The sequence below is a fragment of the Rissa tridactyla genome, chromosome 15 (genome assembly GCF_028500815.1).
Source record: "Rissa tridactyla isolate bRisTri1 chromosome 15, bRisTri1.patW.cur.20221130, whole genome shotgun sequence".
Taxonomy (NCBI): Eukaryota; Metazoa; Chordata; class Aves; order Charadriiformes; family Laridae; genus Rissa; species Rissa tridactyla.
Window position 1 is genome coordinate 11265876 of NC_071480.1, and position 134733 is coordinate 11400608.

The window sequence follows — 134733 nt, forward strand, 5'->3', positions numbered from 1 at the left end:
GGCAGAGGGAGAGAGAGAGCACTGTTGCAATTCAGCAGCAGCGCAAACGCAGTCCAGGGATTTTCTGTTAGAACGTTCCCTCAAATTGCACTTTCTTCACAGTTCATCCAAGCTACATCTCCAACCAGATCAGAAAGCAAAACACAACGGCCTACAGAACATCCTCCAGCTTCGCAAAAAAATCAACAACTTGGGAGCAAAATACCTAAAACACAACTTTAACACAAAACTCCAAATACTCACAAGCTTTTTAATCCTGCTGTTTAATACACTAGATATAACGACTTATTAAAAAAAAAAAAAGGAAAAAAAAAAAAAGCATTAACACATTAACAGTAACATCTGTAGTCAGTTGCCAGACCAGTCGGCGCTGGATCAAAATTCTTAGCTTGCCTTATGGATCAGATGAATGCAAGGCTGCAGTGACTTCAGAAAATTCAGTGCATATCTCCTTTGATTAACACAGAACACACACACCCCCCCTGGGCTGCCACCTTTAATCCCTTTATAAAAGGAAAAGCAGAATAAATGCACCTGGAGAGCGGGCACCTAGATTGGATGCCTTCAGCTCTTCCACAGGACTTGAGTGGTGTTTTATGGCATTTATCCATGCTACCAGAAGCAACTGTTGCACGTGTTGGGAAACCATCACACGCTATGGCGGTAAGACTGGACAAGCAGCAATATTTGCACGAAGTAGAGATTTACTGCTAGGGTAACACTGGACCCCAAAGCCAGGTCATGCACAAGTGGGAAACACATCAGGAAACAGGTCTTCGAAAACAGACACCAGAGAGAAAGAACCTGGATCCAGGTAATCATAACACCCTAAAATAAAGGCCTGTGACTGAATGCATGGAAGCGGTGCCATGTTTTCTGGTGTAAGTGAAAAATCATGAAGAGTTTCTCAAACGAAATGTCTCCCATCAGAACTCTAGCTCCGTAATTGAGAGCAACACTTGTAAGTTTATCTGGAATAAACAGAAAGCTCAGCATCACTCAGAATCAAGGCAATACTTTCAGGCCAGAGAAATTCATCTTAGTTCACGCCTGTCCATTCAACTTAACACTAACTATTTTTGCAGCTTCTAAACAAGAAAACTAACAGCAGCTGAAAAACCTCTCAAATCGGCATCTGTATGAATAACCTGACAGCTCTTTATGGAGTGGTGGAAGAAGGAGAATGAAGGAAGGTGTTCTACCAAAACTGAAATGATGACCCATTGCAGGGATGGCGATTTTAGAAAGAATTTCTTTTCAAGGAGAGTTGAAGTTATTGGACTATTCATATTATCCACCATCGGCCCTGACCCTCTCAATCCAAGTAAGAAGTGAGGGAGACAGGGACAGTTTGTGAAGCTCAGCAGTTAGTGGGTGAGACACTGGGTACAGTCCTGGAGGGACCATTTCTTTTGGTAGTGCACGAAGTTTTTCACATGTTGGTGCTCATCCTGGACTGGCTGTTAGCTGGAGTAAGCTCCCCTTGGCTACCTTCTCTCGGAGGAGACTGCAACAAGACCAAAACACATCCTAGTTAGTGATGTGTAAATATCCTGCAGAGTGCTTCCCGAGAGACCAAACGAAGCACAGGTGAGGTACAGCAGGGTAACAGCAAGGGGAGAGCATTCCCCCAACTCATAAATAATGACGATGGCTTTGCAAAAGCTTTGCGTTTACAACTTCTATTGTTACAGCTCACAAGAACTGTTCCTAAAAAAGTCAAACCAGAACTTTCACGCCACTCTTAGTTACTACGTACAAGGTGCTGTTGGCCCCCTGGAATCCTGTCTGGCATTTAGTTATCACAGAGATTAATATACTACAGAATTTAATATGTTCTGTGGCAGATGGCCTATCCTCCCCTCAGGGCATTCCTTTGGAATTACAGCCTGGAAGGAATACTCCAAGCAATTCATGCATTTTTTATTTCCTCTACTAAAAAAAAAAAATTACTTCAAACAATCTTTGTTTTGGTAAGATAAAAGACATATGTCTCAAGAATTAGTCGGAATTAATTAGTTAGAATCAACCCAATCATATAAACTTCACAGGACATTCTGTGTTGTACAGGCCGGTCGATATATGGGCTAGAAGCACTTGCTCCTTATATATTTAGCATTTACTATTGTAAGAATTCGCCCAATCGTGAGCACAATAAATCCATTCCCCCCCAGAATCTTCAATTCACCAACTTCTATGGTCTCAGTTAAAAATCTTAACCCTGTCTCAAAGTCCACATTTAACACGCCCATACCTTGACATGTATCTGGTTGCGCAGGACTGCAGCTCGCAGGATCATGGCTTTGGCACGTCGCTGAAATTCTTTGCCCATTAGTAAAGATTTCTCGAAAGTTGTGCTGCGCTGATCTACATCTCGAGCATAAAGAATCTGTAACCAACACAGAGAACTGTACGCAGGAGCTATGCCAGGGCTCCACAGCATGAAGCTCTTCCTGCGCAAGGGAACAAAGCTAAGGTATCCCAGAGTCTGAGTTTACGCACAGATCGGCCCTACTGAAAGATGAATCCAATTTCAAAGTGTCCCAGGGATGGAGAGTTTCTAATCTTAATACAGCTGTTCGGTCTATAATCCGTGGCTCAGATGCACTCACCTTACTGTGTGAGTCTATTCTGGCGTTGATCAGTCCCTCCAGGATCAGCTGAGTAAGTTCATCTTCCAGAGCAGCCACTGTGGTATTAAAGGCAGTGGCCATCTTGCGCATATCTGCCGACACATAGGGGCTGAAGTACTAGGAAGAAGGAAATATTCAGTTGCCAAGTGTACTCCCCGCCCTCTGAAAAACCATGTGAAAAACAATTACGAAGAGATGACCCATCTCACTGTTCATCCATCTCTGAGGATTACAGGAACAATTACCTGGATAAGGGCACGATTTCGAATCTGGGTATAAAGTGTCCTGACATGAGGTGCGAGGTACATATCCAGCAGCAGGTTATCCTGTGCAAAAAAAACCCGAAACATGTAAGAAGCTGAGAAGCAGCCAGGAAAAACATATTATTCCTATGTTGTGAAACATGTACGTACGTACTCAAACCTTAAGGATGTTACATTACAGCAAGACAATACCATAAAACAAGAACAAATAAAAGAACTGGCAATATATTTTAAAAATTTATCATTTCTCCTCCCTCTCTACTGCTAAACTACTCCCAATTGCCATTCACCGTGTCAGGGGACAGAAGACACAGAAGAGGTGAACGCTCTTAGTAGCTTCTCTTTTAACAGTCACTGCTTCTCAGAAAAGGCTAGGCGAAGGCAACTTCTACTGTCGACACTGTTCGACACTGCTCCCCTGCAACTCACCTTCATCTCATCCAGCATCTTCAGGCATGAAGCATATTTAGATTCATAAAACTTGAAGATGATGTCACGAACTTGTGGCTCCAGCTCCAAAAACAATTTGAAGGAGCTACAGATAAAGACGGCAGCAATCAGACATTGGAACTCACCGGTTAAATACCCTACAACCCCAGCACTCCAAGTCGCAAGGTTACAGACTCTCACTACAAGTTAAAGGTTCCAAGAATTTACTCTCTAACAGACCAGATAGCCCATTTTCAGCAGGGCTGGGAGCCTGGAACATGGCGAGATGCAGCACAGCGTCACAGCTGTGGTGAAGAAAGGCAAGAGGCTTTTGACAAACCAAGCAGTGGAAGTGTTTGTCCACGCAAAACAAAAAAATTAAATGGGAACAGGTCAAAACGAGGATTATACCACCAGAAAACATAGTCCACATGTGTGCATGCCTTGTGTCTGTGCTGGCCAGCTTTGTGTTCCCTTTCAAAGGACAGCCTTCACTACGTACAGCGTGCCAGAAGTAGGTTAAGCATGCAACTGTCTCAGGAAAATAACCTATCCAAAGTGTGAGAGATCTTTGGGATGAACACAGTTTCTCAGCACTCTCCCAATTCCCCATCACAGATTTCCAAACCTTGGGATCTCACCCTATGAACCAGACAATAAAAAAGTCACGCTAACAATCCTTTTTCCACATCGATTTAAAATTAGTGCTTCCATAAACTTAGCTGACAGGAATTCAGTATCGTTGTAATTCAATCTATGACACACAAATATCCATTTTCTTCCAAAGACTGTAATTCTTTTAACCTTGTTTATGTCATAGTTAGATTACACTGCAAGTTGCATTAACAATTATTAAACTGTATTAATACAGTAAAGCATACACCAGAACAAGTGGTAACATGAAGGCAAATTATCTTACAGCTGCCTTCTGCAGGGCTCTGTCCCTCTGAGTCAGTATCGGATACGGACTGATGACTGCGATAGGAAAGTGGGCTACGTAGGTGTTGGATTTGAGCTGGCTTGGAAACTTCTGTTTTACTGCGAAAATTTCAGCTGTGGTTAACCACTGTGTTTTAGACAATAAAACATCACTTAATGCTAAAGCCAAACTAAGGCTCAGTGATTCTTTCTCTTCTGTGTGAGACAGCCACTACTCCTGCCAGAATCCACTCTCGACCGAAGTCCCATGTCCCAAAAGATGTCCAGTACACACAAACTCCTATTAAGGCATCACTTACCTGCTGGAGATAACGTTTCGTTGCAGTTCCTGACGGTCAAAGGTAGCAAGGGCACAGAGACCACCATACACAGCCACATTGCTAGGAGATAACAGCTGGAGAGAGAGAGAGGGGTCACCAACTGATAAAATGGCAGAAGGTTGGAATTAAGTATTCCACCCCAGGCCTTTCCTTCACTCAGTGACAAGATTAGTCCTTGTCACATGCAGTGGAACCACTCGGGATGCTCTCAGGCATCCACCCAGAGCCCAAGGATTGATTGTCCGCTGCTAAGAGAGCAGAAACCACTTCCAACAGCCAGTCTTTTGACTGAGCTACACCAAACCATGGTTCACAGCACTACCAAACTATACAAGAGGGCTGTGAGAATAACTACAGCGTCTGAATTTTACAACCTAGTACTTAGAATTACATCCCCTCCAAGACCTGCACAAAGCTCCCTCTTGGTCCTCACCTCAGGGAAATCACAGTGATCAAATGATGCCAACAAGAAGCACTTTGCTGCCTGTTTGTACTTCCGAGCAGCTAGTTCAGCCAAGCCTAGGAACCAGAAAAAGTTAGTCCTTTGTTTATGACAGCATACAAATTAGGAGAAATTGCGAAATCTGGGGTAGGACAGGCCCCCCCAGCGTTGCTAGTGCCTTCACTATTGAAGTGAAACGAAACTCTCAGACAGTATCTAGCATCCTTGGAACTACGTTGACTCACACTGGCATCCTCTCTGAAGAAATTTAGGGAGAAAAAGAAATGGCAAAAACAAGTCAGCAATTCCCTCTCATCGGCTTTATCAAATCTTGCATTTCTAGTGAGAAAATACAAAGTCTGTCAAATCTGAGAGGAAAAAACAAACAAACGAAGCTAACGGGCAGAAAGGCGGGCAGACAATACAGGAAGCTGAAGGATTCGCTTACCTGCTGCACATTTCAGTTTGGTGAGAATCGCTTGTGTCTGGCTGTCTCTTTCTCCTCTTTGCTAAACGATAAGAAAAAGCAGTAGTGAGCAAGCAGTATGAAAACCATTTTGATTACAAATGTCCTTGGGATGTTTCATCCTAATAATTAACTTGCAAATCTCAACAGCAAGATAATTTTGTCTTATTTGTCTTGGGAGACATGGCAAGAACTGAAGATGGAAGGTCTCTCTGTCTTTACTATGAGACAGATTTCCTACACACCTACGATGGAAGAAAAGCAACAACGAATCTCAAAAGAAATAGTACAGCAGCCAAGGAGGCTGGATTAAAGGAAGAACAGACTGTAAGATGAAGGGAGGCTTATAGGGAGCAAGTCGTAAAGGGGGAAAGTAAGAAATTGTTTTACAAATTCTGGAGACGGAAAACAAAGGGAAAATTCTTGCAAGTTAAAAAGCAGGACCTTACTTCTGCAATTTCTGGTGTAGACTCAGCCTTGCTTACGTAGCTCAGAACGTGAGACCAATTCTGGAGGTAGACACTGACCTGCAGAAACAGTGCAGAAAAGATGGTGTTACTTGGATAAGCAGCATCACTGCAGACGCATGAGAGGTAACCAGAGCAGAAGCACAGGCAGATGTTGGGGCAGATATCAGAAAGACATCAAGTACCATTTCCCGCAAACTTTCCTACCTTGATGACATTGAGACACATGTTGATAACATGTTTAGCACTGGTGCAGTAATCACGGGCTCGTGAGTAGCACTTGAGAGCGTTGCTGAGGTCCCCACAGTCAAGGTAATGATCACCTAAGTCATCATGGCCTCTCCTGGAGCACAGGAATTAAAATACCAATGAACTGTGTGCTCAAAAAGGGACACAGTCAGTTTGTACCAAACAAGTAATTCAACGCACTGACCTAAGGCACTGAATGCAGTTGACATTCTGCGTTAGGTGTCTGGAGGAGCAAAAAATGCTCTTCCTTGTTCCAGCAGAGCCTTCTGCATCTCACCTGATACTCTCCTTGATGGAGTTCCCTTTGTAATTTTTCAGATCTGTGTCGAGTTTCTCCAGTTTAAGAAGAGCTTTTTTGCGTGTAGCTTCAACCCAAGCTGTGTCAAGAGGAGGGGGTTCGATTCCACTATCAGGGACAGCATCAGGTGTATTCTGCAGTTCTCTGAAAGGAAAGAGTTTGAATGGGGCAATTATGCTGCAAACTTCTCAGAACAGAGGTCTGCCAAGAACCTGGCACTGTTGCCCTAACAACCAGTACCTCATACACAAAAGAGACCAAAGAGAAAAGAAGGGTGGTGGGGAAAAAAGAAAAAGACTTATAAGATTTCCAGTGAAAACAGTAACATAAGTATCACAGACATTTACAAAGTCTTTTCAAAGTTATCCTAATATCTTTTGCAGATCTTTGCACAAGTCCAGGCCGATGACAACAGTTGCTCTTCCCTTATCAATGCTGTAACACCATCATAGAAGGCCACCAAATTTGCCAGGCGCTATTTGCCCTTGGTGAAGCCATGTTGGCTGTCACCAATCACCTCCTCATTTTTCATGTGCCTTAGTGTAGTTTCCAGGAGGATCTGCTCCGTGATCTTGCCAGGCACAGAGATGAGAGTGACCAGCCTGTAGTTCCCCGGGTCTTCCTTTTTCCCCTTTTAAAAAATGGGGGTTATGTTTCCCCTTTTCCAGTCAGTGGGAACTTCACCAGACTGCCACGAATTCTCAAATATGATGGATAGTGGGTTAGCAACTTCATCCACCATTTCCCTCAGGACTCATGGATGAATCTCATCAGGTCCCACAGACCTGTGCACCTCCAGGTTCCCTAGATGGTCTCGGACCTGTTCTTCTCTTACAGTGGGCGGTTCCTCATTCTCCCAGTCCCTGCCTTTGCCTTCTGTGACTTGGACAGTGTGGGTAGAGCACTTGCTGGTGAAGACCGAGGCAAAAAAGTCATTGAGTACCTCAGCCTTCTCCAGGTAGCCAGGTGTCCTGTTTCCTTCCAGAGAGGGCCCACATTTTCCCTGGAGTTCCTTTTGTCATTGACATACCTATAGAAGCTTTTCCTGTTGCCCTTGACATCCCTGGCCAGATTTAACTCTATCTATCTGTCCTTTAGTTTTCCTGGTCTCTGGCTGCTTGGACAATTTCTCTATATTCCTCCCAGGCTACCCGTCCTTGCTTCCACCCTCCGTAGGCCTCCTTTTTCTGTTTGAGATTGTCCAGGAGCTCCTTGTTCACCCATGCAGGCCTTCTGGCATTTTTGCCTGACTTCCTCTTTGTCGGGATGCATCACTCCTGAGGTTGGAGGAGGTGATCCTTGAGTATTAACCAGCTTTCTTGGGCCCCTCTTCCCTCCAGGGCCTTATTCCACGGTACTCTACCAAGCAGATGCCTGAAGAAGCCAAAGTCTGCTCTCCTGACGTCCAGGGCAGTGAGCTTACTGTGTGTCTCCTCGCTGCCCTAAAGATCTTGAACTCCACAATCTCATGGCCACTGCAGCCAAGGCTGCCCTTGAGCTTCATATTCCCCACCACCCCTCCCTATTGGTGAGAACAAGGTCCAGCACAGCACCTCTCCTCGTTGGCTATTTTATTAACAAGCAATTCATTGCTAATATTAAAGAAACAACCTGCTCTACAAAGCAATTGAAAGCAAGTTAGTAACAGCGCTGCAATGAATTATTACATTCTATGAAAGCATTTAGTGACTCTTTAGGGTCACTGAATCCAACCAAACACCTCTGTATGGGGCACAGGGTGCACATGTTTACAAGTTCTCTCCCCAGCTATATTGCAATGGCTTGACAGCAAAGCTACACTGTACAGATACTATCCAACTTTTTCCATCCAGCTCAGATCAACACATCTACTTGCACCGAACTCAATTTCCAATCTTTTAAACAGAAAAAAGACAATTTGCACAAGAACATGCTCGTATTACATGCCAAGTCCCCCACTGTGGCACACTGGTCTTAACTCAGTCAAAAAAGCTCCCCAGGTTCCCACGATCTCTTAGTACCTGGTGGCCTCAGACAACTTTCTGTGGATTTCTTCGTACACATCAACATTGAAAGTTCTCTGGACAAATGACAGTGCCATCTTGAGAGCTTCCACCCGCAGCTGTGGACAGTGATCAGCAATAAATTGCAGCCGCTCAATTCGCATCAGACCACTGTAGCTGGACGCATACTGCTCCAAATCCTGCAAACAAAACCTGGTCTTAGAAGGCGAAGACAGCAACGCTACATCAGGCTCCTACACTGTCACCTGCACAGGTTTTCCTGCAGGCCTGACCCATTCACGAAGGGCAACGTGACTCAGGCAAATGACAAATCAGGTAAGATTATTCCATTTCTGCTTTCTTCAAACGCTAGTAGTTTCCTCAGAAACGTGCAGTACATTACAATTTACCTTTTTTCATTTGAGTCGTGATGCTGTCCATTAAGGCTAATCAGCTCATCCACTTTAAGCATTGGTTATACCACCCGTTAATAATTTTGTCAAGATTCCATCATTTGCGCTGAGGTTTCCTAAACCAGACAACCATCCCAGATGTAGTTTTTCCTTGAAAAATAGTTTCCATAGGACAATTTGCATTCTTTTGCACATACTAATTTCCTAAAACATCTCCTTTGAGAAGAAACAGGGTCTCTTACTCTTGAGGAAAGGTCTGAGGTTTCAATTCTGAACACTTAACAGATTTTAAGCCTTGGGGTGGGGGGTAGAAAAGGAGCACAAAATGTCTAGTAAAGATATGATATGGCATTGCAGGGAGACTTCCTAAAGACAGAAGCACACACGCAAACAACCACAGCAGACTGTTCAGGGCTAAGTCAAGCATCCAGGCAGTAGGAAACACTCGAGTCAGGTTGGCTGTTCACATTTAATATGCATCCTGTGTCACGTCTGACTCCCTCGCCCCGTATGTCTGAATTAAGATACCGCTGTAGATGGCACGGTAACATTTTCTAACATGATTCTTGCCTGATTCAGTGCAAGAATGATTTTGCTCTGAGACTGAAACAGGACTGTATGCGCTGAAGATTTGTATTTAGGATTCCTGCTTTATTTGCTACAGAACTTGAAAAACACAAAGGCAGGAGCATTCCTTCTGCCACAGTTTTATGCCTGATGTTGCACAATACTCCTGAAATCACTGAGTAATTTCACTTTACTCCTCAACTCTTTGAATGACAAAGGGGAATTATGGTCCTTCGCATCAGTTACAGTGAAAAGAATATCACTGATTTTTTTGGAACACTTAGATGCTATAGCAATAACAAAGGCATAAAGGTCGCAACATAATTGCTTCATCACTCTAGCTTCAGAACAGAACTGAAATGCAATGAAATCAAGTAAGGTGTCGGGTCACATGCTGAAAAAAACCCACAATCAACCCAAAACCAAATAAAAACCCCCAACAACAACAAAGAGAGAGGTCTGTGCAGTAAAAAGCGAATAACTATGTGATAACCATTATAAGGCACGGGGACAAGAGGAACAAATTAAAGCTTCAGAGGTACCGAGGTGAGATCCAAAGCTTCCTAACTGAATGCTTTATTTTGCAAATTTAATGTTGCTTTAACTTTTTCCAGTTAACATTTTTGTTCTCTTCTGCAACACCCATCTCTCGCTGTTACAGAGCTGATGCATAAAAATTGGCCAAAATCTCAAACCATTACCTAAAAACTGAAAAAAACAATATAAGCAAATACAGGCTTTTATAACTCTACAGCTCTGGGGGGTTTAGCCAGTCTCCCTCCAGAGGATCAAACAGTGAAAGAATTATATCCTAACTATATACTTAAAGCTCCTCAAAGAACAAGCCTCAAAATAAGTGAATGATGTCTCAGAAATGTACTAAACTATTTCAGAATGAAAACTGCGTCAAACGGGCAGCACGCAGCAAGTCACAAAACAGCAATTCCTCCTTCATCTCAGAAGGTGCAGCAGAGGTCAGTACGTGACAAGGAGCTACGGAAGAGGTCACTGCTATTCCTACCCCACCTTGCTTTGAAGATAATGTCATTTAATGTCTAAATGACAACCTGACAAGGAGTAAAAGGAGGGATTTTTTCAAAAACCTTAAAGGAAGAGGCCCTGACCATGAAATGTAACCTGCTAGCCCTCAACCAGCACCTACCAGAGTGGGGTTCTCCACCACATAGTTGATATCAGGTGCATTTTGCTGATCTTCTTGTGGATCTACGTCAATCTGCATGGGCTCTACTGCACCCTAGAATAGCAAAAATGAGGTCAAAGGTAGCATATTACATTTGAGCAGAAAACAACTAGGTCATTCAATCTATTAAGGACTTGCTTAAATACACATTAAATTTTAAAAATTAAACAATACCGCTCCGTCTTTAGACATGTTTAAGATTTTCCTCTAGCAACAACACTACTCAGCATGATGCTTTGTCTAAAACAAGCAGTACTAAGTCTCAGCATTCACACAGCGTGTTTTATTTTGTTTGGTAGATTATCAAGCAAAAAAGTGAAGGCGTCAATAAATCTGATTCTACAAAGTATGTCAGGTATTCATGCTAAATTCCAAATGACATTCCGTCTCTCTTCCTTGAGCAAGAGCAGACATTAACACTCAGCTCAAGAAGTTCCAAAAGTACCCAAAAAACCTCACCAGAACCTTTCAAAGCTGCTTTAATGCTTAAAAGTAGTAATTTTTTTTTTTTTTGGGGGGGGAGAAGGGAAACAAAACCACCAAACCAAAAATGACAACTCTTACACTTTTTTAAAGTATTAAAAAAATGTAAAGAACAGAATGCAGAATGGCAATTCCACAGTTTCTAACAAATACCGGGGAAAAATTTATCTGCACTGCAAAAATTTACCATCAGTTGAACTGTCCTGCTATAGTTATCCGAGTCCAATTGTTTAGGTAGATTCTCTTTTGCAGGAACAACAGAATTTTTATTCTCCCGGTATACCTTGCTTTGAACCACATGAGGAATCATAACCTGTACAGCGACCTCAGTACGACTGCATCAATAAAACACCTGCATGTGTTCCCACTTAAAACTAATTTACTGTGCAGTCCCACAATCAAAATCGGCATGCTATCATGAAATTCTTTTCCTCCTCCTAGTCAAGACCGTGCCGAACATTCCCCCTAGGTATTACCGATTTAAACTCGGGAAAACCAAGATGAACGTCATCTTATAAAATGCTGACTATGTGCGGATATTACCATAAGCAACACCTGATTTCGGGCACATCGCATGAGTGGACCTTAGAAAGGACAAAAATGCCAACTACCTCATCCCCACCAACACCAAGTTATTTCCATGTTTTTATTGATTTTGCTGTCTGTTAAGAAATCAAAGATAGAGCGCGCTTGGGGTTGGGTTGGTGATTTGCCTGTTTTTTCCTTTTTGTGAGTAGGAATAGGGCAGATCCAGATTTCCTAACTCTAAAAAAATTGATGCATCTTGTGTTTACCCACAGCCTGCTTATTCCTTCAATATCAAATATGCACATATCTCAACAGTGAAGTGAAATCTCGCAAGATCTGAAGCAAAAGCAAGTAAAGCATATAAAAGCTTGTTTCCTAGTTATTCTCTATGCAAAGGGAAAGGGAGGGAGGGTGCAAAGCAGAGTTTGATTGTCTAGATGACCCCTCAGGAAAAGCGGGCATAAAACCACTTAAGTCACCACATATTGAGACGATTACTTTTTTCCATATTTATCTACTTTATCTCTTTTCTTATATCATAAACACTGTCAGGGTCGCTTCTTTTATGCTGTGTTTACCTACCATAGTAAAAACCTGAAATGGTCTCCTTCGAAATCAGCGTTACAGAAACTACCCGTGACTCCGGTTGGCGGAGCAGAACGTCCTGCTCCACTGGTGGGCTGCACTCTGCACTTCTCAACTCCCAGACAACAAAGAACACAAGTGGGCTGGAAGTCCCACTGGGACAGGTGAACTCAGACGTTTTCAAGCTAACGCTTTATTTTGGAAGGAAGATGCAAGGTTTACTTAAGAACTACTCGCAAAGCGAATGAAACAATGCTCGCTCCCCGAGATTTTGTGAGCCCAGAAGGGCACGCTGTGGGAAGGTACCTCACACAGCTGGTAAGCTGCCGCTCAAGCTGAAGCATCCCGCGGTACTCAGGGCGGGGGGGGAAGAGCCCTGCTGCCGGCGGGGGCACCGTACAGACCGGTCACTGAGGAGGAAGCTGAGCTGCAGCCTGTCCCCGTCCTGACCTCCCGCGCCCCGACAGCGAACTCGCCGGCCGCGGCAGGGCGGGCGGTTGACCCGTAAAGGGATGGCGGGCGCGGCCACTGAAGGCCCGGGCTCAGCACACCGACCTCCCCGGGCTCCTGCGGCTTTCCCCCTGTCCTGCAGACCCTCAATTCCTCTTCATCCGCCACCTCGCTGCCCCACCTCCGCCGCCGGGCCCTACCCACGGCACGTACAACGCGAAAGCCAAGCACGGAGCCCGCTGCAGCGGCGGGGGACGCCGCGGGCGCCGGAAGACGCTCGGCCGGGCGCTGCTCTCCGCGGACAGCGGGGAACCACACAAAGGGACCCGACAGACGGGCGAGCGAGGGCCCGGGGCCGACCGAGTGCGGCTCCCGTCCCGGCGAGGCGGCCCCGGGCCGAAGGGGAAGGCCGCGCCGCCCGCAGGCCGCGGCAGGGCCGTGCCGAGCGCCGTGCGGGAGAGAGGCCGAGCGAGGCGCGGCGGCAGGCGGCGGGGCGGGGCGGCGCGGCCGGGGGCGGCGGGAGGCGGCTGCCCCGTACCTGCAAGTTAAAGACCTGGACGGGCAGCGGCATCCTTCCCCCGGCGGCCGCGCTTCCGGCTGACCCCCCGCCCCTCCCTCCGGAGCGGCTTCCACTTCCGGGCCGCGCCGTGCCGCCGGGCCGCATCCGACAGGTGAAGCCTTTAAAGGGGCCGCGGCCCGTCTCGCCTCTCCCGCCGGGGCACCGGGCGGCGGGGCGGGGCGGGGCTGCGCAGGGCTAGGGCGCGCTCGCTGGGCCGCGCTGCCCCGGGCGGGCCTCGGTCAGCGCGGCCTGGGGTGTCCGGGCGCTGCCTGCCGCCGGCCGCGGGGGCTGCCGCCGCCTCCTGGAGCCGCCGCCCGGCCGCGGGGCCATGAGGCGGCCGCGCAGCGCGGCGGGGGCCCGCGGGGCTGCAGCATGAGCGGCTCCTGCCTGGGGCTCCGCAAGGCCTGCTTCCTGCTGTCCGTCAGCGCCGCCGCCCTCCTCCTGCTCCTGCTGCCGCGGGGGCAGCCCCCCGCCGCGCCCCGCCGCCGCCCCCCGCCCGCCGCCGGGCCTAGCGGGCCCCCGGAGCCCGGGGGGAGCGGCTTGCCCGGCACACAGGCGGAGGCGGGCGGCGGGACGGGTGCCGGGGCGGGCAGCCCGCAGCCTGCGCGGAAGGGCCGCCTGGGCCCGGCCGGGGAGAGCCTGGAGCTGAAGGATATCTTCATCGCCGTGAAGACCACGAGGAAGTACCACAGGAGTCGGCTGGACTTGCTCCTCCAGACCTGGATCTCCCAGGCCAGGGGACAGGTGAGGCTTCACCGGTGGCCGCGTCCCCCCTGTCCCGGGCAGCTGCTGCACCTTCTCACCGAGCTTTTCCTGCCGTGTGTTAAAAGCATCTTTTCTGGTAAGACTGAGGAAGGTTGTCTTATCTAAATAGTTCATCTGAACCGACCTCCAGAAGAGTTCCTGGTTGATGAAGCTAGTGACTTGCAATCCGGGATCGTGGTCCAAGCAGAAATGGTTTGCTGGCTCCTGTATGACCGTGAGAAATACTACATGGTAGTGAAAGATCCCTAGCATTGATGCATCTAAGCCAATATTTTGGACTAGCTGATCTTTCAGTGACTTAGGTTTTCCCATAGAACAGCGCAGAGTTTGTTCCCTTGTTTGGGAATTTCAGTCCATCCAAGCTTATTAACCCAATTTTGTCCAGCAACTGGGACAAGACAGTGTTACTGCCTGGCACTTTGCACCCTGGCTTTCATTTTTCCTTTTATCTTGGATAACTCCTAGCCAGAGAGAGGAGGTGAAGTTGCAGAGGGAGGTACTGCCAAAAAAGACAGTCATTCATGTCTAGAAATTGGTTGTCTGTACCCTGAGATGAGGAGAGTAGAATTTTGGATGCTTTACTTAAATGAGACTCTTCTGGTTTGCAATGCAAAAGTTTATGAAATAAGGCAAGGGCAGAAGCTGCTCATGTTCTCCCACTCCCAATGGCTGCTGTGAAATAAACTAACAAGACAAAACATTCAGAATTCTGACTGCAACCGAACAAAGCTGAAATTTGTTTCTGAACTTCTCAAATGCGGACACGCCATTTTTGTCTCCCACAGACGTTTATATTCACGGACTGGGAGGATCGGGAGCTACGCCTGAAAGCAGGTAAGCTGTGTAGCATAGGTACATGCTGTCTGTTATAACTGAGTTTTGTTTCTGTCATGCTTTCCCTAGAAGTCCTTATTTCGTGCTGTACAAGCAATTAGGGAAGTTTAGATGGAGAAAACTTCTCCTTTCGCTGGAGAGTATGCTGTTCCTACTTACCACCTGGACAAGATGCCTGGAACTTCCTGAATGGTGGCTTCACCTTTGCACCCTCTTCCTTCCTCTTAGAAAGCTTAAGTTTATCTGGTCCAAAGTTATATTAGGTATTTCCTTTGCATACAGTCTCATGGCACTATTTATATACCCTGCACTCACACGTTTTTGTGTACTCTACAGCTTGCATGCCATATGCATAACCCGTGAGCCCTGCCGGTCCTGCAGTGTGCTCTCCATGTGTGCACCAAATGCACTTCAGATGTACAGTATTAGTGCCAAATGTACGCTTCTTTTGTAGTCTTTTTTTGGACTACACATGCTTCTGAAACCTGAAAGGGCTGATCTTTGTTCTTCTAGGGGATCATATGATCAACACCAACTGTTCTGCTGTCCATACCCGGCAAGCTCTCTGCTGCAAGATGTCTGTGGAATATGATAAATTCCTGGAATCTGGGCAAAAGTAGGTGAAACACGTTGTTCTGATTGATTTTGTTTCTTCCAGTTCTTTGTTCACAGGAAACTTGAGTAACCCTCTCTGCTCCAGTAAGGAATGCAGCATTAGCTAAAACGTGGTGGTAGGCAGAGGGCAGGGAGCGCAGCATGAAGGAGTGTTTATAAACAAGCATCATCTGAAGGGTGGAAAGGATGATAATCTTAAGGAGGTTATTAATTTCATCCTCTTTCCAGAATTAGGATCTGTGGCTGCTTTCAGCTTCCAAATTTTGTAATTCAGGACAATGGGAAATGCTTTCTGTTCCAAGGCTGGAAGACTAAGGCTCAACTCTAAACCTGTAACTCATTTCTCTGTCACTGCTCTGCAGTAACTGTCTTATTTTGTTTTGTTTGAAGGTGGTTTTGCCATGTGGACGATGACAACTATGTGAACCCTCGGACTCTCCTGCATCTCTTATCTGCTTTTTCACACAGCCAGGATGTCTATGTGGGGCGGCCGAGTCTGGACCATCCCATTGAAGCAGCTGACCACGTCCAAAGTGATGGATCAGTAAGCACACTCTGCAGTTAGTCTGAAAGACATCCTGACCTTCTAAGCTTTTAAAACCTTGCGAGTTCGTAGGATACCCCCATAAAGCCCGAGTGATTTAATCTGCAAGCTTGGGTTGCAGAACGTGGCACTGCTCATTTTCAGAGGCAGGGGGCTGGGTTAAATGAACCTTCCATCTGACCTCATATGCGTATGTACAAGAGAGTTTGTCTCCTGGGTGGATGTCTGTTTCTCTTCCTTGACTCGTGTATGTTGGTGATCTCCCCCACACTGAGGTGAGGGGGGCCCCCCACCTTGACTCTTCCTTGAGTTGTTTTGGGTGCAGTGTTCCTTGTGTTAGGGTGTTGGGATTTGGGTTGGGGTTTGCGTTGGTTGGTTTGTTTTGAGAGCAGTATCACGTTGTCGTCATCTTGAAACAACCTCAGATGGGTGACAAAGGCTCTCTGGGTGTATAAGACATTTCCAGCACTGAGTGGTTACTAGGTTTCCAGGAAGGGGAAGCAAACACATCTCAGTCACAAGATACACGTGCTACAGGACAAGTCCTCACCAGGTCACCTATACTGACAGGCCTAAAGATAAATCAATCCATTGTCCAGAAAGTCAGTTACAAAGCAGCTTGTTAGGGAAGACTCTGCACAACGAAATAGCCTCCTTGGACATGGAGCCAAGCGACTAATGGGCAGCTTTGATTTTCTCAGGAACGCTGAGCTGGCTGTGGCGCTTGGCTAGAATGGCCAGGGTACAGGTGGAATTGGGTAGGAGCGGGACTACGGTTTGTTTTGTTTCATGTGTGCTACCTCAGTTGTGCTAACTTGGTGGTTCACCTGCTGTCAGTTCCAGGATAGAGTTTCGTTTGAGAGAACAGCTACCTGTGCTTTCAGCAGCCTAAAAAAATAGGAATTAATCTGTAGTCTTGTTCTGACTCAAGCGCAATACGTGATATCCAATAGAGCCTCAAGTTCCCTTCCCTGCCCAGCCAAATGGAAAAAGCAGATTATCAGTAACTACTGTGTGTTTTTCTTGTTGCTCTTCAGAAGACAACCGTGAAATTCTGGTTTGCCACAGGTGGAGCAGGATTCTGTATCAGCAGAGGTCTTGCCCTGAAGATGAGTCCTTGGGCCAGGTAAATGCTGTTCCTAGCTGAGCTCCATCAGTATGCGTTTGGTAGGCTTTAAAGCATATTCCATCTTGTCTCCTGTGCTTTGTCTCACAGCCTGGGTAATTTCATCAGTACCGCAGAAAGAGTGCGTCTCCCTGATGACTGCACTATTGGCTACATCATTGAAGGGCTGCTGGAGGTAAAGCTGCTGCACAGCCCGTTGTTCCATTCCCATCTGGAAAATCTGCAGAGACTACAAGGCGAGTCTGTACTGCAGCAGGTGGGTCTAAGCCTCGTGTAATTACACCTCAGTCTGATCAGAAAGAATACTCTCCATGGATTTAGCACTCTTCAGCAAAAAAGGATGTCTGCAGACTCACTCGGAGCTGTGTCCTGCCTAATTCCTTCATTTAGGTAAAAAGCACACTTTCACCCTAGCCAATGAGGTGATATAGCTGACACGTTCTGCTACGTTAAGCCTAAATATGGTGCTGCCCATCTTCTAAACTCTGACTTCCCATAAGTCACAGTAGCAGCAAGTGTAGAAGGGGGCAATATTTAGTTTGCCTGCCACGTAAGAAAGTATTTCTGTCTTTGCCTGACAGTCCCAGTCTTAATTCGTGCTGTTCAAAAAGACGAGCGTCGCAGCTATAGCAAGTACCTCTTCAATAACTAAGACAGTCAAATGTTTGATCATTTTTAAGAATAACATGTCTGAATCTCAAGAAACTTAATCAGTGTTTCTTAGGAAAAAAATCAGTTTTCGGAAAAATTAGTTTTTTAATTGCTGGGATACCTTTTTACTTGTGGGCAGTAGGTGGAGCTGTAAGGCAATCCAGAAGCTTTGTCTGCCCCTTCGTGGTGCCAAACAGTAAAAAACGAGAGAGCAGTTTTGCCCCTCCAAACTACTTGGTTATATTTTCCTGCTAATTGTATTAGGCAGCAGAAATGTACAGTTGGGGACAAATTCTGGCATGACGTAATCTCCTTCGTGTTAGTGTATTTAACTGTAGGCTGAATACAGCCTTTCGTTGGTGTTCATTGTTTCCTCGAGACTGTAACAGCTAACCCAAAATCCAGGAAATCTACAATTAGAAAGAAAATAAAAGTAGTCTGGCACCTGGCACCTGAAAATTTCTCAATAGGGTGCTTGTGTGGATGAATAGCACTGAATTGGGAGTTCCAGAGATCGAAATTTTGTTGCCAGGTTTGTCATGTGGCAGTCCTTTGCTCAACATTTAACATCCAAATGTTTTTAATTTTCCTCTGCTAGGACAGTACTATTGCAGACTTCAGGCAGTGACTGGCGAGGAGGAATGTATGTTATTTAGTGAAGGTACAGACATTAGCAGGATTGATGCCCCTACAAAGCTTACAATTGTAATTCATCTTGTCCTTCAGGGCAAGGCGGCTTTCAGCTCCTCTGTTTATTCTCCCACACTGCAGTGGTCCGTTTGATAGACACCATTCAGTGCCAGTATTGCTTGTGGCAAAAATAACCACTTTTTTTCAGATGTAATCCACTGTTCGGATCATAGGATTCTTGGAGTCTTTCTTCATACCTCGTCAATAATCCTGCTATCCCCGCTCTTTTTTTCTGCATTAGTGTTACAATTTCTGAATATTTATTTGCTTGTACAGGTAACCCTAAGTTACGGGGACCCTGAGAACAAACACAATGTTGTGAGTGTGGGAGGAGTGTTTGGCCTTCAGCAAGATCCAACACGGTGAGTGTCCACCTCCAAAACAAGATCTCCCTGCCTTGTTCATGTTTATCAACTGTAAGATGATCAAACTCACCAATGGGGTTATTTTCTCATGCCAGCTCTTGTCGCTGTGCCTAAGGCAGGTAGACCCACCCTCTATTCAATGATAGTGTGTTCCTTGTATGGGGAATTCCAATCTTATATTTTCCTTTTTTTTTTTTTCCTTCACAGATTTAAATCTGTCCATTGTCTGCTCTATCCTGACACTATTTGGTGCCCTGCTAAGAAGATGTCATAATTCTTGACCAGTCGTTGACAACTGTATCTTACCTAGCTTGTATAAGACAGGAGTTGTGGTGGACTTTGCGGGGTTTGGGTTGGGTTTGTTTTTTTTCTTCTTCTGGGAGACAACCAGAGGTATCTACAAAGGAGGTAAACAGACTGTTTACAAAAGCCAGGTGGTGTGGTTTGTTCAGCTGCAGCCTGGGACATTCCAAGAATAATCCTTGTTCTTTTGTCCAGTGGCTCTTTGTAGAATGACTACAGTCCTATGTGTACGAGTCACTTCACACTTAGGTCTGATGTCCTGTGAATCTGTGCTGGGACACGTCCCGGGCAAACGCAGTACTTGGTCTGATAGCATTCTTACAACTGTTAGGGGCTTTTAGAGGCGGTTGTCTTGAAGCTGGAATGCTATAGCAGACTGTAGTCCCCATGGTGACAAGAGAGGGGAAGTTTTCACTCATCTTTCTTGGGAACAGAATTAACACAATTATTTAAGAGCTTCTGTGGCCTGCCATATTAAAACTCCACCTGTGGGCCGGAACAGGGTCTGCTCGTTAACAGCAGAAATCCTAGACTCACGAGGGTAAACAAGGCGGAAAGCCTTTGTCGTGGGAAAACCCCGTGTAAGGGCGAGCGTACCCAGGAGTGGGTAAGAGTTGCTTACAGTGCACATTCTCCCCTGTAGCCCGTGTGTACCTCCCATGGAGGTGATTGTCAGACTTGGCTCTCTTAGCAGCTGAATTGCAGTAGTTGTTGATTATGATGGTGGTCTGCCAGGTCCGAGACTATTCCCTTGATATTTGATACTGAAGAAATACTTGCCAGAGTAGATGGTAATCGTTTCTCCTGCTTTGCCCACAGCAGGCTGTATGAGCTGGAGCACGATCGCTGGCTGATGAAACACGCCCTGTTTCTGAAGCTGTGTGTAATCGTTTGCCGTCTGTGAGGGAGGAATGCTAGATAGCTGTAATGCCCTGAGGAAGCTTTGATGGTATCATTTGAGGACCTTTAATTGTATGACTGTGGTTACTCCACTTCGGCTTCTTCAGATAATCTTTTGATTACCTTTAGCTCAAGATCAGTGTTTATTTTCACTCTACTTCTTAATGTTTCAGTAAATAGTTCATGCAGTCACTAAGAGGAGACTGCACACTCGCACAAAGGCAGAAGTTCAATGCTGTAGCAGTTATTGACTGCTGCTGCTTTATAAATAAAGTAAGCTTAGTTTTGAAAATGGAAGAAATAGGGTTCCCTATACTTTTACTTTTCTATTAGCCCAGACTTTGGCCATGTGCAATCCTTACCTGACATGAAGAATGGCATTAAAAAATTACTTTGCAAAACCACTGTTTACTCTCACAAACTCTTCAGAAAACACTTGCTGGTTTAGTGCTAGAGTCTGAGGCTGAATTAAGGGAAGAATAATAGAATGACATTGTATAACCTGGAACTATGATTAACAGCTAGAATGTGGACCTAGCAAAAGTTTCAGGTTTCTAAACAGCTGTGCTGAGCTGTACTGTGGACTTCAGCTAGTTGCTTAACTTCCTACCATTTGAAAAGTGGTGTAATGTGGGCAAACGCCTGCAGCGTATTCAAGTATGAAACTTTGCAGAGGTGTCAGCCTCCTGAAGTACACTGTTCCTTGCACTCTATTTTTAACACAAACCTTCCAGCATTTACCTGGGTACGTTGTCCTCTCTGCGTGATTTTAGTTAATTCCACTGAGGAGCAAACAAGCCGACTGCTACTTGCCTCAGTCCTGCAACTCATTCTTAAATCCCTCCTTTCCTTCAGGTCTACTAAGGTGACCGTGAGGTACAGGAGTAAGAATGCTGCGGGGCATCGGATCAGATTCCAGCCAGCACAGTGGCTGTTCCGTAACGGGTACACAGCAGGTACCGGTGTTCCGTACACCGGTAACACTGACGGCCCGTTACAGAAAACAGGGAAGGTCTTGTGGAATGGTAGGTTGTGGTATGTTCTACCTCTTCGTTAGGTCTTCTGCTCACTAAACTGAGGCATCCTATGGTTTAATGATTTGTCATTAATAGCTCTGGAGATTCCTGGTATCTATATAAATACTCTTTTTTTAAACACTTACTGGGTTCTTGGTTTCAGCCTTCTGTAGCAGAAAGCTGTGAATCTTCATGAGCTCTTGATGAGATTTTTGTCTTCAAACGCTGATTCTGAACTCCTCTGTGAGAGCTTTTTTTCCCCTTACACTGGTAGCAGCCTCTTGTAAGGTATCACAGATGGCATGGACTGGGTAGGGATTGTGTGGCAAACTGCAGTTCAAAACCGGCGACGCTTCATGTGGGTGGCAGCAAAGCTGAGTAGTAGAAGTTCCACACTGCGGTCACTGGTCGCCCTAAGCCAGCTGTGCCAGGGAGGCAGGTACTCTAAGCTGGTGGGGTGTTTATTAAATGGAAGAAGGACCACATTCTCCTGTGTGGCAATACAGAGCTGTTCAATGTGTTCAAGCTTCTTTTAAGGTTTCTAGTGTTGACAATACAGTAGGCTGGGTGGATATATCAGGATGGAGCTTTTTAATCAAACTACTGTCTCATACATAAAGCAATTCTACAAAATAAATATTTAAATATGTAAAAGGCTGTGTTTTGTCACATTTCTTGACACGTTTTCTACACCCAAAATGGACTATAAACTCTGTGATCCAGGGAACTACAGTCTCCCGTCAGGCTGTTGTGAGGCGAAACGGCCAAAAAGCATGAGACAGATGACTTGGATGTGCAGAGGAATGAATGTGGATAAGAAGCGTATTTGCAGATGATTAACAGAGTAAAGTAATTGGAATAAGTTAATTGTTGTAAACTTGTCTCAGCACTTCCCTACGCTGTTGCTGCACTTACGAAATATGCAAATTATTAGCATAATTTAAAAGAGTCCTCAGAAGGCAACCTCTGAGCTGGGTGGTCTTACAGCGAGCCCTGTTCAGGGGGCGGCTGATGGTCAGTGCCGCTCTGTCACCGCGCCAGCTCTGCGGGCCGGGCGGGGGCACGGCCGCGGTGCGGTCCTTCACCAGCCGCGGGGGCGGGCAGCGAGGGCAGGTCTCGTCTGGCCAAACGCCCGCTCTCCCGCGGCCTCTCGCTTCGGGACCTCGCGGAGAACCGGAGCCCGGAGAGCCCATCCCCGCCCGCCCCTCGCCGGCCGAGCCCAGGAACGGCCCCTCGGGGGACGGCCCCGCCTCCGCCCCCTCCCACGTCCCCTGGGTGAGACCCGGCCCCCTACAACCCCCCCTCGCCCCGGAACCGAGTCCGCCCGCAGCATGGACCCGCATCCCAGCTTCCGCGGCCGCCGGGCCCTGGTGACCGGGGCCGGCAAAGGTGGCCGTGCGGCGGGCGGGGGCCGGAGCCGGGGCGCCGGGGGGTGCCGGGGCCGGGTCTGACGCGTCTCCCCGCAGGGATCGGGCGCGCCGTGGCCGTGGCGCTGAGCAAGGCCGGAGCCCGCGTGACCGCGCTGAGCCGCACCGCGGCGGACCTGGAGAGCCTCGCGAGAGAGGTACCGGCCGGGCCCGGCCCCCCGGGACCCCCCGCCCCTCCCCGGGACGCACCCCACCAGCCCCCGCCTCGGGACCCCCGAGATCCCCTCCCCCGGCCTCGGGACACCCCCCCCCCCCCCCCCCCCGTTCACGCCTCCCCCTGCCTGGGGACAGCCCCCCGTCCCCGCCACGGTGACCCCAGCCGAGCCCCCGCCCGCAGTGCCCCGGCATCGAGCCGCTGTGCCTGGACCTGGCCGACTGGGACGCCACGGAGGCGGCGGTGGGGGCGGCCGGGCCCTTCGAGCTGCTGGTGAACAACGCGGCCGTGGCCGTGCTGCAGCCCTTCCTGGAGGTGACGCGGGCGGCCCTGCAGCGGTGAGTGCCCGGCGGGACAGCGGGATGCCGGCGAGAGGAGCAGCCGGTGCTCAGGCGCCGGGCAGGTGACGTGCACACCGTTAGCAGTGCCCCACCGGTCACCTTCTCGATGGGCTGTTGATCGCTACTGCTCATGTCCACTTCCTTTCCTTGACTGTGTTTTAATACTTTATGTAATCGCCTTTCACCCTGTAAACACCGCAGGGAAGCCAAGTACAGCACCGACACTGCTCCACGCTGTTAGTGAGTACCCAGAACCTGCGATTTCACCTCTTAGTGGCCTGCACAGGCCATCCAGCCTACACGGGGGAGAAGAGGCTCTTTGCTGTTAATCCAGCTCAGAGCGTCCAGTCCAGCTCCCGCTCAGCCTCTGTTACATTGAAAGTCAGCTGTCGGTGAGACAGTTCAGATAGATAGAGAGAAGACAAATCCAGGTTAAGGGAGTATGAAACTGCCAGAGTGGGAAATTAAATCTGCTTACTGCAATAACACACCATCTTTTTTTTCCTGAAAAGATCCATAGTTCCAGCTGGGGGTAAGCTTTAGGACACACGACACAGAGAGTTGATGGGTCACGCGTCGTCCCTGCATTAAGAATGGCTATTGTGGGTCTATTTGTGACCAGCATATAAAATGTATGGATTCTACTAAGACCATTCTGCAGAACTAGCAGGTAAAACCTGACCAAGGAAGGACTATGTGGCAAATAGAAGAAAAGCTGCTTCTACCCATTTCACAGCAGGTTTGCTATTTTAAAGCCTTGTGAAGGGTTTGATTGACCTAAGAAGAGTCACTGGCTGAGGCCCAGGGCTCCCTGTTTACACTTTAACAGGGGAACTACGTTAGTTTGCTAAAGATCAGAGTCCTGCTAAAGATCAGAGTCCCACCGGTGTTTCCAGGATACCAGCTGCAACCTCTCTGTAACTTTTCAATTTGATTTATTTGTAGGTCTCTCGATGTGAATTTTGGGGCTGTGCTTCATGTTTCCCAGGTGAGGAAGAACTGTCACTGCAGTTGTCTCCATGAAGAGCGGTGACTAAGTTGCTCTACACAGCAGAGATAAGTGTCCGCTGTGGGGGCTAAAGGGACTGTGACCCAAAGTTAACCTGACAACAGCCCCTTCACTCGCTCGCTGGCTTTGACTTGATCTCTTCTGAGTGGGAGACAGTGAGGACTTACTTCCTCCGGATGTTTTTGCTCTTTTGGCTACCATAACAGCCCAGCAAGATTCCTACTGAATGAAATAATGGTTTCTTCTGTTACAATTCTGGCATCCCTGTGTTTTTTTTTTCTTCCCTCCCCCAGATTGTTGCTCGGCAGATGATTGCCCAGGGGGTGCCAGGTGCTATAGTAAATGTCTCTAGCCAGGCATCTCAGCGTGCTCTGCGGGATCATGCTGTTTACTGTAAGTACGTCTGGCTTTAGCAGTGCCCCTCTCATTTCTGATTAGCTGGAGACCCACAGCCACCAGGCTGCTGGCTGCCAGTTCTGGGCAGTGAAGTACTTCTGTGCGTTCCAGACCAAGCGCTATGCACTTAAATGCCTCCTGTTTTTCCCTTCTCTTGAAGGTTCCACAAAAAGTGCTTTGGATATGCTGAGCAAGGTAATGGCAATGGAACTGGGACCCCACAAGGTAGGATTCTTTCCGAGAGAAAGGAAAGCATGAAAGCTGAACCTGAGCATTTCCCCTCGGAGCAGTCTGGTTAGATTGTTTGTTGCTCTTGGTCCCAGATTAGGGTGAATACTGTGAACCCCACCGTGGTTATGACCGACATGGGAAGAATTAACTGGAGTGACCCTCAGAAATCTGCTGCCATGATTAATCGGATTCCGCTGGGAAAGTTTGCAGGTCAGTGGCGTGCATTTGTTGCCAGGCTGGGCTTTTCTGTTGTATCCGAGCCTTCCCTCTAATCGACATCACAGCCACGGGTACCTTGCTTCTTTTGTGGGCAAAGTCACAACCCTGCTGAATGGCTGTGGTTGAATTCCTAAAGGATACGATGAAGACAGGGTGAGCATCAGCCTTATCTCCCCTCTTCTACAGCCTTCTCGTCTTAGGATAAGTGAAACACTATATTGTTCATAAATATGATTGGGAGAGGAGCATAGGTGCTTGCTGTGAACTAAGTGTCATTTGATCACAAGAAGGACTTTTTGATGCCCAGCTCTCAGCTACACTGTCCTGTATGTTGCATCAAGCACGGTCTGGGGGCAGAGATATTTCCCTGCTCCAATTACCTGTAGAGGTCAAAGACATACCTTTTGGGATGCTTATTTTTCTAGTACAATTTGAGGGGTGCATCGGATGTTCTCTGTGTTTGATTCCAGAGGTGGACGATGTGGTGAACAGCATTCTCTTCCTGCTGAGTGATAAGAGTGCTATGACAACTGGCAGCTCACTGATGGTTGATGGGGGATTTCTTGTCTCCTAAGATGACACCTGCATTTCACACCTGGCCTTAATTTTCATACTAGTACTGCATAGATGTAAACTGGATAGAAAACAATGACACAGACCCAGTCTTGCTGGAGAAGAGGGGCAGCAGGGCTGGAACCTGTATGAGAAGTGAGGCAGAAAATTACCTTTAGAAGGCTGCTGTAGATAATAAAGCTCACATACGCCGTCATGGAGAATGTTTATTGCACCAAATAAGGTTTTATCTTGTCACTCTACATGATGATTAGAAATTGGACCTGTCTTTCTTCCAACCCTATTCCCCCCCCACAACCCTTCAGAAGCTCTCCCTGTTCCATCCAAAGCCTGCACTTTTTGTGGGAAGGGGAAGAAGTTAACAGACTCCTCATTGCTTCCTTTGCCGTCTTTAGTAGAAAAAAACAAAACAGAGGCAACAACCACAGCCCTGCTCTGCAGAGACTGGGTTTGGGGGGGGGGAGGCCCTGCTGAAGACTGATGGGGGGAGCAGCACCACGCTGTCCTAGGGTGTGCACACACAAAAAGGCAAATACATGGATTGCACAGGGCTGTTTCACTCACTGAGTTTGGCTAGTACCCAATAAAGCACCTAATGATTAGTTCTTCAGCTTCATATGTAATTTACTTCGCCCCTTTCCGGGGCTGGTTATAATTTCTTTAACAGTCTCAGGCACGTATCTGCTAGAGCACCAGTTTGTTAACTATTAGCCACAGTAGGCTGGGCAAGGAGACCCTACCACTCTCCCAGCTGCTCTTGTCATTCAGCACCGTTCATATCCGCTCCCTCCCCACTCCCACAAGGATCTTCACCACCTGTTTCACCTGTGGGTTGAAACCAGGGGTTTCCAGGACAGGATGGATGTCTCAGCCCTTTCAGCGTGGAGTTCAGGAGAGTCAAAACAGCCTGTTGCCCCGAGGAGCTACCTTGCCTTCCCCATTGTACCTCCCCTGAGGGCTGTACAGCCCCCAGCTAGTCTCCTGCCCCCGCTGCCCCTTCACATCAACACTGACGTTAAATCAAAGAGACATTTAAAAAACACTGACTTCATACATGATGAAGGGCCCTACACATCCCAGCCCCCTCCAGAAACACCCAGCTAATATGCAATCTGTCAGAGGACGACAACATGCTGAGCCAGCACCTGGGCCACAGCCCTCAAAACACGGTGCACTTTTTGCCGGGCTTCTTCACGGGCGGTGGGCAGAGCACAGCCCGGATGGCTTCATCAAACACCGTCTTCAAGCCCCGCTGCGTCAGGGCAGAGCACTCGAGGTACTTTACCGACCCTAGGGGAAAGAGAGCTCCAGCTCAACCACTCCAGTGCTACCAGGACATACTGTCCCTCACCCACTCCAAAACAAAAAGCTCAATGCCAGAGATCTGCCAGTACGTGAGACTCACCAATCTCCCGAGCCATGGCCAAACCTTGGGGGTAGGTGATGGGGGCCAGTTTCTTATCACGTAACCTTTCAATAGTGTCCTTATCATCCCTCAAGTCCAGCTTGGTGCCCACCAGGATGATAGGTGTATTTGGGCAATGGTGTCGGACCTCAGGGTACCACTGAAACAGAGAGGCACGATAAGAAAAGTAGCTATAGCAGGAGATTCAACCATGAGGTTGAATCTCTATTTCCCAATAGCAGAATAGTATCTACTATTGGGAACAAGATTTTTACTATGATCTGACATGGTGGCAACACCTGAACAGGATACTCCTGCCTGTAGTTCTGAATATGCTCTGCAGAAAGGGACAGGTGCAGATGTAGTAACGAAGGCACTGAGACACAGAATCATGACAGACAGTGCCAGCCAACTCTGCACACAGTGCTTCCCTTAAGTGCATTTTAGCTTCTAGGATGTCCCTTATCTTAGTCAAGATGCAGATTCAAAAAGGCAAAAAACTTTGCCAAAGAAGTAATGAATAAAAAGTAGGCCCCTCTTAAAACCTGCAGACTATGACCTTCCCTTATAAAAACATGACTTCTAGAAATTTTGGGCTTCTTGGTGTGATGCTGGGTGGGGCAGGGGATTTCACTAGTTCCTCCCTTCCACTGTTTCACCCAGAAGGAGAATACTTTACCTTGGCTCTGACATTCTCAAAGGAGGCTGGACTCACAAGGGAGAAGCAGATCAAGAAAACATCCTGTGCAGAAACAAGAGGGTCAGCTGCGTAGAAAGAAACAGCCAGAGAGAGTGGAGGGAGGGTGGAGAGGGAGACTTACAGCGGGCAACCTCCTGCCACAAACAAGGACTGTGGCTGTAAGAAATTTGTCCCCATTAAGGATGCTAAACTAATTCAGAGAGGGAAGGAATGCACTTTGAGCATATGACTTCATCTTCTTTTACAGTACTGGGCTCTACATGTTAAGAGCCTGTGACCACAAATACCTTAACAGTGCTTTGGGCTTCATCCCTGGTGGGGGGCCATGTGGGAATTGCTACAGACAGGGAAACTACTACTGCAGCCCAACGGTGACCTGTCCCACCGAGAGAGAATGGGAATAAGGAACGTGGCTCGGCTGCACAGCAGCCCCACACCATTCCTTTCACTTGAGCCTCCCTATGGCATGCATAACTGTCCAAACACCATTACAAAGCAGGGACTAGAATAGAACGATCTCTTAGGAGAAATTCAGCTGTGATACTTCTTACCAGAATTATGGCTACAGCTGCAGGAACTTAGATTTTCCTCAAAGGAAAGCCTGGCTGTACTTGGTAGCCTCCCTGTCCCAGAGAGGGAGCAGTTACAAGCCAGTCCCAGCCCAGACTCACCGTCTGTGGATAGGAAAGAGGCCGCAGTCGGTCATAATCCTCTTGCCCTGCTGTATCCCAGAGGCCTAGGTTCACTGGCTTTCCATCTACCATCACATTGGCAGAATAGTTATCAAACCTGCCAAGGAAGAGGCCCCATCAGTGACAATCTTGTTGTGACCTACTCATCTCTTTATACAAAGTCCAAGGGGGCAGTGAATCAGGAGAAGACACTGCAACCCAGTTCCAGTGGGGACAGCCTGCCCTCCTTACACACACAGCCATGCCACCAGCATCCTCCTCGGGTGTGAAGGTTGTAGTCTGATTTGGGACAGCCTACAACTGCCTTCTCCACACCTACAAAACCAACTTTTACAGGACACATGCAAACAGAGCAAAAAGCAGCTGAAGTCCAAGGCCAGTACTCACACAGTGGGGATGTATTCTCCCGGAAAGGCATTTGTGGTGTAACTGATCAGCAAGCAGGTCTTCCCTACAGCTCTGCAGAGGGAAAGAGTGACAAGCATAAAGAAGGGTACAGCAGGAAGCACTGTAAAACTCACCCTTGCCCCCCACAAAAAAAAGGTTAGATAAAAAGTTAGCATGTGAGAAAACAAACCTGTAGTAGGCTGGATTTCTCTAGCTGTCGGGGACCAGGCCTGAACTCACAATGTGCGCCTTGCCTGAGCACTTACCTGACCCTGCCCTCTCCCACTCCCTTTCCCCACCCATTCAGCCTCAGCAGAACACCAGGCAAAATATATTTGTTCCAGGATCCAAAAGAGAAGAAATAAATTAGGGTTCTCTATTGGGCTCAACACATCCCTAATAATCTAGCAAAACGGGTAATCAGTGAGATGAAAAAATGTGCAACACAGAATTATTCAGGCTCCTCAGATATGGGAATTCAATGCCAAAAACTACAAAAGTGAAAAAATAAGCATCCATAAACAAAAATGATCTTTAAGATCTACCACTGCCAGTTTGGAAACAGATTTTGGCATCAGTGTAGATCACTGAAAATTATCAGCTCAGGGCTTTGCTGAAGGTGGGTGGGATTGGTCAGCCCAGTGGTGGCAGCTGTTGGGCCCCACTGGCAATAGCTGAAGTGTATGAGCTTTAGCTCGCCCTGTAGGAGAAGGGGAAAGCTTAGTTATAAGAACAGAGGAGTACTAGGGGCCTAAACCACCTATTTATCACTGTGAAAAAGTTGTGAACTGCAGAGAACCTCCCAGAGAAACAGATCGCGGGTCACAGCAATGGGAACAGCTGTCTGTTAGGTGTCCAAGTTGAAGCTGAAGAGCCAATGGAGATGGGCATCCTCTACCCAATTCTATAACCAGAAGAACGTGAGGAAAGACTTCAGGAGTAAGCGAGAGACCCCAGGGGACCCGCACTCCTGACCAGGATGACACAGCAACAACCACTACAGTAACCCACCCAGCTTTTCCCCGGGGATCCCCTCTCCTGGAGAACAGGGAGGTGTGTGAGGAACCGCTACGCTGACCAGCCTGACCTTCCTCCTGTGTCACAGCCTCTCCCCCACCAAACAGGGAAGTCATGTAATTCACAGAAAGCACACACATCTACAATTAAAGTGTTTTGATATCTGAGTTCATTTAGTCTCTACACTATCACTTTGGTCTTAAAGCAGAACACCGGACTTGCAAGCCTTCAGCTGAAGTCCCCCTCCAACACGCCGTGCTCCCCCCCACAACAAGGCTGTGCAGTTTTGGCGGGTGGCTCTTTCCCCCACTCCCCTTTGGCCCCCACAGTCTGGACCCCGGGAGGCCTCGCTCCAAATATGTATTTGAGGGGGTGGGATGCGTGGGAAGGTGGGAAAACCAGTCCCTGCCTAAGACTGGTTCCTGTTTAGTTGTCCGTATCTCAGCTCTGTGCTTGCTGCAGCGAACAGAAAAGCAAAGAGGAATTATGAGGTAAAATATGCAGGCCACGCTAGGAAAAGTAAGTTATGAAGCACCATAAATCTACAGCATGCCTGCATCTTGCATACAGATGTGTTCACAGAAAAAGGCATATAGGAAAAGCCTAAAGAAAAGAGCAAAAAGGACGACAAGAGGCACATGGTGAAATCAGGACCAGCAACGTATTCCCCCTTGGAACACAAACAACAAAAGGAGATACGAGAGAAACCTGTGAACGTCAAGATTTTTAGGGTGGACTTTGTGATAAATCACGCTTGTATGACGAAAATTACCAAAATACAGGCACCCTCTAACATAACGAGGAGAAGATGTAAAGCCTGGGAAGAGAAGGCGTTTGTGTTCCGGGCAGCACGACCCTGGATGCGGAGCCGAACGGCGTGAAGAGACGGAGACCCAAGTTGATGCGCGGGAGCGCTGGGCCGGATCGCGGCGCCCGCGGGGCCCCGATCTCCGGCCGGGCACGGGCTGGGCCTGGCCCCGCCGCCGGGCAGGGCCCAACGCCCAGCTCCTCGCCCGCCGCCTCTCCCCCGCCGAGGGGACTCGGCCGTCTCGACCAGGCGGGCCCAGCGCCGCCGAGCGCCGCCCCACCCCGGCCGGGCCCCACGGCGCTCCGGGCCGGGCCGGGCCTCGCCGCCGCGCCGCCCGCTGGCGGAGCCGGCGCCCCCGGGCCGCGGGGCGGGGCCGCGCCGGGCCCTCCCCTCCCCCGGCTCCGCCGCGCCCGGGCCCGCGTTGTGCGGGACGGCGGTGGCCGCGGCCGCCGCGCACTCACCCGTCGCCCACCACCACACACTTGATCGCCTGCATCTGCCCGCGATGGCGGCGCCGCCGCGACTCCGCCGCAGTGACAGCCCGCGCGCGCCGGGCGGGGCGGGGCGAGGCGGGGCCGCCCGAGCCCAGCCGAGAACAGCCGAGCCCAGCCGAGCCCGCGCCGGCGGCGGGGCAAGCGCCCCTCCGGCCCCGCCCCCCGCCGGCCCCGCCCCTCCGGTGCCGCCGCGGCCCCGCCGGCGGCTCCCGGTGCCGCGGGCGCTGGCAGAAGACGGCCGAGCGCACGTACCGCGCCCCCCCCTGCCCAGAATTCCCGTCCTCCGAGCCGCCGCCCCCCTGCCGTACCGTCCCCGAGGGGCAAATTACCGGCGCGGAGCGCACGGCCGGTGCTGCTCAGAACCTGGCGGAGGCCGGTTCTCTGCTCAGGGAAGAAGCTCTAGGCCTGGGCCACGTTGCAGCCGCAGATTTCACCCTCACCCGCCCAGAGCTGCTGAGGAACAAAGACACAGCATCAAAAATCCTGCAGCATAAAGATGAATTTTGGTTTCCTCCACCTCTCCCGGTACTCTGCCGGTACTCGCTTTTCTCCTACCCGCTGCCCAGCACCTGCAGACTATGGAGCCTCAACACGGGTGCTGTGCCCTCCCCTCCCTCTGACCGGGGCAGAGGTTCTCAGCTGCTTCGCTTTTACCTTGGTTTAGAACCAAATTCTGTAGTCCTACGTGGCTGTTAACACCTGTAACAGCCTTTTCGCTCCAGGACAGATGCGCAGGATCGGCCCCTCCCTCCACATCAGCCAAGCACCCAGCTTGTCACCGGCCGTGTTATGGCAAAATGAAAAAACTCTTTATTAAAAAAGAAGAGCAAAACCCAATATGAAAAATCACAAACCACCCAAGTCCACGCAGAAAGTTTCACTTTCCAGTTGCCTCATAAAATACGTACCGCAAGTTCATTTCTCCCACCACAGACACACTGGAGAAACTCACAGGAGGCTCTGTCCTGACAAAGGTCTCCATTTTCTCTGAGTCAGACCCTCACTCACACCCCTTCCCCTTCCCCGTGACACAGGAGGACTTGCGCTGCCAGGAAAAGGAAGCACCTTCTCCCCTTTGTGCTCTGAGAAGCAGCTCCGAAGCATCGCTCCTCTCCAGGGTAAGGCCCAGAAAACAGCACTCAGCTCCAGGACCCTGAGAAGCCAGCAGGACAGCCTTGCCATTTGTCATCGTGGAATGAAATCCTGTTGCATTTTGGCCACCAGAACTCCACCCACAGGCTGCAGTTACAGTGAGGAAGCACCGACGCTGCCCCCGACACCCTACCCCACGCCTTTCCGTGCCCATCGGTGCTGTAGGGGCTTGAACCACGGCCAAAGCCCAGCTGCCCGACAAGAGTATGGACGGCCACTGCACAGCAGCCCCCCTCTGCACAGCTCTTTCTACGTATAACAAATGCATATCTACTGCCCATCACCTCAGCCAGACCACGGAGGGGCAGGGGAAAGAGCACACGTGATCCCTGCCCGCCCCCACTTCCATCAGTAAGCACTGGGTACAAAAGCACAGGGGTAAGATCTGGTGCTTCCAGCAGCTTCGGGACCCCATGAGCAAAGTACATGGCTCACACCTACAGGGAACTGTAAACACTGCTGCCCGTCATTCATCGCGTTTCACTGTGGACAGCCCAGGCATCCAAACGAATGCTTCAGAGTGACCGCTGCCCAGGGAATGTACAACCCCCCCTGAAACAACAGGGTGTGCTGACAGACTGGCGCTGTATAAAAGGACACAGAAACTACTTAAAATGCCGCAGCAGTGCAGGGTCAGGGCTCCACATCGTGAACTCAGACCCACGAGTCTCTATCCCAGCCCTGGATGGTTGTTTCCTCCTCTCCTTTATGCAGTCGGGAGCAAGATTTCAGAAGAGCAAGAGCGATCGCCTGTGTTTGCAAGCCTTCATGTCACCCCACTGTGACAAAACTGTCCCACTTAGAAAGAACGGGTTGTACCTGAGTTGCTCACTCTCTTCCTGACAGCAGGTATCTGGATTCTTTAAGCCACTTTCTCATTTCCTAGAACCGTGGGTTCCCAAGGGGGAGCCCTGCACATATGCCATGATGGCATTCTGCAAGAAACTTGCTCGCTGGGCCTCTTCTTCCCTCATCCTGGAGATGTCAGCCTCTTTCATTCTCAGCTTCTCCAGCAGCATAGAGATTTCACTTTCTTTGTCCAGCAGTGCCTCGCGGTGATTACTTGATAGGGCTGGGAAAGAAAAGCAGTATTAGTAAAGAAAATCAGCGCGTCCCTAGAATAAACAGGAACACCGCATTATAGGCACAGCCAAAGGCAATAGAGGCAGGATGATCAACAGGCAAATGAGAGAAGCTGCATCAGACAATATGAGAGGTTTTGCACAGACAAGATTTTACACTTCACTGTGCAGGAAACCCCAAACATTTTGCTTGCTGTGCAGCTTTGGGTAGTTATCTGAGCCTTGGTCTCTACAAAAAGAGGACAAGAATCCCTGCAAATACATCAGGGTGGGTGGAGGGTGCAGTTCACGGTCCTACGCGCCGGCAGGAAGCGCCGTTGTCGCTGCCTGTAAGTGCAGCTCAGTTCCAGGCCCACTGCAGGGTACCCCAGCATTACCATTTGAGAAGCATGAAGGGATCCATCACCTTTCAGCTGTCTCTCCAGGGCTGCAATCTTCTCTCTCAGCCCTTCCTGTGCTGTGCGTTCAGCCTGCAGGTGTCCAATCTGCTCCTGTAATTCCACCTTCACTTTATTCACCTCTGTCACTTTCTCCTCTTCTTTACTGTTCAGGTCCTGACACACAAAGACAAATCCATGAATAACCAAACAACTTCAGCAACCTGTTCTGCCCCTGTGGTGACCACGTCTCTACTGCAGTCCAGATTACCTGCTGGAGTTCCTCCAGCCGCCTTCTGAGCCCGTCAGCATGCAGGCTCAACTGATTGGCTTTGGCTTGGGCCTCAGCAACCATTTGTTTCTGCTTAAGGCAGCAGTTCTGAGCTTCATCCCGTGACTCAGTCATCAGCCGCAGCTTCTCTTCTAGGTGTTCTAGTCGTTGCTGCTGCAAGACACAAAGGAAAATGAAAATACATCAGTCCCGTTCTATTCCTGCAAAGGGATTCTTCCCTTTTTGTTCCCAACACAGTGAACCCTTGGTTGAATCAACTGGCACCGAAGAACAAGAACAGGACTTAGCCGTAACAGATACAGCACTTCCCCCTTGCATTCAGCAGTGAATCTAAGCTGCTTTCTGCTGCCAGGGAGAACATTCTGATGGAGACACTGCAAAGCCCAGCCCACTCGCTGAGAAACAGAGGCATGGCCTTGGCAGCAGCACCAATGCCACCACTGATGTTTACAACTAATGCTCTGTCTTCACGTCCTCATACCCCAAATGGCTCTGAAACACCACTGTATGCAGCCAAGTGACTGCTGCGTCCCACCACTGACACACATGGCAGCCTTCATATGTTTGTAACTCGGTAAAGCAAAATCTGTGATGTTACAGGTAAGTAAATGTTCTAACAGTTTTGGTGTATTTTCCTCATCCTTTATTCTCTTTCACAGGGTGTTGACTTCATTGTCATTTTCACAAGGTTCAATTCTACAGTCACTTTTTTCATCCAGCAGCAGTAGCCACCTGTGGGAATTCCTCTCAGTCCAGAGAAACAGGAGCAGCCCAGGAAAGCTGCTGTTGAACAGAAGGATCAACAGCTGGCTGCTAGCTTCAAAAGTTGGCAACTTAAATGGAATCTGCTATGACAATATCCACATCAACTCCGTTACTGCTTGAAAAGCAGAGGGCAGGGGGGATAGCGGTTACATTCTGGAGACAATTAAAAGCAGACTTTTCAGCACTCCTTCCTCAGAAATCACACTATTTGCAGGCCAGTGAAGCCCAGGATGAGGAGGAGTGATGCAGCAGTTCCCTGAGACAAAAGCATTGGCAGCCAAATCCACTCCTTCCCGCAGAGACAGGGCCCAGGGCCAGGTCTCGTCCTTACCTCCTCCAACCGTGCCTGATTCCGGACTTTTATTAACTCCTCCTCTGCCTGCCCTCGCTCAGTGAGTGCAGCTGCTTTGACTCGGCTCAGCTCCTGCCACAGAAACACGAAAGATCGTTCCAGATAAAGCTGCATCACTGCAACACTCACTAGAAAACATCATAAGCTTCCAGCAGCAACGTGACACAGCGGTCTCCCTCACTCAGTGGCAGGGAAACAAACCCAGAATACATACCTTTTCTCACCCTGAGACTTCCGTCTAAATTCAATGAGAATTTCAGTTACATGAGGGCAAGGAATGGGTGACACTTTCCAAAGACAGGGGAATAGGAGAGGGCAGTGCTGGATCTAGCTCGGGGAACAGACAAGGAGAAATAGGCTACACTGCTTGGGACCACATGGGAAACCTGTGAAGTCAAATCCCGGTAAGAATTTAACCACATTCAATGGAACCTTTATTTTTGTACAACCAGAATCTACAAGTTTCTCCTTGGAACCTTCTCGTTCCTTAGTCAAAAAGCAGTAAAAATTATTTTAGCTGGTAAACTGCTGCTTTCTGTTCTTCCCTACAGCACATGACAATCTTTACATAGGTCATCAATGGAAGACTCCACAAAGCTCCCCAGCACCTTGTCCTGCCATCGCTACCTGAGCATTCCAATGCACCCGGAGCATCCTTCCTCACCTCCTCCAGAGCTATCCTGATGGCCTCCAATCTCTGGATCCTGTCCTGCATGGAACGTTCACTGGCCTCAATGTGCTGTGCCATATGATCCACCTGCAAAGTAGTAGAAATCACGTCAGCAAATGCCAGAAAACCACTCCTACCTCCAGGCACAGCAGCATGGCCACTCGGCACGAGAAAGAACATTCATTGACACACCTACGACCAAAGCAAAGCTCTTACCTTCCCTCCTTCCACTAGGAAACTGTAATATAGATAGAATCTGCCCTCTAGAAACCGTGAGCTTTAGACAGAGATCCCTTTCAGGCCAAGATGAAAGATACAGAGTCCAAGCTCTCATCTTCAAGTGATACGAAACACCAGAGATTAATATTCTAGTTGTTATGTAGCTAAAAATCTTCCTGGCTTACGTCTTTTCTTACAAGATTTCAAAGTCTTCAGAGAAACCTACTGGTAGGATTTTGAAAGATTTCACACCTCAATAAACACTCCAAAGAGAGCTGACCACAGCCTCTTGTCCTGTCCACACTCAGACAGAATCCCCCTGAAACACAAGGAAGTAGCAAGCTGAGCACCGCTAAAGGATGGGTTGTATATAGCACATATGTCTCGATTTCCTCCATTAATGCAAGACTGACACAAAGGCCAGCCTACAGGCTTCTTCTGTGGAATCACACACCTCTCTGGTCCACACTCTTGCAAGCCACAAAATCTTACCAGCTGGTAGAACGTCTTGTGATCTCTTCAGCTAGGCTTTGCTTGTAGAAATGGCCTATTATTCCCACAGTAAGTCCACTAATTAAAAGGCAGCTGACAGCAAACAATAGCCTCCAGTGGCACCTGTATGTCAGGACCAAAGGGATGCTGCAGAAAACCCACTCTTACCTCTTTTAACCGAAGGGATTCCATGTCTTCAAGGCTTTGTTTAAATCTTTTCTTCTCCATTTCCAGGCGTTCTGCAGATTAAAAGCAGGCATATCCGAAATATGACATTCCTGCTACAGAGGGTATATTTATTTATAGTCTATCACAAGCTCTTCCACCTTTCCCCTTGGCTGCCTTGCACTGTTGACTCATGGACAGTAATCCCAACCCACAGGGTCCAGGAGCTGTTTCTGCTCCTCTGCTCACCCTCCGCCTGCACAGCCCGCAGCTTCAGCTCCGCTGTTGTGTTGGTCAAGTCTTGTTTCACCTGGAATAGCTGGTCCTGCTGAACTTTGCACTTCTTCTGCAACTCATCCACCTACAAGGAAATTACCACCACAAAGGATTTTTTTTCCTATTAGCAGAGAAAGGTGGCTGTACAGAACGATCAGCAGAGACACAAACAGGGATCAAAGCAGAGGACATATATACAGAGCAGAAGCGAACAATGCCCAAGTCCCACTTCTCAGCCTTGGACTTACTTTCCTACCTGGTTTCTTAGAAGCAGATTTTTATCGCTGGCAGCAGACAAGTCACGCAAAAGCTTGCCTTCTCGATCAGCACCTTCCTACGAACAGAATCAAAATTAAGAACCTGTACTCACCTTAGTTCTTGCACTGCCAACCTACTCCAGCCAACACCACACACAAGGAAATCCAAGCACCCCACAAGCACCATGGCTCCTCTCCGCACCTAGCACTCACCGATCTAATTTACACAAGAATTTTCATCAAGGCAGCTGTGGTTAAACCACTAAAAATCATGCTTGCCTATCCCACCCAGCATCCCCCAAATCTACACAAACAGGTATGACCCGGAACCCTGCTCTCAAACCTAACTAGGACTTGTCCACCTCACCTGCTTTTGCTGCTGGAGCTCTGTAAAGTGGCGCTCAGCCATGCTGGTTTGTTCCTGTTTCGTGGCATTTAGCAGCTCTCCCAAATTGTGCACCTTCTGCTCAGAGAGAGCCAGGGCAGCTTCAGTCATCTGCAGCCTACACAGAGAAACACTTTCCAGAGTCCTTTCTGAAGGAGACACTGCCATGAGTTCTCCACCCCACATGGTACAGGATGTTAACACGCGTTTGGCAGTGGATGAAATCAGCTAAATGAGGCATTTTTTGCCCCTAGGAAAAGGACACCGCTTATCGTTACCAGCACCGCTTATCGTTACCAGAGGTGCAGCAGCCTCCACAAACAGCAAATGACGTGGGACTTCTCAGAGCCTGGTGTTCCGGCGCCCCACTGCGCTTTCCCCGTGTTGTCTTCCATGAGCTGCTTTCCCCACCTGGACTGGTCCAGGATTTGCCCGCTCTCACAGGAGAACAAAGCTGGCTATTTTATACCACTGCAAGGTTGTTTAAAACGAGGGCCAGAATTTTAAACACAGGTACCAGAAGCAACTTCCCTGCTCTGCACAGGAGGGGCACGTCCACCCTGAGGCATGGCGTAACAAAACCACCTTTACCTGCCAGAACCGAACGAGGCTCGTCAGTGTTTGCTCTAACCACTGTCACGCACGTATGGCTCTGCTCCACCTCACCGCTCCCGAGCAAACAACCTCACTGCTCAGGTTCCTCCATTCCGGCAGTGGTTCTCAGAGGATACGGCCAACTGCCAGGGGAAGCAGGTACAGACTCTTGCCAGGCCGTACACGTGCAAGGAATATTCCCCCATTTTTGCCTTTTCACCCTCTGCGATTCACTTGCTCTTACACCAATGCACTGTAATTGCACTTGGAAGCAGGCTAAATATCTAGCGTGGCAAACCAAAAGGCCTGATCTGACCGTAATTTCTGGATATTGCTGCAGAACTAAGAGAAGTAGTAAGTTAGCCACTCTACAAGATTATCCCTTCTTAACAGCTCTGCTCAGCACTGCCTATACAGCACGGAACAGTGGGAAGGCGAAGGTTTGCCTCCTCCGTACTTGGCTCTCAGTGAATTCATAATAGAGTGCTGCTCATCCAATGCTTCCTGCAGCTGGCTGGCTCGTGCTGCAGACATCCTGCATTTGGGGGGAAAAAAAAGAAAGGAAAAAAAAAAAAGGTGGGTAATGTCTGCCAGGAAATGGAGAGGGACCAATTCTGCTATCAAAGAGAAGAAAGCACTCAGAAATTCAACTCACCTGCCACTCCTGGCTATTTCTTCTCTCTGCTTGTCTATAGTGTCCATCAAATCCAAGAACTGTGAAGAAGGCAAAGATCTATAAGAAAATTTTCCATCATATTTGAGAAGTCTTGGCAGTCCGGTGAAGTTCCCACTAGCTGGAAATGGGGAAACACAACCCTCATTGTTAAAAAGGGGAAAAGGAAGATCGGGGGAACTACAGGCTGGTCAGTCTCACCTCCGTGCCTGGTAAGATCACGGAGCAGATCCTCCTGGAAACTACACTAAGGCACATAAAAAAAATGAGGTGATTGGCGACAGCCAACATGGCTTCACCAAGGGCAAATAGTGCCTGATAAGTTTGGCGGCCTTCTACAACCAGGTTACAGCGATGGTGGATAAGGGAAGAGCAACTGACATCATCTACCTGGATTTGTGCAAAGCATCTGACCCTGTCCTGTATGACATCCTTGTCTCTCCATTAGAGACATGGATTTGACAGATGGACCACTCGGTGGGTTAGGAACTGGCTGGATGGCCACACTCAAAGGCTTGCAGTCAATGGCTTAATGTCCAAGTGGTGACCAGTGACGAGTGGTGTTCCTCTGGGGTCGGTACTGGGGCTGTTCAACATCTTTGTTGGTGACATGGACAGTAGCATTGAGGGCACACTCAGCAAGTTTGCCAACACCACCAAGCTGTGTGACGCAGTCAACACGCTAGAGGGAAGGGATGCCATCCAGAGGGACCTGGACAGGCTTGAGAGGCGGGCCCGTGTGAACCTCATGAAGTTCAACCAGGCCAAGTGCAAGGTCCTACACATGGGTCATGGCAATCCCAAGCACAAATCCAGGCTGGGTGGAGAATGGATTGAGAGCAGGCCTGAAGGGGGGCTTGGGGGTGTTGGTGGATGAGAAACTGGTGAGGGGTCTGGAGACCAGGTCATATGAGGAGAGGCTGAGGGAGCTGGGCATGTTTAGCTTGGAGAAGAGAAGCCTGAGGGGAGACCTCACTGCCCTCTACAGCTACCTGAAAGGAGGGTGTAGAGAGGTGGGGGTTGGCCTCTTCTCCCAGGTGAATAATGACAGGACCAGAGGAAATGGGCTGAAGCTGCAGCAGGGGAGGTTTAGATTAGATATTAGGAAGAATTACTTTACTGCAAGAGTGGTCAGGCACTGGAACAGCTGCCCAGGGAGGGGGTTGAGTCACCATCCCCAGAGGTGTTTAAGAAACGTCTAGGTGTGGCACTTCAGGGCATGCTCTAGTGGCAGAGATTGTAGCGGGTTTTTTTTTTGTGTGTGTATGGTTGGACTCGATGATCTCGAAGGTCCCTTCCAACCATGAAGATTCTATGATTCTATGCTCAACATGAGCCTGCAATGTGCGCTGGCAGCCCAGAACCCCCCTGCAGCCTGGGCTGCATCCCCAGCAGCGTGGCCAGCAGGGCAAGGGTGGGCATTCTGCCCCTCTGGGGAGACCCCCCTGCAGTGCTGCCTCCAGCTCTGGGGCCACCAACAGCAGCAGGACACGGAGCTGTTGGAGCGGGGCCAGAGGAGGCCCCGGAGATGCTGTGAGGGCTGGAGCCCCTCTGCTGTGAGGACAGGCTGAGAGAGCTGGGGGGGTTCAGCCTGGAGAAGAGAAGGCTCCGGGGAGACCTTCCAGCCCCTTCCAGTCCCTAAAGGGGCTCCAAGAGAGATGGAGAAGGACTCTTGATCAGGGAGAGGAGTGATGAGGGGGACCAGTTTTGAACTGAAAGAGGGGAGATTTAGATTAGATATTAGGAAGAAATTCTTGGCTGTGAGGGCGGTGAGCCCCTGGCCCAGGCTGCCCAGAGAAGCTGTGGCTGCCCCATCCCTGGAGGGGTTCAAGGCCAGGTTGGACGGGGCTTGGAGCAACCTGGTCTGGTGGGAGGTGTCCCTGCCCAGGACAGGGGGTGGCACTGGATGGTCTTTAAGATCCCTTCCGAATCTAACCATTCTATGATTCTAAAATGAACTGCATCAGCTTAAAGCACTTACATTTTTTTCCTAGTGACAGCTGAAGGCAGGTCAAGCCACTCTACTGAAAGAAGCAAATTGGAGGTTTGACAGGTTCATGATCACATCTGACTGAGGTCATCAACTACAGGGACTCTGCACCATTAGGTGTCAGAAGGAAAACAGACACGTATATCTAGGTTTTCACCACTTGGAAAATATCAAGCCAGTTGCAAAAGAACAGAAAGCACAAACATAGGTGAAAAAAATCACCAAAACTGCTCCAGAATCCAGAGTGAACATGTTCAGCAGGGCATGTGTCCATACCCATACTGTGATGGATTTGATTCCTGAGCAACATAGCTCAGAGGAAGGACCCGATGTACTAAAACCATGCTGTGTGCCCTCACATAAAGATGCACATGCAACTTCAAGTGCACAATAATCCTGTCACTGAGTGTTTCATGGGGACACCAAGGGAAAGCATAGGATTCCAGCTGTCCCACTTGAACTGCCAACAGTAAGATTGCTGACCTGCTTGGTCTTCTCATCCTTCAGACTCAAAACCTCCTTGGTGAGTATGTACGTTCGGTTCTGGGTCTCATCCAGGATAGTCTGACGGTCTTGGTTGTGATTCATGGCTTGTTCTGATGCAGAGAGAGCAGCAGAGCATGCACGTGTTTCTAAATCAACAGAATAGCAAGTACTGCTGGAAGAGATAGCACTCAGGATGATATCTGGCTACCAGAAGCATCAGGACAGTGGCCCACGCAGAGACCATTCTCACCTTACAGACACAACGTGGGGCGGAATTGATGGGGGAATGAATACCCCAGCCAGAGGAGAGCCATTCGACTCCACTGCGGGTAGGACAACGACAAAAGGACACGCTGCGTGAGCCATATCCAAACTTGTCTACTCAGAGGGAAACTAGAGCCCCACGCTCTCCCACATTTACATGGCACAGTAATCTCTAATTCAATCCAAATAATTTTTTTCCTCTTGCTGGTAAAAGTGACACCTTCAACCTGACCAGCCCTCATTAAAGGACAAGAGGAAGCAATGCAGAGCTCTGTGTAAATGCTGTTGAGAAAGGGAGAGGAGGAGGGACAGCTGTCTTCTGGAGCAGCAAGTGCCCTATATGCCTCCAGTGCTGCAATGGGAAAGGAGTCACTGATGCTTTCCTACACAACAAGTCATACTTACCCACGGCTTTCAGGATGTCACTAGGAACATTGTTCCCAGCCAGCTCCAGCCTCTTCAGCGTCTTATTGCTGTGCAGGCAGTTCAGCAAAGCTCGGCCACCCAGAAGCCCAATATTGTTCCAACGCAAATCTACACAGAAAGCAAACTTTCACCCCAGTAGTCACACATCTGCTGAACGATGTATGTGTACATGCATGCATACATACATATAGGTGGGCAAAAAAACTAGACACACTTACCCAGCTCCTGAAGACTGGCGTTTTGTTTCAGTGCCATGGCCAGCTCTCCAGCCCCTTGGTGGTTGATCTGGTTATTGCGCAGGTCTAGCCGCTGGAGAACAGTGTTTGCTCCCAGTCCTTGGCAGAAAAAGGAGAAACCCTCCTCCCACACGCCAAGGCTGTTCCATTCCAAGATTAAGCTAGGAAAAATCAGACAGGATTGGAGTTCGTGGACTAAACAGACAGTTACAAGAGCCTGAATGACACCTGGATCATGGTACCCATTTGAACACCCAGGTCCCCTAATAGGGACTCATTTTCAGAGAGCAGGATGCTGTTAGGGCCATGCATCCTCAGAACGGGCACCTCCAGTTCTCACTCCCTCACCTGTCCCATCCCTCACAAGAAACTGCACTTGACACTCCTCCTACCCCAACAAAAAACACCCTCAACCCTTTTCTAATGTTGTGCTCCATCTGTCAGGAAACAGCAGAAAGAGAGGCAGATACAGTTTTTTACCTTCTGATGGATTTGTTCTGCCTAAGAAGTTTTCCCAAAGCCTCAGCTCCCATGGTTCGCAGGTTATTTCCCTGAAACAAAAGTCCCAGGTGATCAGTAGGCTACAACCCAGCCATCCCATCAAATGCCACCAGGTGCACCCCAGTGTAACGATGACTTCAGTCTGTCAAAGATGGTCTGAATAACATTTGTCAGCTTTCCAGAAAATGAAAGAACTCTGGGAGGAACGGCAGACACATTCACTGCTAGTCTTGTGAGGCATCATGACTGAGAGCTCACAAATCACAGGATAAGCATAGCCCACGATGGGACGGAAAATGCCGATTCTAGATAAACAGAACCATTTCAACACAGTTCATTAAAAAGGGCTGGGCTAGCACCAGCAAAAATGGGAACGAAAGGTGTGATGCGGTTTAGGGCTGTAGATTCAAGGCAGTAGCTATGTGCTAGAGGAACACAGACAGCAGTCACTCTCACAGTAGCGCAATCATCACATCTGAAAGTGGACGCTTGGTTCCAAGCCCCAGGAGAGCTGAAGGACACTGGCAAGCCAGATAAACTCCACAGAAGTGCAAGTCAAACAACTAGTAACTCACTGATTAATACAGAAACTCAAAGAAAAGCCTACATATGCTTCACCTGACCAAGCAGCAACTAGCAAAAAATATACAGCAATAACTTCCTATCAAAACAGAGTAACTGAATAAAAATGGACAAAGATGAGCTGCAAAGCAACTTCGCAAAGTCGTGACAGAGTGTCAGGGAGGCAAGGACCGAGTCACTTGAGAACAGGAACTTTGCAAAAGTACAACTCTTGTGGAACAATGATTAAGCTTATGCTCCTATTTCCTTCTCTACCTCTTTGCCTTAATTTCATTTGAACAGACTCACCTTCAAATCTAAAGTCTTGACTGTGGTGTTGGAGCAAAGACCATGCAACAGAAGTTTTGCACCTGGGTAGAAAAAAAAAGAGACAGTTGTTTATTTCATATGTGTAACCTCTGCCCGAGCTGGAAGATAAAGCATCCTTTCAAGTGGCCAGCTCGGAGAACGTGGCTGTGATAAACATATGACTTAGTAAGCGGCCACTTACTAGGAAGTGTGAGTCTGAACTTTGAGGGCAGGAGATTTGTTGTATGCTCAGGGCAAGAGGCGCCTGGGCAGAGAACTGCGTGTCCCCCTGCGTGTCCCCCTCCTGCCGCAGCTCTGACCGCAGCCCGTGCCCAGACGGGCCGCGCAGGCGAGACGCTTGCTGGTTTAATGAGCCCCTCTGAGCTTAATGAGTCCCCGCTGCCTTAATGAGCTCAGGCAGCAGGGACCGAGCAGAGACTCATCCCGCCTCCGACAGAATCCCCAGCCGGTGCTCGCTGGGTTTAACGATCCGGTCATTACATCCAGCGGATCATCGGCCGACCCCCCCCCGCCCCGGTACCAGCAGCCGCTGCCCGTCCCGGCTGCTCCAGGCCCACACCCGCAGAAGCCCGAGCCCCGCGGCACCTCCCCGCCGCTCGCCACCGGGCGCCTCGGCCGTGTCCTCTCCGCCCTCCCCGCCCCGCTGCCGGCGGCTCCGACGCGGTCCCCGGCCCCGCCGCTTCGCCCCCGGCCCCGCACCTTCCTCGCTGAGGCCGCAGTCGCCGAGAGCCACCTCGGCGAAGGGCGCGGCGCCGGGCAGCAGCCGCCCGAGCGCGCCGCAGGTATCCAGCGAGAGCCCCAGCGCCGCCAGGTCCAGGCGGGCGCGGGAGGCGGGCGCGGGGGGCTCCCGCAGCCGGCGCAGCACGTCCCCCTGCGGCGCGGCGCAGAGCCGCGCGTAGCCCCGCCGGAACTCCTCCATGGCCGCGCCGCGCCCGGCCCGCGCGCTTCCGGTGGGCGGGAACGGCGGCGGCGGCGGGATGGAGCAGCGGGACGGCGGCGGGTTCCGGAAGGTGCGGCGGCACCGGGCGGGGGGCTGGGCTCGGCCCTGCGCCGACCCGCTCACCCGTTCCCCTCTCCCCGCAGGAGACGGTGGACCGGCTGCTCCGCCTCCACTTCCGCGACGGGAGGACCCGAGGTACCGGGGCGGCGGCGGTGCCGGGCCGGGCCGGGCCGGGCCCCCGCCTCCCGTCAGCGCTTTGTCGTTGCAGTTAACGGGGACGCGCAGCTGCTGATGGCGGAAATGCTGAAAGTGTTCGTCCGAGGTGAGTGCGCAGCCCCAGTCACGGGCCGGCCGGGCCCCGGGCCAGCCCGACCCGCCGTGGGGCCCGGTACCGGCTGGAGTGAACCCCCCACGCCGCCCGCCCCTCGAGCGCCCGGCGGCCGCCTGCAGCGAGCCGGTGCCGGGGGACGGCGTACCTCCCCCGGCCGCCCCTCAGCGCTCTCCCCACGCAGAGGCGGCGGCGAGGGCGGCGCGGCAGGCGCAGGCCGAGGACCTGGAGAAGGTGGACGTGGAGCATGTGGAGAAGGTGCTGCCCCAGCTGGTAGGGAGCAGAGGCACCGAGCCGCGGCGGGATGGGTGAGCATGGGGCTGGAGCAGCTTCATCGTCTTCCTCCCGGGAGCCAGGGAGGCAGGCGCTGTGCCCACGGGCTTCTGCTCTCCTCACAGCTCCTCGACTTCTAGAGGCCTCATGGAGCTCAGGCGGCTGCCAGCAGAAGATCCTGAACTGTGGGCAAACGTCTGGCTCATCCTCAGTCCGGCTCTAGGAAGAACAGTCTCGACTTTTTATTTCTCTGCCCTTTTGCTTCTGTTTCCCCTCTCCTTTACCACGCCAACAAAGCCCCAGATAATGTGCTGTTAGAGGCTGCCACGCGCTGGGTGCGTAACTGGTTTCCATCCTGCTGCTTCGCCCCTTCAGCAGCCGCCCCCAGCACGGAGAGGTGCCGCTGCTTTCATCCGATGTGAGAAACAGGTGCCGCTTCAGAGACGCGTGGAAAGACTCAATGGCTAGAAACGTCGTCCAAACTTCAGGCTCTCATCGCCTCAGCAGGCAGCTGTGGCAGAAACATCAGGTCCAGCTCCAAGCCCGTCTAATGAATAGGTTGTTAACAGGAGCTCAGTCACAGGCTCTTGCCAAAAGCAGGTAACTGATCTTTATTTTATAAATAAACAGTGCCTGTCCCTCACTACCTTCCAGTATTTCTCCAGGGCTGCGACATCAAAGAACGCTTGGAACCTTTTAACCATTTGATATTCGCCTCAGAAGCTGCTTCCCCTCTGCTATAAATTTGTTCTCACAAAGAAACATCAATAAATTAAAACCGAGTCACCCTCCCTTGTGTAGGCTCTTTGCTGCAATTAATCATTGAAAGTCAACTTGCTTCAAAGACTTGCTAAGTTTCCCCCTCACCCACCCTCTTCTCTAAATCTTTGTAAGCCGAAAGGAAAAAGGACAGAATAACAAACAGCATGTGTGAGAATCCCACATCACGGGACAGCCTGGCCCTGCCGCCAGCAGGGGGGCCGGGGGCTGTGAAATGAGAAACCTTACACATGTAGGCAGGACCCACCCAACCGAAGCGGCTTTGTGGGGAAATATATAGCTGGCTGCTCGGGAAGCAGCTGACACCAGCGCGTCTGAAGGACGGCACGCTGTTGCTGGCTGGCTGGCTGTACTCTTCATGACTAGTAATAGCCAGCCATTTTTTCCCCACTGGCAGCTGTAGCAGGCGGAGGCTCAGTGGGTCACCCTAGTCCTTCAGCCAAGAGCCATCAAGGTCATCGCTCAGGACACCAGCCACTTGGAAACTTCAACTAAAACCACAATTTAATACACATTCTTTCTGATGACAGTACCAGCTTGAGCAGTGCCCCATCCCTCTGCTCTGCAGCCTCTTTGCCAAGACAACTGTTTGTGCAGCTGTACGAAACCAGTGAAGGAACTGACCTAGTTCAGCCTTCAGCCCCGCAACCCTATGGTAAAAAAAGGCAATAGCAAAAAAATGCAAGTAATACTACCTTTGAATGCCCCAAGCCCCCAGGGGTGAGTTGAGCTACTATAGCAGGAGCGATATTGAAACAAATGGGGTATCTGCATGTATTGTTCGGTGGCAGGGTAAGAATCCTTGTAGCAACTACCTTAGTGAAGAGCCTGCAGTTTTAAATATCGGGGTGTCTTGTCCCTCTTAAAAGCATGGACACGCTCAGGCACAGCCGGCTGAGGTAATGCACACAGTCAGCAATATGAAGTCTAATCCTCACCCCGTCACCCATGAAACTGCCCCGGTAATAATGATGTTGCTGCTTGTGTCCCTGAACTTTTCCTTCCGTTTTCCCCTATCGGGTACTTGCAGGTGATAGTTATGGCGCTTGCTCTTTGTCAAAACTGGTGTAATCAATCCGCAAAGCAAATCAGTACTATTTGACACTGCCCGTGCTCTTCAAAAAGCAAGACCAGCGTATCTAAAAGCACACTACAACTTCCTACCTACCAGGCTGCTTCTGTTTATTCTAACCCTGTCAATCAAACACACCAGCACAATTATAACATCACCCATCATTAGCTATGGCTATCCGTTGGCCCCTGATATATCCTGCATAAATTCAGCAAAGCAGCTCTAGCTACAGTCTACCTCTGACTTCTGTGACACGCATAAGCCTGAAACAGCACCTGAACCAAGATACAGGCAGTCCTATGGAGTGTAGGCTCAGCCCACACTTAATCCACTAAAGTAATACGCTTTCAACATTATTTTAATTATTTTTTTTCCTGTACTATGTCTTTCATAGCCTGTCAAGTGCAAGAAGGGCTTGCTTTCCACAGGAAGGATTTAGAGCAGCAGCTGTACGTAGTGCATTCCCCGCTGCCAGCGGCCGCACGCATTCCCTGTTTATGTTTGGGTGTCATATAAGAAATCAATCAACATTTTTGCTAAAGCATTCTGCTCCCTCCACTTTGAGTCTCCTTTTTCCTCTTCCACCTTCCTTTCATGCCTCCCCCTCCCTCTGAGTTTCTTCAAAGCATCTGGGAGCATTTGGAAGTAATTAGACCTGAAGGGAAATGTTGGCCAGGCTGGGAGACAATGACAAGTGCCAGGAACCCTGGGTGCCCTTTCTAGCCACTTTGAAGTTCATTCAGATGGTACAAAGCTCCGTTTTGCTTTGTTGAAAAAAAATGGGAGGAAGGGAATGAGGCACGACAGGCCCATTGAAAAGGGAGCAGGTTCCTGTGAACTGAGAAACTGAGCACTGGGGGAAGAAACGTATTATCAAAGAGACCGACAAAAAGGCCTCCTATGGCCACTCTGCTTTATTACATCTACAAATTGTGCAGATGCACACGTAGTTCAGGGAACAATTGTCTATACAGGGAAAATGGAAAACATGTTATTACCGTAACAGGGAACCCCAGCTGTCCAATACGAATCACTGATCCATAGAGAAGACTTCAAATAAAATACAGCACCATGGCTACTGTGGCACTACAGAGTTCATCTCCCTCGTGTGCGCAACTCTAACCAACAATATCCATCCCAGTACAGCATCGCAGGAGGCAAAGACCCGGACTAGTGCCTCCCTCTGCGCACTAACTGCTCTGCGGAGCGCAGCTACTCTGCTGCGGAGACACTCGCACCCCAAGTCCATAGATTGAAGGTCACGTGAAGAGACCCTTTTACTGGATGTTTTTTTTTTCCTCACTGTTAACTGTAATTACTGATGTTAATTATATGTAGTGAAAATAAAACACAGAGCTTGGGGCAGAAACAAACTCCACATGTATTCCATTAACAGATACCTGTCTTGTTTGTTAACAAGATTCTGGCAATGGAAAACCAGACGAGTTCAGCAGATCCAGAGGCTCACGGGAAAAGCCTGTTTGAAGTGACCTAAGTGGTTCCTCTTCACCCACTTTCCAGCCATCTATGCCCAGACTTAGCAGCAGCACTAACCCCAGCCAGCAAGAAGCAGAGAGAAGTCTTGTTCTAGGCAGCACTTAAGTGTAGGTGAAACTGAATTGGATTGTATTTTGATGCTAGAATTCAAGCAGCTAGACTCAAGTTATCTCTGAAGGTAGAACTGGGAAGATGTGAATTTAAAAATATGGATAGAAATAAAGTCCTTCACAGAAAGTACACAGGAATTATTTGCCCATTAATTCTCTATTCGTATTATTTGCATGCAAGAAACCTTAAATTTAACCTCTAACCTTGCTTCTGTAGTCACGAAAACCACAAACAGGCCTTCCACTCCTCCAAAAGGTGAAGCTAGCATCTGAAATACCAATTTTCTATTTATAACTAATGTTCGTACTGATTAGATCTCTCCAGGGCCACCAACAATTTCTTACACATTCTGAGTAAGTTCATCAGGAAAGAGGCACAGCTGACGGCTCACTGATCCGGCAGCCCAGAACGTTTCATCTCTTCCCACCTACAAAATAAACACAAGAGCATTAAAATGCTTAATCACATAATTGGCACTGGTGGTCTTCTTGCTGAGGGTTCTATACGCTGCTGCGCTCAGGTGACGGCTGGGTAACACGTAGGGGCACTTCTTAGGGAGATGGAACAGGGAATACATCATAACTTTCGGAGTGGGGAAACTTAATCCTACTTGTTATTAACATGCATGTTAGAGCATGTTATTAACGTCTCATACCAGCTGTTAATGGGTAACCTGCACAGGTGGACGAGATGTTATTTCGTACTTCATCCATATCATCTTTACTTTGGAAAGAAAGTCCTACTCTAAAGTGTAATGCTTCAAGCATAAAGATACTGTTCCCTCCATGACCTGCAGCAGCGTCCCAGTTCCAGTCTGGCCGAGACCAGCCACAGCAGGGAATGACACCAACCCCTGTCCGCAGCCTTCCAGCAATCATTTCACACCTTACGCTGTGCTTGCGGATTATCTTCCATAATCAAACACTACAATTCTCATTCAGGAAGTTAACATTTGGCATTATTAGCCAGAGAATTCCATATAATTCCTCCTAGTTTTACTGTCGTTCATCGAATGTCTGTCTCCCCCTCCCCCCCTGCCCCTTTCTCTTTGCCACCGCATCAAAAGTGAATATTGCCAATTGTTTAATTCAGGAATTATTCCTCTAGTTCCTTCATATTTTGTATAAATTCTCATATAAAACCACACATAAGCTATTGGTTCTCAGACTAAAAATAAGGTTGCCTTTTCTGATCAGGATAAACCAAGAAAAAATTCATAATGGAAACTTGGTTGTAATCTTAACTATGGAAAACCACTACTGTTTTCAGTGAAGATTAAAAACAGAAAGACCAACTCCAAAAAATGAAGAGAAAGTACTAAAACAGACTGTACCAGCAAAGGAAAAATAACGATAAGAGCTTTAACAGATGACAAGGCCCTTGGTATGTAGAATATCATTCCTATTAGTATTTGAACTACACTAGCATAGTTAAGAACTCAACACAGCCTGCCTTTCCGGGCAGTTCCGAATGAGAAGAGCCCTCCTCGGATTTCATGATACCTGGCAGCTTCAGCCACTTGGGGATTTTCCCAGGGGCCCTTCTCAACACCTGTGGAGCTTCATCCACACTTGCTGGTTTTGGCTGCTCATTGGTCTTTTTGTCACTTCCCACTTCTTTTTCAGACAGAGATGGAACTATTGATTCTAAAGATGATGAAGCAGAAGGTACTAATGATTTGGACAAACATCTGAGGAAGAAAATAAGCAAACAGAATTAATATTATTTTTTTTTATAATAGCCCCTTGTACCACCTTTAAAATCAGATTGAAAAGGCTCTTCTTTTTCATGATAAAAGCCCTAAGATTTACTTGATTTAGTCACTGAAGTCCTACTTTGCAAAGAAGGACTCACAAAGCTATGAAGTCAAGTACGACAGTATGACTCTCTCCCAGGAGAAAATGAAGTATCTTCAGAGCACATTTCTTCGCAGTAAGATGGGCTCATTTCACGCTTCCTATCCCTGAAATATTCACCCATTTGCCACTCTATTCAGTCCTACGTACCTGGCTACTAATAAATCAGCTGCAGAAGGGGAAACCGCAGAGCTCAGCAGGTCCGATTTCAGGTAACAATCTGTTTAAAAATGAGATCCAAGCAGAGACATCAATCACCACAGAATTGCAAAGCTCTTGGCTCAGCAAATACCTCCTGTATTCTACAGTAAGTCTCCATCACCTTCCCCTAGCTGACACAGGACACTTTTAAACTATGATAAGTTTCTTTCACAACTCAAGGTGCCCTGTTTCATCATTCAAACCTCAAGATCTCAACATTTTCTTTCAGTGCTTGCTGCATCTCAAGATACTTTTCTGTGAAGCCAGAGCATGCTCTAATCTCTGGGAGAAATGGAGATTCTAAGCATAAACCAGAGGTGTCAAAGAATCAAAGCTTCAGATCTGTTCTCCCATCTCCAGACAGACCACTGCACCAGGAGGTCTGTAAAAGTGTTTCGTAGTCATTTGTCCAGTTAACATTTTGAACAATGGACTTCCTTCTACACGGTGGTTGTTCTATCATTCTTGTCCCTGCAGCAGACAATGCCTGCTCCAGAGCCTAACAAATCTCCTAAGAAAGGTACCACGTTTACATTTGTGCTGAAGCTAACTGACCAAGCTACCTCTGAAGAGCTTCAGCCATTTGGAATGGGAACACTGACCAGCATTCCTGGGGACTGCAGTATCTTTTGTTGGAAGAACTCTGAACGTAAGGATGTAACTCTTCTGGGTCTACTACAGGAGCTATACAGTCAGCTGGAGAATAGAGGAAATTCACTCACCCCTGCACTCCTCAGATCCAAAATGAATGACAGCAGTTGGAAAGAGTTTAGCCTGCAGTAAAAGGGGAAAAGATCACCGACTGTAGGTGCTTTCAGAGTTCACTGTGAGCATTAGGAACAGGTTAGACAGCTGCGGACAAATTCACAGAGTTTAAGCTGAGGTCACCGAACCATCTATAATTCAGAGAAGGCGAAACTTGTGTAGAGCCTAAGGCACTCAGGGTAAGGCATGGCGCAGAATTCTAAGAGCTGTTCTACTACACAGGTGATGAGACCTGCGCAGCAAACGCTCGTTGTGCTGATGATCTGCCATTTGTTTTCCTCTGCCCCCGTATCTCAGGCCATTATTTTTCACCCACATTCTCCGCTGCTGACCGGATAACGTAGGATTAAGAATCTTCCAAGACCTGGGTGGCTGATAGTAAGAGAAGGAAAATCCAGCTATGCCCTCAGAAATCTCTTCTAGATTATTCTATTACATTTATACCCTGTCTCTAGTTGCAATTTGTTTCAACAGCTTTCCAGGATGCAGTCTACCCTTTCACAAATCCAGCCCCAGTTCCTGGTTCCTACCTGTCAGAATAATTGCCATATTCAAAGATTTTTTTTCCATCCATTTAGCTCACTATGTGACCTAGATAAACACAGACATGAAAAAGGCAGTCCTACAGTTATCTGTCTGATGATCTTTACTTCACCTGGAAATGTTATTAATGATTATTTTGTATTTATATATCTACCTCCAAACCAGATAAAAATAACGAACAGAGCGTGGCCAGAACTAATTCCAGCAAAACACCAGCATAAGTGATTTATGTTTTCCAACAATTCCTCTCTGACTATTATTTGAGATGTCAGGCAGCCAAATCATAGTTCATTTAGTGGGTGCTTTAATTACTCTGTGTGGCACATCTTAAAAAAAAAAAAAACAACAAACCACATATAGCTCATGAAGCACTGAATCAAGTAAAAGTAAGTTTAAGTACAGAAATTTGTTGAGTCTGTGATCTCGTAAGGTCTGTCTCCACACAGGAAGACCTATGGTAAAGATAGTGCCACGGTGCCGCGTCTGACCAACACCCGTGGAAGGCGGGAGACCCCGCCTGTCTTACCCGGAATGGCCCCAGAAAGTTATGCATCATGCTACCTTCCGTCTTAGCTTTTCGCCTACCCCTTCAGTGCTCCACAAGAACAAGCCATTTCTGGTCAAACACGTACACAAGAAACACATTAAACTGAGTTCCCATTAGCTCATAATCCAAGAGAACAAACTTTTCCTTCTGCAACACAGAAGCGCAGTAAAGCTGGAGTCATTTTTGCCACTCTACCATTAACCCCCACTCCACGGAGACACTCTCTGCAGGAAGGAAAGAGAGGGGGGAAAAAAAAAAAGTGGAAATGTCCACAATTCTAGTCAGCAGACCCGGTTCCTAATTTAGCCTGTTTGTAAAATTACCACACTGCTTTATACTTCATTTTCCCCCATTTTAAGGTGTAGACCCATCGCACAGAAGAATGAGATGGCAACTGGTACCTCTCAAGTTACTCAAACGTAATGCACCAGACAGTATCCGGCTTGTTGCAGTTCACTAAGTTTTTCTCTAATTTTAGATACCAACAAACCGAAGTGATGACGCTTCTGACAACTTGTGCTGACAACGGCCATTCTCAGCATCTTCTCCCCCTTTCAGTGCTTTACACTCAGTCTCTTATGTCATGGCTAAGTAACTCTATTCATCCACCTCTGCATAAATAAGTACTGAATAAAATTCAATACAAAATATGAATTATGTTTAACATATGAACACACTAAATGACATCATAAATGACATAAATGACATACTGCTGAGAAGTAATTTGTCAGTAGCTCAAATGATGACCTACTGAACAAATCATTGTAAACATAAAAGAATTCTTTTCAACTAGCCCTAAGTAATACAAAGAATCAGATTCAAGCCAATAAGAAACACTGATTACAATGTAATAAAACTGAACACCATAAGAAATGAAAATGTATGAACAATTAACACAAACACCGTATTTTAGAAAGAGAGGGTTAAAATTAAGCATGCTGATTAGAGACCTGGAAGTCAGAGGAAATGGAAGTAAAATCCTTAGCTATTGAGTAAACATTACTTGGAAAAATGGAGTCTTAGAAGCGCTGTGCAGCCCTGACTGGAAAAAAAGCAAGCAGGGGAGGAAGCATTAAAGCAAACTAGCAAATGTTGTCATCTACCCATAACTAAAAAAAATGACAAAAGATCTTTCAACTTTGGTAGCTAATACTTCTGAGGTGAGTAATAAGGAATGAAGCAGCAGTATGGGTGTAGGGAAGGAAATTCAGAAAGCTAAAATACAATTAAAGGATTAAAACAACAAAAAGTTACAATAAGAAGTTCAGATAAAGGAAGTCCCTAAAATAATTGCTTGGGCCACCAATTATTAAGATTAAGGAATCCAATTAAAGAAGAGAATTTCAATGACTTCTTTGTATCAGTTTAATCATCAGGGAGACTTGGAGAAGAGTTAACTGTTCTTCACCTGTAACAAATGACAACCTGGGTACGACTGTGCAGCTACAGGGGCAGGAACGTCCTGTCCTGCAGCACCGTGGCCACCACAGCATCACTGGGAGGTTGAGGCTGTAAGAGCACCTGGGGACTGCCTAGTCCGAACGCCCCCGCTTCGAGCAGGTTTCTCAGGACCACGACGTCGAGTCGGGTTCTGAATATTAACAAGGATGGAGACTCCAGAACTTGCCCAGGCAACCTGTTCCAGTGCTGGACCCCCCTTTTCAGTGGGCTTGGGTGGGTTTTTTTTTCTCCTTTTATTTCAATGGAAATTCCCATAATTTGTGTCCATTTCCTCATGTCTTTTCTCAGTGGTGCCCAATAAAAGGTCTGGCCCATCTTCCTTGCTGTTTCCCATCACGTTTATTACATGCATTGACAGGACCCTCCCAGAGCCTTCTCTTTTCCAGGCTTTACCACCCCAACTCCCTCTGCCTCTCAGATGCATCAGTCCCTCAAATTAACCTTTGTTCCTTCGCTGGGCACCAGAGAAACTGCAGAACTGGACTCGCAGTCCCACTGGTTCAACCGAGGAATCACGAAAGCAACTGCAGGTCAGTGCAGAGGGCACCCACTTACGAGCCACTTACAGCAAGTACAGTACGGCACCGCGGCCTCACAGGAACTGAAGCGGTAGAAAAACTGGGGCTGGAACTAAGTCATGCATTAAAAAGCACAACATCACCCTGTCCAGATGGTACATCCAAATGTTCTCAAGGGACTGCAGAGTAAGAGATTTAAAATCATTAAGCTTTGTGCTAAAAACAGACACTGCTGCAAGCACAGGCTTGTATTTTTAAAAGGTGATATGCAGAAGATTAATACGATATGGTGTAACCAGCTGTACCAGTAAGGATTCTGAAAGAAAAATATCGTACTTGCTACCAGAATTAACACATCAATATAATACTACCTAAAGAAAAACTAGGCGAAACAACTATTCTAAGCTTTCAGAAAGCCTTATACTAAGAGACAGGTAAAGAAACCAAATCATCATAGTGTAAAAGAGGTAAGTACTGTCATAGCCAGAAACTGTACAGAAAGTGTCGGTTAATGGTCTACATCTACCCTGGCAAAACAGTAACACTAGATTTCTCACCTTAATCCAATAAATAAACAAATAGATAAACACAAACAACTGCCCCTCTCGGTACCCTTAATGCATGCTCAGGAATTGTGCAGGGCAGGCTGCCTGCTCTTGAGTTTTCTTGAACCTCTGTTGCCACCATCAGCACAGTCTGGATACTGGAATGACGGTCCTTGGACCCGACCCAGCACAGCGATTACCAGAGCTCAAAGGAACCCTGATCTTCACGGGGCAGTCTGTGGATTGCTACCTAGTACAGAGACTAATAGAACTGCATTAACTGGAGGCAAAATGAAACAGCTTCACCTATCTTCCTGACTACAGACTTCAAATGAGTATGTGGTACTACCATTTTTTTTTACATTAATCCAAAGGCTGCAGGAGAGTTTCACATACAGTATAGCCTACATCATGCCAGACTGAAGCAGGAGACATTCATCACTCTATTCCAACTCTCAGCTCCTGCTAAAGTGGCCAGGCATCTTCACATCCTTGAACTGACATTTTAGCAGAAATCATTATTTATTAGGTCTTTTAACATTTAATTCCTCAATCAAGAGGGCCTAAGGTTGCCTGTTCCACTCACAAAGACGGCTCTCCATAAACTTTTTTAATTAAAAAGTACCAGACACGGTTTAGAAACCCCAGAGAAAACTCTTGCAAGAGCTTTGATGTTTCCGCTGCATTCGTCTGAAGGACGAATTTTTTTCTGAAGGACGTCCCTCTATTTAGGAAATGGGTGCCTTAAAAAGGCCCCCCCCAACACACATACACTCAAGCCCTTTTACACACAACATCCTTTTCATGCCAGCTGCAAGTTGGAAAATGAGGTTTTTGTAGCGTGTTAGTGTTGGAATTTTTTAATAACCTCCCCTCTCTTTTTTTCCCCTCCCGACCAATTATCTTGGTAAATAATTAACATTCTGAAGGAGATAAGTAAGCACAGCATCTCAGAGCTCAAAGCCCTTTAGTTCAAAGCCCTGCCCTTTTCTCTTCGTTTCCCTGCTGCCGCCACCGAAACTTCCTTGTCAATCAAGGTCTGGGCACACACATCAAAGCTTCATGTGGGAATGGCCCCAAGGGGTCAGAGAAAATTCATAGCAGGGCCTGCATGAGGCACAAAGAGAAAAAGAGAGTGAGAAACACAGACCAAGAGCTAGACAGACACACTCAACCACACAAACACACAGACAGAACGTGCCCCAAGATAAACCTCTACCCTATTTACTCACAGGTTGACAAATAACCATAGTTCTAAGTTTCAGGATCCACCTCCACAACCATTTCCCACTGCTGGCAAAACATCAGTCCAAACGTTTCAGTTCAAAATCTTTTAATTGAAAGAAACTTAAAGGAACTAGACAGCAGCTCACAAGTACACAGAACGCAACCTCCTTCCCATGGCTCATTTCCCTGCATCCCAATCCTCTCCTCGGGGTCAGCCAACACAGAGTCCCCTCTTGCCAAATTTACATCCAATAAGTTCTTTTTCTTCAGTTCAGATAGACTCCTGTCTCCTTCGTACAACCCTTTGTCTAGCGTCCTTTGTGCAGAACTCTCAGGTACCGTCCCAACTCAGCACTTAGGGACGGTTCAGTGCAGAAGGCACCTAGCTACATCTCACCGACCACCCCAGGAATTCTCCAGCCAGTCACTGGCAGGACATGACACTGTCTGAGATTTTTTTGTAACACAAAAGTATTTACATCAGCACCAATTTCACATTAAAAAAAAAAAAAAAAAAAAAAAAAAAGCCAGTGGAATGATCCCACTGGCCAAGGAATGTCTTGGCATAAAGATGAGAAGGCTTTAGTAGCTGCAGTCCAGGAACACATACAAAGATGGAGCCTTTATTATTCTCTAACATTGCTAAGAATGCAAGGATCAAACACCGGGCAGACCATTACCTGAAAACTCTGTTCTCAAGTGAGAAGTATTTCCTCATTTGCAGTTGTTCTAATGCAAATTATCAATGTCTCTAGAAGAACTCTGCAGATCTTAACCTCACTGCACAGGATTCTTACAAGAATATCTGTGAATCAGAACAGATTTAGAAACCTCTTAAAGAGTCACCCTGAGCCCACCAAATTGACCAAAGAATCATAAGCTGTTTGAAACAAATATTCGAAAAACTCCATTCAGTTATATGTGAAGAATTACTACAATATGAATGAGTCAACAGCTAGTTACTATCCTCAAATATCCAGCATTTCTCTTTCTTGCTGCTTTGATTTCCAGCCAGAGTGCCATTCCGTCTGGGAAAGTGAACGCTATTAATCTATCGAATTACAATGTTCAAATCACACTGTGCAAGGCACATTTACAAGAAACAGTTAGATTATTATTTTTATTGCAACAGCACCTAGAAATCCAATTGAAAATGCTGTCCCATTGTGCAATTACAGATCTGTAAGGAGCAGCAACATGCAGTATAAATAAAAATGTAAGAAAGTGTGATGTTTTAGGGTTTTTTGGGTTTGGTTGTTGGTTTGGGCTTTTTTTGGTACAGATGAAAAACTGAGATCTAGAGATTAAATAACTTATTCAAGGTCACACAGGATGGTAGCAGCACAAATGAGAACTAAGTGATTAAGTCTCCAGAGTCCCATCCAAGGCCTTAATCGCAGGACAGCTTTCTTGTGAAGGCATCAGGAAGTCACTGATGAGGCAAGAAGTGGAAGAAGCCAATATCCTGCTTACCGTCCTCCCACGTAAGGAGTGTCATTCTAAATGACCAAATCCTCGGATTTTAAAAAGATCTAAATAACACAGCTTCGTCAATTTACTTAGTTACAGTTGCAGAAATTTAAATGAACGCTTTCCATTTCTGAAATCTGAAGACCAGCCTGTTACTCATAAAGCCACATTTATCTGAAACTGCGTTGCTAAGTAACTCCAAGTTTTATTTCAGACGGGCAGAGTGCACTTACTCAGACACCACAGTGGTGAGCGTGGTTTGTGACAGCAGGGCATCCTGGCTGGAGAGTGGCACACTGGGGCTGCTGCATCTTGCATTCCATGATAAAAATATCGACACTACAACAACATTTCCCTGTGAATCCAGCTGTGATACACACGAGAAACATTTCTGCTTTGTTCTACTGCATGTTTTAGTAGCTTTTTCTCTAGAGCACAGAAAAGACTTCAGGCAGAAGCCTCCTCAAATAACGTCTCCGTATTTCCTCCTTCACTAGGTATCTCCAGACACACATATTCAAAAAATCCTACAACAGAATATTGCAAAATAAGTCCATTATCACCACGCAGTTATTCTGTTCACAGACAGAGTGATGCTTTCAGACCAGGCAGACACTGCTGTCTACGGGGAACTCGCAGCTGCCAGGGTGAGCAGCATTCTTTCCGTTACACGATCTGAAAAGATTAGAGTGCCACAGGTCTGCTGTTAGTTTGATGTTCAAAGATGAATAAGAAAACAAGCACTTCAAAGGAACACGCGCATGGAAGGAGAAACCCAAGCTACCAACGTGAAATACTGCATAGTACACACAGCCCAAACACATAAACTAGCTCTTGGAAAATTCAACCGGAAAGCCGGTGGATCAAAAGCTTCTCCAGCAAGACTGCAAAGCATCGCTGAAACAGAAATAAACACTACAGTCATGGTGAAAGGGGCAAACTGACTAAGTGGTTCGTGTTTATAACCTGAGAACAAAGCTGCTCAATGTGGACTGCAACTGCCAAAAAAGATGGATATTCTGCAGCCAATTCAGAGGAGGTCTAACCCAGCTAGAGCGGAGGACCTTTAAAATTCATAAGGCAAAGATAAGATTTGAAAGCACTATTTTCAAAAGGCTACTTAAAAAGGAATTCAGGTATAAAGGCGTTCATTGAGCCCTTGAGCTGAGATAAGAAAGATCTGGCCTCCAAAACTGACAGAAGAAGAGAGAACATTTTTGGCAGGATTTCCACTCTAAACTCAAATGTACAAGGACGTCCCTCATCTGGACTGAGGGGATGAGTCTTACTCGAGGACAGCTTAGGCAGCAAGTACGGACAGCCTTTGCGAGCACGGGTAACAGACCTCGCAAGGCAAACAGGAGGCGAGATGGCTACCCAAACCTAGTCGGATGAGAAAACCCTGAATGGACAAATAAAGGGCTAAGAATTCATACGGGAAGGTGAATGCCATCCTCCAGGCTGGATGAATTTCACTATTAATTGCAATTTTCTTTGCTAGTGAGTGGAATAACCGCAGGGCCTGCCACTGGAAATAGCTCCGACGGACTGACTCTGATGAAGTAATTTTTTCTGAAATTGCATCCAGACTCTTGCCAAAAGCAGAGAAGGCTTCACACTGCTCAATTCGTAGTCGGCTTCACTGAACAAGCATGCCAGACGTACTGCCCGAACTAGCATTAACAAATAGGATATGGAAACAGAACCAAAGGCAAAGGAAGGAACAAACAGCTCCTCTGGATTTCTGCCCCACAGTACACGCCAGAGGAAACACTCGGTGCACTCTAAGATCTGATTAGAAAATCTAAATATTTATGTGGAAGCCTGTGGATTCCTTTAGCTCCTCTGAAGATGGATGATGGCCTCCTGCCCTCTTCGCTGCCTTGACTTTTCCAGTGGCTGGTATTCTTACCTTCTGCTAACTCTTTCCTAGTATTAAATCAGCAATCAATGATTTTTTTTTCCACTAACACACCCCAGATATGCACTACACAAGCGTCTGTTTCTGGGAGGAGAAAGAAGGGAAGAAGCAACTCTGAAAAGCTCAGCTAGCCTAGAGAAAACAAACAAGCAACTAGAGCTATAAGGAACCCAAAGCCAAGTGCTACAACAAGGAAGCCTGCAGTTGATCAGTTCTGGAGAGCAGAACATTATAAAACACTTCAAGGGACATGAGGATAAGGCAGCCAGCAAAAACAGCAATAACAAAAAATCAAAGCAATGCCTTGAAGTCTTTATGGGTTCCAAAAACTCCACGTTGCTGCCAATCTGTGTGCTCACTATACTGTAAATACACACATATTTTGGGAGAATTCACTTCAGACAGTTCTTTCAGCCCAAGTATCTTGGCAAATAAGTTGACAATATTTGTCTTTTTCCCCAGTTTTGCTTGCAGCCTAAAGGTTCTCCCTTCATTGTAAGCGATCAGATTTAATGACTGTGGTTCCAATCTTATCAGCTTGAATGGAGTGAGAGGGTGGAGAGAGAGCAGAAGTGTTGATAATATGGTACTCCACCATCTGCAGTGACTCCTGTCATTGGCTTCAGCACAAATTTCAGTCATTCATAAATGTCTGAATGCTCAAATGTGCTCACATTACTGCCTCAGACACCATCCGCTCTTACACACAGCACCAAGGCAGCCTACAGAGTGAGGATAACCTACTGCTAACGTCAGACCTGGGAAAGCTAGGTGCAACTCCATGACTCATGTCTGACATTGGACAAGCAATCCCAAAGAACCAGCTCCCAGCCGTGTCACAGAAGCAGCAGCTCTGTCCTAGCGGAGGGTGGGGTTGTGATACCACCAGAAACCATGCAGGGTCCACAACAGGTTCCTGAAGCGTTCAGGCTGGCAATGGTCAATGTCCAGAACAGCCTGTGCTTGGGCTCAAGCAGGCTCTGCCTCTGCCAGCCCCAGCAAAGACCCTGAGTTTCTAGAAAATCCTTTTGAAGTTCATCAAGAGAATTCCCATATCCTTGGAGGGTGTTGCTAGCATTCTCTATGTACCAAGACATTTCTCAAAGTAAAGGAGAAAACAGAAGGCAATTAAGTAGCCTATGACTAAACTGGAGGGAATAAGTAATTGGATGCTTCTCTGCCACAGTCCTGCTTAAAAGTAATAACAGTCCACCACATTTAGACATGAGTGTGTCATGTATTTTAAGAAGGCACGAGACAACGTAGAAAACCAAGAATGGACTGTGCAGAAGCTGTAAATCAACCTCTATTCCTTTACTCTGTTTTTCTTAACTATTTCTCATTTTCTGTTTCTCGAGAGTTTAAGCACCGTATTTGGGGAACAAGAATCTAAGTCGTCCCTGAGAGCAAAAGGAGAATAAAATGCATTTAAAAAATGGAAAAGCATTTGTGGAACGGAGCAATTAGACAAAATCTCATGTTTGAAAGTTAGGAATTCTAAGGCTCATATAATTTCAATCATAGGTCACAGTTATTGCTGAGATAAGGAAGACTGCACTGAAATCTAATTATGATTGCTTTTGCCTCCCCTGAAAGTCACTTTATTCCTGAAATGAATATACACTCCAGAGGTGTTCTACGAAGCACCTACGTTCTACCTCTATTTTCATATGTTGTCTTCTGCTCAAGTGAGATGTGTATGAAAGAGTGAACAGCCTGATAATAAAAAAGTTAAACATTGAAAAAATCCAGAATGACCAGATACAACATGGTAGTACCTGTTTTGGAAGACCTGTTTTGAACAGAAACATAGGTTTTCTAGTCATCTAAGAAATATCCCATTAAAATCAAGTGTCAGGTTATGTGCAGGCATCTTTGCAAGGGAACAACATCAGGCAGAAAGCATTCCAGCAGGCTATTGCTAACACTACTGACACCGAGCACCGGGAGTGAAAGCTTGAAAGCTGTGAATTCTGGCAGTTACACGATATGACCTGACAGTGTTAAGAGATGTACTACTGATAAGGCAACATCCCTCCTCAACCTTTCACAGATTCTCAAAAAAAAAAAAAAAAAGATACCACAAAAAAGCTTAAGAAATTAGCTGTTACGTTACTTTACTCATGCTCCCTTTTCCCTATGATGTTGGGAAGAACCACATGCTCCATAGCACTTCATTCAAGTTTGCATCCTACCAAAACACAGCGTTATTCCAAAACAAGCTCTCCCACTATGGAGATGCTGAGTACTGCAAGGGCACCTCAGCATAAAAGGCTCCTCTTCCCCCAGCCCGAAAGCCACACATTTTACAAAATACCTTAACCTGATGCCTTCTATCTTTACAGAGCAGCTCTGTCTTTTCATCTCTTTCCCTCTAGAGGATGGGAACAGACAGGGAGCTCTGACTAAAGTATAAAAAGTTTCCCTTTGACAGACCACGTGATGCCTGAAAGGGGCAAAGTCTTCTCCTGACCCACCCACGCGGATCCCACGCCGTCCAGTGCAGGACCAGCACCGCAGCCGGCTTTGCGGCGAGTGTGGACACTGACCCGCACCAACTTCTTCCCAGAATGAAGACTTCGTAGTTTGGAAGGTAATACTGGAGAGCAAGTCCTGTCACCAGCGCTGCCCCACTGGCCCAGCACCAGAGTTACCACCTCTCCTGCTCCTGCTCTGGGCCGGCATCATTTTTACTGAGCACCGAGGCTCGGGCAGAGTAGCCCGATCAGTAACAGCCGCCTATAAAAAGGGCATCCAACAATAACACAGTTGCCAGGGACACGAAAGCCAGAGCGACTTCCGTGCCCGTTTCTTCCTGGAGAAGAAAGCCCCCTTCAGCCCCTGCCAAGTGCTCAGATCTGCAGCAGAAGGGAAAGCCTGCCCAAGCAGAAGACATTATGGCACGGGGCCTTCGCTGACTCAAGGCAAAAGTCAAAGATGAAAACGGATTTATATTGGTAATGGGGAGCAAAGCTTCACCCAGAATCAGCCGACTGGAACTGGAATAAGGCACCATCCCGGTGAGTTCTGTGGTCTCTGACATGCAGTACGGGTAACCAGAATGGTATGACAAGCTCTCGGCAGGAATTGTTTTTTCCTGTTTGATGCTTCATCCAAATAAAATGTTTATAAACACACAGAATCATTCCTGCCATAACAGACTGTGTCCTGAAAGGGCTGAAGGGCCCCAGGCAAGGGACAGAGGCTACATGGCCACTGGCACTAATCGCAGCTCTTCCCATCCCCAGACACGTTTTACGTAACAGCCATTTTACGCCCAGCTGCACCAAGCAACTTCAAGGCTTTAATGTCCAGGCTTTGTCTGCCCTTCCCCAGCACACGCTCCGGGCCGCGCAGAAGCCACTGCTCCAAAACCCACAACTCCAAACAGTGGAGCCCAGCCCCGTCCAGAGACGCATTTCTTTCTGCTCCCTCTCTTCACCCCGTTCTGTCCTTCCAAGTTGCCTCAGCCCCTTGCAGCCTTCACCCTTCTCACCCCGAACTTACGAGAATTTCTTGGCTCCTCAAACAAATCAATTCTGTTGCTGTTTCTTGACAATCCAGTGACACGTGTCTTCCCTTATTGCCGAGCCTCTACTCGCTCACCTCATTAGTGTTGCCAGCCTCAAGCATTTGGGTCAAGTCACTCATTTCCAACGCCCTAGGGCCCTGTAGTCAAGGCTAAAGCCTCCCTGAATATAATTTGAATTTAAAAAAATTATCTTTTTTTTTTTAAAGAAAAAACACTTGATTACAGAAATGCTCTGGCCTGCTCCTTTCACCATCAACTCATTTTTCCAAGTCAACTGTGATGAACTGGATGGGCTTTCCTAATTCTGCAGATAAACTTCTGAAAACGATAGCATTGTGAAATGTCACATTGAATGTGCATGGTAAAAAAATCTAGAAAGTTAAATACCTATAGCTGCATACACACGTCCAACTGTCTGAGGTTTCTGCACCAGATGGGCTATGGGGACAAGATACACTGCAAGTACAAATTTTGCAAAGTTGATATACTCAACAGCAGAAGGAGAAAAAATACAAAACTCGAAAGTGAGTTCTTTAAACTGACCGTGAACTTTAGCAAGGTCTCCTGCAGAAAAAGTTTGCTTGGGTTCATTGGCATAACTGCATCAGCAAACTCTTGTAGAGCATGAGCAGCGTATGTGAGCAAAACCTTTGCTGTCACCACGCTGCAGACACACATCCCCTTTCCAGCTAAAACCACACCCCTGAGCAGGGCACCTCCTTCAGCCCATCGCTACCACCCATACCAACAACCACTTGGATTTGCACGTTATGAGACTCTAAATCCACTTCAGTCAAGAGCCTGCAAATGTCCATTATTTAAATTATTTATATTTATCCAACTCATGTAGAACGGAATACACAGCAGCCCAGGGAACAGACATGACAGTAACTGCGGCAGCAGTCTCTTCATCTGACTCAGCAGCTATGCAACCACTGTCTAAATTACTCAGTGAAAGTTACATCCACCTTAGGGTTTTCAGCAGAAGTGTCTTAAGAAATAGTAAAAATTAGTATGCAAAAAAAAAAAAACTTCTACAGGCCACCTAGTTAGTGCCCTTACTGTTCCACATACTCATTTTCCATTACTTTTATGTGTCACATCATCACTTGTCCTGTATGGAACACATCATCTCATAAACAAGTTGCATATAGTCTGCATCTTTTTTTCACAGACGTGAAGTGCCACACAGGATGTCACATAGCAAAAGAAAATCTAACAAATTCCACTGAAATTATCAGCTGTTTGCTCCAGGGCTCTAAGGCTCATACAGTCTGTATTTTTTTTTCCTTAAAATTGGAAGAATTATATACAAAATAGTTCCATTAATGAAATCATAAAGCTAAAAAAAAAAAAAAAAACCAAAAAAAACCAACTTAATGTAACAGGCAGTAAAGTTACAAAGGCTTAATTATTCCAGGATATTCAAAGAAATAAGTCAAATATACCAGTTTAAATCCTGTGCTATATATGAATTTTTGTGTACTGTTTCATGTGTATTAGTCCATTATCATGCCATCTATAGGGCAGTTGTACCAATACAGGAATTTCTGTTAGGTCAGGTAAGGTCGCCTGGTCATAGAATCATAGAATTGTCAGGTTTGGAAGGGACCTTAAAGATCATCTAGTTCTGACCTCCCTGCCACGGGCAGGGACACCTCCCACTAGATCAGGTTGCTCAGAGCCCCGTCCAGCCTGGCCTTGAACCCCTCCAGGGATGGGGCTTCCACCACCTCTCTGGGCAACCAGTTCCAGTGTCTCACCACCCTCACGGCGAAGAACTTCTTCCTAACGTCCAGTCTGAATCGACCCATCTCTAGTTTTAATCCATTCCCTCTAGTCCTACCATTACCCAACATCCTTAAAAGTCCCTCCCCAGCTTTCTTGGAGGCCCCGTTAAGATACTGGTAGGCCACTAGAAGGTCTCCTCGGAGCCTTCTTTTCTCCAGACTGAACAACCCCAACTCTCTCAGTCTGTCCTCACAGGAGAGGTGCTCCAGCCCTCTGATCATCCTCGGGGCCCTTCTCTGGACACGTTCCACCAGGGTCAGTCCACCCCCAGCAATACACAAGGATAGAAGAACAACTGGATGCAGACCAAAAGTCCATTCAGTCCAGCCAGTACCCTGTCCCTAACAGTGAATAAAAAAAACTGATGCACAGAGAAGAACATCCTTGCTCTTTGCTTCTTTGTGATACTTTCCCCTGACACTACTAGCTAGCAATGATTTTCAGTTCAGAAGCTTCCCGAGATGGTTTCTACATATTAAGAGAGACTCTCAGCAGGTCGGAGCAGAGGCCGTGGCCCGGTGCGGAGCAGGAGGCTGGCAGAGACAGAGCGGCCGCGGGCTCCGAAGCCGGGTGGAGACCAAGAGCTGCCACACACAATTCCTGAAGCACAGAACCAAACAGGCCACCATCCCCAAGAGGCTCAGAGCTCCCAAGGAAGCTAAACCTGTCACAGGTGTGGTGACAATACTAGGAACTCCAACATCAACAAAACCACTCCCAAAACTTCAAATTTCAGCAAAAAAATTCTTAACAGGGCATTAGGAAGGGGAGAGACTTCCCGCTGTGAACACCGAGATCCACTCTTTGCTTCCCTGAACGTTCAATAGTCCAAAAGCAGCTGCACGTGTACCTTTTCCACATGGCCTGCTCAGGAAGCTGTGGAATTTGGAAAGCTCCATTACAAACAACTTCAGAGGCATGCTAATCCCTACCTAATTCACCACGCTGCCTGAAAGGTGCCTTTCTCTATCCCTCTCCCTGAATGACAGCACATTTTAAACATGGTGAGTTTGGGGCAAAGTCACTCGATCAGTCTCTTAATACGTGAGTGATTTACACAGCCAAAAGTCTCAGGCCCAGATACTTCAAGACCACCTTAACTGATGCTTGCAAAAAATCTCCAGGAATCTGTATTTGAAAAAAAAAAAATAAATTTCAGCCTTTGAGCAAAGTTACACATAGAGATTACATATTCTTCAATGTATAAATTGGCTGAAAATAAATTCTCACATAGTGATTATCAGAAAGGTCAGATTTTTGTCCACTATGGCCTCTAGCTCCTGCTGTAGAAATTGAAAACAGTTACCTATCCAAATCCAGTGTCACATCTCCTACTATACTACCCCAGCTACAGATACAGCTCACTCGCGTTAGCTCAGCTCTCGCAATAATGTTTTGAGGTTAAATACAGCTCAGATTCTGTAAGGCACTGAGCGTACAGATGCAACAATGCGACACCCCCCCCATCCCTGCGACAATACACCAGTGCATATTGTTGCACAAGGTGGACCTCTTCTGGTGAAGAGCTTGTGCTCCAAAACACCTGGTTCCATTAGTCTTGGCTAAGCAGAAGTCTACAGGGATCACAGCATCATACCGCTTCTTTTAAAAGCAACTAACACACATGGCAGGGTGAAGGGGAGCAGCAAGTCAGAGAGAATCACAGAGCACACATGTGAGTCCTTACCTCAAAGAGTGTCAAACTTTCATCGTTCAAGATGATTCTGGGAGGTGCAATAACTGAAGTTAAAAAACAAGTTACAAAACAGGACCACCCAGCAACCAAAACAATAAATACAGCAGATATGGGAGGGATTACTGATCTTTAAAGGAGTGACACATTCACACTGCCCACACAGGCTTCTTATGAGGCAGAAGCATGATGTGGCTAAGTGAGCAGGTCACACCTCCTTTGCGCTCTGAGGCATATTTAGGGAAGGAATTCCTCCCCAGGTCATACCTCAGGGCATCACAAGATCCCATATGCACCACAGCTAGGAACAGGCTTTGTAAAGTAAGGCCAAATATTACCAACAGCACACTCACACAAGTAAAAGGGCAAGTCTGCATCTGCAAGGTGGCTTCTCACAAAGTCTCTCAAAACGCCAACTGTGAAAAAAGAAGAGAAAGGGATGCTGAATTACAGTTGTTTCTTCAGATGCTGGGCAAAAAGGCTAACTTGTACCAGCAGAACTGCCCTCCTACAGTGTCTGTAGAATGCCTTTTCCTCAAAAGAGCACTGTTACTATTACTGATATCTTAGAGAAAAAAGGAAAACCAAACCAAAACAAAACACAAAAAAAACCCACAAACCAAAACACACTTAGACATGCTGGTCCCTTAGCAAAATCTAAGGATGCCAGTGAAGTTCTTCCTAGAAAATCCAACAGCAGCTGCAAGATGTCCAAAGACCAGCCAGGTGAGACTCTGGTAACTAGTTATTAGTTCTTATTCCATACGAAAGTATCTAAAAAATTGCACGGGTAACCATCACTGCCAGCTGAGAATAAGAGGATCTCAATTAATAACAGTAAGAGCTACTTGGTGCATGGCCTGACTGCCTTTTGTGAACTGACGGAGGCAGAAAGGTTCATCCCCTTTTATTCTTATTACAGCTTCTTTTTTTTCTTCCTGGTTTTTTTTTGTTTTGTTTTGGATTGGGGGATGGGGGGGTGTTGGTTTTCCCCAAAACTTTTTCAGCTTTAACATAGAGGAATTGTCCAAACTCATCTCAGTAACATACCATTTGGACACAAACAATGCGATATCAAGTGGGACAGTTTCCTGAGCAGAAATATTTTGCCATCGAGCAGCCTGACAATCTCCATTCAGTAATTCTGGAAATAAATTCCCCCAGACCCTTTTCTCATCCACTTCAGCAGCCCTATAAGGACAGTGTAACTCGCTACTGCTGCTTTTTTTACTGTTACTTCCCTGGACAGCAGAATGATCTGTCCAGAGCCATTCTGCCACTCTCTTTTGTCACGCAACTAATCAATGATGACAGAGGTTAGCTGCAGCTACACAGAGTGAAGTGGAGATTGCTCTTACCAGTTTCACTAGGATGGAAGAACCCCTGTAGAACATAACGGTCTGGAAAACGAACTCTCAACACCACCTAAGTCAGAGGTAAAGCACGTTAGGTCAATTCTTTATGGCTGTTCTGTAACACCTGTCCTTGGCTTAGAATTTGTGAGCAAGTTGGTATTTTTAAATGGGGATATTTGAGGTATTTACTCTACAGGGGTAGAAAAGCATACTGGCTAACAATTACTGTGCAGCTCCTCAGAGAACACGGGCTGTCTGGCTTTCAAATGCTGTAAGAGAGCTGACCTATAAAAACAGTATGGTGTGCAGTGCACAGCCCTTACTCAGAGAGTAGAAGCTCCCTGTGCTTAGTGAGGCACACAGAAAGTAGAAGTCATAGCAGCAGGAATCACCCCGCCATAGGTCTGAAGTAACCATTCTATTTCCAGCATTGGTCAGAAAGCACTTAACTTGGGAACTTAATCTCTTATTTTTTCCGCAATAAATCACCACAGACAAAAACTGCATTAGGATCATATTTACCGAGTAAGATATCTCCAACCTGTAACATCTTATCATTTAACTTGTAATGAGATACTATGAAAATGTAAGAGTCTACAAAGGCGAGGCAGATAGGAAAGCTCAGGTCATACAGACTGACGTGTGCACTACACAGAGAGCCTGAAACATCTGGAATAAAATAAAAGGAGCTATACTGCCCACTACTCAACCATATCGTTACAGGCCAGCTGATTTTACATAGTACAACTGTTATGCAAGTCCCACAAACAATTAACAGCGACAGGAATTTGCCAAGTCTTCCTGTAAGTAGCTCAAGATCCTGTTGATCACAATTGATTCCCGAAGTTACTCAACCCCCAAGTCTGGACTAGCCAGAGGGACTGGAAAAAGAACAAAGGCTACCTTTGGGTAACGCTCCAACTTTTCCTTCAGCTGAGCTTCCCTCAAAGATTTTGTCATCAGTGGAGCTTCTTCCAGGCGTTTCCTAGACACATAGGAAGACGACAAGCTGTCACTTCTGTAATTTTAAGATGTATTTTTATTTTATTAAGAAAGCAAAATGTCCAAGCAGGGCTGCTGAGAATTGTTCAACTGTTCCGTGTATCCCTCACAGCATTTTGCCCCCCTCCTGTGGTTCCTAGCCCAAAATCTTATTTATGGAACAACTGAGCACCAGCAACAATACTGTATAAAATTACTTTTCTTGTATAAGTTTAAAAATAAGTTCACTACAGCAGATGCCAGAAAAGATACTAAGAACAGGGGAATGCTTCCTTAGACTACTCAAGAAGAGGTGGACTTATTTATTCAATAAATCAAGAGACTAAAGTTGGACATGATTACTCCAGGGAGGAAGAAGAGCTACTGAAGCTGGCACAAGAAATGAACGTACCAATTGCCAATTCATACCAATTCTCAGCTCTTCATGAAGTCAGAATTAAATTCTAATTGCATTTAAAATATTGCATCGTATGCAGCTAGGTTTTGTTAAGATTCGCCAGCTGAGATCAGAAACCAAATGGTATCAGTTTCATGTGTAACTTGCCTTTATTTTTATCCCTGGCTGTGAGGGGAAAAGGGATTACAAGCATCAGCAAATTTGGAAATTAGGTCTTTTTTTGAGGGGGCTGTATTCCAGTAACCCCCAACCAAACGATCCTACATTTGTACCACTAAATACTCCAGGCCCACAAGCAGCAGAGCAATTTTCAGGCCAATCTGTGTACTCATGTGGATTTTTCCCCACAGTGGCCTGTGGGGAAAAAAAATCAGCTCTAAGTAAAAAGTCCGACTCAGACTTGGTTCCCGTGTAAAGTAGGCTGTCCCACGGCCTCAGAGAATGCTTGTAGTGTGTAAAGGAACGTTATGATCCACTTGAAACTGAATACATTCATGAGATTAATTTCTTTAAGGAATATATAGACAACACAATGCTGGTGCAATGAAGAGGCCAGTTTATCTTAATCTGAGTTCTTAGTTCAGAACTAGAATAAAAGTACAGCAAAATCATGAATATTTGACAGCAAGCTACTTGAACAAGGAGATGCATAGTTAGTCCAGCTTCCTATCCTTCTTCCTCCTCTTTGTGCGTGTTCCAAATATTCTCATGTCTTGATTTGTGGCTAAGTTTGAGTTTGCTTTATTTCCATCTGGGAAATTTCCATCTGTCTCATAGCCAGTCTCTTCTGATGATGTCTAATAAAAGGTTAATTCTGTTACTTAAAATACAAGGCGTTTCTCACTGGTTGAAAATACTACTATCTACTACTGAAGTCAGGGGGAGTTATTCTTATGAAGCTGGATCATTGTGTCCATCACAAGTTACAAATTCCATCCATTTAATTCCTAATAGTTAAAGTGAAGTCAGACCAAAACAGACAGCAGAAGCTCACCACTGCTTTGGGCCTCTAGGAAGTAAGAGCACATCTACTTACAAAGGCAGTGCCTTCTCTTTCAGAAGAAGGGAGAAGGAAAAAAAGAAAAAGAGGTGGGGTGTTAAGTGGCTTTGAATGACTCCCTGAAATGCAGAATATGGCAAGGAATCTTTCTCTTAATCCTTTCTCAGCGAGGGCCCATCCCTGATTAGCTTAAGGTTCTCAGATAAACCTATCCCCACACAGGCATCACAGACACTTCACGATGAAATTTTCAACATCCCCGTGAAACCACGACCCCATGCACAAATGCTCAAATGATTCACATAAAAACACAGGTTCTGTCAGAGAGACATGACACAGCCCTTGAACTCAAATGGCATAAAGGGTAGAGACTTTCAGTGCTGATCGTTAATTCCACACGCAGTCACTTATCTACAACCCTCTACCCAGAGATCACAGCCAGCTATAGGTGCATAGTGCCACTTTGCTCAACAAAAGGATATGGAGCAACTTCAGTCGCCAGCAGAAAGGGAACTTGCCTCTCGCTCTGTAGCTGAGCCAAACGTTTCCGTACATCATCCACCGTGACTTCAAAAAACTCATCAGGAAGCTCTTCGGGGCCAGCAGGAAGAGGTTCTAGTAGGTCTAGGTGACATACAAGTGTCTCTCGTTCTACAAGCTACAGAATAAAAATGAGCTTCGATTAGTCTTAACTGCATTGCTTTGCTTATGCTGTAAGGTTCCTGAAAAAAGTAAGAGGACAGTATTTGCAAACTGAAATACAATCACTAGTGTGGAATTCGTGTCACTAAGACCAGACTAACAATACAGAGGTGGTCAGTGTTGTCATTTTTTATAGCTGATAGAGCTCAGGGCACAATTTCTCCCAAGGTGCAGTAGGAATCTGGACTGTCAGATGAGTCACACCCCAGCAGCGAGCTGCTCTCCGCTCTCCGCGTAGGAAGCCCAGGGTAATAACCTCAGCAGTCATCTAACGTAAGGAGAGATGACTCCTTTCCAGGGAGTGCCTGTGGAATCTCTTCACTTACAACACAATGATATTTTGCAGCTGAACCATACTTCCAGCCAGTTACAATCTTGTTACAAGTACTCAGAAATTATTCCTATCCCAAAACCATAACCTACCTCTCTCTGCTCTACCCCAGACCTCTCTCCGTGCATAATCACTTCCTGACCATTCTACAGCAGCATACAACTTACACAGGCGCTATTCTTCATACGACAGACTATAAACTGCCCTTTTAAGTTTTTCATCTTCCATGCACTCCTGGCTCGCATCGTATCTTCTGTTCACTTCACATTCTCTTGCCACAGAACCAACAGCACTAGCTCCCAGACAGAGCTCACTCCATCTCTTCTTACTCTAGAGAGGAATCCTTTGTTTTGGGGTATTTTTTGACCTGTTGAGTTCACTGAACTGAGCCACGGCAGGGTTTCATTGTACATGTCTCAAATTTTTAACCTGGCTTCTGGTGTGCAGAAACTTCTCTTAGACAGTGAAAATCCTTTTGGTTTGCACTTACAAAGAACTTAGCACTGAAATCGGCCTTTGCTGCAGGCAAGCAGACAGAGCCGAGGGGAGCGATTCACTGTATGCACTGGCTGCAATAAAGGTACTTAATACATATACTGGCACCTTTCCCTACACCCAGCTGCTGAGGACAGGCCAGTCAAGCAGCCAAGAGACCCCTCTCGCATGCACAGGTAGCCCCGCCACTCAGCCCCCTTGCCTCCAGAGCCCACAGCCAGCTATCACGATGGCAAACCTTTCACCACAACTGTGTCCTGGTCTTTAACTATGGTTACAGTTATTAAAAAATGTCCATCCCGCCCCCCCCCCCCCCCCAAAAAAAACCAACAGAAAACAAAAAACATCACCAAAACCCCAACCCCACCATCTTATTAGACAAACAGCATTCACCGTCTCTGAAGGGAGAATAGCGTTATGTACCCTTCCCAATTTACAAAAGGTAGACACCGGCTACTATCCCTCGCATCAAAAGTAGCAGCTGTGTCAGCATGTGAATATAAACCACAAGAGGCATCACACCTATTGGCTCTTGAACAATTCAGACTTTTTAAATCACAGAAATGTTTAAACACAACGCTTGAAAGCAAACGTACTGCAGGCCTCAGGAGATGCAGGGGGGGAAGCAGTCCATGAGAACAAAAGCTTTGACGGTTAATACAGCCTTTCTTTAGAGCAAGCTTCCAGCCAAACACAGCTCTGTGAACAAACCTGATGCCCGTTTCTTCTCCCCTTAGTCCCCCATATACTCTTTCCAATCCTCATTAATACCCGAATGTCCTCCCTCCATCTGTTCCATCCATGCTCCCTTCCCCCAGGCGCAGGCCCCTTGGGAGCAGGAGTCTCCCTCAATTGTCAGAAGCGACAACACAAATTACAAGGCAATGTTCACTCTGCTTGTGGGCACTAAAGGGTAATTTGAGAAATGAGAAGAGATAGGTTGTGTGGGTGGGACCCTCGGCTACTTTTAGAAAGTTGAGCAGGGTCAGCTCTAACGAGCGGGTGAAGGAGCTGATGGCAGCTTTCCCGGGGCACGGGGGGGGATGCCCAGCACTGGGGGAGCGATCCCAAGCGTGCAGAGACACCCTCCGGGAACCGGGCTGCTGTACAAGGGCACAAACCGCTGCCAGCATCTGGTCTGGTACCCTCAGATGGTGTCAGAGGCCAGAGGAGAATTAATCAGGCCTCCCCAGTCACCAGGTGTGCCTCAATCTCCTCAAGCAGGCTTAAGTTTCATTTCATTCCAAACACACACGTGCTGAAAAAAGAATTCTTCCAAAAAGAACCGAATACTAAAGACTGAGCAGGAGTATGTTACGGCATGTTGCGAAGGGTGCTGGGATACAATGGACAGAATTCCAATCTCTGCATTAGCAAGTCCTAAACTTACCATTTAGTATTGGCTCTGGCAAGGACTTTAACTAATCCTAACAGCAGCAGGATTCCACAGGGGAAGCGTCAGTCAGTGCCCGAACCATGGTACTAGCTAAAGACTTCAGCCAAGACATCAGAAACCACGAGACAGCAGAAGGCTGACATATATCCCAGTCCTAAGTGTTCACCCCTCCTCCTCGCTGCGTGTTCCCTGCTCCCGACTGGATATCCGAACTGCCATTCAAGCATGGATTTCCAGACATCTTCGTTCAAAGGAACGGCTCTCCGCTGCCAACAAGGTTCTGCAGACAGGCAGCCAGGAGCCACTCCCCAGCCCACCAGAACCACCTACCTGCTGCGATTCAAAATCCACCACTGCCCAGACATAAGGCACGTTATTCTTGACCCCCAACTTGCATCCAGGCAAGATATCCCCCTTCAGTTCTCTGCAGGATACCTGTACTGGCCTTCCACAGACACACAGCTGCCTTTTAGCTCTTCAGTCTGCAATGTTACCTGTTTCCCCAGCCAACACCAAATGCTGAATACCTTAACGTTCAAACCAAGACACATTACTTAGCTAATACCTTAACACGAAGAAACATACTTTCCTGTACAGAAGAAGGAGCAGATCTGTCCATGTCTAACAAGACTGCAAAAATAGACAATTAGAGTAAGAATCCCCCAACATTAAATTTTCATCTAACCCCCAATAACAGAGTGGAGCCCTCTGGAGAGAGCTGTAGTGAGTGAGTTTTTGTGAAACGTAATTCAGGTGGTTTGATTCAGAGTTTCTGCGACTCAATTCCAGAACTGCAATGGGATCTGATCAGAGAGGGGCAGCACAAGGTGTCTACTAAGCACTGCTTAGCAACCAAAAGACATCATCACTTTGCCACTGAGCAGGCAAACACTGCCGCATCATAACAATATCATAGTATCTCTTCTGCCATGTATTTAACAGCCCCTGGAATCAACGATACATCTCGCCCCCTTCCAGACATAAGAAACACTCTTCAGAAAGAGGTATCCAGTCCTGTTGGTCTACCAATTCTCTCCTTCCCCAGAGTCCAGCCATCATCCTGTTCCTCTCTTCATCCAGTACCGTTTGCTCACTTAGGTATCTCTCAATCCGAGTACTCTCAATACAGCCTTATTTTAATCATAGAATCATAGAATGGTTTGGGTTGGAAGGGACCTTAAAGATCATCCAGTCCTACCATTGCCCTGGGCAGGGACACCTCCCACTAGATCAGGTTGCTCCAAGCCCCGTCCAACCTGGCCTTGAACCCCTCCAGGGACGGGGCAGCCACAGCTTCTCTGGGCAACCTGGGCCAGGGGCTCACCACCCTCACAGCAAAGAATCTCTTCCTCAGATCTCATCTAAATTCCCCCTCTTCCAGTTTAAAATGGTTACCCCTTGTCCTATCGCTACACTCCCTCATAAAGAGTCCCTCATAATGTGTCACCAACAATCCTAAAGTGCAGACAGAATCCGAAAACCACCTTCCCACAGTGATTTACAAAGAGGAGGCTCTCAGGTACACCAACTTGCTTTCCAGTCCACCACAAACCTAGTGTTTTTCTACAACTGTGACAAAAAGTAACCATGTCCACTCACAATAAATGGAAATTTCTGCCTTCCATTACGTAACCCTGGAGGAAAGCAAGCTGTGCATTTTGCTGTCACATTTCCATCAGTGATACCTTTCAGAAGCCAAAGATGCTGTGTCACGGTTTGTCACCTTTGTTCTTCAAAGTCTCTACTTGCACCACTAAAGCTGAGATGTTAGGCACTTCTCACCAGTAGTCTGAAGTCACCTATTCATGTCTATTGTGTCTACTGGACAGTCTACATAACTGCAGTGTGTGCGATAAAGCCAGGTGTCAGGCAGAACGCGGTTCACTCTATGGTCACCGCCCTGGACCTAAGCAAGCAGGTAAGATGAGGAAAACTTATTTCATTGTAAGTGAAGCAGTGGCTATTGTGCTTTCCCCAGCAGCGAGCTCTCCCTCGAGACCCACCTCCTCCCTACCACCTCAGGGAGCTCTAATCTCATGGGGAATCTGGTGTAAAGTTACCTTCTAATAATTAATGTTCTGACATCAAAGTCAGCATGCAGCTGTCTGTAAACCATCTTTAGCCCAAGAAACGAAGGGACGCCGGCACAGATTTTATCCAGCCTCTCTCTTCAGCTTCAAAAACCACACACAGACAAAGCATTAATGGGAAGATTCTTTTACAAAAATGGACCTTTGATGTTTAAAAATAATTTGTTTTGTTTTGGGTTTTTTCCTCAGGACTGAAAAGGGACAAAAAGCAGATGCCATGTGGCTAGCCCTGCTCTGCTGCTGCTGCTGAGAGCAAGGAGAGCGGAGGATGGCAGGAATGGAGGAGGGAACAAAATGTAATCAATCAGCAGCAAAAGCAGCAGAGATCAAAGGGCTTGAAAGCAGCAGTCAAAATCACATGCTGTTTAACACAAGGGCAGAACCCCCCCAACAGAATCTGCAGCTGCTTCCAAAGCTGCTCTCAAACCGGGAGGGAGGCTGGCTCCAGAAGTGCCGCCGAGTGGTTTGAACTGGACTGCAATTCTGAGAAGGATGCCGGATGGTGAGAGTCCTTCGGCCGCTGCTGTTCAGCTCTGGGCCCAACAGCACAACTTCACATTAAGCTGTAGCCAGTAAAATGATAAAACAAGTTCCGTCACTCCAGCCAGCATACGGGGAAGCACAGACAACAGGACTGGTGAAGAATTCCACCACAAACCCTCGCACTTCTTCCTTCCCTCCTTTTCAGGCGCAATTGGAACTCCTCCTTTCCAAACCCCTCACAGGTGAGGATGCGACTGAAGCAAGCAGCACAGAAGACTGGACAAATCACCAACCTACTGTTTAGTGCTCCATGCTCAGGGTCTGTTCCAAAAGGTAAATAACACTGATTAAACGAACCCAAACATGTGTCTAATATACTGAAATATTCACCACTGGTTGGCAAGGCCTCTTTCTGCTACGTTTGTAACTACTCCAGAGTCCTTCCAGGGTCTGGCTTCTGCTCCTAAACAATTCAGAAACTCGGTAAGAATGGACTGCAACCACAAAGAAGTCAACCAAGGCAGAACCTCTACAACACCATGGGAGCATACAGAGTCTTGCTAAATTCCTCCTGGATGGAGCTCCCTTTGAACCTCATCAGGAACCCTTTCTTTCTGCTCATGGCTTTCCACTGTTTAATCCCATGGCTGGATCACAACCAGAGATAAACACAAACCTCCAACTCCAGGAAGAACTAAAGAGCGGGAAACAACAAAGGGGATCTCTGAACGCTAAAGCCAGCCCTAGTGATGATGTATGCAGTGAAGGGGCAAGGGAAAGAGCCGGTCACAGAGCATCCAGGATGTGAAACACCCAATGCATGATAATGTGGAGTAAGTTATGAATTTAGTGCCTCCTGTGCTTCATTTTACGCTACTTGCCAGACATATCTAACCTTGCTGAAGGCATTCAATTCCATACAGCTGCCCTACAGAAAGCATACTTAACAACATTCAAAGGCCATCCTGTGTTGGCATCGCAGCACTCTTGAGCCATCTGTTCCGGTGCCTCTACATGGGTTAAAGCATTTTTAATTTTAACCAATATAGCTTTACTTCAGAGACACCAACAATGATGACAGATGTGCAATTTGTCTTTCTGGGAAAAGGGTTAGAGAGTTAGACTTTATTTAAGAAGAAGAATATTTTAAAACAAGACAGAAAAGATTTGTAAATGCAAGCAGAAATAGAGAAGGAGAAGGATGGAATGTTTCTGCTTCACCTGCAATACTAAGAAAATTAAGAGTCATAGAAGGGATGGGACTAGAGTGAAAGGAAGATAAGAAGTCCAGACCTGTTTGGGTTTTCTTTTTTTCAAATATCGAACTCTTGGCAAGTAAGATGCAACTGTAGCTTAAAAATTCCTTTTCTAGATCTATACCCCTTACATTCTACCACACGTATCACCAAAAGAGTTAAACTATAAGTCAGAGTGACCACAGGCAGAAGGAACTCTGAGGAAGCAGATCTTAACAACTACCAGCATGGGATACTGCTTTTACAATAGCTTTACTATGGAGTTCCACCTTACACAGAAAGGCTCAGACAAGAAATCTGAGCACACCTTACAACCTAAGAGTTAGAAACTCTGACCATCTTCTCTGATCTTGGAAGTCATGGCATCAAGTTGCAACAAACCTATTAAGACCACTTCAGCTCCTAGGACAATCCTACAACAAGCTAGAAAAGTTATCCCTTTCCATATGTAAAACTCTACCAAGCTTATACCTTCTGCATCATCTGAGAGATAAGTCAGTCACAACAAGCAGTAAACACCTTCAGAGTATTATAAAACACAAGTCTGACCAAACTCTGCTCATCTTTAGCAAAACTGCACAGCAGATAGCAATTTTTAAGAGAAGGGCAAGTACCCAGGGCTCAGGTGACAAAGCGGGCATTTGTTAATGAAACTTGCATGGGATTTGAAGCACAGAGATTAAGGCTCTTCTGGGACTGCGCTTTTAATGCAGTTGTGTTGCCTCCGTTAGAACCATTCATCAAGGATACCTCAAGGTTCAAAGCTTTGCTTGCCTCTGGATAGGAAATTCTTAAATTCCCATCCTTCATATTCCCTATAGTAAACTGTCCAAAATGCAGTACTTCCTTACTGAACTCTTGGCAGAACTGTATGTCACCAAGGCACCTAATTAAGTATGGAAACATCTTTTTCCTCATAGAAGCTCGGCCTCGGGCAAGGCAGGATAAAAATAGCATTCATTGCAAACAAATATTCCCTTACCTGTTCTTGCTCCTTTTGCAGTTCTTGGCTGTTCTTAGACTTCTTTGGCTTAGAAGGGCCTCCAGGGCTGGAAAAAGTTGTTGGCAGCTTTGAAGATGGCATATCTAACCCAAGAGATGGTGCAGCTACAGAAGAGTCCCCCAGACGCTGCCCATCTCCAGAAAAAGGGACAAATGGGGTAGACTCGGGCTCTGAGGAAGGCCACAGCTCCTCCAAGCTGGCATGAGATTCTCTAATGGAGTCTTGCTTGTCTGTGCAGCTGTTTAAAGACATGGCCACATCCCTGTGGTCCAAGTCCTTTGGGAATGTGTTTGCTTGAGGTAGGGGCACATCCACTGCTCCTTCAATAGAGCCTGGCCTCACTGGCAGCTCGTTACACTGCACCGTGGCACCCACAGCTTCCTCCTGACCAGATGAGCCGCATTTCTTCATGACAACTCTTAAAGAAGACACCAAAAGGAATAAAAGCAAAATCATTCATCCTAACAGTACAGCCCTCCCCATTCTCAACATGACCGTGACAAAGACAGCAGCTAGACTCAAATATACTCCTAATTTAATGATCTGCTTCTTCCAGACACTCACAAAGAACAAGCTCCAGTTGCTCTGAAGTTAGGGGTGGGGGGTCGGGAGTTGGTGCAAAAAAAAGCAGAACAGGAACTACCCACTCTGCAGGAAGAAAACTGCCTTCCAGGGAAAAACAGCAGTCAGTTGTAAAGCACAGCTTCTAATCACTCCTGCTTTCTGTATATACTGCAAAGAACTGGCTAGAAGATCACAGCAAGGCTGTCCTTGCCCCCCACCTCACCCTCCCAAACAGTCAGCAGGAGGCACTGCAGGGATTGGGAGTTTAATGCTTGAAATCCAAAGCAGGGAAGAATGAAGTGGTAGATGATTGTCCTCTCAGGGAGGCTTTTAACTTTGAATTGTCTGTTTCACTCACAGGAAAAAAGGAAAGAAAAAAAGAAAGAAGCAAACAAGCCCCTTTAATCTGCATATGACTGGTCAGTGCCAGCATCTGCAGCTGTGGGAAGCACATCTGGGCAGCAGTTTCAGATAAACAGGCAAATGCAATAATTACTGAATGCCGCGATGTTTGTCTTTTTGAACTTTTTTCATGGTTTTTTGGGTTTTGGGTGTTTGGTTTTTTTTTGGTATTTGAAACAAAACAAATTCACCACCGGAGTGGAAAGGAAAAATAAAGAACCCAAACTCTGCTCCTCCCAACCTGATGATGGCACTGCCTCCAGTCAGGCCAAGTGACTTCAGTGTTGTCTTCTCTAAGGCATCTTTTCCTGATACCTGCAACAAAAACAGAGGAAAGTAATTATGGCAACTGCCTACCTGCCAGAGCATTTAAAGTGCTCTTTGTAGAAAAAAGCCTGTATCAAAGCAAACACAACATGGCACCAGAAACAGCTCAAAACACACTTTTTCTGCTGTTGGAAATGAGACCTGAACCCATTGGTATTCACCTGCACTGCTTTACCGAATTCACTGCTTATTAAATTATCTCACGGGAAGATAACCTACTTATATTTCCGTCCCATACATCCATCCAAATTGGATCCAATCTCAGCAAAGCATTATTTTTATGTCAGAAGTTAAATCACAGGCAATATCTCAGAGCTGAAAGACAGACGATTTCATTACATACACCTCCCATCTGCTTGTAATGACCCGTTCCAGAATAAAGATGATCTGTCCACAGAGGTCAGTGGGACGTGAAGGGGACAGCTAGGGAGAGCAAATTCCATAATACGCACATACAAAATATTAAACAAAACATTAATAGCGAAAGATCAAAACACAGAGAAAAGCAAATATTTATTAAAACGAAACCACTGTTTTGACTCAAGCTTTAAAAGAAGTTGGAAAGAAAAACACAAACAGGTCATTGAGCTCATTTTATGGGCTCAGAGGTCTAAACGGCCCAGGGTTACGTTCCAAGAGAGCTTTTTTCCATACAGACACGTCATGCTTTGAAAAGACCAACATTTTTCTACTTCCCCTCCCAAGAAAGTTCAAAAGAAACACTTTCCAGGTTGGAAAGCAGAGCTGAGTTTTTCTTATTTTTTAGGGACAGGACAAGAGACAGTTAAGAAGACTTTGCTGACCTACCTCATCTCGCATGTAAATACAGACTGGAGAGAATTCACCATGCTGTTCCATAAACTCCCTGTAATAAAGAACAAAATACTGCAGCATCTGGTTTTGGAGTGGGCAGGCTGTTCTACAATGTCGAGCAATAGTAAAAAATGAAATTAGCTTGCAAAACTGTCCTCCACGTTCCTCCAGCAACAACCATTACACAGTTCACAGAGTCAGTATTAGACATTAGGTAAAGACTCTGCTCCAGTGCATTCACTCTTCCTTAAACACAGCCCTGAAAGTTTAAAAATAAAGGAGAAATAATTACAGCTAATTCTCAAATTAGTCAATCTTACTACATAAATATGAGCACATCATTCTTCATGTGCCTCAGAACATGACTTAATAATACTTGCTCTTTTTAATCCCTTATCTAAGGTTAAACAGTTTATTACAGTTTAGATGGTACTTTCCTTGGGGACAGGTCAGTTTCTTTCCATGTACCCAGACAACAAATAGAATGAAATACTGCTCTAAAGCAAATAATCTGAGGACAGAGGATTTGCCTGTCTTAGCATCAGACAGATTAAAAAGAGAAAAAAAGAAAAAAAGAAACTGCAGAAGCTTTCAGATTCTGGAGACCAGGCACAAAACAAAGCCAAAGCAAAGGCTGCCACAGCAGACAAAGTGCAGATCAAGCCGCACTTGAGCATTTCAGTGAGGCAGGACACACATTAGCAATGACGACAACTGCTGACAGGCTATCTGCAGAGGGAGACATAAGTGAAGGACTCTTAGCATAGAGAAGGTGAGAAAACAGGAAGATGCTACTCTTGACAAGATGCTGCTCTCCCCATTTTCCTCTAGATAAGCAATTCTGAGGCATTCAGGTAGAAGAGAAGCTTTATCACACATTCACTTGACCAAACACAGAAGACGAACAAGGAAAAAACAATCAAACAATCACTGTCTGTCCCAGAAAGTCTCAGTTCTCATCCATCCAAGACCATGCAACTTCCAAAGAGAGCACATGTGGAAAACCCTACAACAGGGTGCTCTTAATGGGGCTGGGGGGGGGGGGGGGGGGGGAACAAAAGGCTAACACTTTTAGCAAGGAAACCTCAGATGCCTGTAGAAAAATAAAAAGCCTTAAAGAATCAACCAGTACATTTCCTTAAAGCACTGAAAACGGTGAGACAACTAGATTCAACAGCAGAAGAAACCCTCATGTTGGTCTCCCCTTCAGGAGTCAAAGTAAAACTCAAACTGAAATCAGCTGAGAACGTGGCAAAACATGAAATTCAGCAGAATGGTTTGCTTCCCCCCTCAAGCACATCAATGGCAAAAGGTGACCAGGAGACACTGTCCATGCTGAGATAGCGGTGGTTTGGAAAGATAACTAGCTGAATTCTCGCAAGCGCTTTTTTCAGAAGTTTTAGATTCAAAAGTTTCAGCCCAACTTAGCAGGGGAAACTACAAAACAAAAGGTGAGAAAGTTGCCCCAGGATATTCCCCATCAACACAATGAGAACTGATGAGATTTTTCCTGCTCCGTATCACTCCAGTAGCTCGTTAGCGCATTCTGTCCTGAGCTCTCTGCCATTTCAGTTGCAGCAGGACTCCGCTTGGTAAGGAGCTGGTATGTACCATCTGCACTGCGACAGCTGTTTTATTGTCAAAAGCAGAACAGCTGAAATTCTTCCTCTTGGCAAACTCCCTTGATCTTAGTGCTCTCTGGAGTCCAGTCTCTGAGGGGAAAAAATGGCTTTCCTCTACGCGCTCATCCCACCAGGAAACAATCACCCATCACCTTGGGTGACTTGAAAAGAAACCACCTCTCTGCAAATCAGCTAACGAAATCCACCTGACAGCCCAGTACGGCAACGCACCCCTGCTCATCTCCCGAGGACCCCGACAAAAGAGGCTGAAGCTAGGCCCTGAAGACAGCTTGTCATTTTAAGCCCTATTACGCCAGTGCTGACTACTGAACTCACGAGGAGCTTTGCAAATGACTGACTGACAGGGTTATGTGAACACTCGCACTTAACTGCCTCTTCAGTCACTGGATTCTAGTCTCTGCAGTGAACTTCACAGGAAAAACCAAACCCTGCAGCACCCTGGCAGCCTGAAAAAAAAATCCAGTATTTTTTACTGGAAACTAGAAGTTTTGGAAAGATATTTCTACATCAATCATCTCTTTGCATTGTTTGTAATTCTGCAGTAGCAGTCATAGCCACACAGTCTCCTAAATATACTTGCAAAACATTCATCAACTTGGTGTCTAAGTGCCACAAAATTTAAGCAGGAACTCAGACTGCTCATAGCTAGTGCATCACTTACACCTATCACTTGTACCCTCAGGGACTCGTTCTCTATCTTGTGCTTTACTTTGTGAGCATCATACCCGGGGAACGGAACTCAGAATGACTATAAGAAAAGGACGTCAGTGATCAAGGCTGGGTTCATTCTGACTTTCCCTGGAAAGCAGTTTAATGAGCAGAGTTCCACTACTTAAAACATTCTGCCTTCAGCATCATGTAATTTAAACATACATAATTTGGGATGCAATATTACCATACACAAAGTTATCTCCAAGGTTTATGTAGGAAAAGGGTCCCTTAAGTAATAGTCGAAATCCATTCAGTCAACCAAGCATCTTAATTCTGAAGTGAGTGCATGCCCAAATGCATCTTACTACTTTCAGTGCATCAGTTCCAATAATCTGAAGTATCACCATCATGTTCCAAGTTACTTAACAACAACGGTTTTGCCAATATTATCTTATGTAGTCTTTCTATTATGTCCAAAATACGTCACAGATGAGCAGCTTAGAAGAATATATACACAATCAACGTCTTACATAATATTTTAACACCCATCTATTTAGCCCAGCACAAAGTGACAAAACAAACTGAACGGGAAGGAGTCAACCAGCTTACAGAGTAGAAATGGAAGGAAAATAGCCATTAAGTTCTGGGAAAATTCATGAAGGACATTTACATTTAGATACAAACCTCAGGTTAAATGAAATGTTAGTGAAATAGCTGGTACGCTCGGGATTGAGAGCGCCACCGTGAAAATTATGATACTCAATCTTTGAGTAATCCACAACAGCATGTCAAAGAGTTCCAGCTGGAGGATGTGGGGAAGTAAACCTGTTAAGCACAGACCAGAATTGCAACTTCTGTTTGGTTTAATTGTAGCAATCTATCTCCCGTCTTGATGTAAAGATTAAAACTTAAGCCTTTCTAAATAAAGCATGCAACAGCATGGTGATATGGGACAAGGTGAGTCATAATGAAATTGAGAAGTCCACTCGCTAGAGTTAGCAAATCCAAACGGAGTGACATGTAAAACCAGTCCTGAGGGTCAGGTCCGGCTTAGGGAAGTCAGAGGCTGAGAACCACTTCCAGACCAGCTGCAGCAGATCACAAGGGGTGTATAGTCCTGAGGTCCCATTCTTTCAGAATACTTCTCCCAGCCACCGCACCAAATCCCACGTGCAGAAAGCGACAGACACACCCAGAGCATCCAAACTATTACATTGAAGCTTCAGATTATGAAACACAGTTAACTTTCTAACTCAAGATGAACAACCAAAACAACACTAGAATAGATCTGACACCACTTTGCGGTTCTGCAAATAGTTATTCTATGTCAAGGACAGAAAGCCATATACAATGCTCTGCAGGAATCAAGAGATTCAGTTCCCAATACAGAATGAGCAAAATCTTGTTATTCAAGACCCAGGCTCCGACCTCCCTCACTGTTTTCACAGCAGCAACCAAGTAAGTTACAAAAGCCAACACTTGACGAGGACAGGCAGAAAAAAATCCTGTCTCGATTGGAAGACTGGAACAAAACAGCACCTAAGAGACTACCTTTAGCACACCAGAGCAGGCTACGCGCACTCAGATTCTTCCAGACAATCCAGGAGAGCTAGTCACCCCTACCTTATTTTCAATGGTTTTTCTTCCAATAACGATCAGCTGTATCCCTACAGGAATCCTCGATAAAAGTGCACGAAAGTTGAAGGATGGCTGAGACATGGAGGAAGCAGTACAGGATCACAGAAGAGGCAGACAAAATAGCCCAGAGGAATAAAAGTTTGAACCTCAAGTTGCCTGTCTATCAGGAAAGGTGAATGATCGCCATTTAGGAGGGGAGAAGCCGAGGCACAATGGAATGCATGTCCTCACCAGAGACCCACAAGACAGCAAGTCAATTTGACTTACACAACCTAGTTTCATTCACCTTTCCAAAACTCTTTTCCGCTTCAATCCAAACAACTCTTTGGACTGAAGATCCTTCTAAAAATGTATGGAAAATATCTGAACTTAATGAGCGATACCACAAAAGTAGCAAAGAGTCATAGTCATTGTCAAAACTGTCTTCAGTTGTCCAGCCTGCAATCACTTCTATGTAAAACAGTCTATAAAGCTACTGAAGCTGCCAGACAGGCAAGAGTGGGAGACAGAAAACCAACAGTTCTCCCAGGCCTTGTGCTAAAAGGGTATACAAAGCCTGTGCCCTCAACCGGTCTCTGCAGAACAGACTCCAAGGAAAGATCCCCCTGAGACTTATTTTTGTATAACTCTTGGAAGCCAGCAGGCTCCTCCTCCAGCTGCTGTTAATCCATTACATGCATTCACTGAGGCAAGCACACACATCAAACACACTGTCATTTCTTTGATGTGCTGTTCTTCAGAAGGGGAACGGCAAGCAGATTAGATTCCTTCATGTAGTGATCTGACAGGGCCTGTAAACATCTTGTGCAAGGACTGCCGCACGCTGAGAGGAGGAGCAGCCTTACAATAGCTTCCAGACCTTCTTCAGACCCAATTAGCCAAGATGGACGCTGGAAACCCGGGGGAAATTCCAGTGGATTTAGAATACTTCCCCTCACGCACTTAGAGCAGCTGAGCATTCCAGGAAAACGTCTCCAGTTGGAAAGTCAAAGGAAGGATTCAGCAAAAGTCAACAACTAGCTGACTGGTTAGTCAACTGAGTCAATACACCATGAAAAGCAGCACAGCCAATGAAATCTATATGGATGGCTATAGATCCAGCTCGTTTTGTCACACACAGCATCTTTGCTGCTTGTTGAACTTAATCAAAAGTTTGCAAAGTCCATCCAAACATCTGAGCACAGCTTCCAGAGGGCAGAAGAGAACAGCTGTGTCGTATGAACTGAAGTTAACAATGCTTAGCACACTGTAGCAGTTAGAATCTTAAAAAGAGCAGCATGTACATTAACTATCAGTATTACAATAACCCATAACAAATAAAACCACTCCAAAGGAGTAAAATTATATAAAAAGCTCAAAATTTAAACCAAAGAAATAACCAACTAATGTGCAAGAAAGTGACACAAAGGCTATTTGCCACTGTGCGTTAATTACCACCCTCACCAGTCTACCAGTTCCCAAACTGCAACAGGCACTCTCCTCCTCCCAGAGGGCACAAAGTATGTACTAAGGTACAAGAGGGGCCTTAAAACACCCAGGAAAATGATACCTGGCTTTTTTTGCCTACCTCTTTCCTTGATCAAAAGAAAAAGGGTTCTTTTCTCTCTAGCATTTACATGAAGACTGTCCCTTTTGACTTAAGGGTGAATGCCACAGTGCAGACCTGGTTACGGACCATTAAAGATAAAAAGAGAACGATAAGTAAGACTCATTGATATTACTTCAGAGCCACTAGACTACCTCAAGCATTTCCTCAAACTACGGTTCAATGATACAAAAAGTTGAGTAGAAAAACAGACCTATGCCATTCCTACCCATCTGCTGCATCCTCCTTTTGCATCCTCGTTTCCAGACATACTACACTTCTTGTCGTAACCACCTATGGAAGACAACCCTTAATTGGGTTAGGAAACTTATCTACCTGAAAGATAATGTAGGGAAAATACTATTTTTCATCTGTATTAGCTACTTAAGCTCATTCTCCATAAAGCTGCATAAGCAGTATGAGGGGAGTTAGATAGGAGGGCAGGCAGTGAGCAGTAACTGTTCAATCCCCTACTGTTACGCAGAAGATGCCCCCAATACAAACTACCTCACTTGGGCCAGTACTAGTCACCCCTTTGATCTTGTTGCGGGCCAGTCTGGGAGCTAAGCTAGCAGAAAATTAACAGCACATCATTGGGAGACCGGAAGAATTAGTTCCTTACCCTGGAAACAGCTCCAGAGCAACTCCAGTCACACAATTCAACTGTGCAACCCTGACTTAATGAGATAACATCAGCCAATTCGAGCCCAGAACCATGCTTCTCAGGCTATTTCAACTGCAGTGTAGAACAAGCAACTTTAAACTTTAGTTAAAGTAATTTATGCTAGTACATGTTAGTCTAGTACTAACACATACCCATAACCAGTCAATTACTACGGCTCAGCTAACAGGTGACAATTCATCATTCTGCATCCTGTAACTGCACCCTAAAAGGTTGAGCTTATCTGAATGCTACTGCAGCATCACCCTCACTACTGCCTCTTTAGATGAGTATTTAATTGGCTTGAGAAATTAATAAAAATAGTTCCAATTTGCACAATACCACAGCACAGTATCTGTACAGATGAGCACGGGATTCAAATGCAAAGGAGCAACTAGCAGAAGGTGAGGAATGTAAGAAAAAGAACAAGCTAGAAATACAGGATCTGAAAAAAAAATTATCAAGAGAAAGGTAAAGCCAACTACAATACAAAAAAACCCAAAATTTGGAAATTCTGTTCAGAATGGGATGGCTGTCACCGCTTCAAGGATTCATCTTCCAAGCCGTGACAAAATTAAAAGAACTGTCTTTAGAGAAAAGTTTATTAGTTTGACATTTCAAAACAATACAGTATTTTTAAGTCAAAACTAACGACAAAAGCAAGCACTGAATGTAGGCTGGACTCTAATAAGATTTCTAACCCACGTATATATTCAACAAACGGAGGACCAGAAATTCTTCCATTTAAACAGGATCTAAACAGTCTTTTGAAGATGCCACATCAGCCCGCTGAGAGCTCCAGACTTCCTTGAAGAACTTGCATGACAGCAAAGCCTCAAAAGCAATAGCCAACTCGCTTAAGAAAAAAAACCAAAACTCCACCACATGGAACTGCAGCACAGAAATACTGGTGATCAAGATAATGGAGGCTCCATCTCAACTCTGGCCGCAACCTGACTTCAAACAAGTCTGCGTTAAGACAGGCGTGGCAATATATCCAGTTATAGCTTCTTCCTAGCCTTAGCAGTTTGTTACTAGTTTATGCCCTGAAACAGGAGTGCTATGCCATGATTAAAAAGTAATAATGAAACCATGGAGCGTCAAATCTGAAAAAGGAAGGAAAAGGCAAACACCTGTGTTGTAAAGGAACACCAACACCGTCAAATAAATGCAAATTCTACAAATCTGCAGGATTTAGCTGGATCACTGTAACAAATGTAACTACCGTCATGCAGAGATACATCCAAACAAGTATTTTCTCTCAGCATTACTCACCTGATCTTTGCAAAATGGTTGAGAAGTTCCCACAAAGTCTGTTGACAGACAAATGTGTCTTGTAAACGGGAGCCATCATCTAACTGTAATGCAATCCGAACCTATAGGAAAAATACACTAAATCAATCTAAAAATTGAATAAAAACTTTTTTTTCTTCACAACAACTTTTTTTCAATATTTCAGTGATCTCTAGAACCCGCTATCCAAAAAAAGCCCTTCTTGTTGTCTTTGACATCCCTAGCCAGACTCAATTCCAGTTGGGCTTAAGCTTCCTTAACTTCATCCCTGACTGCTTGGACAAGGTCTCTCCATTCCTCCCAGGTTACCCACCCTTATTTTCACTCTCCGTATGCTTCCTTTTTGTGTTTGAGTTGGCCAGGAGCTCCTTGTTCATCCACGCAGGTATCCTGGTATTTTTGCCTGATTTCCTATTCATTGGAATGGGCCACTCCTGAGCACGGAGGCAGCCGTCCTTAAACATTAACCAGCTTTCTTGGGACTCTCTTCCCTGTCATATCCTGAACCGAAATATATTCGGACAAAGGCCAATGCAAGCGTCCCAAATAACGTGTCATCACAAGAGACTGAGATGTTCTGTTTTACACTAGCTGAAACTTTACAGCAAAGGTCTTCGCAGCTATTTAAAATGCATTCCAGTAACCCAGATAGGATTGATGCAGCTGCATAAACTAAAACATCAACCCAGAGCTCTGTCGACTTAAGCATCGATTTGCACAACACTTCCCCAAGGCAGAACAAACAGGATACGTGCACAGCCACACAGAGAAAGGATGAATACGGTCCAAATCTATCTTTGAGTTATTGAAGACCTATCCAACTATTATCAGTCCAAAGAGACTACATGTGTAACTTGCAACTCACTAACGCTTCCTAACCACAAAATTTTGACATACAATTTAAGAGTAAATTAATCAAAAGTCTCAAAAATCATTCTGGACACTCAGTTATCAAGTTCTTAAACACCTGCAGAAAAAAGACAAAGGAGAGGTAGCTGTCTATTCTAACAGGCCTTTTCCAACATGGAATGATTCACGTTCATTAGCAAGTCTCATGCAGATCCTACATATTCTACAGAGAATTGCTACCAAAAAAAAAAAAAAACCAAACCCCAAGGCATTTCTAAAATGAACACACTGAGGACAGTCCTGAAGAACTGCAAACTCAACTTTGGGGGTTGGACTAGATGACCTTTAAAGATCTGTTCCAACCCAGACTATTCTGTGATTCTATAAACTCCTGATGGTACCAAAGGAAAAATCCAGCAGCTGACCCAACAGGTGCAGAACGGCAGAGCACTTCAGGTCTTATCTTTACCTTTTAGGGAATATTCAGCTTTCCTTTTCAAAATGTGTAATTCTAAGTTTTCCCAATTAGCTCACCCATCTAAAGAAAAGTAAAAAAAAAAAATAATAAAAAAAAAAAGTCCCTATTAGACAGCACCTAGTGTCTCTAGTCAACTACGTTTTTCTGAAGTCCACAGACATTGGCCTTGTTCAAAAGTCTGACGTAAGCCTAGGACATCAACAGAAGCTTTCTTTCGTTCTGTTTTCACGTGTCCCTACCGACAACCTCAGAGTGTCCTCTCTCTGTGAGAGCGTGTGTCTGTGCATGTGTGTGAGCTGAGGGGGGAGAGAGAGATGGGAAAAAATAGACACCACATACTCCGGCAATCTACTGTGATTTCCTTGGAGGAATGTGTTTGTCATCTGCCTCGGCTCCTACCAGTCCTTGCAGGACTGCAAATTGCGATCTGCTGGAGACAGGAATTTTTCTACATAAAGGAAACAGTGGCATCGTCAACAACTAGCCAACAGAACTAAGTCGTTTCATCCCACCACTAACACAGTCTCCTGGTTTCTCCTATGCTGGAGACAAGCCTTAGATTATCTTCAGCTACAGCGGAGTGATGACAGCTGACATCACCATTCTATAAGAATCCAGCCCAGAAATTCAGACTACCAGTTGCATCAGTTTTTGGGCAACAGTTCAAAGCTAAGCATGTCACGAAAGTCATATTCAGTCAATTAAAAAAGTCTTCTTAAAAATTCCAGGCTCTCTATAAAATAATAGAGACACCACTGCCAATTATCTTCTAAGTTTAAAAACATATAAACAAAAGGCTAACAACTTTAACACTAGAACTGTACTGATGTACAGTTCCCCTGAACTGTACCCCGAGATCACCTGCCATCAATAGGGGAATTCGTTCAATTTTTCTCTAAAGAACTGTCTTATAGGAATCAATGATTTTTACATGCGAAGGCAAATCCAAAAGCATTCTGCTTCCCAAACATCAGCTCTGCTGAACAAACTCGTGATTTATCGAAACCTGTGTCCTTTCTCTAGGGGTAACTGCTGCCAACGCACGACAGGAACGCACACCTACTTCCACGCGCATTATCTCAATAAAAGAGACAACAACAAAAGGCACAGAAGCAAATTCATCCCAGCATTACCGCAGTCAGCCTGCATGATTGAGTTCACATCTCAGCTGCCACCGTATTAGGGCATAACGCTAGTGCCAATTCTGGTCACAGAGTTGTCTAGCTGTTTTAAACTTCCTACAGTATTTGACACTGTGGCGGGGAATTCTTTTGGTCAATTGTGTTTTGTACAAAGTATTTTCTTACACCGTCTGTAAAATTCTTCCAAATTAAATCTCTGTTCTTGGTTTATGGGACAGCAACTCTGTTTAGACTACACCCTTCACAAGCACATTCGCTGTATCTTCTCAAGTCCATAAAATAGCAAAGAACACACCAAGGGAAGCCTCACTTCTGCAGATTCTTCTGTTGAAATATAACTAAACAGCAACAATTTAAACTTTCATTAAGTCTTCTCTTTTGTGACCTAAAGTAGTGATTCCATGTTATAACCCCTCTCCTACAGTACACAGTCCTTCTCACCCTTTCTGATATGCTGCGTGTATCTTCTTGGAAAAAAAAATAAAATCACTGTTTTTGTTCAGTAAAATACCTCCCAAACTGGATGCAAATGTCAGATCAAGTCATCACTGTACCATCTTAAGAGAAACACTTTCCTCTGGAAGATGAACTCCATGCCATCGCTTTTTTTAACTGAAAATTTTAAGCAGATGCTACCAGCTTGTGGTATTTTTTTTAAATAAATACGTCATTTGGAGCACAAACTTCTTTCTACCACAAAGTCATAAAGAAAACATTAGTGCCAAAACAAAGCACATGCAGGTTTTACAGAGGAAAACATGGACATCAGTGACCCCCAAAACTACGCTGCATGCCCACAGTGAACTACAGCAGAGATTCCAAAACCTTCTCACACTACAAAGTTCACTTTTCAATGTATGTATCGATTTATCTTTGTGACAGCGAAGGCAGCTGCCTATAACAAAATGCCACTGATGCAATTTGGCAGACAGACATGGAGATATTAGCACTAAAAGACCTGCAACTTTCAAAAAAATCAAGAAACTCCATAGGAGGAAGTCAGTAAAGAGAGATGACTGTCAGTGATAAACAAATTTTCATTCCCAGGCTACTTAAATAAGATCACACATCATTTTTACTACATAAAATGTTTACACTCATTAACACCTATGCATTGTTTTAAAAGTTATGCCTCCAACTGCTATAACAACATGCATAAAAGATTCTTAAATCTCCTAAATGTAACAAGAATTCAAACACAACACAGCATCCGTAAGCGCTTTGCAAATTTTACTGAATAGGGACATTCGGCAACTGCTAAACGCAGCACGCGTCAAAAAATTCTAAAGCCGTGTGAACCCACCGTGAACAGCAATGCTGGGAAAGAAGCAAAAGAGAATCCTGTAAGAATTTGAGATTTTAGTCAAAATCCAGAGGCAGACAAGAGTGACTGAAATAGAAATTAGGAAAAGGAACTGAGTTAGTAGCTCTACTGCTGAGCAAAGTCATCAGTGATGTTTAGCTTTTTATACATTCATGGCTACTAGCTTTTCAGCTCCCCAAAAGATCTCCCTATCCTCCAGCACACAGCTGGAACTCCACTATCATAGCGACCGCGAGCAAAGACTTCCAGCTACTAAATTACCATTTTCCACCACACCTCAGCTGCTCTTTGGGTGCTCTTCCACTCAAGCATTGGCCGAGCCCAACAATACTCTTGCTCATTAGATCCGAGGAGCTCAAACCCAGCACAACCAACAACTGAACAGATCAGGTGACACTGTGCAACAAACATACCGTGTTTCCAACTCCCACTCTATTAGAGACTGGCACCATCTCCAGCTTGGCATTGTTGGGCAGTCTGGCGAACCTCCACTGTAAAGAGAGATCCAACACGCTCCTCTGAAACCTAAGGAAGAACACAGCCCATGAAGACACCAGGAACGGTCCTGTACCGCCTTCAGATCACCTCAGGGACTGGCCACAATGCAAAGTCCAGGTACTGAACAGGAGAATTCCCCGCAGGCTGACCAGAAGCCATAGAGCACGATTCAACAACGCACACCAGGTAATTCAGGAAACAGTCATTGACAAAAATTACACGGCACACCAAAAAAGTTGCAGTCTGTAGAGGTCACAGATATAATACTCAAATACATGTTTCTCCTCAGGCTTTAGGAGATAAACAGCAGCTGAACACGTATTCGAGCATGGTGTTCACTGTTAAATAACAAGGTACTTTTTTTTTTACAGCTGCTCAGGCAAATAACTTCTTGGTTATGACTCCGCTGAGGCACAGAGTCTCACACGGGCCTAGAGGGGCCGAGTCCCACCAGCCTGTGAGCCGGCCGCAGCGCGCGCGGGGAGGGACGCCCTGGCGCAGGTGGCACGGGGTCTCGGTCATCCACCCCAAAAGCGAAGGGACCCTGGCACGGGGAAGTCGGGAGATTCGTGTGCACAGAACTCTGTTCGCGAACAGCGGGGACCCGCGGAGCCTCTCGCCAGGGACGAACTGACCGACCTCCCCCGGTGACCGGCGGAGAGCGGGGCCGGCCCTGGGCGAGGAGCTCCGTCACCCCGGGCCCCCGCCCGCCGCGGGGCAGGCCCGCCGCACCACGGGCAGGCCGCCCTGGCGAGCCCGGCCCGGGAGGGCGGCCCCGGGCGCGGCGCCGGCCGGGCCCGCACGCGGCCCAGCGGGGCGGAGAGACTCACTTCAGGCCGTACTCGCCGGGACTGCCGCCCTGCTTCCTGCAGACCTCCTCAAGGATCTGCGGAGAGAACGGAGGCGTTACGGGCCGGCCCGAGCCCCGCCGCGCCGCGCCGCCGGCCGCCCCCGCGCGGACCCACCTGCAGCAGCACCGTGCCGGGCCCCACCCGCACCGTGACCCGCCGCCCGCTGGGGGCCAGCACCGACACAGCGGCGCCCCCCCCGCCCGTCGCCGCCATCTTCCCGCCCGCCGCGGCGCCGGCCCTCGCACAGCCGGGGCGGAGCCGGGCCCTGGGACGGGCCTGCCGCAGGCCGCGCCCCGCCCCGGGCGCAGCCGGGCCCGGCCGAGCCGAGCCCAGCCAGCGGTCCCCGGCCCGAGGTGGGCTGGGCAGGCGGCTGTGCGGGCCGGGGCCGCGGCCGGGGCGAGAGGAGAACCCCGAGAGCCGGCGGGGCCCGGCTGGGGCTGCCCCGCAGCTCGGCGGTCAACGGCAGCGGGCCAGGCCCGGTGCTCGCCGGGGTCTCTGAGGAGACGTAGCCGGTCTCCGCGGTGCCCCTGGGCCGGGGGTGGCTGCTGCGGTGCCTGGCACGGCTCAGGGACGGGCCCCGCATGCCCCAATTAGGGCGAGAAATGTGCAGATTTAAGCTCTCGCCTCTCTACCAAGCAGTGAGGGCAGTGACTGACAACTCTGACAATACCTGTGCGTGCAAGAAAGGTGCTCCTTGGCAAAGCATAAAAGCCATTGCAACAGCCAAATTTTGGTGAGAAGAGGGGTGCATCTCGCTACCTTCCCATTGCCAGATGAGTGTCACACAGTGGCACTGGTGGGATGACGAATTATGGCATCCGGCTGCCTTGGAAAGCTATTTCTTTGGGGGGGAAAAAAGTAAAAATGTTGATTGGGCATCTCATGATTAGTGTTGCAAACTCAGGGTGCACTGCAGCTAGGGAACGAATATTGTCTTGCATTTTACAACACAAAATTTCTCAGAGACTTCATGAGTCCTCCACTCTCAGCACCGCCTTTTCAGCGTCAAAGGCATTCTCAGAGATTCAATTACAGTCTGTTTTGTTTGCTATCATAAAAAAAAAAAAACTTTAGTTTGGGTAACCACTGGAATTTATTTAGCCTAAGTTGTTACCACATGCCAAATATTTTCTCTACTACTTCTATATTTATCATATATGTTAAGTCCCCACCACCACCCCCAGCGCCCACAAAAATGTCTGCTTTGCTTGGCCTATAAAGGAAAAAGATCCTTTTAAGGAAAGACACTTTTGTAAAAGATAACACTTGCTCTTTTTTACCGTATCAGCAGTGTAAGCGAAGGGAGAAAAAGAGAGGATGGGAACTTTAATGATGGTGAGACATGCCCTTGCTTCTGCGTGTGGATTCCTTAACACCGTAACTGCTCAATAAGATGTAGTAATAGTAATAAAGGATGCCCGGGTGTATAATGTGTTGTTTAATGCTTAGAAATGTCTGTACATTTTTTCTTTCCGTTCTGTTGGGAGATGTCATGGTCCTATCACTTACACAGCTACAGTATTCAGGATACTGGCATCCCAGTCCGTTTCCGTAATTCCTAAACACATTAAAATGGTTTAAGTTGAGGTAGTTGACTTTCAGAGCTAGGATGGACACAGGGTGTATATATGGCCAGTTTCCACAGAACAGCTGATTTGTAACTTGTCAGCCCACATCAGCTGAATGACCTTCAATTGTACATCACTACCCTGTAAGTTGTCCATGGGCACTTTTTTTTTCCTACTATTTTAGCCAAGCAGCTATGGAACTTTCTGAATACAGTCATGATAGCTATGTATGGAGGTATTACCACCATCCTCCTCTTGTCAGTTCTCAGCTTATGTAGTGAAGAACTTTGTTCATACTCTGAAATTCAGCGTTGCATGAGGAGGTTATGAATTACCATCCTCTCGAGGATGCTCTTTTCTAGGAGAGAGGCCCACATCTTAGAAGTGCTTCTCGATAAGGATGGCTACACTGCTCACAGCAAGGGATGCGGAACACAGCGTCTGACGGCCACTGGGAACAGCACTGGAGCACTCTGCGATTATATTTTCCCCAGTATCAACTTCCAGTTTTCAGCAATCTGCATCTTCTAGACTTCCCGAGTCAGGGGTTGTGTCTTTACATCTGATCATACCTGATGGATTTTTCTTACATGAATTTGCCCAGCCGTGTTTTGAGCCCATCTGAGCTTTTGTCACGCCCAGGATCATGGAGCAATGGATGCCACAGTTAAATTGTGTCGTATGACACAAAGTAAAGTACTTAATTTTGTTTGGTTTAGAACTTCTTCCTTGGTGTTCCCCAGCTCTTGTTAAGAAACAATCACTGATCATTCTCTGTTACCATCTCTGTAACATTCACAACTTGAGAGATGCATTTCTTATAATTCCCTACCTTTTTAATTGCTTTTTGCTGTAAAATATGCAAAGAGGCATGAGGACTTACGGGCAGATCGATCTGAAAGTTTTCACACTTTTTCCTACAAAGGGTGCAACAAGTATCTATGGTGTGCAAGTTCTTGGTTTTTAAAATAGGGTAGAGATCCAAAGCCCTGCAAGCATCTAACACAGAATGAAGATATCCTGTCCTTCCACTAATTAATACCTTCATAGAAGGTATGAAGAAGAAAAAACAACCAAAATGGTTATGTTAACGCCAGTGATTATTCAGCTGCTGAGGTGGAGCACCCTTTCAATTTTAAAAGATAGATTTTGGGTTTCACGGAGCCCAAAAAAGTGGTCTCGTTTCTGGATAGGGGGTAGCTCCTCTGATGTCTGAAGCAGGCAGCTGTTTCCGATTTTGCATTTGAAAGTGACACATCCCTTAAAGAAACGTTGCTCCTGTTAAAAAAGACACTGATGTAATTTGAGCTGAACGTTTCCAAGTTGCGGGATTAGAGAGATGAATCTAGTTTTTAATGGCATGTCATAATCAGAGAGTTGCATGGAGGTTAAGGGTCACATTTCATACCCAGAGCCACTTCTAATCTCAAATATTTATCTCAAATTAGAAGCATCGGGAGAGAAAGAAGGGGGAGGTAACTACAACCTGGAGTTCATTAAAGTGCTACAAGGAAAGAGGAACTCATTAAGGAATAGCTGAAAATACCCTTCACAATTCGGATTTCTGTCACTGTCAGGATCAAGAGGATGCCCGCAAATCTACCAGGTGAGTCTCTGCAAAACAACATCTGCCGTGCTGAAAACTTCTCAGAAATTGCATTTCTCTAGTGATTAGAGTGAACAAACTGTCGAATGACCTTTCCCTAAAATCACCTTTTCTGCAGCTGGTGCTTTGCATTAGAGATGTATCCCTGCATTATCCACGTTTGCACTCTGTCACACCCATGCAGAGAATAATGCATACATTTGCTTCTCAACAGAGCATGGAAATCCCTCTTTTTTTTTTTTTTTTCTCTTTCAAACGTATAGGAAATTAACTGCGAACATCTAGAAATATGTTGTAGCCAGTTCCAAAACATGATACAGAACAATAGTTACTTATCGTGGTAACGATGATTCTGAAAAGGATTTCCTCCTGTCTGTACCAATGGTATGTAGAACCACAGAATGGCTTGGGTTGAAGGGACCTTAAAGATCATCTAGTCCCAACCTCCTGCCATGGGTATTCTACCTGCCACCAGTCGTGCCAAGTCCTGGGGACGCTCAGGAGAGTGGTTCCCACCAGAGCATCCCACGGCTCATTACATTTGTACAGAGGGTATAAACGAGCTCTGTTGCCCTGTGGGAGTTGCTTTGCCCTCACTCACCACAGATGCTAGAAGAGATGCAGCGTGCCTGTGCGAAAGCAGGGTTTATCTGCTGGTGAGTGGTCTTCTGTGGGGTAACTCACACCACGAACGCACTTTTGATCAACACAAGACCCAAGAAACAACCTGGGGAACTTCATCTGAGCCCAGGCTGTGGAGCGGTAGAGCTGGCAATGGAGGGGAAACACACCTGCGGCACAAGTCCCTGCACAGGGCTTCAGGTGTAATCCTCTCGGCTTCCGATAGGGAAATGTCAAAAGGGCAAGTACTGGAGCTGCCTTGGTCCTGGCAGAGTACGAGGGAATGTCAGAACTGTCTCATTTGCTATTTATCACGTAGTCCGGTATACTTCAACATATAGAACAACATTAGGACATACTGGAACATACTATGCAGAATATTTCATTTTTAAAGGTATTACACAAAAACACCATCTCCCTTAGCATTATTCCCAATCATTAAAAATCTCTTGCTGGCCTCCTACGTGCCTTAATCCTACCAATAAAAACAACCCATCTTCAGTGCCTGGAGAGGAGTCCAGCTCTTTCACAGCTTTCCCCGAGCTCCTTTCCGCGCCGAGCCCCATCTCTTCAACGTAGGGTGGCTTCTACCAAAAGGTGAAAACTTGGTGAACCTCTCATGCTGAAGGACACTATCACAAAATTCTCCAAAATCTGTGTGCACTTTGATGTTTTCTCAAGTTCAGTATGTCAAAGAGTTAAACTGTACTAGATTTAAATGTCTAGAGGTGAGAAAGCGGTCTGTCACGCCATAACCTCACGCAGCCTTTCCCTCTTCTTACCAGCCCCTTGCTCCTTCCTGACAGGGAATCTGAACACCTCACTCGGCTTTGGAGGGAGGACAAGTAAGAGTGCTCTGAAATAAACCCTCCTGCGCTACCCGAACCAGAAGAAAGCAAGCTGAAGGGGGCTCAGTAAAGCCAAGATGGGCAAAATTTAAATTTCTTTGCTTCACCTCTTTGGACACAGGCCCAAAGATCTGCAACTTTAACATGCATTCCTCTTTGCCCTAAGGTTCTTCACATTCAGTCACCCCTTTGTGCAGCAGCTGGTAGAAGGTCTTACGGAGCCCCATAACTGCAGACCCCCCCAAGGAGGAGCATGGAACCCAGGAAGCCTGCAAGGGGATCAACTTCACGCCTTTTCCCTAAAGAAGTAGGATGGAGTTCAGCAACCTTATCCATCCCATTTTCTTGCTGTAGCTAGTGGAATTTGAGGTCCTGGAGTTGTTTATGCTGACTGTTCCAGTGATCCTGAGCACTCTCGGGGACTGACTTAGTGATTTAGCTGTTCGGACTTCGCACAAACTAACCAGCTTCCAGCTGCACCTCTGCTCAGGCAGACAGAGGAGCTCTCTGACTAGCTATAACTAGTCCTAGTGACCACTTGCTCATACCTGTCATGGCCAGTGAGGAAGGGATGTTAAACCCAGTATAGAAAAAGATACGGTGATACAGAATTTTGCTGGGACCAAAAATATATCAGGGTGTGAGTGTAGTGCACATGTAGAGGGGTACGTTCAATTTAGTGGCTTTTCCTGGCTTAAAGATACTGTTGGTACTATCAGCGCTTAAATAAAACATTTGGAGGTAAAAATCCGACTGAGGACAGAGCTAAGGCTGCGACTATATAAGAGTAACTGAAAGATTAAAAAACAACACAGAACAACCAACATGGCAAGCAAATTGCAAACCCATGTGCTACGTATGTAGGAAATTCGGAGTTGAGAATACACTTAGAAAGTCCAAGCGCGCCAAGGTAAAAAATGTACTTGCAGCAGCTGGACAGCCTTACCTCTGTCTCTACAAAAGACCCCTCCGCTTAGTACTTTAAGATTATACTATTTTCACCTTTTCTGATCCCAGATAGATTACATTTCCCGGTAAAGACAGGCTGTTTCCCTGCTAGGGGGGCTGTCGAGGGGTGTGAGCTGTCCGTTCCGGAATCCACAGGAAGATGGAATTATTCAAATCGTAGCATTTTCTCTCTTTTTCCTCGGTTTTTAATACCGAGGTCTGCGACAAGGACGGCAGGTCTCTGACACTCCTGGCTCTCGCAGACGGGAGCCACTCTGCTCGCTGGGACCAGACATGGCTTTTTCTCCAGGACCCTGTCTGCAGTCACGGGGATGCGCCCGCCCCGGGCACACGGCGGACAATCCTCTCCAGCTGTGAAGAGCAGAGTCCCCCCGACCCGCCGCCGCGCCCCGCAGGCTACCCGGAGCTGCGGGAAAGCCCCGTCCGGCGCCGCTGCAAAGGCGGCCGGTGCCACCGCGTCCCCTCGCGTTCCACGGCGGCGGCACCCCCCGGCCGGCAGCGACCCGCCACCCGCCCCGGCCGTCCGCCGCTGTCTCGGCCCAAATGACGGTCCCGGCTTCCCGCGGCTCCCGAAGCCCGGCACCGCGGAGCACCCCCCACCCGCGGGGCGGCCCGCACCGACGGCGGCGGGGGGGCGCGGGGGCGGCGCGGGGCGGGGCGGGCAGCGCCGCCCGCGCGGAGCCGGGGAGGAGCCGCCGTCGGGGCGGTAGCGGAGGGGGGGGGGGAGCGGGGAGGCGCCGCGGGCCGGGGGGCGCCGCCGCGGGGGCTGCCACGTGCGGGTCCTCGCGCCCGCGCGGCCCGACCTCCGCGGGCGGCCCCGGCCCCGGCGAGCGGCCGCCCCGCGCCCCCGCCGCCCCGCGGGCGAGGCTGGCGGGCGCCGCCGGCTGCCGCCGATCGGCCCCGGCGCCGGCAGGGGCGGCGATGGCGGCGGCGCCGGCGGCGGGGGGCGCGGGGCGCGCCCCGACGGAGCGTCCCGGCGTGCCGGTGCGGCGCAGACCCCCCGCTCCCTCCGCCTCGCTCCGAGGGGGCGGAGGGCAGGGCAGGGCGGGGGCTGGCCGGCTGCTGCCCCACGCGGCGCCCGGGCTGGCGGCGCCCCCGGCGCGCTCCCCGCGCACTCCGTGCCCCTCTGTCATGCTCGCCGCCTGGGAGCGGGCGGCGGGCTCCTGCGCCGGCAGCCGCGCCGCCGACCCCGCGCCGCCGCTGTCCTCGCCGCCCTCGCCGCCCGCCGCCGACCCCCGTCCCCGCGGGCGGCGCGGCGGGGCGCGGCGGAGCGCGGGCGGCGCTGCCCGCCGCCGGGGGCTGGCTGCCGCCGCGGCGAGCGGCGGGTGGCGGCGGGCGGCGATGGGCACGGCGGCCGTGCACCTCCTGCTGCTGCTGGGGCTGCTGCACGCCGGCCCCGGCGGCGAGGGCAGGAAGGGCTGGCGGCGGCGGGGCCCGGCCGCCCGCGAGCGCGGCGAGGCGGCGGCGGCGGAGAGCTTCCCGCTGGACTTCACGGCGGTGGAGGGGAACATGGACAGCTTCATGGCGCAGGTCAAGAGCCTGGCGCAGTCGCTGTACCCCTGCTCGGCCCAGGCGCTGCCGCACGACCTGCGCCTGCACCTCCTGCACAACGCCTCGGTCACCTGCAACGACGGCAGCCCGGCCGGGTGAGTCCCCGCGCCGCCGCCGGCCCCGCCGCGGTCCCGCCGCTCCCGCCGCCCGGCCCCGGCCGCCGCGCGCCCCCGGCCCGGCCCCCGCGGCTCTGGCGCCACCTGGCGGCGACGCGCGGCGCAGCGGCGACAGGTGCAGCGAGCGCCTCCCGCGCGGCGGCGGCGGGGCCCGGCGGGCGCGAGGCCCCGGCCCTGCCCAGCCCGGCGTCGGTCGGGCCCGGCGGCCGCTGACGTCGCGCCGTCGCGGCGCGTTTGTCCGCAGGTACTACCTGAAGGAGTCCAAGGGCAGCCGGCGGTGGCTGCTGTTCCTGGAAGGTGAGTCCCGCCGCCGCGGGCGGCCCCTCCTGCCTCGCTGGCGCGCCCCGACCCCGCCGCCCGCGGCCCCTCGGGCGGCCGGCTGAGCCCTCTCTCCCCCAGGAGGGTGGTACTGCTTCAACAGGGAGAACTGCGACACCCGCTACGACACCATGCGCAGGCTGATGAGTTCCCGGGAGTGGCCCGCGACACGAGTGGGTGAGTCCTGCCCCCCCGCCGCGGGACGGGCCCGAGGCCCCGGGGATGGGCCGGGCACCGCAGCGGCGGTGGCGTCGTCCTCGCGGGCACGTGGTCGCTGCCGTGTGACAGGGACGTGTCGGCATGGTGCGGCCCGTCCATCGGTGCTGTGGGAAGATGCCCCACAGGACGTGTTCCCCCCACGGCGCGCGTTCCCCGCTCGCTGGAGCCGTCACAGACGCCCCGACGTGCACAGGCGTTGGGCACGTGGTTGTCACCGGCCGACAGCGCCGGACGTTGGCCAGTGTGTTCTTTCGATGTTAAATGCACGCGTGCACTCACAAACCCGCCGGGGTCTTCAGAGCTGGGGTTTAGTTTTTTCTTTTTAAAGAGTCTCTGTGCTTCTCTTAGCCCTGTCAGAAGAGCCGTTCCCGAGCCTCTCGCTCTGTTTCTTGTGACAGATGCGTTTTCTTGCTGGGTGCCCTTTACCCCGCGGTCAGACGGGCCCCGCGTGCACAGGGAGGAATGGGATCTGGCTTTTACCTTGAGCTGGGTCCTTCCGCATTTTCCCCACTTACAGTTGCGTAGCATTACTTAGCCAGCTCAGTGGTTCTCTGTGTGTAAGCATCCATTTGGTGCATACGTGAAGCATTTGTAGCATCTTCCGTCATCGTGCATAAGGTGGAATTAGCACCGCGGATACCCATGCTCGGGGCGCTCCTGACTCAGCACAGAAGTCTTGAGCTTCTCTTTTCATTCTCGCTGCTTATGCTCCAGCTTTCTGAATATTTAAACCTCCATCATTCATACAGATCTTGTAATTGCGTGTGTTGGAATTAACTTGCTAGGATTTGTTTTTTTGGAGAAGTGCTTAATTTTACGGATGTGCCACAGGTTCTTCTCTGTGCCACGAGAGGCTTCTAGATAGGCTTCGTCTCGCGTGAACCAAATTCTGAAAGTCACATCTGCCTAGGAACAAATTTAGAAATGTTCCTTCCGCTTTCCTCACCAATGTTTTTCATTGTGGATGTTTGTTTTGTGTGTGGTCAGAGATCCCGCGTGAGATTCTTACCGTTTCTCTGAAGTCACAGACTGTCATCTGTACATTCCATGTTTCTTTGTGCCCATCTGCAGGAACTGGGATCCTGTCATCGCAGCCAGAAGAAAATCCCCACTGGTGGAACGCAAACATGGTGTAAGGAGGGACAACGAGGGGAAATAGGTTTATACTTAGACAGCATCTCCTGCCTTGTGGCCAGCAGCAATGCTACAAAGACAGACTAAGACTAGTACTTGCGAGAGAAAATTGTACGTTTCCTCATTTGTTCTAGTTCAGCTCTAACAAGTAGCGTTGGCAAGGTCTGGAGAAACTTTAGTCCAGTGTCCTTGGAGTTGTGGGGTCTAATGAAGACAAACTGGGATAGCTCAGAGACCCTTCTCGAATAGCTGAAGTGGAAGATACTGTTGTGCCTGGTAGGCTGATGGTATGTTACACATTTGCCAATGGGAGAGGAGCGTGGAGCAGCTCTTCTAGCTCAAAGAGAGAAACGAGAAAGACACCGGTTTATATATGCGTCTAAATAGGAGGGAAAGGCAGAAGAGAGGGATGTTAATTTGCATGCTGCAAGCTGGAGACAAAAATGTGAAGATAACTTCATTCCTGCCAAAACCTCCAGTGGCTGCAGTCAGCATTTACGCTGCATTGACAAGGTCTTCTCATTTTTCATGTGAAAAACGGAAGCACAGAGAGTTTGGCTGTGGCAGACCGTCCACCGTATCAGTGGGGCAGCTAAGAGCAAAATCTTGGCCCATTGTTCTGTCCACTGAACTCAGTGCTTCAATTAGATTGATAAAAGACACATTATTTATTGTTTTGACTCAGTAAAACTACCAGTGTTCATGAGAAAATTCAGGACAGTTATAATTGTCAGTTGGTGTGCAAGAAGGTAAGTTGTCTAGCTGGACAAGTAACTCTTCCCTTTTCCCCTCCCCAGGGTTTAATTTTCTTCCAGTTACTTGACCCTGCCCTCACCCCTGCTTGCATGTCAAAGGAACGTCAGTGCTCACACAACTCTCTCTTACAGATTCATCCCGTATTGCTCAAGTGATGTTTGGAGCGGTGCCTCTTCCAAGTCTGAGAAAAGTGAGTGTTGCTGATGGGCTGTTGCTGCCCCAGACATCACACATTAAAGGATATGGCCAGACTTCTGTGAAATTACGTGAATGAAGAACAGGCTTTTTCTTGCTGAAGGGCAGGAAAGAATATCAAGCTACTTCCAGATAAAACATCCTGATCTCTTTAGCTCGGGCTGTTCTGACATAGTTCAGAGCCACTGCTTGCAGAGCTGTTACACTGCTGCAGTATGCGACGGTTAGAGGAACCGGATTCCTTTTAGATGAATCTCCAGGTTCCAGCATGTGGCAAATTAAATGGTGTAGCTGAGGAGCCATGATCTGTTGCATGCGACTTTGGTTTGGCTCATCTGAGAGGCAAGTGCCGTGAATTTGGTTTCAGACTTCTCTATCAGGAGGATATTTGGCCTTTGAGAGGAGCCGTCGTGTGTCAGGGTAAAGCTGTCTGCAGGTTTCTTTGCGAAACGAAGAACAGTTCGTCTTGATACATGCATTACCATCGGCTGTCGTTTTGATGATGGTGGAACTCTGGGAGTCTGCTCAGAGGAGTCCACTTCCAGATTAAGCTGGATTTTGTGCAAATGAATTATTCTACCTCAGGTGCTTCTCTGGTTTTCCCAGTTTAAGCAGGATCGGTGTCTGGGTGCAGTAATGTCTATAGAAACACCAGGGGCTTAGTTCTCCTCTCGTTTGTTCGCGAAGGGGTTTTTTTGAACAGAATGGAATTACTGTTGATGTACGCTGCTGTGAACAAAAGAATGTGGCCTAAGATGCTCTTGTGACATGGCACTGAAAAGGCAGAAGGTTAATGCTTTTCTTTGAGTTGGTCTGTGAGGTCTGTCCTTAAACCAGAACTCAGTGTCACTCGATGGCTCTTCCACTAACTCGTACATTGAGAAACTGACCACTCATGGATACCACAGGTGCACTTTTTGTCACCGTAAGGGACCTTTTCACTTCATCATAGCTTCTTGTGGTTGTTCCCATGAAGCAGTTACACCTCAGCACGCCTGGCTGCCTGTCGATGGCTGTCTATGTAGGTGTAACATTTTGTGAAACATTGCTTGTCTGAATTGGCTTTATGAACTGGGGAAAAAAAGGGATGCAGTAAGTTGGAACTGAGATCCTGGGTGGGAGGAAGGTCTGCGTGTTCCTCGTGTATCAAGGAAGGGTCCCAGCGCCTTCCTCTTTGCTCTTGATTTCCTTCTCCGAGATTACCGGTTCCTAAGCGCTGCTGTAGGAAGGCGTGCTCGTGTTATTGTGTATTCTCTTCGCTCTCTATGCAGTCTTTTTCAGGGAAGCGAGCTTTGTACAAGTGGGAGTATCTCTTGCTGGATGTACTTGATAGAGGTGGAGAAAAAGGGCTGGTTTTAGGCTCATGATCCCTTCCTAAGGTTCTTAAGCATTTGTGGAGAAGAAACAAAAGTCTTAGCCTGGACAGGAAAGAGTTTTATTGACACTGATCTATCTCTTCCAGATGAATATGCCTTCATGGGAGCACTGATCATTCAGGAGGTTATAAAGGAGCTGGTGGGAAAAGGCCTTAGCACTGCAAAGGTGTTGCTGCTAGCAGGGAGCAGGTGGGTATCAACAAGATTTCCTGTGGTGAAGACATTTGCACAGTAGAAAGCTGTTAGGGAGGAGGTCTCAGCAGATCCTGAAAAACCTCTTCTAGGAGTACAGTAACACCAACACAGCAAAGCCCGTGTCTCTTCTCAGATTTCTCCTTTCAGCTGTGCAACAGGGAATGATATAATGTTATTTACTCAGCTTTTGGTCCAGGTACACTGATGAGAAAATGGAGAAAATAACAACGAGGTACAAGCTTTGCAAGAGGGAGGGAATGTGTTCATTCTTCCCTGCATCGAGAATGCTGGCTCCTGTTGGCCCACACCATGAGACACATTCCTCTTGTGAATAGATTCGGGACAACTGAATTAAAAAATAAGACTTGCCTGGTGCGGGTGCTCTGAATTGTGCTACGTTGCAGAAAGCTGTGGCACACTCGCCGTGTGTTGCACAGGGGTGTATTATGGAAGTTGCAGAGGGTGAATTTGTCTCACTTCGGGTTCTTCCGGGTTTTAGCAGCCAAACCCCTTGCAAATGATGTACAGCATATTTATCTCCCAGGAGAAAGAACAAGAACAGGGTTTGGTTTCTGAGGTATCAGATGGTTACTCAGCCGTGGCTTTTTTTCTGAGTGTTTTGCAAAGCAAGGAAATATCTTGGTGACCACCAAGTTAGCAGTGGATTGTCCTGTGGGTAGGCAAAGTTATTTACGGAGTGGGAGGGTGCGTGTGCGAGGCCGTGCGTGCTCCGTGACTGCAGCATGAACGTTGCCGTTGCCGTTGCAGTGCTGGAGGGACAGGAGTGCTCCTGAACGTGGATCGCGTGGCAGAGCAGCTGGAGGAGATGGGTTATCAAGGGATTCAGGTTCGAGGCCTGGCAGACTCGGGATGGTTCCTGGATAATAAACAGTATCGCAGAACTGACTGTATCGATACCATAACGTGTGCTCCAACAGAAGCCATCAGAAGAGGAATAAGGTACAGTCAGATGCTCTAAAGAACAATTTTGTAAGAGATTAGAGTGCGGAGAAGATGTCCTCCTTCTCTGTCTTCCTTCATTTTGATACTTAAAGAATATTTATCATCTACATGAGTGGTTTTTCAATGATTTTATTGGAAAAGATGATCATTTAAAATCTAGACATGCAAAAGAAAGTGTACAATTGTAGATGCTCTAAAACGTGTTCAAGGGACAATGTAGCCAAGAAAGAGCTCTGCGCAGTAAGTTGGAACTATAACCAGAACAGAAACAGACTGGGATATGAAAAGGCTGCTGTTAAGACTGTGCTATGACTTTCATTCTGTTATCGCTTTGTCTTCTAGGTACTGGAATGGTATCGTACCTGAACGCTGTAAGCTGCAGTTTAAAGAGGGAGAGGAATGGAATTGCTTTTTTGGATATAAGATTTACCCTACTCTTCGATGTAAGTATCAAAGGAGAGACATAAAATGTATTCTAGGGTTTCCTCTGTATCCGTAGCTAACTTAGAGCAATTCCTTTTCCAAATTTTTTGTCTTCCTAGGTCCAGTCTTTGTTGTCCAGTGGCTCTTTGATGAGGCCCAGCTTACTGTAGACAACGTACACCTCACTGGCCAGCCTGTTCAGGAGGGGCAGTGGCTCTACATCCAGAATCTGGGTAGGGAGCTGAGAAACACCTTGAAGGATGTGACGTAAGTATTTCATTGAGGAAAACCTGGCACATTTATTTTTAAGAGACATTCCTATCCGGTATCCTAGCAGAATTTCTCAGATCTCTCAGATTCAAGGCCAGGCTGGATGAGGCTTTGAGCAGCCTGCTGTAGTGGGAGGTGTCCCTGCCCAGGGCAGCGGGGGTGGAACTAGATGATCTTTAGGGTCCCTTCCAACCCAAACCATTCTGTGATTCTGCGTGTGTGATTCTGTGATCTCTGCAGAAATCAATGTTGTAAATTTGGTAACTCTTAGTCTACATCAAGAATGTTGCCTTTTTAATTTCTGGATAAGTGCAAAGTAATTTCCAGCTTCACAATTATCAGCTACCCTTTGTTATTGATAGGAAGGTGGTTTTTTTCTTTCCTACCTCCAAGGTGAGGTCTGAGACTCCTTGCCATTGCACGGCCGTTAACCTCACAGGGATGTTTGAAAAGCGCTGACAGTAAAACATCCAGAGAGCGGATGAGGCAACAGAGGAGGAACCGTTAATGCGCCTTACTTGGTTTATGCGTTCGGGAGTCTCTTGTTGCAAATGTGCACCGTTAGGCAGGATGGAATCCCTTTTCTTCTGGATGTTTTCCAGTCCAGTCAGGTTTTATATCATGATAGTCATTGCTGTTTCTAAAAATCTTGCCAGGAGCAGCAAAAATTCCACCCTCTATCTAGTCCGGAAGGTTCTATTTAGCAGGAGTTACTTTGTCCTTCCAAGACCTAATCCTTGTTTCCTTTTTTCCTTTAGCGCTAGCTTTGCTCCTGCCTGTTTGTCTCATGAGATCATTACACGCAAGTGAGTGCTTTTGCAGATTCTATGAAAGGTCACAGGGAAACGGTAGGGGAAGGAACCCTTTCCGGCAGCCCGGCCCCTCTGATGCAGTCTGTGCGGTTTGTCTTTTCAGCCACTGGACAGACATCCAGGTGAAGGGGACATCGTTACCCCGGGCCCTGCACTGTTGGGATCGGAGCCTACACGAGAGCAACAAAAATGGGAAGGCCCCTCTGAAAGGCTGCCCGATTCACCTGATCGACAGCTGTCCCTGGCCCCACTGCAACCCCTCCTGCCCCACTATCAGGGACCAGTTCACAGGGCAGGAGATGAATGTCATCCAGTTCCTCATGCACATGGGTTTTGATGTTCAGAAGATGGCACAGCAGCAGGGCCTGGAGCCCAGCAAACTCCTGGGGATGCTCAGCAGTGGTAACTAGGAAGGGGGCTGCAGAGGGGCAGAGCGATTAGATCCGGAGGAGACTCCAAGCCCTTCTCCCACACTTTCTAATCTTCTTCCTTACGCTCATGCAGGCAGACGCACGCTCACACCCACGCATGCTCAAACCTGTACACACCCACGTGCTCCCACACTCTTGCACACTTAGGATGTGTCAAGAAAGAAAAAAAAAAAAAAAAAAAAAAGGGCAATTTCTTGCTTAAACTATTTGACTGGAACTCATTGCCTCCAAACGCCAGGGCTGAGTTTTGGCCATTCATATCCTGTGTTACACAAGGCAATCTGATACAGGGAGTAGCAAAGCCATAAATAGCAGCAATGAGAACCTTCCCCAGATCTAGGACTTCTTCCCTTGCCATGAATTTTACATCATAGACTTGATACAAGTGGTGAAAAAAGCAAGCACTGGATTTCTTTTGTCCAACTAGAAGTGAAGGAATGATTACATGACTTCCTGGAGGTCAGCATCTCATGATGAGTCATAACATACGAACCCAGGACACGTGCTAGGGATGGACACTCTTGTACTCAATTTACTTTCGTATTATTTTATAAAATGACTTTTTTATTACTTTTTTTAAACTAAGCAAGAAATATAAATGATATTGTTTTGTAACATATTTTTTTTAAATAACGAAGAAACCTCTTGCTACTTTGGCAACGTGGACATATTTATTTTAATATGTAAAACGCTATTTATAAGGGCTGACCAGAGAACCATACATATGTCTTTGTAAAGTTGTTTATGCTGCTCATTTGGATGGGTTATCCTTGTGATCACTTGTGCCTGGGAAAAAAGGGCTGAGGGTGGTATTGACGTTTTGTAATAATTAGACTTCTGTGTTCCCCTTGCAGTACGCTTTGTCATTGTTGCTCTGATGAGAGGTTGCAATACGAGGTCTAAGTACAGAGATTTTCACCCAGCGTGGATGCTTGCCTACTTGCACGGCGTTTTCAGCTTGACTGTGATTTGCCAGGTGTTGGGGGCGTTGCATTTTAAGATGCAGGGAGATCTGGTTTTGCAGCAAAGGCCTCTGTTCTAGTGAGAGAAGTGTTTGATCAGACCGTCTGGCCCGTCTTAAAATGGGGAGCACTTGGAACATGAAAGGCAGAGAACACAAGACAAGCACGAACATATTTTTGTTCTTCTAGTCGTTTGCGAACACGCCCACCTCGGAAGGGAGAATCCCCGTTGGTGGTAATGGGAGGAGAAGACGGGAGGGATCGTGAATGCGGAGCTGGAGGGAGCGGGAGGCCGTTCCTCGGCAGGGAAAGCGCTTTACGCTGCCGTGTGCGCGGCTGGAGCAGACAAACGTGCGCGAGGAGTATAATGACATCCTTTCTGCAGAGTCCTTGATACCGACTTTGCATTCGCTTGCACTTGCGTAAATGGTTATACAACGCGTTTGGCCACAAAAAAATTAGGGCCTAATTTTAGAAGAATTCCATGCACTTTGAAGATAAGTCTTGCCAGGTTAAAATGGTAATGCTGTTTGTAGCATCCGCTGTCTTAGGTGAGTAAAACCAAAACTGAACAAAACTGCAGCCATTTGGTTACTTTTCATGGGCTTCAGCAGCCCGGCAGCGCCACCCAGGAAATTACCCATCCTGTTGTACAAGATGGGTTTAGTACGCATTTAAGGTAAAAAAGTAGCTAAAGAGAAAATGAACGGTGCTCCCAGCAGAACCGAAACGTAGGAAAACTACGAGTGGAGTTTCCCTAAGAACAATATAGGGATTACTAATATCCTTTATGTTTTAATGACTTGGGTATACAAGTAAAATTGTTCTGATTACATTTTTCATGCCACCAAGTTAAGAGGCTTCTTCAGTACAGACAACATTTGGGAAAGCGTCCAGGAGGATGGGATTCCTTTGGGGCTGGAGTCACGTGGAGTCAAAGTGCTGGTACTTGAGCAGCGTCCGGAATTTCTGCTGTGCGCTGGTTCATCGGGAGCACCGCGGGGACCGCTGCGCGTCAGCTCTTCGCAGGACGACTATACACAAGGTGATGCACCCGTAGATGTGGCAAGTGCCCTGGGCTGCGTCCAGCGATGTATTCCTACTAGGAAACAGTAAAGTGTAAGTGCCACTGTTGAAGTTTGGAATACTTTTTTTGCAGAGCTGGTTACGTGTATCCAGGTAAACTAATTCTAAATCTAAAACATTAATTCAAAGGTTAATTTCTAAAAGGCAAAAAGTGTTTGGGGGGGATATTTTCCTTGCAAGCACAGGAAAAAATCCCTGGGAGTCAGGGGTCACTCTTCTCGCTTAGTGCGCCACTGCAACAGTCTTTTAAAATGCCTCGGAAATATTTTTAAAGGGGAACTTGGCTGATTTATTAGAAAAATTATACAATGTGGTTACATGTCATAGCCAGAAATCGGGATCTGTAACCCAGGAAGTCACATCCAGCTCTATACTTCTTCTTGTACTTGTGCAATAAATATAATTTTCCCAAGCCTTTGGTAAACTGGCACTTCTAAGTTCATCCCCAGTGACATCTGCTGTGTGGAAGCCAGTGGCAAAAAGGGCAAGACTGGAAAATACAATACAGCGTGTTTGTACACTCAGATCTTATGACTAGATGATATTCTTTCTGTCTGAGAGGGAAGAGTTGTCCTCTGGTAGAGGTGAAGGATTAACATCACAGAGAGTCAGGAAGAGCAAGACCTGGGGGTGAGAGCACCTTCACCAGGGGCTCCTTGGCTCTCGCTGCATTTCCTGGTTGTTGTGATGTTAATTGTGCAACTTCCACCCCAAATGAATGCAGGTTTTCTACATTTAGCACCACAGGTCTTTTTAAGGAACATGGGAGGGATTTTTGTGAGACACTGAGGTTACAAGACGGTGACAAAGCTGAAGTTAGACACATTTTATCTTAACATCCACAGAATTTTTACTGTTCTCCTACGAATCGTTCCGTAGAGTTATTCCTGGCCTACAAAACACTGGCGGGGAGCTGCTGGAGCGCTGCAGCTGCTTTCCACCGCGAGCAATGCTGCCGTAACCGACGTCTGCCTCCATCTGTCTCTTGTCTTGAGCCACAGCTGGATCACGAGTGACTTTCGGCAGCACTAACGTAAACAGTTCCTGTCCAAGCCCCTGGTCCTGGCTGCCCCAGTTGTCGATGCTGCGTGGATGCACCCGTGCACGTCTGCTGTGTGCATCAGACCAGAGACGCCTCCAGGTTAAAAATAATCCATGTCAGGTGCAAGTTTTCTGCTGGTCTTTTTAAAATCTGAGATTAGTGCCCTGATCCAACTCCTAGAGCAGTTGTGTTGGCAAGATGTGTGAGAGCAAGGGAGGAAGGGGGGAACCAGCAGCCGGGAACCTGCCGCGTTGCCTCCAAAGCCCATTTTTTCCAAGCGGAGACTCTGGAGTTGCGTCCCGGCAGCCTGAGCTGTGGTCGAGGTGCCGCGCAGGGGCCACGCCAGCGCTGGTGCCAGCAGACCTTGCCGGCAGCCGTTTGCTGACATGGGTGTTCTTCCAGGGGCTGGGGGCTTCCAGCTGCCCAAGGTCCCCGAACCGGCCGTCAGAGCCCCCATCCAGCAGGAGGGAGGGTCATGGGGGAAGGCAGAGCCGCGTCCCCCACCTGGACGCACCCGGACTGCCCCAGAACTACGTGTTACGGTCAAAAACTGGAGCAGACACTCGCTTTTGTCAGATCTTCGTTGTAGTATCTGGCACTGCATGTGGCAATTCGTTGGTTAGGTGTCTCATCGTTACATTAACATACAAATCAGAAACAACAATATTAAGCGATTAAGCAATTATTATTATTGTTACCAAGTGTGAGGGTCGTTAGGAAGTTACAGACTTTGTCAGCACAGCTGATGCCCCCCCGGGCCCATTCAGGGTGGTTTTCGGGCTCCAGGCTGGGCTGGCCCCGGCTCAGGCTGCTCCCTGCAGAGCTCCTGGGAGCACCCCGCGTCGGCGCTGGGACCAGCACGGCGAGAGCTGGTCTGCAGGCGGGGAGTCAGCGGTGCTGCCATCAGGTAAGGGAGGAGTTTTTCTACTATGTTGTGTGTTTCATTTTTTCCCATTCTGAAATTACATCAGAAATTTTCTTTGGGGCTTTCAGAGTTAGAATTAAGAGACTTTTGGGCAGGGGCCAAGTCTGGGGAAACGTATGCCAAAAACGGCTACCTGGGAAAGCTTTGATCCAACAGGAGGGAGGGTCTGATGCGATATATTGAAATCTGTCTTCCAAAACAGAGCTAAGAATATCAAAGCAATTTTTTTTGCCTTTTTTTTTTTTTTTTTTTTTTACAATTGTATCCAGTTTTGGCATTCAGAGATACGAGAATAACTGGTTCCCGTATAAGTAAAGCAGAGACAGGGAAGAGTTTAAGGAGACGGTGAGGACTAGTGCTCAAAATCTTCACAGCCACAAGCTCTCACTAATGCGCAAAGCACGGCAGGGCCTTTCACAGCAGGCAAATATATTACTGCTCCAGATCAAATGCAGCAAAGTGAGTCAGCTTTTATCATAGCCTCTGGCCTAAATCTTTTTACAGGGCTTGTGATGCCTTCGGGCTCGTGCCCCCGCGCAGGGGGCCCTGGGTCTGCAGGACCGAGCTCCTGCTCCTGCAGCGTGGCTGGATCCCGGCCCGATTCCACGGACAGACCCCGCTGTGGGGTGGCTGCCGGGAGAACCCCGGCGTTCCAGGGACCCCCACGCTGCCAGAGGAGTAGCAGAAGGATAACCAAGATCCTCTGATGGGGCTCGCAGTTTCAGTGTTAAATAACACCCGCTCACGGCAGTTGAGGGGGGCAGGACTCATTCCAGAACTATTAATATAGCCCCTATTTATACTCCTGGGCTCCTGCGAACAGCGCGGCAGAGAGCTACAGCTGCAGGGCTGAAATGGAATAAACGTCAGCCTCCAGGGAGAAAGCGACCCTTTCGGCCATCACGCGGGAAGGGAGACGGGGAAAGGACAGAGCACGGGGCAGGTCTCAGACCAGAGGGAGCTGCTGGCGGCACCCTGAGATCGCGGCCGGTGGCAGAGCCAGCCAGTAACGTCCCTGCAGCCGGCAAGTCTGTGCCGAGAGGCTGCCAGAAACGCACACTCAGCGTCAGAGGCAGCACCTCCGGCACCGGGAGGGACGAGGCGGGGATTCGAGCTGCGGCTCTGCTGCTCCGGTACCAGGTGTGACTCAGGAAAAAGCAGCAAAACCCTGAAAGGACGTTTTGTGGGGGCTTTAACTGCATTGTCTGCCAGACTGCAAAGATGATGGAGAGCACGGGAGGGCCGTATCTGAACACGGCGGCTGTGACGTCCCCCGTGGGAATAGCTCGTTTGCTGCAGATGACGTTCGGATGCACCACGTTCAGCCTGGTGGCCCACCGGGGGGGATTCAGTGCAGCCTACGGCACGTTCTGCATGTTTGTCTGGACCTTCTGTTTCGCCATCACCGTCTTCATCATCACCTGCGAATTCACGCACCTGCACAGCTGCCTGAGCATTTCCTGGGGAAACTTCACTGCTGCTTTTGCCATGCTGGCCACGCTCATGTCTGTCACGGCGGCGGTGATCTACCCGCTCTACTTCGTCCAGCTTGACTGTTACCCCATCGGCTGCGAGGTGAGAGACTTCCGCATCGCCGCCAGTGTCTTCGCAGGCCTCCTGTTCGTCGCGTACGCCGCCGAGGTGTTCTTAACCCGGGCAAAACCGGGACAAGTCACCAGCTACATGGCCACTGTCTCGGGGCTCCTGAAAATTGTGCAGGCCTTCGTGGCCTGCATCATCTTTGGGGCGCTGGTGAACGACAGCCAGTACAGCAAATACGTGGCGACACAGTGGTGCGTGGCCGTCTACAGCTTCTGCTTTGTGGTGACGGTGGTGGTGGTGGCCTTCAGTGTCACAGGTAAGACGGCCGTGCTGTGGTTCCCCTTCGAGCGCTCCGTGGTCATCTACACTTTTGGGGCTGTGCTGCTCTACATGAGCGCAGCCGTCATCTGGCCGGTGTTCTGCTTCGACAGCAAGTACGGCTCCCCGCGGCGCCCCGGGCTCTGCGCCAAGGGCAGGTGTCCCTGGGACAGCCAGCTGGTGGTGGCCATCTTCACCTACGTCAACCTCCTGCTCTACATCGTGGACCTGGCCTACTCCCAGCGCATCCGCTTCGTCTCCCACCTCTGAACTGTGGCTCTGCCACCGCACAGCTGCCCCGGTGCCATGAGGGACGGCCACTGGGGATGCGGGGAAGTGGATGCTGGCCAGGCACGGGCATGAGAGCCATCAACCAAACTTCGAGGTCAAGACCGACTGGACCAGCAAATCATAGAATCATGGAATGGTTTGGGTTGGAAGGGACCTTAAAGCCCATCCAGTCCCACCCCCTGCCCTGGGCAGGGACACCTCCCACCAGACCAGGTTGCTCCAAGCCCCGTCCAACCTGGCCTTGAACCCCTCCAGGGATGGGGCAGCCACAGCTTCTCTGGGCAGCCTGGGCCAGGGGCTCACCGCCCTCACAGCAAAGAATTTCTTCCTTAATGTCTAATCTAAATTTCCCCTTTCACTTCAAAACTGTTACCCCTCGTCCCATCGCTACACGACCTGTAGCTGCAGCTGATGCTGGGAAAAGCCCACGTCCCCCATCGCCCAACATCTGCCCCAGCCGCCTGGAGAAACAATGCAGTTCGGAGCGTGGAAAATGGCCTTTCATCTCCGGGCCACAGGAATGGCTGCTGCAACAGAGGGTCTGCAGGCTACTGGGCTGCTGAGCCCAATATTAGGAAAGACACCGAGGATTTTGAAACTCTTACCAACACTTAACCGTAATCAAGTGACTACCCAGGAAGTGGGAAAGTTAAAAGCTGCATCAAGGAACACCAGCTCTGGGGATGAAAAACAATCCCTCAGAGTTTGGGTTAGTTTGGGCTGTGTGGTGAGATGTGAAATGCTTGCAAGTGTGGGAAATTCCAGTCGGGATGTTTCTGAGAAGAACATCATAGCTGTAAGAGTATTTTGAAGATTACCAGTCCTTTCCCTTCCTCTCCTCTCCCTTGCTGTTTAGCGCAGGAAAAGAATATCCTCAGGCACGCACCTTGTGGGGGGGAAGCATGGGGTATTCCTATTTAGCAAACACTGAGTCATTACAGGAATGAAAATTTGCGAAATCAGGGCTCTACTGCCAAGAAACAGGGTGCAGAAAAGAGCCGAACTGCAAAATAACTGCGTGTAGCTTGACATCTTCGCTCGCGCAGGACCAGAAGGTACCTTGGCACATGCTTTGTCTCGGTTCATGTGCCACCGTTTATTTATACTGATGTCAGGAATTCTTCTTCTGCAAGCTTAAAGATCAGTTCTGGGGGGAGGGGGGGGAAGGGACGCAGAGATTAACCGATCTCGCAGTGCTGCGTGAAAGACCAAACCTGGGCGGGGGTGGGCACGGACGGGACACGACAAAACTTGTGTAGAATGGTGACAAGTTGTGAGCGCCGCCGCAGAGCAGAGCGGGCACGAGGATTCCCGATCTCTCTGCGTCACCGAGGAGCTGCATTTCTCTGGCCCATCCCTGACAAAACACCCACTTTGAAGTCCCACACTGCATAGCTCAGATTTCAAGCTTAATAGGAAGAAATGTTCTTCGTTTCTGATCCAGGGAGAAGCCAAAGCAGCCCGAGTACTTGTGCAGAAAGCATGCGGTCTGGATAGGTTTGATTAAAATCTAAAGTAGCTGACTGTCAGAAGCAAGATTTATTTTTTAACCAAATTAAAATAAAGCTGAATGGCAGGCATACATGCTGCATCTCCAGAGATTTGTGTACTTTCATCTTGCTCTCCACACAGCTTCTGTTTCACCAGGAATAGCCCTTCGGCTTTCTGCCGGAAAGCACAGATCAGTTTATTTTGATGGATGGAGCCTGAACGCAGCCCCAAAAAAGTATATAGACAAGACGTCCGAGGCTTGACTGACATTCTTTGTGGCAGAGTCACTCAGGAAAAAGGAAGGAAACTTAACTTTTCATCAGTGCTTTGTATGGGGTTTGAAAGGCAAAGGAAAAAAACGTTGGGACAGATTGTGTTGGATAATTCTGCTACTGAGTGAGAACCAGCCTTTAGCGGTGGGAACCATTAGCCCATGAAACAGGTCAAGAATCAGCATCCAGCATAAAGGGAATGCGGGAAACAGCCTCCCGAGGGGAAAAAGAGCCTCCCGAGGAGGGAAACAGCCTCCCGGGGGCTCTTCCCTCCCGCACATCCCCCCCGAGGGCAGGAAGCCGGGATGGTGACGGCCCAACAAGACGCTGCCCAGCGCGTTCCAGGGCAAGACCCAAGACCGTCTACTCTAGAGATAAAACAGGGTGGGAGAGAGCTCCGTTTCTTGCCACCCAAACAAATTAAGGGGTTGTACAAATAAGAAATGCAAACTTGGGAAAAGAAATCTTTTCTGTTGCAGGAGGCAGCGTACAAAGAGCCATTGCACACAAAAGTAACCTCGAGCATTTACGGTGTATCCTTTTTAAACCTGCCAACCTGGACAAATCGATCTGGGTCACGCTTGAAAATGACACGTTTTTTTATTATTCCAGAGCACTAAAAATCAAAGAGGTGACTGTGAGCCATCACAGCTTCTCTTACAAAATTCAGCACAGCAAACCCAGGAATGCCCCTCCATGAAAGCCCCTTCCCGCAGCCTCCGGGGCGGCTCCGAGGGGCCCAGGGGAGGCCGGCAGCGGGATGGCGGCGTCCAGGGCTGCAGCTCCCAGAACGACGATGCGTCTGTCGGGAATGGGGTCTGTCGGAAGCTCCTCACGCTTTTTTTGCTTTTTGCTGTGAAGAGTTGGCACCAAGTAGGAGCAATTAGCAGGAGTACGATAAAATCTGCTAATGACACGAGTTGATGCAACTTACCCAGTGCCAGAAAGGCCCAAGAGAAACAGGTAACTGGGAAACAATGGGGGTGAAATTTAGTGCCGTCACAATAAGGAGGAATTTAACATGGAAATGATGATCCCAGTGACTGGAGGAGTGGAAAGACAAGTCATTGCCAAGAACAGTGTGTTCAGATTTAGCTTTCTCATCTGCCAGCCAAAGACTGAGCAAAAAATGTTAGCATGGTCAAAATGGCAAAAAAAGATTGTGTGGACAACAATCCACCCTTTTAGGAGGAAAAAAAAAAATCAAAACCTCATGCTCCAGTGGTTAAAACACTCACCAACCAGTGGAAACTATGAGATTACCCAATCTAGGACAGAGAACATCCGATATCTGCTTAATATGATTTTAACAACCAACCCTGTCATGATTCAGTTAATTAAAACCCCCTTTATTTCCAGAGCTCGCCTTTCCCCTTAATTAATAAGTCAAGTAACTTGTCTGCTGCCATCCCGTGTCACCAGTCAGTCTCAAATGTTTTTGGTAAACTATTGCCAGCAAGTACATGCTTTAATTTTGAATTATGGATTTGTGTTTGCAAACAATCTAGACGGTTCCTAGACGATCCCAACCCGAAATATATATATGTAAAAAATCTTAATCTTTAACGGGTTGGACTTTGGTTACGTTCTTTTTTTTTTTTCTTCTCTGTCCGAAGACCGGGATTCAGTGCCCCCAAAAAACTATGTTTAAGAACGTTCCTCCGCAGGAGATGCGCCGAGATTTGTTTCTGTGGATAAAGGAGTAAGAAAAAAGCCCGAGGAGAGGGGAGAAGCCGCTGGGTTCGGATCACAGGCAGGACACGAGCACCGTCCGGCTCCCGGTTTTCACACTGACCCGTTTCACACCGGCCCGTCCCGCAGCGGCCTTCCCCGGACGCGGCACCGAGCCCTCAGGCGACAGAAGGCCCGCCCGGCCCGGGGGGACGCGCCTCACGCCGGGATCTGACCGGCGACGCCCGGGCGAGGCAGCGGCCGCTCGGGGCCGGGAATGCTCCGGCGGAGCGGAACCGCTACGGGGCCCCCTCCCGGGCAGGCGGTGCCCGGCCACCGCCGCCTCCCGCCTCCCACGGGCAGGAGCACCGGGGCGCAAGGCCACCTCCGGGACCGGGCCCGGACACCGGGACGGGCCGCGCTGCGCCCTACCGCGTCCGGCAGAGGCGGGAGTGGCCCAGGACCGTCCGGAACGGCGGCTAGGCAGGGCCCGGGCCCGCGCCCGCCGCGCTGCCACCCCGACCTGCGGTGCCAGGGCCGGGCCCTCAGGGCAGCGCCACCGAACCTTCCAGAAAGGCGCACGCCGCCGGCGCGGAGCGGCGGGCGGACAGCACCCCCTGGCGGCGCGGCGCGGCGGCGGACGCCGGCGGCGGTGAATGATGCAACACCGCGCGCCGGTTGCACCAATGGCTGGCGAGGGCCGCGCCGTTGGCACCGCCTCCCGCCCCTGAGTGGCGGGAAGCCGGCACCGCCCCCTCCCTGCCGCTCGCCGATTGGCTGCGCTCCGGCACCCCGCCCCGCTGCCACGCGGCACCGCCTCCCTGCGCGGCCACGTGGACGGCGGCGCGGCCGCGGGCGGGATCTGGTGGGGCCGGCGCGCCGGGACGGTCCGGTACGAACAGGGCGCACGGAACAACACAACACAACACAGCACAGCCCCGGTCTGCACCGGGACGCACAGCATCGCTCCGGTCTGTAACCGCCCCGCCCCGGGCTGCACAGCATCGCTCCGGTCGGCTCCGCACTCGCTCCGTACCGCCATGAGCGTGGGGTTCATCGGGGCCGGGCAGCTCGCCTTCGCCCTGGCCAGGGGCTTCACGGCGGCAGGTGGGCCCGGGTCCCGGGGGGCGAAAGGGGGGGGGGGGGCCGAGCCGCACGGTGTGACGCGCGTTGCCGTTCGCAGGAGTCCTGGCCGCGCACAAGATCACGGCGAGCTCCCCGGACACCGACCTGCCCACCGTCAGCGGGCTGCGGGTGAGTGAGGGCGAGCGGGCGAGAGGCGGGGGACGGGCGGCGACGGCCCCCCCGCGGGCCGCCCTGGGCACAGCGGTCCCGTTTGTCCCCAACCGGTGCAGAAAATGGGCGTTAACTTCACGGTGAGCAACAAGGACACGGTGAAGAGCAGCGACGTCCTCTTCCTGGCCGTGAAGCCCCCCATCATCCCCTTCATCCTGGAGGAGGTGGGCCCCGACATCGAGCCCCGACACATCGTGGTCTCCTGCGCCGCCGGTGTCACCATCAGCTCCATCGAGAAGGTGAGGGGGGGCTGGGGCCGGGGCCGGGCCGGGGCCCACCGTGGCGACACCGGTGCCCGGGAGGCGGGTGCAGCAGGGCAGGAGCGTGCGGGAGCCCGTCCTGAGCCCATCCCGTCCTCTGGCGCCAGGAGCGAGGGCCAGGGAGGGAATTCACGCCGCTGCGGCTGGCTCTGCCCGTCCGCAGCAGAAAAAGCTGTGAGAGTTTGTGCCAGCTCTTCCATTACATGACGGGCTATCAGATCTTTTCTCTCTCAACAGCGGTGGGCCGTCTCCCCTGAATTTCTGCAGACTTTGTGCTAAGTGTCTTTACAAGCTGTTTTGGAGGCTCGTGAGTTGATGCGGGATGAGGCGTTCAGGGTATTGCTTCCAACAGCAGCTCGGCCCAGCTTCCTATTTGCTGAAATAAAGCTTGCCTAAAGACTTCACATTTAAGTTCTGGCTGCTTTGGCTCAGAGTTGGGAGTTTGGAATACAGGAGTCTCTCTTTTCCCTCTGCTTGTGACTTTTTTTTTTCTAGACAGCCTTTTTGGTATGCCAAATATGCACTAAAGCTCATTTCTCTCTCTCTCTCCAATAATTTTCTATCCTAAGAAACTTTCTACCTTCTGCCCCACACCAAAAGTGATCAGGTGCATGACCAACACCCCTGTGGTTGTCCGGGAAGGTGCTACAGTCTACGCCACTGGGACTCATGCGGATGTGGAGGATGGGAAGCTCTTGGAACAACTCATGGCCAGTGTAGGCTTCTGCACCGAGGTGGAAGAGGACCTGATAGATGCCGTAACGGGGCTCAGCGGCAGTGGCCCTGCGTATGTACGTGCTGCTTCCTTAATTCGCAACAGCCGTGGGGAGGATAGTAGACTTTGCCCGCAGTGAAATCTTTGCAACTTCAGTTTGTAATTTCTTGTTTTTCTCATCACTTGCATTCGCGATGGGACAGGTAATCCAGGTGTCCAGTTTATAACCAGTTTGGGTCAACAACAAAAGTCCATTACCAGTTGGATGAGTCTGAAGTCCACAGCCAGCGTGCAGTGGCCACACGTCTGTTGCAAAATGTGGGCCTGTATTTAGTACGACCCAGACACTGAATTTCTCCCATTCCCCCTATTCCTGAGCTGGAACCAGTGGGAGGGAAGCCTGGCAGGGCACCCATGCAGAAAAGGGGGAGGCTTTTGTCAAGCCTGTAAGCAACAGGAGTCACAGTGTGATCCTGGAGCCCTGGATTCTCTCCGCCCTGAGAACATCGGTCTTGGAGTAGAGATTTTCCATCACCTTTTTCCTCTGTCTGGTCTCAGGCGTTCACTGCCTTGGATGCTCTGGCGGATGGGGGAGTGAAAATGGGACTTCCCCGCAGGCTGGCCGTTCGACTGGGAGCACAGGCTTTGCTGGTCAGTATTTCCTCCTCCAGAACACCTTGTGAGTCCGTGCCTGCTCTCTGCAGAGTATTCTGCACATCACAGTTTGAAATTATCTCAGCCCTCTTACTGAATCTACTTTAAGAAACGTGTTTGGTTTGACTGCACACAGGTTCCTGATGAGGGAATGTAGGAAGTGTCCGCAGCAATCTGCTGGCGCTGATGGTGGTGTGGGAGCTGGGGCCTGGGGAACCGTGACGCCTCTGCAGGCTTTGTCAGGCTCTGACCAGTGTTTTGGCAGCCTGCTAATGGCTCTCGGGCGGGAGACTGGTTTTGCCCACTGTGAGCGTTAGGTGCTGCTCCGTGCAGTGGAGAACGGGAGTATTTGACAGTCAGTTCCTCAGTCAGAGTTCTGGCAGCTGTTTTCTCTTCTTCCTTCCAGGGTGCTGCCAAAATGCTGTTAGAATCTGAGCAGCATCCCGGTCAGCTGAAGGACAACGTCTGCTCGCCCGGGGGAGCCACCATCCATGCCCTGCACTTCCTGGAGAGCGGTGGCTTTCGCTCACTCCTCATCAATGCTGTGGAGGCTTCCTGCATCCGGACAAGGTGGGCACCTACGAAGTCCTAAAGAGCCTGCAAAACATGTCCCCCGTGCTCTCTGTCTCCTCCTTTTCCTATGTCTTTCTCTCCCACCATGCCGTTGCAGGGAGCTGCAGCATCTGGCAGACCAAGAGAAGATCTCCCCAGCAGCCATAAAGAAGACTTTGTTGGATAAGGTGAAGCTGGAGTCTCCTTCTCTGTCCATGGCATCTGCCAGCAAAGTCAGTCTGTTCAACAATAAGAGCCACAGCAGCAAGAAGAACTGACCAGACTCCTGTAGTCTGGCTGTGCTGGACATCAGTCTCCTCCATGCCCTTTCTTTTTTATCTAAGGAAAAACGCTCTCTCTGGATGTTGGTGTCCCCCGTACCTGGCTCTTGGCTCGCAGCAGCTGTGGGGCAGTGCAACGCTGTAGAAGAGGGTCTTTAACCCATAGTGGGGTTGGTGCAAACTGTCCCTGGCATTGCTGTTCTCTCTTGGGCAGGGGCGATACTGTCATCAGAGTTTCATCAAGGGCACTGTTTGTCCAGAAGCCTTGGATACTTCTAGGACTCGGGCAGCGTCTGGTGTCCCATGCAGAAATGGTTTCTAATAGGATTTTTTTTTAAGAGGTCTCAGAATGCCTTTTGGTCTCAAAGGTTAGAACCAGGTCTGGACCCCTCTTGCCCCATCTTGCATCTGCTGCCAGAGCTTGTGTCTTGTCGCTGTCTTTATTAGCTAGAGCAGGTGCTGCCACGCAAATGCAGTGCTGTGCACTACGTTAGAGGCCCTAAAGCACCTCACAAGGGACCAAAGTCCTTCTGCCCCGTCTCCCATCTGCCTTGACTTTGAGAGACAGACGGTGTGAACCTCTGGACCACGCTCTGTTTCTCTCTTTGCTGGCCACCCCTCTCTCTGCTCTGTCTGGTTTGGGGAGCCGTGAACTGCTCTCGCTGTCCCTCCTTTGCTGCCAGCCTGGCTCGGGGGGTTGGGCAGGTGGAGGGGCAGTGGTGCTCCCTCTTCCCTGTCTCTGGCACCTCTTCATGCTCTCCATGGGCAGAATCTGCTCCCACACGCCCATGGAAATGTTTCAGCGTCACTGTGCTCCCTGATGCTCTCCTTGCTCTTTGCACTGCTTCGGGGCAGCCAGGAGAAGAGTTGAACTCGAGGACAACCTGCTCCAGAGAAAGGCACCTTCTGCACCGTTCCCTTAGGCTCCAGCAGGGTTTGTACCCAGGAGCTGGGCTACTGCGTGGCAGCAGGACTCTTCCTCGGCACCTTTCCTCGCACCGGGCTGTACCTCCTTCTTGGACTGCAGTCTGGATGCCTGTTGACAGTGGCTGCTCTGCTTCAGCTTGCGCAGTCCAGCTGTGTTGTGGTGGACTGGTTGTCCATTCCAGACAGTGTTTCTCCCAGCAGAGCCCCTGGGCTGGTGAAACCCAGCAAAGCAGCCCATGGTGTTACCTTATGTTGGCACAATTTTGTCTCTTTGGTGTTTTCTAGATGGTTTTTTGTTTCTTTTTTCCTGTTTCCTTGAAGGTGTTGCACTGCTAATGGCTAGAAGGGAAAAATACCTAGAAAGAAGTTGGAGGCTGCTTCATGCAGTTGCATTCTTAGTTCCTTAGAATACAAGACTAAAGGGAAACACTGTCACCTGGTCTAGCTCCAATCTTGTCCCGTCTCACCTGGTTTGTCCTGTGTGAGACTGAGGAGGAAAGTCAGACTCTGCTTGACACAAAAGAGGTTCAGGGAGGACTTGAGAATGCCCGATGCCTGTCCAACGACAACCTGCTTGGTGAAATACACCCAGATGACTACGCTTTTGCAGAGGAGGAAGACTCTTACTCTTCTGGTCTAGAGAATTTCCCAAGTCTGACTTTAATTTATAAGAAAGAACAGCAGCGAAGTACGGGGTCTAGAAGCAGTGGTCCTTTCTGCCCCTGAATCTCCAGTGTTTGTGAGGGAAGGCATCTGGCCAGGGTTGTGTAGCCGCGTCAGAGGGTGGCCCTGCGGGACAGCCCCAGCGCAAGCAGGGCCTCTGCAGTGTGGGGGGAGGTGCAGCTCCCCGTCCCTGGGCACTTGGGAAAGGAAGGAATGAGGGGTGTAGACTCAAATGGCGAAAGGGACCAACGCTCTGATCAGACAGAAGGTGGAATACAGCTCGTCCTTTAGGACAGCTAACCTCTCCTTCAGGCTCAGTCTTGGGAGCTAGCCCCGGAGCAGCAGCAAAGAGAAGACCGTGTCTACTGCTTTCTGTGGTTTCTTTATAGCCAATGTCCCTGCATGGCTTCCTTGCCTCTCTCCTTTTCTCCCAGAGCCCGAGTCCTGTCCCAAGCTGGAAACCTGCACGAAGCATCACTTTCCGCTCTCACTTCCACGGGGCTGCGGTGGGAGCAACGGGCTGGAGGGGATGGAATGGATTTGGGTGGGTGGATAACTGTCATACTGTAGTCTACGCTGGGGTACACCGGGGGGGTGCTGGTGAAAGGACGACATTTAATATGGGCTTATTCTCTCCTGAGGAATCTTGGACCTGCAGGTGATGCAGGAAAAGCATTTTGGTATCGACGCAGAGGCTGACAAAGGTGCTAGTAATGTTAAAGCATTTTTAGTTGTTAGGCTTTCGGCAGGTAGCAAGGTATGACCTTATAGGCACAACAGATGGTTACTCCTCTTCACATAATAAACTGCTTCTCTGGCAGAGCTGTGGCTCATCCCGGCTGTTTGGAGCGGGTCTGTCTTGCCTCTGGCAGCAGCCGTTGCCTGCCCGCAGTGAGTGTGCTCATGGCGTGCTGCAAACCTGGCGCTGAGGCTGGTTTGTGTGGGGGACCGGGAAGCGCATCGGCCTGTTTCTCAGCATCACCCGTGGTTCCTGAGCAGCAACACAAAAGTTACTCTAGGGCCAGTTTTTTGAGATTCAAAGGGAATGGAAAGAGGAAAGCCGCCTGGCTGAAATGTGACATGAAGGACTTGGAGTGTTAATCCTTCTCAGAGTATCCCAACCCTTTAGGCTTTCTAGTGGTTCTGCCACTACACATGAGGTTCCAGGGGAGGTGAGTGGGTGCCACGTGTTCCTCCGCTTCCCTGCTTGGAAGCTGTGAATACCCCATGCAGACGGGCCAAGCGGGAAGTCAGATGGCTGAAGTATTGGCTGATGCAAAATGAAAGGGAGCGTTGCAGAAAGAGTTTCCACTCGGCTGATAAAAGTACCGATGCAGAATAAAAGGTAGGATGGCTGAGCTTGAGCCCCCTTGCAGGGAGGCTTACGGACTGCCCCAGAGAGGCAGAACTTCCTAGATGGTTGTACACCTGTAACAGGGCTGGGCACCACAGCAGATGGAAAACCCAGCCTGTGAATGGCTACAAAAGAGCCCCACAGGGCTCAAGTTGTCCCCTGCACAGCAGAGAACAGCGGTGCTGCTGCTGAATGCCAGGGCCCGGGCTGTTTCTTCCTTCGGGACCATGCTTTCTCCATGATGTGGCCTTGACTCCTGTAGCCCCGGTTTCATCGCTGCACCTTCCCCTCGGCCCTCAGCCCTCCCTGCTGTACTGGTGTGCCCTGCTGCCCGTGTCGCACAGCAGTAAATGCAGTAGACACCAGTATTGCTGTTACGGACCCAGAACGGGGGGCAGCACAGCCGGAGCAAGGTGGGCACGACCTGGGAGAGCAGCACGTCACTGCAGAAGAGCCGGCCCCGGTCTCGATGCTTCTCAGCCGGGGCTTCAGCGCTGCCACCCAGTGTCTGCCGCCAGTGCCCGGCGGAGCTGCCGCAAAGCCTCTGCTTTAACTCGGCGTTTTCGGTGGGGACCTGTCTGCTCCTCCGCGCAGTTTCCGCAGCTCTGAGAAACTGTGGATGCAGCACCCCCCCCACACACACACACCCCCACCCCAACGCACACCGCCCCCCAGCTGCACCGGTCCCGCCGGCGGAGGCCGCCTGGCAGCGCGACCCCCTGATGCCGATCCGTCGGGGCCCTGGCGGGGCGGGGCAGGGCTCGCCCCAGGCCGGCGGGGGGAGGCGGCAGCGGCCGTGCCCACGGAGCCCCGCGGCGGGTCAGTGCGTGCGGGAGGGGCCGGTCCCGGCCCCGCCACCGCCCCTTTAAAGCGCCGCCCCCGAAGCGCCGCGTCCCCCTTAAGGCCCGGGGCGGTTGCGCCGGGCGCTTCATGAATGGAGCCACGTGACCCAAACATCACGTGACGCATCCGTGAGCGGCGGCGGCGGCGGCTCGCGGCGTCCCGGTCCCTCCCAGCGCGGCCTCCCCGCCCGGCCCGGCCCCGACAGGAGGTGAGCGCTACCGGCGGCGGCGGGCGCGGCCCGGGCGGCGGGCGCAGCCCTGGCACCGGGCGGGGCGGGGCGGCGGGCCGGTCCCCGGGGGCGGGCCGGGGCGGGGCGGGCGCGGCGGGCCCGGTATGGCGGCGGGGACCGCGGGGCGGCGGGGGCCGCCGCTGACTCACGGCGGGGTTCCGGGGCCGCGGCCACCCCGGCGCCTCCCACCCCGCCCGGGTCCCCGCCCCGCGGCCGCGCAACAGGTGCGCGGGGCCCCGGCCCGTCCCCGCCCGCCGCCTCCCGGGGCACCGCGGGCGCCTCCCGCCCCGGCCGCCCAGCGGACCGTCTGCCCCGGGGCCGCGCCCGGCCCCGCCGCGCCCCTGGGCGCTCAGACCCCGCCGAACCCTGCGCGGTCGCGGCCTGGCCCGCGACGGGTCCCCGCTGCCGGCAGGGGCGGCGGCCCCGGGGGTTCCCCCGTGACCGGCCTCCTCGCCCGACCTCCTCGCTCGGTGATTTTCGTCCCGAGCAGCGGAGGCGAAGGTCGAGCGGGCGGCGGGACGCGGCGGCGTCTCGCCCGTGGCCGTGTCCGTTTTCTCGCGGGGGGGCTCGGCCGCGGGTGGGACGGACACGGTCACCGCTGCCCTCGCCTCGCCGGGGCCGGGCCCACCGGCAGGGAGCCGAGGGGCTGCGGGGTGCGGTGCTGGCCCCTGTTCCCTGGGGGCCTCGGGCTCGCCGCCCACCGGAGCCCCCGGAGCGGGCTGGGGCCGGGGTCTGCTCGGTGCTCGGCGCTGCAGCGTCCTCGGAGCTGAGCCGGTCCCCTCTGCGGCGGGAGGTGAAGCGTCGCCGGTGGGACTGTGGAGCAGGCGGTGACCGGCACCGAGCGTCCGTGTGTGTGCATGGGGGGTCTCGATGTCCAGAGCCGCCGACTGCCTGGGACACGCCATGTCCGAGCTGCGTGGGTGGAGGAGGGCAGTGCCAGGAGGCTGGAAGAGGGCTCCGAGAGCCACCTCTTTCTGTTATCTGCGTAAGCAGAGTTAAAATTGTCTGGGTGAGCAGATCCCTTGAGGGAGGAACTGCTGCCAAGGTGCTCTGGGTGGGACGCGGGGTTGCCAGGGACCCCCACGGGGAGAGGGGGGGGACGGGAAAGGCACGGTCCTGACTCCGTGTGTAATTGGGGGAGTCACCAGGTTTGTTTGGATTCCTGGGAGGGCTGCGTGAGCTAATTCGGAAGAAAGCAAATAAACAGAGTATGAAATCCACACCGGGAGAGAGCGTTCTTGTGCAGAGCGCCCGACTGCTGCCAGCAAACCTCGCTCCTCCAGCCGCCCGGGGCTGCAGAGCCCGTTGTGGGGCACAGCCCCTTCCCCGGCCTCCCTCTCCCTACCCATGGGTCTCCCTCCCGCCATCCCGCCCTCCCGGCGCCGTCCCCGGGCCAGCCTGCGCTGGAACGGGTGACGTCACCGTGTTTACACGGGGCTCGTGGCACGGTTCTGTGATCAGGAATGTGGAGAATGGGGCCTGCGTTGAATCATGCGCGGTGCCGTCAGCTCCCTTGTGCTGCCTTTGAGCTGAGGAGAGAATTGGCTGCGCTTGTGCTGAGTTCAGGCCTTTTGAGCTCTGGGGAAATGTGTTGAGGCTGCATTTTCTTCATTGCAGTCATCGCGTTTGGCACTTTTCAGTGTGATCTTTCTTCAGGAAGCTATCAGAAGCTGAGCAATCATCAGTCTGGAGAGTTAGGCCAAGTTTGGTCTCTGTACCAGTTCTCTGGGTGTCCTCTCTGTGAGCTGCCAAAAAGCCCCATCTCTGATCCTTTAAATGGGACCCAAAAAATAGCCAACAACTAATCTCTGGGTTGTTCTTCCCACTCTGACTCGTGCGTTGCTGGGTCTCGTTTTGACCCCCTTGGGCCGGGGGACCTCGCAGGGTCCAGACGGTGCGAGCCCCACTGCGGGTTGCCCGGCCTGCCCCAATTCGCTTTCCTCCCCGCACCCTGCCTGACGCCGCACGTTTGTTGCCTTGTTTGTTGTATTTCAGCTCTGCTGTAATGAAGGAAGCTTGAGTGCTTGCCAGGCAGCTGGAAATTCTTTAGTGCCACAAGGCAAGCAAATTTTGGTGGTCCCGCTGACCGTACCTGCCCTGGGCTGCGTGCGCTCGCCAGTGGAGGGGGCAGAGAGGTGCTGCGGGTGACAGTACTGGTCTCCCAGCTGTTCCCTTCCTTCTCCCCTTTCTCCAGCAGCCGTGTTCTTTGCCAAGTAGGAGCAGAGCAAAGAAATACAACAGTACAGGAAAGTGCAAAAAAAAAAAAACGGATTTTATGAAGCCGTTGCTTGTGTGCTGTCTGTCCTGCCTTAGCCTGCGTCTTTGCAGCTACCTGCCGCGGATGGCAAAGTGACCCTTTCTGTACCAGCACGGTTGGGTTGTAGCGGACGTCTCGCGGGAAGCATTGTCCTCTGGGTATAAATAGCCTGCCTGCTGGCGGGCTGGAGGCTTTAGGAACGTCTCCGCTGGTGTCCCAGGGAATGCTGACCCCATTCACCTCTAATAGGTGGTAGATGCATTGCGGGCAGCCTGCGCCACAGCTGCTAGAAGAGCATAAATTCGTATTTGCTGACTTGTGCATCTGGTTCTCGGCTATGACTGTACATCAGTGCCTCTTACATTGAGCAAAGCGGTAGCAAACAACATTTTTGTTGACTGGCACCGAAGAGACAAAAGGTACAGAGGTGTTTGTAGACCGTGCTTGCACAGGAACGTTTGCCTCGCTTAAGGAGGTGTGGGGCTCCTGGCTGCTTGACGCGCAGCTCTGCCCGTCAAGTAATACCTGAGCGGATTAATTAATTGGGCAGTGTAGTGGCACTCTGAACTAGAGCCTGAGGGGAGGAGATATGTGGGGACAGAACACGAGCTTGGGCATGATTCACTGTAAAAACGGGCGTGGGAATTGCTCTTACCAGTTCTGATGTCCTGTCTCCTGTGGCAGCAAAGGAGTTTGCCCTCCTCTGTTTTTGGCCACCCTTAATCTTTGTTTTCTTATGAGCATACCTTCTTTCTGAAGATAAGGGAGGGAGAAGGTGGGTCTGTGCCCTGGAAGTGCAGGGACCAATAGGGACTTTCTCACAGAAGAGACCTACGTCTGGGGTCTGCTCTGCGCGACCGGGAGAAGTGAGGGCTGCTGAGGCATCAGCCCAAATTCGTGATGGGGTTCCTGCGTGCCCCCATACTTCCTCGTGCTTCAGTATCAGGGTGTCCTTCTGCTCCTTGGGAAAGGTTGGGTGCAGAACTTTTGCCTTGAACCTGGGTGTGCTTCCTTTCCTGGGAAGCACAAAAGATTTGGAGAGGCGCGAGTGCAGCAGTTCTCCCATCCCGCAGGATGCCCAGCGAGGGGTCTCACGGAGGCAAAGGCTCCCCCTGTGCTCCTTGCTCAGGGTTGCGTGTTCTTGAGCCGTACAGGTTTGGGTCCTGGGGGCACCTGGAGTCTGGTAGGACTCTTGTCCCGGGGAGTTTCTGGTCTGTGCTTGGGCACCTTGGGAAGGGCGCTTGGAGCGACGGGCTCTGCCTGGGAGTGACAGGGATGAGGCTGGGAGCAGGAGGCGCAGGGAGCCGGTGTGCTGAGTCAGCATGACTGGCCCTGAGCAGCCGTGCTCTGGACCCAGCCTGCTGCCTGCCAGGCTATTTTTAAAAATGTGGCTTCCGTGTATTCTGACTCCTCCTAGTTTTTTAATTTCTCCCACCCCAAGCAAAAAAAAAAAAAAAAAGGCAAAACAGCATTGTCACAAAGTCGCCGTGGGAGTAGGGGTGTGGAAGGGCAGCATTTTCTGCTCGGGGACGGAATCTGCCGCTTGTGAGTCCAGCTCAGTCGGGTGCTTGTCGCGTGTCGTCCGGGGAGGGGGGAGTGGGATGTACGGCAGGACAGGCCCTTGCTGCTGGACCCGGTGGTGGGAATGTCGCAGGCTCTGCTGCATCCTGGGGGTCTAACCTGTCCTTCCTTCCCTTCCAGAACCTGATTGACGAGGCTGTCGTGTTATGACGACCCCCAACAAAGGAAACAAGGCCTTGAAGGTAAAGCAGCAGCAGGTGGAGGAGAGGGGTGTGGGCGGCGGGTGCCCCCGCTCTAGGTCTCACGAGTGTGTGCCGCCTTCTCTTCCAGGTGAAGCGGGAGCCAGGTGAGAATGGGACCAGCTTGACAGATGAGGAGCTGGTGACCATGTCTGTGCGGGAGCTGAACCAGCATCTGCGGGGCCTGTCGAAGGAGGAGATCATCCAGCTGAAGCAGCGTCGGCGCACGCTGAAGAACCGGGGCTACGCGGCCAGCTGCAGAGTCAAGCGCGTTACCCAGAAGGAGGAACTGGAGAAGCAGAAGGCAGAGCTGCAGCAAGAAGTGGAGAAGCTGGCCTCCGAGAACGCCAGCATGAAAATGGAACTCGATGCCCTCCGCTCCAAATACGAGGCTCTCCAGAACTTCGCCAGAACCGTGGCCCGGAGCCCCGTGACCCCCGCGCGGGGGCCTCTCACCTCCAGTATGGGGCCCCTTGTCCCTGGCAAGGTTGCTACTACTAGTGTCATCACGATAGTGAAATCCAAAACGGACGCCCGGTCTTAGTGAAGCGAGTGTTGCCTGAGCTTGTCTGTGCAGGGCAATTAGGCACAAAACCAGCCTGGAATCCCCAAAGCACAAACCCTCCCCACATGGGTCCGGGTTCCTTCTACTTGGCCCAGGACTGGCCTGCTGATCACTCCAGTTTTGTTTTGTTGTGTCCAGATTGGTATGAGCAGTGGTGATGCGTCCCGTGTCCTGTGCAGACAGAGCCTCCCACCCAGCGGTCTGTAGCCCTCGGGCGCCCTTGGGACAGACTGCGAGATCTTGGTTTTCCAGCCAAAGAAAGTCTGTGCGGCGTGGCCGACGGCAGGGCCGAGGGTAGCTCTGGAGGGAGGTTTTCTTCCTGGGGGCCGGGAACCCTAGTTTTCGGTCACTTCCAAAGGCTTTATTTCATTACTCTTCCAGGTGGTGCATCTTGGCGCCTGACTGCCAGGCGCCTGAACCTGCTGCTTTTGTCTCCTTTGGTACCCATAGTCGCAGTTGGGGTGTTCTGTGTAATAGGTTTTTATTCCTTTCTAGGTGTGCCTCTGTGCCCTAACAGTGGGTTTCCTTCAGACGTCCGTTGCGTTAGCCGTGTAAACTAGCAGTGGTGGGAAGGAAGATGCTGCCGTGCCCCGCTGCCTCAGCCCCGGCGGTGGGGAAGGAGCCGGGACAGGGCCCAGCACCCCTGGGGAGGGAGGGACGGTACCGTGTTGACTGCAGGCCGGTTTTGTGCCTAATGCGTTGCACTGAACAAGACCAAAATCACTAGTTGTTCCCGTGTTTTGAGGGTATCAAGTGTCTCTAGTGTGATGGTTTACACGACCAGTTAAATAGCCCTTTATTTAAAGAGAGAAACATCATTTTAAGAGTTATTAAATTATCTAAGTTTAAAATTAAAATCAGACAGAAGAGAGAGCGTATTTATAGTCAGCTTTTTTATCTGAGAGGGCGAGAATATTTGACCATGTGAATGGGGAAATATTCTCGGAGACTTTGCTAGTTAAAAGTTAATAAATAAATAATTTTAAAGTTTCTCATGAACCTCCCGCAAACTGTTTGTGGCTCTGAGGTTAGTTTTTATAAAGAGTTATCAGACTTTATTTATAAAACTTAGAAAAAGACAAAAAAAGACGCAAGTCCTGTTTGATATCTTTTTGCAATTGTACCAAAAGTGACTTATTCTCGACCTTGCTGGCTTCCGTTGTGTCCCCTCGTGTTGCGCTCTCTGTGCTCTCGGAGCTCTCGCGTGGCGCTGTGGTGTGGTGGTGCCAGTGGCTGCCTTTGCCGTCTGCTGTCGTTTCACGCTGCCGTCATTTTCCTTAAGCTCAACGGAGAGATTGAGCTGGAATCTCTCCCAGGTTCTCCAGAAGGATTCTGGCACATGGGCAAAGGTGCTGCTGTTCTTGAAGGCAAAAACGAATGGCTGGTACAACTAGGTAGTGACGCCTGCCCAGAAAGTGCTTCCCTGCAGAGGCATGCTGCAGGAGCTCGGGCCTCCCGCTGAGCAGCCGACACCGGGTAGCTCGGTTACCTGAATGGGGAAAACCTTGTGCTTTCCTTCCAGCAAAGCTGGTAGAGAAGTAACACAAGGGAGAATTGTCCAGGTTTCGGGGGAGACTGATGGGATTTGACTCTGGAATTGGATCCTGTGGTCAGAAGTTGTGTTGCTCATCTGACAAGAGGGGCAATCTGCCTGCCTTCTGGGCAGTGCGGGACCAGCGCTAGTCCCGAGTGTCTGCATATTACTGAAAATTAGGCTGTGGCATGGTTGCTGTCTTTCCTGGTGCAGCTTCTGTCTGTGGGTGTTGGAAGAGTGCTTAGACTTACAGCTGTGCGACACAGCTGAGAAGCTATTTGTGGCCAGGCTCCATTTCCACAAACGCTTTGATCCCCCTCTCCCCTCCCCACAGATTCGAGCTGATTACTGAGTTGTTTTAGAGAAGCAGGATGTGGGGGTGAAGTCCATGTGATCTCCTGGCTGCTGAAAGTCTCCTGAGCGGAAGGCACGGTCCAGGATGGCACAAGTGAAACTGCAATCTTGTGGAGAGGCACGGTTTGCCATACTGGGTGGGTTTTGGTGATGTGTTTCTCACGTAGCTGAGCAGATACTGCTGTCCTCGGGGCTGAGAAGCAGGTAAACCTGATGAAAGCCACAATGTGGCGGGAGAGGAGCAGACAGTTGGTGGGGATTTCCTGCTGGAGGGGGAGATCAGCTTTGCTGTGGTTGGTTGGGACTTTAGGTAGAAGCTGTTTGGGATGGTTTTCTCAGTGAACTTCCTGGACGAGGAGTGGGTTAGAACATTGCCTCCAGGCTTCCCCCTCCCATCCCTGGGCTTTCTCTTCTCTGAGCTGAAGTGTCTGACGTGCCACTTCCCAGCTGTTCACTGGATGGGCTACGCACTGAGCAGTGCTCGGCACCGAACTCTGGGCTCTAACCTTTGTCTTCCAACTGGTGATGTGGTGCCTGGAAGAGGTGAGATTTCCCAAAACACGGAGTGCTCCAGTTGGCCTGGGCTGTTGGTCCCAACCTGTCCCTCCTGGAGCCAGCCTGAGATCGAACCCAGCTGGAGGCCTGACCTCAGCAGGGTGAGCAGCCTAGGCTTTGTGGCTAGGATTGGTTAGGAACTGAGCTCTGGGGGCTGGAGGCTGTGGTGTGAGGAGGGCCCCGTCAACAGGGCAGGCGATGATGGGCGATCCTGCAGCCATGGTGTGCTTGCTTCCATTGTGCTCTGCAGCAAGGAATGTCCGGGCCCTTCCCTGCCTGCTGGGTGGCAGCTGCACTGCTTTGGAGTGAGACTGTGAGTTAGGGGGACAGAGCAGGCGGCAGCACCGACTCCACCAGACGTTAACGCTGTTGTTTCTCCTCCCTTGTGCTCTGCTTGCTGGCTTGTGGCCCCAGCCTGCTCCGAGTGGCCCAGCGTGTTTGATGAGGACGGGTCGCGTAGGGGGGGAGCAGGGGCAAAGCCATGGCTGCAGGGTGCCTGTGTGGCAGACGAGCTCTGCGGGCGCTGGGCTGGATGTCAGCGGGGCCGTGGTCCCCTCGTGAGCGCTGCTTCCCTGTGCTAGCGCGTTGGTTTTGGTTTTGTTCTCAGTGAAGTGCTGGACCCCGAGTGATGTATTTCTGCCGTGTCCAAGGAGTCTCCCGTCCCGTCCCGGGGACCCGGTCCCCTGCCAGCTGGCTGCCCGTGCCCGCGCGAGGTGGCCCTGCCCGAGCCGTCACGCTGACTCTCTCTCGTGTATAGCGTTCTGGAGTGTGACAGTTCTTGTTCCTGAGGTGCTCGTCCGTTTGGTTTCCTGCTGTGAAGGGTGTCGTGTTTCCTTTCTCCTTTTCCCGGTGCCGTCGCGCTGGGGCGGGGGCCCTGCGGCGGAGCGACCCCGTGGAGCGGCCCCCGCCGCCGGTTTGTGTATCTTGTGGTGAATTGTGTAAAGTGACCCCCGCCTTGCGCAGCCTCGGCGGGCATCGCTCCCCGACAGGGCCGGGGCGGCTGGACGAGGGGAATGGTCCCGTGCCCCCGCCCGGCTCCCTCCCCGCCGCCCCCGGCCCGGGTCTCCCGGCGGCCTGAGGCCGCGGCCCGCCCCGCCCGGGGCTCCGGGGCTGGGCGCGGCGGGCGGCGGTATTTATTGCTAAGTTATTGCCGGGGCGGCGGGCGGGCGTTATTTATTGCTGTACAGAGTGTCCGTCCGCGGCCGCCGCTGTTTTGTACGTGACAATAAACCGCTTTCAAACAGCCCCGCCTGGCGCTTCCTTGGGGCGCGGTCCGCCGCGGCGCGGGGGGGGGCGCTGTCGCACACGGGGCGGCGCCGCCGGAAGTGGCTCGCGGCCGCTCTCGCCGGATAGCGGAAGCGGCGCCGCGGCGGGGCGGCCGGCAGCGGAAGCGGGGCGCTTCCGGGACGATGGCGGCCGGCGGCAGCCTGAGCCGCTCGGAGCGGAAGGCGGCGGCGCGCGCCGAGATCCTGCGGCAGGAGGAGCAGCGGGACCGGCGGAGACAGGTACGGCACAGCCCGGCCCGGCCCGCCCCGCCGCCGCGGGCCGCCGTGACCGGCCGTCTGTACCGGGCAGGTGTCCCGCATCTGGAGGAAGCCGCCGGCGGAGCGGAGCCCCGAGGAGTGCCAGGCGCTGAGCGAGAGCGAGGACATCGTCCGGGAGCTGGAGCGGCGCCGCAAGCGGCGCGAGCGGCTGCGCCGGCGGCAGGAGGAGGTGGGCGGCCGGGGGCGGCACCGGGCGGCGGCATCCCGCCTCTGCAGCCGCTGCTCGGTTCGCGGGGAGCGGCCCGCGGGGAGAGGAGCCCTGCTCTCCCGGGTGTGTGTGGGGGGCGGAATGAGGTCTCCGGGCTGGCGGCTGCGTGGGCCGCGGTGGAAAACGGCTGAGGCGCCTCACCGGGAGCGGCGCTGGCCCCCGGGGCTGCGGCCTCCCGCGGCTGCCCTCGGTTTGTCTCTGCATCAGCCTTGCTTTCAGCGGCTGCCAGGTTCCAAACGTGTGTTTTCCAAATGCGTGCGGTTTTCTGGACGTGGCCGTGTCTCGGGAGGGCGGATCTGCACGCACCGCTCTCCAGGAAGATTTTTCCCTTGGCCTCCTGTGGACAACGCCCATATTATTTTATTTAGAAACCACTTCTGATAATGCTGGTGTTGTTTTATCTGGCTCAGCTAGGCCCATATGAAAACTTGCAGGGAGCTCCCTGTTCCTCCGATTCAGCGATGCACTGTATCTCAGAAACATGTGAACTTGCCCAGTTCTATTTTCTAGGTGTGTGATGAACCAGAGGAGTTAAAGAGAAAGGTGACTGAGCTGGCGGCTGCTGTCCGGAATGCCAAGCACCTTGTCATCTATACAGGAGCCGGGATCAGTACGGTAGGATTCTTTGGGGGTGAGTGGCTGGAGCTTTGGGAGCTCCTTCAGGAGTGTTGCGATATTGTTTGGACTATTTTTGTGGTTTCCAAATGACTACGTGATGCGTGTTCTGAGTCTGGGCTGCTACATTAACGCTGCTGCGCTGCAAACCGTGACCAGGACATTCTCTAGTTTGCATCCCGGGCTTGCGCCTGCTGCCCAAGAAATTCCCAGGCTGCATCACCTCTGCGACCGTGTGAAGAATGTGCTTCTTAAACAAGGAGATCTCTAGTCTTACTTCATTCAAGTCTCTTCAACTACTTTTGGTGTAAAACCTAAAAAAGAAGTTAGCTAACTAACATTGACTGTGTTAACGGACAAGCAGGAGTAGCTGGTGGCTATCAGAACTTATAAATGATGCTTTAAGAAATGTTTGGTTTCAGTGGCCTCTGGGAAAGCGGAAATCTGGTTCTGCCTCTTCTAATGTGACATACGTCACCTTTGTCTGAAGTCTGAGACGGGAACCTTCTTTTTCTTTTCCTTTTTCTACAGTTTGTGCTGATACTGAGCATGATTCTGGGCAAGGTGTATGAGTGCTAATGTCACAATTTTTTTTGCTAAAGAACAATGAGTGCAAGGTACCAGAAATCAGTCCAGTGAAAATAAGGATAGCTTCAAGAATTGAGTTCTATGTAGGGAAATTGGAAGTACCAAGAGTCAAAAAGAGTTCTGGAGGGATTCCTTGACAGTAAAATTGAAGAAAATAAATACTGGAGGTGAAAATGAGAGCTGTAAGGCAGGAGAAGAGATGCTAGAAAGAGAGAGAGAAAACACAT

The 134733-nt window shown here is 49.1% G+C and overlaps 12 protein-coding genes across 25 annotated transcripts in view; 8 read left to right on the forward strand and 4 right to left on the reverse strand.

Annotated features, from left to right (window-relative positions):
• Positions 1-247: 247 nt before the first annotated feature.
• On the reverse strand, positions 248-13424 carry GPS1 (G protein pathway suppressor 1). 2 transcript variants are annotated; one of them, XM_054221395.1, is made up of 14 exons: positions 13254-13424; positions 10631-10723; positions 8507-8688; positions 6486-6650; positions 6167-6302; positions 5942-6019; positions 5475-5535; positions 5018-5103; positions 4564-4658; positions 3326-3431; positions 2879-2959; positions 2613-2750; positions 2255-2389; positions 248-1507 (listed from the first exon to the last, which is right to left on the reverse strand). In XM_054221395.1, exons 1-14 carry the CDS (start codon positions 13377-13379, stop codon positions 1433-1435), a joined length of 1557 nt encoding a protein of 518 aa, XP_054077370.1. In that variant the 5' UTR covers positions 13380-13424; the 3' UTR covers positions 248-1432. The 2 variants fall into 2 exon arrangements, with proteins under 2 accessions (XP_054077370.1, XP_054077371.1); XM_054221396.1 differs by lacking the exon at positions 13254-13424 and adding an exon at positions 12263-13066.
• Positions 13425-13590: 166 nt separating this feature from the next.
• RFNG (RFNG O-fucosylpeptide 3-beta-N-acetylglucosaminyltransferase) lies at positions 13591-21737 on the forward strand. Its single transcript, XM_054221401.1, has 8 exons — positions 13591-14018; positions 14825-14873; positions 15387-15489; positions 15879-16032; positions 17070-17158; positions 17249-17414; positions 18776-18861; positions 19072-21737. The coding sequence occupies exons 1-8, from the start codon at positions 13647-13649 to the stop codon at positions 19136-19138; spliced, it is 1086 nt and encodes a 361-aa protein (XP_054077376.1). The 5' UTR covers positions 13591-13646; the 3' UTR covers positions 19139-21737.
• Positions 21738-22354: 617 nt separating this feature from the next.
• On the forward strand, positions 22355-25655 carry DCXR (dicarbonyl and L-xylulose reductase). The gene is made up of 8 exons (XM_054221406.1): positions 22355-22472; positions 22550-22647; positions 22848-23002; positions 23951-23993; positions 24308-24407; positions 24571-24635; positions 24734-24851; positions 25331-25655. Exons 1-8 carry the CDS (start codon positions 22415-22417, stop codon positions 25432-25434), a joined length of 741 nt encoding a protein of 246 aa, XP_054077381.1. The 5' UTR covers positions 22355-22414; the 3' UTR covers positions 25435-25655.
• On the reverse strand, positions 23924-31060 carry RAC3 (Rac family small GTPase 3). 2 transcript variants are annotated; one of them, XM_054221403.1, is made up of 6 exons: positions 30904-31060; positions 28618-28689; positions 28210-28327; positions 27518-27580; positions 26839-26998; positions 23924-25557 (listed from the first exon to the last, which is right to left on the reverse strand). In XM_054221403.1, exons 1-6 carry the CDS (start codon positions 30936-30938, stop codon positions 25469-25471), a joined length of 537 nt encoding a protein of 178 aa, XP_054077378.1. In that variant the 5' UTR covers positions 30939-31060; the 3' UTR covers positions 23924-25468. The 2 variants fall into 2 exon arrangements, with proteins under 2 accessions (XP_054077378.1, XP_054077377.1); XM_054221402.1 differs by lacking the exon at positions 23924-25557 and adding an exon at positions 25620-26723 and having other exon boundaries at positions 30904-31058.
• Positions 31061-31723: 663 nt separating this feature from the next.
• Positions 31724-48891, reverse strand: LRRC45 (leucine rich repeat containing 45). 6 transcript variants are annotated; one of them, XM_054221391.1, is made up of 17 exons: positions 48827-48891; positions 43461-43522; positions 42570-42640; positions 42072-42250; positions 41833-41961; positions 41161-41309; positions 38670-38728; positions 38472-38549; positions 37403-37538; positions 37035-37112; positions 36752-36863; positions 36506-36576; positions 35621-35713; positions 34936-35028; positions 33819-33992; positions 33577-33724; positions 31724-33160 (listed from the first exon to the last, which is right to left on the reverse strand). In XM_054221391.1, the coding sequence occupies exons 1-17, from the start codon at positions 48843-48845 to the stop codon at positions 32964-32966; spliced, it is 1848 nt and encodes a 615-aa protein (XP_054077366.1). In that variant the 5' UTR covers positions 48846-48891; the 3' UTR covers positions 31724-32963. The 6 variants fall into 6 exon arrangements, with proteins under 6 accessions (XP_054077366.1, XP_054077367.1, XP_054077363.1 ...); XM_054221392.1 differs by lacking the exon at positions 48827-48891 and adding an exon at positions 44898-44916; XM_054221388.1 differs by lacking the exon at positions 48827-48891 and adding an exon at positions 44181-44762 and having other exon boundaries at positions 33819-33989.
• On the forward strand, positions 44440-45822 carry CENPX (centromere protein X). Of its 2 annotated transcripts, none has more exons than XM_054221404.1 (5): positions 44440-44491; positions 44565-44616; positions 44690-44743; positions 44934-45057; positions 45148-45822. In XM_054221404.1, the coding sequence occupies exons 1-5, from the start codon at positions 44459-44461 to the stop codon at positions 45338-45340; spliced, it is 456 nt and encodes a 151-aa protein (XP_054077379.1). In that variant the 5' UTR covers positions 44440-44458; the 3' UTR covers positions 45341-45822. The 2 variants fall into 2 exon arrangements, with proteins under 2 accessions (XP_054077379.1, XP_054077380.1); XM_054221405.1 differs by having other exon boundaries at positions 44934-45022; positions 45148-45301.
• ASPSCR1 (ASPSCR1 tether for SLC2A4, UBX domain containing) lies at positions 46289-93009 on the reverse strand. 2 transcript variants are annotated; one of them, XM_054221393.1, is made up of 16 exons: positions 92896-93009; positions 92761-92816; positions 91846-91957; positions 87622-87722; positions 80163-80220; positions 79270-79343; positions 78042-78480; positions 70825-70964; positions 68811-68892; positions 67911-67977; positions 66906-66968; positions 66547-66599; positions 51262-51313; positions 50489-50558; positions 49985-50172; positions 46289-48909 (listed from the first exon to the last, which is right to left on the reverse strand). In XM_054221393.1, exons 1-16 carry the CDS (start codon positions 92992-92994, stop codon positions 48896-48898), a joined length of 1668 nt encoding a protein of 555 aa, XP_054077368.1. In that variant the 5' UTR covers positions 92995-93009; the 3' UTR covers positions 46289-48895. The 2 variants fall into 2 exon arrangements, with proteins under 2 accessions (XP_054077368.1, XP_054077369.1); XM_054221394.1 differs by lacking the exon at positions 92761-92816 and having other exon boundaries at positions 92896-92992.
• A 6710-nt stretch (positions 93010-99719) lies between these two features.
• NOTUM (notum, palmitoleoyl-protein carboxylesterase) lies at positions 99720-107142 on the forward strand. Its single transcript, XM_054221925.1, has 11 exons — positions 99720-100039; positions 100305-100357; positions 100460-100555; positions 101669-101729; positions 102619-102677; positions 104145-104247; positions 105022-105213; positions 105559-105659; positions 105759-105906; positions 106668-106715; positions 106825-107142. The coding sequence occupies exons 1-11, from the start codon at positions 99735-99737 to the stop codon at positions 107129-107131; spliced, it is 1473 nt and encodes a 490-aa protein (XP_054077900.1). The 5' UTR covers positions 99720-99734; the 3' UTR covers positions 107132-107142.
• Positions 107143-112388: 5246 nt separating this feature from the next.
• On the forward strand, positions 112389-115702 carry MYADML2 (myeloid associated differentiation marker like 2). Its single transcript, XM_054221926.1, has one exon. It carries the CDS (start codon positions 112389-112391, stop codon positions 113295-113297), a length of 909 nt encoding a protein of 302 aa, XP_054077901.1. The 3' UTR covers positions 113298-115702.
• A 1884-nt stretch (positions 115703-117586) lies between these two features.
• On the forward strand, positions 117587-123117 carry PYCR1 (pyrroline-5-carboxylate reductase 1). The gene is made up of 7 exons (XM_054221871.1): positions 117587-117859; positions 117936-118006; positions 118108-118287; positions 118878-119099; positions 119582-119674; positions 120084-120247; positions 120348-123117. The coding sequence occupies exons 1-7, from the start codon at positions 117793-117795 to the stop codon at positions 120505-120507; spliced, it is 957 nt and encodes a 318-aa protein (XP_054077846.1). The 5' UTR covers positions 117587-117792; the 3' UTR covers positions 120508-123117.
• Positions 123118-124357: 1240 nt separating this feature from the next.
• Positions 124358-130118, forward strand: MAFG (MAF bZIP transcription factor G). Of its 4 annotated transcripts, none has more exons than XM_054221554.1 (3): positions 124358-124505; positions 128485-128546; positions 128635-130118. In XM_054221554.1, exons 2-3 carry the CDS (start codon positions 128511-128513, stop codon positions 129085-129087), a joined length of 489 nt encoding a protein of 162 aa, XP_054077529.1. In that variant the 5' UTR covers positions 124358-124505; positions 128485-128510; the 3' UTR covers positions 129088-130118. The 4 variants fall into 4 exon arrangements, with proteins under 4 accessions (XP_054077529.1, XP_054077533.1, XP_054077532.1 ...); XM_054221558.1 differs by lacking the exon at positions 124358-124505 and adding an exon at positions 125360-125535; XM_054221557.1 differs by lacking the exon at positions 124358-124505 and adding an exon at positions 125360-125511.
• Positions 130119-132898: 2780 nt separating this feature from the next.
• Positions 132899-134733, forward strand: part of SIRT7 (sirtuin 7) — a 4424-nt gene continuing 2589 nt past the window's right edge. Inside the window, exons 1-3 of one of the 2 annotated variants that reach the window (XM_054221552.1) lie at positions 132899-133056; positions 133127-133264; positions 133814-133918. In XM_054221552.1, the coding sequence (XP_054077527.1) occupies positions 132961-133056; positions 133127-133264; positions 133814-133918 (339 nt within the window). In that variant the 5' untranslated portion in view covers positions 132899-132960. The remainder of the gene's footprint in view (positions 133057-133126; positions 133265-133813; positions 133919-134733) is intronic. The other variant, XM_054221553.1, reaches the window with a different exon arrangement.

Excerpts from the sequence above, each read along its gene's own strand:
- GPS1 (XM_054221395.1), bottom strand. The coding sequence starts at position 13,379 with ATGCGGCCCGGCGGCACGGCGCGGCCCGGAAGTGGAAGCCGCTCCGGA. Across the intron at positions 2,960-3,325 it reads AGATGCTGGATGAGATGAAG|GATAACCTGCTGCTGGATAT; the intron begins GTGAGTTGCAGG and ends TTTTTTGCACAG. Across the intron at positions 1,508-2,254 it reads GCAACCAGATACATGTCAAG|TCTCCTCCGAGAGAAGGTAG; the intron begins GTATGGGCGTGT and ends GTCTTGTTGCAG.
- RFNG (XM_054221401.1), top strand. The coding sequence starts at position 13,647 with ATGAGCGGCTCCTGCCTGGGGCTCCGCAAGGCCTGCTTCCTGCTGTCC. Across the intron at positions 14,019-14,824 it reads TCTCCCAGGCCAGGGGACAG|ACGTTTATATTCACGGACTG; the intron begins GTGAGGCTTCAC and ends TGTCTCCCACAG. Across the intron at positions 16,033-17,069 it reads ACGTCCAAAGTGATGGATCA|AAGACAACCGTGAAATTCTG; the intron begins GTAAGCACACTC and ends GTTGCTCTTCAG.
- DCXR (XM_054221406.1), top strand. The coding sequence starts at position 22,415 with ATGGACCCGCATCCCAGCTTCCGCGGCCGCCGGGCCCTGGTGACCGGG. Across the intron at positions 23,003-23,950 it reads ACGCGGGCGGCCCTGCAGCG|GTCTCTCGATGTGAATTTTG; the intron begins GTGAGTGCCCGG and ends ATTTATTTGTAG. Across the intron at positions 24,408-24,570 it reads GCGGGATCATGCTGTTTACT|GTTCCACAAAAAGTGCTTTG; the intron begins GTAAGTACGTCT and ends CTTCTCTTGAAG.
- RAC3 (XM_054221402.1), bottom strand. The coding sequence starts at position 30,938 with ATGCAGGCGATCAAGTGTGTGGTGGTGGGCGACGG. Across the intron at positions 27,581-28,209 it reads CTCTTTCCTATCCACAGACG|GATGTTTTCTTGATCTGCTT; the intron begins GTGAGTCTGGGC and ends GTTTCTGCACAG. Across the intron at positions 26,999-27,517 it reads TTGAGAATGTCAGAGCCAAG|TGGTACCCTGAGGTCCGACA; the intron begins GTAAAGTATTCT and ends TCTCTGTTTCAG.
- LRRC45 (XM_054221387.1), bottom strand. The coding sequence starts at position 44,400 with ATGGAGGAGTTCCGGCGGGGCTACGCGCGGCTCTGCGCCGCGCCGCAG. Across the intron at positions 42,251-42,569 it reads CAGAACAAATCCATCAGAAG|CTTAATCTTGGAATGGAACA; the intron begins GTAAAAAACTGT and ends GATTTTTCCTAG. Across the intron at positions 41,962-42,071 it reads CGCCAGTCTTCAGGAGCTGG|ATTTGCGTTGGAACAATATT; the intron begins GTAAGTGTGTCT and ends CTTTCTGTGTAG.
- CENPX (XM_054221404.1), top strand. The coding sequence starts at position 44,459 with ATGGAGCAGCGGGACGGCGGCGGGTTCCGGAAG. Across the intron at positions 44,492-44,564 it reads ACGGCGGCGGGTTCCGGAAG|GAGACGGTGGACCGGCTGCT; the intron begins GTGCGGCGGCAC and ends CTCTCCCCGCAG. Across the intron at positions 45,058-45,147 it reads ACCGAGCCGCGGCGGGATGG|CTCCTCGACTTCTAGAGGCC; the intron begins GTGAGCATGGGG and ends CTCTCCTCACAG.
- ASPSCR1 (XM_054221393.1), bottom strand. The coding sequence starts at position 92,994 with ATGGCGGCGACGGGCGGGGGGGGCGCCGCTGTGTCGGTGCTGGCCCCC. Across the intron at positions 92,817-92,895 it reads CCGGCACGGTGCTGCTGCAG|ATCCTTGAGGAGGTCTGCAG; the intron begins GTGGGTCCGCGC and ends TTCTCTCCGCAG. Across the intron at positions 79,344-80,162 it reads GTATTTACATGCGAGATGAG|GTATCAGGAAAAGATGCCTT; the intron begins GTAGGTCAGCAA and ends TTTTTGTTGCAG.
- NOTUM (XM_054221925.1), top strand. The coding sequence starts at position 99,735 with ATGGGCACGGCGGCCGTGCACCTCCTGCTGCTGCTGGGGCTGCTGCAC. Across the intron at positions 104,248-105,021 it reads TTGCTGCTAGCAGGGAGCAG|TGCTGGAGGGACAGGAGTGC; the intron begins GTGGGTATCAAC and ends TTGCCGTTGCAG. Across the intron at positions 105,214-105,558 it reads GCCATCAGAAGAGGAATAAG|GTACTGGAATGGTATCGTAC; the intron begins GTACAGTCAGAT and ends TTTGTCTTCTAG.
- MYADML2 (XM_054221926.1), top strand. The coding sequence starts at position 112,389 with ATGATGGAGAGCACGGGAGGGCCGTATCTGAACACGGCGGCTGTGACG.
- PYCR1 (XM_054221871.1), top strand. The coding sequence starts at position 117,793 with ATGAGCGTGGGGTTCATCGGGGCCGGGCAGCTCGCCTTCGCCCTGGCC. Across the intron at positions 118,288-118,877 it reads CCATCAGCTCCATCGAGAAG|AAACTTTCTACCTTCTGCCC; the intron begins GTGAGGGGGGGC and ends TTCTATCCTAAG. Across the intron at positions 119,675-120,083 it reads TGGGAGCACAGGCTTTGCTG|GGTGCTGCCAAAATGCTGTT; the intron begins GTCAGTATTTCC and ends TCTTCCTTCCAG.
- MAFG (XM_054221554.1), top strand. The coding sequence starts at position 128,511 with ATGACGACCCCCAACAAAGGAAACAAGGCCTTGAAG. Across the intron at positions 128,547-128,634 it reads AAGGAAACAAGGCCTTGAAG|GTGAAGCGGGAGCCAGGTGA; the intron begins GTAAAGCAGCAG and ends CTTCTCTTCCAG.